General features: G+C 40.7%; 1 protein-coding gene, 1 long non-coding RNA gene, 2 other non-coding genes and 1 pseudogene across 10 annotated transcripts; 1 reads left to right on the forward strand and 4 right to left on the reverse strand.

The window, feature by feature from the left end:
- Positions 1-13,730: 13,730 nt before the first annotated feature.
- LOC123567384 (small nucleolar RNA U13) lies at positions 13,731-13,830 on the reverse strand. The gene has a single exon (XR_006690298.1). It is a non-coding gene; the product is annotated as a small nucleolar RNA U13 (small nucleolar RNA).
- An 8,379-nt stretch (positions 13,831-22,209) lies between these two features.
- On the reverse strand, positions 22,210-28,284 carry LOC123567105 (uncharacterized). The gene is made up of 2 exons (XR_006689788.3): positions 28,168-28,284; positions 22,210-26,997 (listed from the first exon to the last, which is right to left on the reverse strand). It is a non-coding gene; the product is annotated as an uncharacterized lncRNA (long non-coding RNA).
- Positions 28,285-34,599: 6,315 nt separating this feature from the next.
- On the reverse strand, positions 34,600-64,157 carry ZNF133 (zinc finger protein 133). Of its 7 annotated transcripts, none has more exons than XM_005568266.5 (6): positions 64,079-64,157; positions 62,616-62,795; positions 54,821-54,899; positions 46,479-46,605; positions 45,575-45,670; positions 34,600-36,516 (listed from the first exon to the last, which is right to left on the reverse strand). In XM_005568266.5, exons 3-6 carry the CDS (start codon positions 54,821-54,823, stop codon positions 34,772-34,774), a joined length of 1,971 nt encoding a protein of 656 aa, XP_005568323.2. In that variant the 5' UTR covers positions 54,824-54,899; positions 62,616-62,795; positions 64,079-64,157; the 3' UTR covers positions 34,600-34,771. The 7 variants fall into 7 exon arrangements, with proteins under 7 accessions (XP_005568323.2, XP_005568321.2, XP_065378799.1 ...); XM_005568264.5 differs by having other exon boundaries at positions 34,600-36,519; XM_065522727.2 differs by lacking the exon at positions 54,821-54,899.
- Positions 64,158-87,026: 22,869 nt separating this feature from the next.
- LOC123567391 (U2 spliceosomal RNA) lies at positions 87,027-87,218 on the forward strand. Its single transcript, XR_006690303.1, has one exon. It is a non-coding gene; the product is annotated as a U2 spliceosomal RNA (small nuclear RNA).
- A 38,823-nt stretch (positions 87,219-126,041) lies between these two features.
- On the reverse strand, positions 126,042-126,449 carry LOC123567289 (gamma-glutamylcyclotransferase pseudogene; annotated as a pseudogene).
- Positions 126,450-140,059: the final 13,610 nt, after the last annotated feature.

Genomic DNA, 140,059 nt, shown 5'->3' on the forward strand with positions numbered 1-140,059 from the left:
ATTCACATCCAGTGCCCAGCCCTGTGGGTTGCATCTCCTCAGTTGTTCTGAATCCTTTTTCCTCCTCTTTCTTCCTACAACAGCCAGCTTAGACCAAGGTCATCTCTTGCAGGTTTGATAAAATCGCCACCCTACAGATCTCCCCAACCCTGTCCTTGCATTCCTCAACACATCCCTTCAGAGCTGCCAAGGTGGCCTGCACAGAGGAGACCATGACAGTGACCGCTTAGAAAGTTTCTGTGGCCTCCCTCCACTTGTCAAGAAAGACAAGCCCCTCAAAAGGCCTGCCTGGGCTTCACTCAGGCTTCTTGTCTTCCCTTTGCTCCAGAATCATGTAGGGGCTCACACTCAGCAAAGCTGGAGACGTTTCTCTCCATAAATACCAAGCAGAAGCTGGAGGCCTGTGTGCAACATGTGAGTTTACCCAACTCCGATCCAACAGCTGGTCACAAGCTAGCGAGAAGAGGAAAACAAAGCGCATCTATGACAAATTCAAGCCTTCATTTCTCAGCTCTCTTAGAACTCATATTTATTTCCTGGTTTCCAGAAGCTGGGAGTCACCATGTCAATGGAGTCGTTTACTTACCTATCCAAGCCCTGGAGGAGAAGCCTGAGGTGGGGCAAGCCGGTGGCAGTGTGGCTGCTGCTCATCAGACAAGCCACCAGGTGCCATTCAAACAGAGTCAGGGTGGCTGAGGATGGAGGTCTTTATGTGTCAGATTTACTATAAATGTAGAAAAAAAAAAACCACTAAAGTATTAACTTATTAGATATTCCAAAAATATGTAGGCTAAGCATCAGATTTTTGTGTGTGTAGAATGGCTATTGGAGTTCCAAGTTTTCACAGTGGTTGGCACAAATTTCATTCTGGGAAGACAAGCTGCTAGCCCTGTTCTGCCTTTCTGTGCTTGTTCTTGGGATTTAGACATCCATTCACTTTTCAAAATAATAACACGTTTATAGAGCACACGCTGAAAGTGATGTACCATATTATTTCCAAATAGTTTTCTTGAGGATTTAGGGTGTTATGTGATTAATAATAAATGGAGAAAAGGAATTTTGACATCATGCTACAGTGACAGAAAACCAAGCTGCCTGGGTTAAGTCAGATCATCACTGGAGAGGCTTTTTCTCCGAAAACTGTTCTAATGAGATGCCAAAAATGGCATGAGGATATTAGGTAGAAAACATTGTTTAAGGACTTCTGCAAAGTAAGTTCCTTCAAGTCATCTGTAACTTAGAGCATTTTTACTTAAAATGGTGCTCACTGTGGTTGGTTTCCAGAACAGCTACAAACGCCTACCTCTCCCATGGGTCACCTGTGCTTATGTGTTCTAGAACCTCCTGTTTTAAGTCATAATATACCTAGAAGTCCCTGCATTCTGAGTTCCGTGCAACTAGGATACTAGGAGCACAAATGCTCCAGTGTGAAATTGACTTCTCCTGGGGATGGTAGGGCTTCCTCTGTGGTCCAGTAATGATGACGTCCCTAACTGGCAGCCTGGGCCCCAGCGTCAGGAGTTGGGCTCATGGTAACACAAAGGTAGGTAAGTCTCTCCCTTGCTGGAGTGCATCCTTGTCTCATCTTTCTCCAATCTACCACTGCAGGGAGTCCCAGTAACTCACTCCAGTTGCTTTTTTTCCATTGTCTATGTTTAAATGCCTCAGAACCAGGTTTCTGCTCTTCCTTGGCCAGCTACAACATGCCAGCACCTCAAAAACATTCATAACAACTTCCTGAAGATTTCTTTTACATAAAAGACATGGATGAGCCATCCTTTCTCTGCTCATCTGTCTTCATTTGGTCCTGAAGTGATAGACAAAAGCATACAGATATTTTCAGGCTTTCATTAGACAAAGAATAGACAGTTTTCTGCCTTTCCAGGGAAAAACTCAACCCCAGAAACTGATGGTTGTTTTGTCCCAGCAAAGCAGAGGTCTCTGGGGAGCGGTGCTGGGGCCACAGAGCAGCATCCCAAGGAGAGGAAGGAGGGACCATGTGCTCTCTCCTCCATCTGTGCGCCATGCTTCTTTTCTCTTCCTCCTTCCCTCCTAGGTTGAAGACTGTTTCTTGGTGAATTGGGAACAGGGAATTTGCAGGTAGTGAGAGACGGTAGCTTGGGGGTCGCACAGGACTGTCGTTACCTGTGGTTGGGCAGACTGTGTGTTTCTTCAAGGACACCCCTGAAATACCTTGAGCCTCTAAAGACAAAGGAAGCGTAGAATTGAACACATTTCTTAAAACATACACAAATTTATCAAGCTTTTTATTAGGATACACATCCAGTCCGACATGTTTTGGCTGGGGCCTAATAAACATCTCCATGGAATTCACTAAATATTTCAGACTCTGCTTTGCCTCCCTGTGCCCTGAATTTCCCTTCGCAATCTCCTAACCAACCCTCCTTCCTCTAGACTACCTTCATCCTCCTGTTCATCCTCTGGTCTCCTGTCCCCATGTCCTAACCTTCCCTCCTTCTTTCTCCCCTAGTCATCACCTCCTTTTCCTCTCTTATACCCCTCCCTCACCCTCTTTTCCTCTCCATCTTTCTTTTAAATAAAAGAGAACTGCTGTTTACCTTAATAAATGGACTAATTGCCTTAATTTGTCCATATCTCTTTTTCAGTAAAGACTTCATATCAATGTTTCATGGAAAGATCTCTGGTTTATTTAAGGAGTATGAATTTGAACACATATTTATTTCCGTTCATGCTTAGCTCATATGGATATAAACTTGCTAGATGTAACAGAAAATATATTTAAATTATCCTATTGTTATCTTTATTTCTATTTTCACACAATATAAAATCTACAGTAATGAAATATATAAAAGTGTATGGTGCACACTTTTATGCCTGGAACTCTCACTAATCTCCCCCATCCACTCCCCAAAGGTAACAACTGGAACGTTTTTAATTTTCTTAAACCACATGGACATAATTAAGCATATGCCTATCTGGCTGCCATATGTGATGTTCTCACCAATATGTCTGTTATACGACGATTTTGCTCAGTGGCTGGTGGGCCATTGTGCATAATCAGTATTATTAGCAAGTTGATGGCTAGCAAGCAGGAGATTGTTAAGTACAGGACTTACTCCTTGGGTTAGGCTGTTCTTGTGTTGCTAAAATGGAATACCTGAGGCTGGGTGATTTATAAGGAAGGAGGTTTAATTGGTTCACAGTTCTGCAAGCTGTGCAGGAAGCATGGCAACGGCATCTGCTCTGCTTTTGGTGAGGCCTCAGGAAGCTTTTACTCATGGCAGAAGGCAAATGGGGAGCTGGTGTATCCTATGGCAAGAGCAGGAGTAAGAGAGTGGGGAGGTGCCACACAGTTTAAACAACCAGATCTCTGAGAACTCACTCACCCTCATGAGGACAGCATCAAGCCATTCATGAGAGATCCACTCCCATGATCCACATACCTCCCACTAGCCCCCACCTTTAACATTGGGAATCACATTTCAACACAGGATTTGGACAGGACAAACATTCAAACTATATCACCCCATTCTCAGTGACACTGCTCTGGCTAAGGGAACTTGGGTTATTTCTCAGGCTTTGTTCTAAGAAGGATGATATGGAGCAGGTGGGCAGGTTATTATTTCCCCATGCCTTGCTATGGAGTGGGTAAAGGAATTTACCTTATTTCCACTAGGGTGAAGCCAACTTCCTTACTGTTGTCCTGTCCACATGCTTTGGGGTGGCCCAGAGTGTCTTGGTGTTCCCCTGTATGCCTCTGAAGCCCTTATATCCATATTAAACTTTTAAAAGAATTACTAATCAATCTCTTGTTATAGTTCTGTTCATATTTTCCATTTCTTCTTTTTTCCAATTTTAAAAATTGTAGTAAAATACATACAACATAAAAGTTACCATCTTAACCATTTTAAGTGTACAATTTAGTGGTATTAAATACGTTTATAAAGTTGTGCAACCATTACTACCATCCATCTCCAGAACTCTTTCATCTTGTAAAACTGAAACTACATACCCATCAAACATTAACTCCCATTCTCCCAGCCCCCAGCAACCACCATTCTACTTTCTATAATTTTGATTACTCTAAATACTTCATATAAGTGAAATCACACAGTATTTGTCTTTTGTGATTAATTGGCTTTTTAAATATAACCCTCCTCTCCCATACATATGTAATATAATATATCTATGTATATATACATACATATGTGTATATGTATATATTACTGTTTAATTCCTATTTGAAAAATAGAACTATAATGCATACATACCCCCCAAATAGAATATTTTACATAAAGAACAGAGACTTTGATAGAAAAGGGTAATTTCAATTCCTTTTTTTTTTAACTTTTATTTTAGGTTCAGGGGTACACGTACAGGTTTGTTATATAGGTAAACTCATGTCATGAGGGTTTGTTATACAGACTATTTCATCACCCAGGTACTAAGCCTAGTATTCAATAGTTATTTTTTTTCTGATTCTCTCCCTCTTTTCACCTGGCTTTTTTCACTTAGCATAATGTCCTCAAGTTTAATCCATATTGTAGCATATGTCAGAATTTACTTCCTCTTTTCAGCTGAATAATATCCCATTGTATGTATATGTTGCATTTTGCTTGTCAATTTTTTCTGGCAATGGACACTTGGGTTGCTTTCATGTTTTAGCTATTGTGAATGATACTGCTATGAACATGGGTGTACAAATATCTATGTGAGACCCTGCTTGCAATTCTTTAGGGTTTTGTAGTGTTATTCAGTTTCCTATTTCCTTGACGATCTACTAATTATTTTATCCACTATTAAAAGTGGAATATTGAAGTTTCTGATTATTATTGTTGAATTAGTTCTCCCTTCAATTCTATCAGTTTTTGCTTCATGTATTTTGAGACTCTGTTGTTAGGTGCATATATGTTTATAGTTGATATAGTTTCCTGAATAATTGACCATTTTATTATTATAAAATGTCCTTCTTTGTCTCTAATGACATTTTTTTTTTTTTTTTACTTAGTCCATTTTTTCCCTCATATTGGAACAGCCACTCTATCTTTCTTTTGGGTACTGTTACAGTAATATTACAGTTTCCATACATTCTGCCAATCTCTAAAATTTAATTGGAGAGTAATCTATTTACATTTAATATAATTATTGATAAGCTGGGATCTATGTCTGCCATTTTAATATTTGTTTTCTGATTTTCTCATGTTCCTCTATTTCTCAATTACTGCCTTTTATGTTAGACTTTTCCTAATGTATCACTTAATTCTCTTATTGTTTCTTATAGAGTCAGTCTGTTAGCAACAAACTTATTTTTTGTTTATGTGGAAATATCTTACTTTCTCCTTCATTTTAAAAGAATAATTTTGTTGGATACATAATTCTTGGTTGACATGTTTTTTCTTTCAGCACTTTGAATATGTCAACTCATTGCCTTCCTACCTCCGCTGTTTCTGATGAGAAATCCATTGTTTTTCTTATTACAGATCCCTTGTATGTGATGATTTGCTTCTCTCTCTGATTTCAAGATTCTCTCGTAGTCTTTATCTTTTTGACAGTTTATTATGTGTCTACATGTTGATCTCTTTGAGTTTATCCTACTTGGAGTATTTTGAGCTTCTTGAATATATAGATTCATGTATTTCATCAAATTTGGGGATTTTTTGGCCATTACTTTTTCTACTATTCCTTCTATTCCTCTATTACTCCTTTTCTGGGACTCCTGTTATGCATGTTGGTCCACCTGGTGGTGTTTCTTAGGCTCTGTTCACTTTTCTTCATTCTTTTTGTTGTTGTTCCTCATACTATGTAGTCTGAATCTGTATTCATGCCCGTCAGTTCTTCTGCCCGCTACTATTTAACTCCGCTAGTAAATTTTTAATTTCAGTTATTATAATTCTCAACCAAATAATTTCTTTGGGGTTCCATTTAATAGTTTTTACCTCATTAATATTTTCTATTTGGTGGGACATCATTCTCATCCTGTCTTTTGGATCCTTTTTAAACAGCAGAAAAAATATTTGTTTCTATCAAATCAAAAAGAATGAATAAATCTTCAAGCAAGATAATCAAAATGATCAATAATACAATTAATAAGATAGCATATACAGATCACACTGCAGGTTTAGATACTTTGCATTAAAGCACATATACCAAGATGAAGAGAGCCAGCAACTATTGCACTGAGGGAAAGTACTCTGCCTCATGGTACATGCATGACCTCTGGGAAACTCTAGCTGACATTTCACAGGACAGTAAACAAAGAGACAGGTCATCATTGCGTTAGAGAGCTGATCTGAGCTTGACAGGGATCACAGTGAAATGCCATTGTAACTCAACAATTTCCCCAGAGATCCATTCATCTCAAAAACAGGAATATATAAAAATCAGCAGTACAAATTCTCATAAAACTAGAAAAGCCCTCTAAGCCCTACTATCCTTGGAGTTTACATAAAGATTGAGTTTTCATTTTTCTTCCCTTGACTCTTCTCTAAATTAAATAAAAATAGTTTATTTTTATTTAGTACACTTTTAACTTTATAGCCAAAGCCTTAAAATGAAGAATGGCTTAATAAAATGAATTATACACATTCCAAACCTAAGGAAAATCTCCAAGGTAGTCTGCTCCTTTGAAAAGTTTTAAACAGGAAATATTTTATTTAAAGAATGACATTGTACTTCCTGGAATAACCTAATTATTACCAGAGGAAGGAATTCATATCTATGCCATACAAGAGTTTTCACTTTATTTATTTTTTTTGAGATGGAGTTTTGCTCTTGTTGCCTAGGCTGGAGTGCAATGGCGCGATCTCAGCTCACCACAACCTCTGCCTCCTGGGTTCAAGCGATTCTCCTGCCTCAGCCTCCCGAGTAGCTGGGATTACAGGCGTGCACCACCACGCCTGGCTGATTTTGTATTTTTAGTAGAGATGGGGTTTCTCCATGTTGGTCAGGCTGGTCTCAAACTACCGACCTCAGGTGATCCCCCCACCTCGGCCTCCCAAAGTGCTGGGATTACAGGCGTGAGCCACCGCACCCAGCCAAGAACTTTCACTTGTTGGGAAATGTTTTACTAAATCTTTTTCAAACCACACACAAACAACACACACACACACACACACACACACACACACACACACACACACACAATGATCAAATTGGGGGATTTCCTGAGGTATACAGATAATGGCAAGGGTAATGGTGTTGTGTGCTTCAGAGGCACAACATAGTGGACATCGAAAGGGAAGGCGAGGAACATGAGCTTGCCTCCTCCACAGATGAGCCTGGACCCAAGCCCAGTGGACTTTACAGACTTTTATTTCTATTATAAATGGGGACTTAGGGAGGAGGATTAAGGGCTCAGACTCTCCACTAGTGCTTCCTTTGCTTAAGCCAAGGAAAAAACAACAAACAGAGGTGAACATCACTTTGGTGAGCTCTGCTATTCTTGATGTGAGGTCACAAGTAGAACCAAGCCGACTGAGAACTCCGGGTTGTTTGGGACACGACACAACTAGTTAACATCTTCCTGGATGTTCAGTCTTCTGAGTCAGGAAAGCCTGGGCTGGAGTCCCAGCTCCACTGTTCACTGGCAGCAGAAGCCTGGCCAAGATGCTTCACATCCCCATCCTTCCTTCTTTGTTTATAAGTGTGGAATCATGCCTCTCTCATAGAATGCGAGGAAGATTAAATGAGATGTTTGTAAAGTCCTAAAACTACACATTTTACTCATTTGGCCTTCAGTAATTGGTGCCTATCATAAGTTTGTCTTAGTGTTTCAGGGTGTTAAATAGCAGCATTTCCAGGTTCTAAATAAGTGGAAACCTGTTAGGATAATGGAAGCAAACTGAATTAAGAGCTGGGTAGAATGGCAGAATGTGAGATCAGTGTGAAATCTTAGGGACTATCAAAACCACTCTGCTTAAAGGTGAAAGTACTGCACGTGGGGCTGTAGAAGGAAAACCAAGAAAAGATGTCCCTTTAATTTTACTTTTTGTCAAAATATTTTCAAGATTATTAATTTTTACAAAATTGTTTAAGGGAAAACTAGAGAGTTTGTTGAAGAAAGCCAGAACGGGGATTTTTTTAAAGCCACTGACCGTGAAATAAGCATTGTCTTTTAAAGACCATGGAAAAGGGCCAGGCATGGTGGCTCATACCTGTAATCCTAGAACTTTGGGAGGCCTAGGCGGGTGGATCACCTGAGGCCAGGAGTTCAAGACCAGCCTGGCCAACATGGCAAAACCCCATTTCTACTAAAAATACAAAAGTTAGCAGGGTGTGGTCGTGCACGCTTATAATCCCAACTACTTGGGAGGCTGAGGCAGGAGAATTGCTTGAACCCAGGAGATGGAGGCTGCAGTGAGCCGAGATTGTGCAACTGTACTCCAGCCTGGGGGACAGAGCGAGACTCTGTCAAAAAAAAAAGGACCATGGAAAAGGTGTTTGTCTCCTATTGGTCTCATCCTGCAAAGGACCCTCAGCTGCTGAGCAATCTCAGCAAAAGCAAATGCTGTTGAGACTTATTGAGTGACTTGTTGTTGGGTAGAATTGTCTATCTGGAAAGGAAGGATGGATGGGGGAGTAAAGTATGGAATCAGGGATCAGGCCATTTCTTATACCTCACCCAAACTCCAAAGGCAAAGATCACATTGGAGGAGCTGCTAAACACAAAAGGAAGAAAGAAGTTTGAAGATTTTTCTGCTTCTGAAAAAGTACACACTTTCCTCTTTTGAATTATCCACATAATAACTTCAGCTCTACTTTTCCTAGTTTGCAGAAACCACTTACATGGCAGTACTACTATAAATTGTGCAATTTTCCTCATATCAGACTTGTTTTTCTCTATATCTGGTTCCTCAGGAAACCTGAACTTTATCTACGTGTCTGATATGCACCCTGTCTCCATCAGCTGGCATTCAATTGCAGCTCTAAATTCAGAGTCAATACAATGCACTGATGTTTCATTTACCTGAGCTGGGCGCTTTTATCCCATAAACCTAAAAAGTAAACAATCTTATTTTGTTGTAATTGAGAGGATGAGGAGAAGACAGATCTACATTTCCACTAAGGTAGCCAAAGAACGCTCACATGAAAGGACAAAGGGAGAGGGACCGGCAAGAGTCTTGGCACTCTTTATAAGGAAGACGCACTCGTTATGGAACAGGATATATGTGGCAGTGAATTGACTGGGGACTCGCTGGGACATCTCCAGAAAGTAAATCATGGGTTTCAGCACAACTAACAGGATGAAATAGGCATCTTTTTTCTCACCAGTGTGAAGGATTAGAAGTCACTCCTAGGAATAGAAAAGGACATTCTCTGGGGATAGTCATGATGTATGATTTTTAAGGCAGGAATAAATTCCATTGTTCTTCCCAGAAGACAGCAAGAATTATTCAACGTGGCCACCAAATCTGGAAATAAGGCAAATCTTTTAAATGGTTTATTAATATTGCATTATAATGGATGACAAAACATTAGTATCTAATTCTAGACTTTATGGACACCTCATAGAATGAATCTTTGGAATATAAAAAATAACACTTTTGTTTTCCCTTAATCAGGAAGCTGTTACACTCAGTCGAGAAATAGCTAGTGCAACATTTGTTCAACCCCAAAGGCTCCATTCCCTTTACCAACTATTTATAATATTCTTGGGCCACTCACAGGAGAAAAACACTATCAGCATTGAGAGAGAGCAGCGTTTTCAAAATACGTTTTGTTGTCTTAAACAAAAAGCTTAACTATGCTACTAGTCCAGTAATTCTGTATGGTCTTATCACTTCTATTCATAAGATATAATCTGGCCAGGTGCAGTGACTCACGCCTGTAATCCCAGCACTTTGGGAGGCCAAGGCTGGTGGATCGCCTGAAGTCAGGAGTTGGAGACCAGCCTGGCCAACATAGTGAACCTCGTCTGTACTAAAAATACAGAAAATCAACTGGGTGTGGTGGTGGGTGCCTATAATCCCAGCTACTAGGGAGGCTGAGGTGGGAGAATCACTTAAACCCATGAGGCGGAGGTTGCAGTGAGTCAAGATGGCACCATTGCATCCAGCCTGGGCAACAAGAGCAAAACTTCATCTCAAAAAAAATAAGAAAGATATAGTCTTTAACATTTATGTAGGTGAATACGTGTTATGTTTTTGAGAAGTCCCAAAAGACTTTGAGAGTTCCCAAAAGACTTTTAGGAGTTTAATTTTTTCACAATTAAATAAAGGAGCAGTGTCAATCTATGAGAGTCAGACCAGCCGTTTAAATAAGACCCTCTTCATAGCTCAGTTACCAGTGCCTGAAGAGATTCAATACAGTCCCTTTGCTCTCATTTATTAGAAAGAAGGATTTGAGAGGGATAAGAGCATTAACTATCCACATTATTTAATAGCTTATATTTAATAGCCTATGAAGACAGAAAACAGATGTCAAAAAATACAGTCTTAAAAATAAAGGACTGGGAGCAGTGACTCACTCCTGTAAATCCAAGCACTTTGGGAGGCCGAGGCGGGTGGATCACCTGAAGTCAGGAGTTCAAGACCAGCCTGGCCAACATGGTGAAACCCCGTCTCTACTAAAAATACAAAAATTAGCTGGGTGTGGTGGCAGGCACCTGCAATCCTGGCTATTTGGCAGGCTGAGGCAGGAGAATCGCTTGAACCCGGGAGGCAGAGGTGGCAGTGAGCCGAGATCATGCCATTGCACGCCAGCCTGGGTAACAGAGTAAGACTCCATCTCAAAATAAATAAATAAATAAATAAAATTAAAATTAAAAAAAAAAAGAAGCCAAATCCTTTCATCCCAGGATGTCTGAAAAGGAGAGATTCTGTGAAGCATGGATGCAGAAAAGGAGTTATTCCTACCAGAAAAAATGAACTGTGGACACAGTCACTGAAGACCAGGGAAACAATTACCTGATTCCTCAAGTTACCTGTTCACTTTATTTGTCATTGTTATTTTTGTCAGTGTTTTCATATGTATTCAGTGACCTGGAAACCTTTTTGGTGAACTTTTGTTTATTTTTAAAGAATAAGATTATGAATTGATTAGTATAAATAAATGCTATTTGTTTTCTCTGCAACCACTTAGACAAGGCTTATCCCAACCTCAGCTCTATTGACATTTTGGGCCCACAAATTCTTCACTTTCTCCGAGAGGCCTTGTATTGTGCATTGTAGGGTATTTAGCAGCATCCTGGGTCTCTACCATGACAATAGAAACCTTTACCCTCCCCAAGTTTTGACAAAAATGTCTCCATACTTTGCCAAAAGTCCACTAAAGGCTGAAATTTCCCCTGGTTGAGAATCACTGGTGTAGACCTATTTCCCAGGAACCCTCTTCTCCAAGTAGGAGGGCTGCCTGTGAGGCCTGTGTAAGTGGGTGGGCTGTGACAACCGTCACACATCACTATTGAAAGTGATTCCATGTCATTCCTCTGGGATGCCTCAGTGTCCCTTCAGTTGTTTCCTTCCAAGTTTGACGGAGTACTTAAGAATTTTGTCCATTCACAATATTTCCCTCATAGTGCTCTCATAGGGTGGAAATGGCCTTGGAAGAAGGAGCCAAAAAATTCCTGGAATCTTCTGTCTCTCTGTGACCATTATTAACATATTTTAACTAAGATGTTTAAATGATACTGGTATATATATATATTTTTTTTCAATTTTGCTTAATTTTATTAGATGTAGAGAAAGAGGATTAGTAAATTCTGCCGTCTTATCCTAGAAATACCCTTTATCCATAGAATAAAGTTGAAATTTCTTATTGTGATATGTGATACTCTTCACAGGTTGGCACTTGTTTTCTTTCTTTAACCTCAGTGTTCAGAACTTACCCACACATATCCAAAAAATGTCCATGCTCTGTGAAGCATGCAATTTGTATTTATAAAAGACGGTTCATTCTATCCCCTAGAAGCATCCACTGCTGTTGACATCTCACTGTTTGGATCTGTTGCCAGGAAATTTACTAGGAGACACCAACATATACTGTTAGATAATAGCAATTATTATTATCTAATAGCAATCTTATAGAAAGCTCTGTAATTGTAATCTTATAGAAAGTAGATGATATCCCGGTGAGCAACTGGGTGAAGGTAGCATAAGCAAGTGTTCCTTTGGAGCTGTTGGTGTCTTAATCTCTTAACATTTTAAGAAACAGAACAAATAGCTGTCATAAACATGACACTTCCAGGACGCCCTTCGTTATCAGATTTTAATTACGTAATTAGTTCCAGAATATTTTGGTTCTCATATTTTCCTACACTTATGAGAGTAGCCATTCAAATAACCTCCCATCCTCTGGCTTTATTCCAGTAAATCCATTTTTCATAGCTCCAGAGTGACCTCTCTAAAGTGTATCTACTATTTGAAGCTTTCAGTGATTTCCCAATGCCTATTAGTTAAAAAGAAAACGAACGTGGCTGGTAAGATCTCTCACTATCTTTCCTGTCACTCGGCGCTCTAGCTGAATGTAATGTCACCATTATCTTGCACAAGTCAGCAGCATAGCACTGCATGGTTTCCATTACCCTTCAAGACAAACCTGCAGCAGGGAAGTGGCAAGAGGTCTGCTCAATTCTGATTGAGGACTGAATACAAGAATAGGAAGCCTTGTGGTTTTTCAGAGCAGTTTCATGGCTACAATTTTTATTCTAATAAGACTAATATTAATTATGTTCTCCCATTTTTACTTTTTTGCAGCTATCTTCTTTACATGATTTATTATATCTTTATTTCAACAAGTCCTACAGAACACATGGAGTTCACAAACTTATATGGAAACTGGAGTCTTAAATGTTTGGGGGAGTTCATAAAAAGAGCACAGACATTTGATGCTAGGCTGCATTTACAGAAAGAGCTCTCTAGGGCAAGTTGATTTAATTTTCTCAGAAAAGTTTTATTGAAAATGCCTATAATTGTTGTATATCATTTATACACGATGATATAAATTAAAAACTCAGGAATATTGGGTAGAAACAAATCTTCAAGGGTGCCAGCCCAGAATATTAACTATTAGTTATTAACTTGAATATTAGTTATTAACTTGAGTTAATATAGATCATTTCTAAGTGAGATTGTCTCGCAGGAATCATATTTGTGGTGGTTAGTCTCCAGAGCAGCTCACAGGTGCCTCCTTACTGCCTTACTCATAGTGTTCCAGAATGTTCTTCCATGAGGTACATGTATTCTGTGTTCCAGGCTCTTTGGATACAGGAGCACAAACACCTCAGTAAGAAGGTTTCCTCTGGAGAAGGAGGAGGTAGGAGTGTGTTCAGCTGTGATCCGGTAGCAGAGACACAGGTTCACTCGGGGTTCCTGACAGTAACTTGGGGCAAGAGTTATGTGTCCTGGCCTCTTTCCTGTAAAGTTCAGGGCTTTTCCTTCCAGGGTAAACTTCTAGACACATAGCTCATTGACCTCTCAGACTTTCCTTTAGCAGAAATCTACTTATTACCTTTAGTAGCTGCTAGGAACCTGCCTTTCCAGAATTTAAGTTAGGGAGTACTATAAAGTGGGCAACCTAACTTACCTTTTGCAAAGGATAAATATAGCTTGTAACAACACTTTAAAAGTCTTTCATTTTCACTCCCTCTTTGAAATGCAGTATTTGTCATCAACTCAAGGCCCATATGTATAGGAGTCTGTCTTAATTATTATGGCTTACAGTGCAATTCTGAAATCTTTTAAAGGAAGTCTCCTATGTCTCCTATTCTTTTTTCTTTTTATGTTCCCTTCTTTTTTTTTTTTTCAAGTTCATGTTGGATGGATAATGTGACGATATCATAACAAGGTTCAAGGGTGGCACAGGTCACACATGCGTGTGAACACCCCATCGTCACAGGAACTACAAAAGGATCTCCCATTGTTCTTTAACAAAATTTTCTTTGCTCTTCTCAGAAATTTTATCTTGTAAATGAACCTTAGTATCCAAATCCACTAAAAATCTCAAGTTAAAAAATGTTATTGCATTTATAGATCAATATGCATGTAAGAAAAAGGAGAAATTAACATCTGTAAGTATTGAATCTTTTATAGAAATCATGTTTGTATTTTTAAAATTATATGTGCTTTTAGAAATATTCTCAGTAAAATTTTATGACTTTCTTCTTGTAAATCTTAGATATTTTTTCATAGGTTAGTTTCTAGGTACTTAAAGTGTTTCTTGATGTCTAAATGATGTAGTTTTAATGATGTTTTGTCACTGGAATTTGCAGATATATAAGAATGTTTTATTTCTTTCTTATATGGTTTTCTCACCAAAACTCTCTTTATAAAAATGACTATTTTTAGAGCAATTTTTCGGTTTACAGAAAATCTGGGCAAAAAAGGAATTCCCATAACCCCTTCTTCCTTCAATATAGTTTCTCCTGTTATTAACATTTTATATTAATGTGGAACATTTGTTACAATTGATGAACCATTATTGAAACATTATTAACTAAAGTTCATAGTTTACATTAGTGTTCTTTCTTTGTGTTGTAAAGTTCTATATTTTTTTGTTTGTTTTGTTTTTGAGACAGGGTCTCACTTTGTCACCCAGGCTGGAGTTAAGTGATGCAATTACAGCTCACTGCAGCCTCAGCTTTCCGGGCTCAAGGGGTCCTCCCGCCTCAGCCTCCTGAGTAGTTGGGAGTACAGGCATGCGCCACCACACCTGGCTAATTTTCATATTTTTTTGTATAGTTGGGCTGCCCAGGCTGGTCTCAAACTCCTAGGCTCGAGCAACACCACCCCTTGGCCTCCCAAAATGCTGGAATTACAGGAGTGAGCCATCACACCCAGGAAAAATCCATCGGTTTTGACAAATGCATGTCATGTACCTGCCATTGCAGTACCATCCAGAAGAGTTTTGCTGCCTTGAAAATCCCACGTGCTCCTCCTATTCATCCTTCCCTTCCTCCTCCTGAGTCTCTGGCAACCACTGATCATTTCATTGTCTCTACAGTGTTGCCTTTCCCAGAATGCTGTATAGTTGGAATCACAATGTATGCACTCTTTTCAGATTGGCTTCTTTCCCTTAGGTTTTCAGTTTCTTTCTTTTTTTTTTTGGAGACGGAGTCTCGCTCTGTCGCCCAGGCTGGAGTGCAGTGGCCAGATCTCAGCTCACTGCAAGCTCCGCCTGCCGGGTTCACGCCATTCTCCTGCCTCAGCCTCCCAAGTAGCTGGGACTACAGACGCCCGCCACCTCGCCCGGCTAGTTTTTTTGTATTTTTTAGTAGAGACGGGGTTTCACTGTGTTAGCCAGGATGGTCTCGATCTCCTGACCTCGTGATCCGCCCATCTCGGCCTCCCAAAGTGCTGGGATTACAGGCTTGAGCCACCGCGCCTGGCCGGTTTTCAGTTTCTTTCATCACATATTTTGGAATATAACATTTGCAATTGCTGAGGGTTTTGTTTTACTTATAACTTTATATAACTTCATTATAACATAATTGTAAACCTGATTTCTTTGTTCTAATGGTCTGAGTTGGGACCATAACAGTGGAAATCTTTTGAAGAATTTTTAATTTTCTCATTTATTCTAGCATTTCACGATCCAATACGATGTTTATTCCAGGATTTTGGTTGATTTCATTAATCAGGTAAATATTTTCTCTCTTCCAGTACTTCTAAAATTTCTCTGGTCAGGTATGGCATTATTTTGTAAGGGATAATTTTACAGTATCTATTAAAATGTTATTTTCTTTTTAAAAGTCAATTCCTTTAGGAAACTACAGTGATAGGTTTTTCTAATGTTGAACTATCCTTACACTTCTTGGTAAACCCTAATTGGTTGTGTCAGTCTTTTTTTACATTGTAGGATTTGTTTCTCTGCTATTTTAGTATATTTACCGTTAGGCTAATAAGTAGGATTTAGTTGTTTAGTTGTTTTAATTGCTCTTGTTGTTTTTAACTAAACAAATGCTTTGCTAACTTTCTACCTTTTCATCTATTTCTGGACCCATTGATTAAACACTGGGATTATAGAGCAAATTAATTTTGGTAAAAATTTTAATAATACCTCAAAGGTATGGTGTCTTTGAGATAATTTTTTGTCTAACTTTTCGATTGTTGTGATTTTGGTTTCTTTTTATTTTTTAACTTGCTTCGTTTAGATTTTGATAAACTGTATTTTCCTAAACATCTATTTTATCTAGATTTCCAAATCTTGAAATATTTGTGTATTTGTGTTTGTGTATGTATATACATTTTTGTAAACATGGACTATATGTTTTTTAAATGTTTTGCAGTGTAATATTTATTTTTCCTGAAATTAATGACTTTTAACTTAATCTGAACTACATATGATTGTCTGCCTCAGAAATATTGTGGATATAGTACTAGCCATTACTGATTAGGCCTACATTTTTATTACACCAATTTGTGTAATATTTTCCTTTGTCTTTTTTTCTTAGGTTTATTTGGCTGAATTTTTCCTAGATTCTTGATTTGCACACATACTTTTTAAATTTTAGCCTTCCTTGCTCCCATTTAAGGCTAAGAATTATTTTTTGAGGACACTTTGGCTAAGAAGTATTTTCAATTTATAGTGTTACCAATATCTTTAATTCTGAAATCTAATTTCAGATGTGACTTATTATTAACCCAAAAGATCATGATAAATTATTAAATTTGTGTACAGGCAACAAAAACAAAAATAGACAAATGGAATTTAATTAAACTAAAAAGCTTCTGTATGCCAAAAAAAAAAAATAATAATCAACAGAGTAAAATGACAACTTGCAGAATGGGAGAAAATATGTGTAAACTATTCATCCAACAAGGAATGAATATCCAGAATTTATAAGGAACTCAGACTACTAACAACAGCAAAAATAATCTCATCAAAAACTGGGCTAAGGATATCAATAGACATTTTTCAAAAGATGGCAAACAGGCCAGGCACAGTGGCTCAGGCCTATAATCCCAGCACTTTGGGAGGCTGAGGCAGGCGGATCACCTGAGGTCAGGAATTGGAGACCGGCCTGGCCAACATATAGTGAAACCTCGTCTCTGCTAAATATTTGTGAAATTTTCAGTTTTCCTTCTGTTATTGCCTCCTGCTTTCATTTCATTGTGGCCAGAGAGATGCTTTGTGTTATTTCAGCCTTTTTATACTTATTGAAGATTATTTTGCAGCCTAACATACCTTGAAGAATATTTCATGTGCACTTGAGAAGCATGCATAATCTGCTGTTGTTGGGTGAAGTGTTCTACATATGTCTGTTAGGTCTAGTTGGTTTACAGTGATACTTAAGTCCTCTATTTTCTTATTAATCTTCTATCTAGTTGCTCTATAGCTCAGTAATCCATCAGTGAAAATGGGGTACTGAAGTCTTCAACTATTATTATAAAACTGCCCGTTTCTCTTTTTAACTTTGGTAATTTTTGTTTCATATATATTATGGGACTCACACTGTTACACATCTATGTTTATAATTATTCTAACTTCTTGATGGATTGACTTTTTCATAACATATAACGTAAACATATAACATCATTCTTTGTCCCTTGTAACAGTTTTTGATTTTTTTGTCAGATATTAGGCCAGTCACCCCAGCTCTGTCTTGGTTACTATTTCCATGTAATATATGTTTCCTATCTATTCATTGTCTACCTCTTGTGCCTTTGGATCTAAAGTGAGTCTCTTGTAGATAGTACACGGTTGGCTCATATTTTAAAAATTCATTCTACTGATTTCTCCCTTTTAATTAAATAATACATTTATACTTAAAATAATTACTGATAAGGAAGCATTTACTTCTGCCATTTTGGGATTTGTTTTATATATGGATTATATATTTTTCATTTTTCAATTCCTGCAATACTGCCTTCTTTTGTGTTTAATTGATATTTTTAAGTGTATCATTTTGTAAAAAAATTAGCCAAGCATGGTGGCACATGCCTATAATCCCAGCTTCTTGGGAGGCTGAAGCAGGAGGAGAATCGCTTGAACCTGGGAGGTGGAGTTTGCAGTGAGCTGATTGTGGTTACTGCACTCCAACTTGGGCAACAGAATGAGACTCTGTCTCAAAAAAAAAAAAATGTATCAATTTGATTTCTTCTCTTTTCTTTTTCTCATTATCTTTTTTGTTATTTTCTTCATTGTTACTCTGGGAATTACAATTGTCATCTTAAATTTGTAGCACTCTAGTTTAAATTTATACCAACTTACTTTCAATAGTACATAAAAATTCTGCTCCTATACAGCTTTGTCCTCTCCTTATATTGTTATTGCCACAAATTACATCTTCATATATTGTGTGACTATTAACATAGGTTTATAATGATTACACATTTGTCTTGTAAATTATATAGAAAAAAACAGGAGTTACAAGCCAAAAATACAATAATACTTTATATTTATATATGTAGCCACCATGTCTGGCTAATTTTTCTATTTTTTGTAGAGATTGGGTCTTGCCATGTTGCCTGGGCTCAAGTGATCTTCCCACATTAGTCTCCCAAAGTGTCAGGATTACAGGCATGAGCCACCACACCTAGCTAGGTTTGTTTTGTTTGTTTTTTCTCTTTCAGCACCTTAAATATTTATTCTACTGTCTTTTTGGCATCCGCAGTATCTGAAGAAAAACCAACTGCTAATCTTATTAAGAATCTTTTGTAAGTGATGAGCCTCTTCTCTCTTCTTGCTTTCAAGATTCTCTTTGTGACTTTTGACAATTTGAATACAATGCATCTCAGTGTGAATCTCTATGCATTTACCCTACTTGTGTAAGATTGGTGCAAAAGTAATTGTGGTTTTTGCTATTGAAAGTAATGGCAAAACTGTAATTACTTTTGCACCAGCCTATATAGTTCATTTAGCTTCTTGAATGTGTAGATTCATGTCTTTCATCAAATTGGGAGCGTTTTTAACCATGATTTCTTCAAATATATTTTCTGGTCCTTTCTTTCTTCTCCTTCTGGGACTCCCATTATATATATGTTGGTATGCTTGATGCTGTCCCATAGTTCTCTGAGGATTGGTTCTTTTTTTAAAAAAACAGCTTTATTGAGACATCATTTACATATAAATATTATATATATTTTAAGTGTACAATTTGATGTTTTCATATGTGTACATTGTGAAATGATCACAACCAAACTAATAAACATATCCAGTACCTCTACATAGTTACCATTGTAAATGTATGTAATTAGATTTAAAATTTATCCTCTTAACAAATTATCACTATACAATACAATGTTGTTAACTGTCATTACCATGTTGTACATTGAATCTCCAGGAATTATTTATCTTTGTTAATTCTTCTTTATTCTTTTTGCTTCATACAATAGATCTCAATTAACCTTCCTTCAAGTTTGCTTATTCTTTATTCTGCTGTTGAACTACTCTAATTTTTCATTGCAGTAACTGTACTTTTCAGCTTCAGAATTTCTATTAGGTTGTTTCTTATAATTTCTATAGCTTTATTGATATTCTCTATAAGGTGACACATCATTCTTCTGGTTTCCTTTAGTTCTTTGTCCATGGTTCCCTTTTAACTCTTTGAACATATGTTAAGAGTTGATTTAAAGTCTTCGTCTGGTAAGTCCAGTGTCTGGGCTTCTTCAGGGACTGTTTCTATACATTTCTTATTTTCCTGTGAATAGGCCATCATTTCTTGCTTCTTTGCATGTGTCATAACATTTTGTGGAGAAGTGGAGATTTTGCATAATATGACAACTTTGGAAATCAGATTCTCCTCCCTCTCCAGAGTTTGTTATTGCTGCTTGTTGTAGTTTGTTGTTGTTTAACACTTCAATGGTTTAGACACTTCTCTAAACCATTTTTGTTAAAGCTATATTCCTTGTGGTTGGCCACTGAAGTTTTGTTATTTTAGCTTAGTGGTTAGCTAGTGATTTGAAGAGATTTCCTGAAATACTGAGAGCCAAAAGTGTAAAACACTCTCCCAGTCTTTGCAGGTTGGCTTTGCATGGGGAACTCCTTCAATGCTTAGCCAGGTTGTTTAAAACTCTGCCTTAACCTTCACTCCCTCGTATGGAGCCTAAAAGTTAGATAGATGTTAGAGATTAGAGTCTTTTCAGGTGTCTCTGGGCATATGTCCAGCCTGGGAATGTATGTGACCTTCTGGATTTCTTCATATATACAGAAGCTTTTCAAAGTCATCATTTCCCCAAGTATCTCCATATGTAATCTCCTTCTTCCCAGACTTTTCTTGCTGCTTGTTGCTTGCTCCAACTGTCACCCTTTGTCTCAGGTGGCTAAGGCTAATATATTTGCTTTTACATGCTTTCAACAAACACCACTCAGAAACTGCTTATGACTTGGAGAAAGTTTGAGCCAGGTAAAAGAAAAGCAAGTCCTTGTGCCAACCCTTCAGGGAGCCCAGACGATCAAAACACACCGCCATGATTCCTTAAGAATAAGTCCGTATTTCTCCCTCTGATGCCAGCAACCTGCATCTGGAATGTGAGCTGCTGTGTGAGCTGCTACCAAGCTGATAATGGGGCATGGTAAGCAGGTAAGTTATAATGCCACAGCACTTTTACCAAAATTCAGCAGTGTCTTTCTTCAGTAAGCACTCCCCTGCTTGTTAATGTTGATTTTTAATAGATTCCCAGAGTTCCAAAAAATTTGATTCTTAACAGTTTTTGCAAGGTTGTTTATTGCTTTTGTGGAGAGACAGGATTTTAGAGTTCCCTACTCTGCTATTTTCAGTAACATTACACCTGGATGACTAAGTTTAACTTGTTTACAGCTATTAGAAGTGTATCATTTCCTTTAAAAAAATGTTGGCCAGGTGCAGTGGCTCACGCATGCAATCCCAGCACTTTGGCAGGCCGAGGTGGGTGGATCACCTGAGGTCAGGAGTTAGAGACCAGCCTGGACAACATGGTGAAAACCTGTCTCTACTAAAAATACAAAAATTAGCTAGGCATGGTGGCACCTGTAATCCCAGCTACTCGGGAGGCTGAGGCAGAAGAATTGCTTGAACCTGGAAGGTGGAGGTTGCAGTTAGCTGAGATTGCGCCTCTGTACTCCAGCCTGAGCAACAAGAGCAAAACTCCGTCTCAAAAAAGAAAAAAAATAAAAGTCATAAAAAAATAAAAAGCTCAGAATCAGAGACACTCTTGGGTAATTTTTAGTATATAAGTCCTTGCATAAACTAGGTGTTCAATACTGTCAAAGAAACTTAAGAATCAGGTCCTAGAAAATGAACGTATGAAATGAAAACAAAAAAAAAATCTGATAAAGCTCTCAATCAACTTAGAAGTTTATTTTGCCAAGGTGAAAGATGTGCCTGGGAGACAAGTCTGTGCCTTTCTCCAAAGATGACTTTCAGGATTTCAATATTTAAAGGAGAAAAGTGGGCTAGAGAGGAAAGAGGGAGAGTATAGTAATCCACATATTGTAAGAGAAAAGGAGAAGGCAAGGGAATAGTAATTATGTATTGGTCTCACACTCAGCAAGTAAATTGACACATTACATAAGATAAGATGAACATAAAGTAGCTACCTGTGGAAATATTTAACCTTTTATCTGTAGCTATCTACTTAGGAACAAAAGGAAAGGTAGTTGCTTGCATGACTCAGCTTTCAGCTTAATATTTTTCCTTTGGCATAGTAAATTTACTTTCTTTTCACAATTCTCACTGCCACTTTTTAAAAAGCCAGTCAAATTTAGCAGTGGCGGGGTCATATACCAACTTTAGTGACACTAATGTTAATAAGTTCTGATAACCCACTACCATTGGACCAACCTCCCCATTTTTTCTTTTAAACTCTTTCAGAAAATGCATTTTAGAAGAAAATGAGTCTCTGATCTCAGGTTTTGTCTGATCTCTCATGACTGGGATGGCCTATTCCTAGATAGGTAGGTCCCCATGTTGTAGGAAAACTCATTTTTAGCCAGTTATGAAGTCTCACATTCTACAAAGAAAAAATAGGTGAAGGACAGAGAAAGGAAGCAGAAGAAAGATGAAGAAATAACAAATATTTTTTAAAAAGAGAGAACAATCCTGGAAAACTGATTTGGCCATATTACTCAAGTCCATACATCAGTAGGTAGGCATAAAATTTGTTTATATATAGAGATAGGTTGCTGTGATTTTCTTCTGAAGTTTATGTTGTCTAGCTTCAGTATTTAAAATCAGGAAAAATGAGCAGAAAAAGGAAAGGAAAGAAGAAAAAAATGAAAACATTATTTTGGAAACTTGTAGCCAGGAAATATTTTAGAATTCAGTCCAAATTGTAGAATATAATAAAAGTTGAAAAACACTTGACAAGGTTAGAATCCAATAACAGGTGTACTACAGTTTATTTTGAAACATGATTTTTCTCTCTCCAATTCCCCCATTGAATTAAAGACAAAATCATAGTAGGACCAATTCATTTGTAAAGTAAGTTTTAGTCTTATTATTGGCTTGATTATTTACATAAAGTGCAGCAAAAATAATCATTTGCCATATAGGCTCTCTTTTTAAAAAATTTGGCTTTGCTGGAAGATTTTCCATAAGGAATCTGATGTAAGGCCTTTTTTTAAAGCCATAAGTCCAGTCAAGGATTTATCTGTGCCTGCAGATACCTGTATAAATGGAATGAATTACTTTTCTTTTTGAGGTCTCCAAAAAACCTTGGGGTTCCCAGGGATGTCAGAAAGTGACACTCTTTACTTACCACAGGGCAGGACCCTGTAACTAACAAGGTATAAGGCCAGTGTTTCCAAGGGGTTTTTAGTGGCTCTAAAAGTTAGCCTTATTTTCTCAGGGCAGTCTGAATATATGTCATTCCAGTCAAAGCATTGGTAAACTAACCAGTATCTCCAATTACATCCTGTTATAAAAGAAAACAGTTTCTTATTGAGCTTATATAAATAACTATATTGCCATAAATTAAGAATACTTACAAACAATTTCCAAATTTCGGGGAAATGAGGTAAAGAAATTATGTTTTAAATTTTGCTCACTAGAGTATAATTTACTCAATTGTTAAAAGCTGTACATAGCTTAAAAGAAGAGAAACTTTTCTTAAATCTGAAAAATAAAACAAAAAGAATTGGCAAATTTTTAAATAAAAAGTCATAAAGGATTATTGTAATTATTTCAATCTTCCATTAGTTCAGTCCAAGAAATTAACTCCTGTTCTTCTCAATAGTTGATCAACAACTTTCATGAATACATCAACTTTCCATGAGAGTTCTGGAAGTTTTCCTCTTTATTCCAATGGCACAATCTCTAATATTATCAGAAACTCATATTTAAGAGTACTCCTCAGAGTTCTATAGCTGATTATAAACCACTCTATAAACAGACCAAAGTAAAACCACAATTGTGGATAATGAAAATCTTAGAACAGTCATGGTTAAAGACACAATTTACAAGGAAATTTGGTTACTCCTGTGGCATACAACAATTTGACACAATATGATTACTACTGATAACATATACTAAGATATATCAGAATCACAGGAATCTCATGTAATTTTGGAACACATACTAATAACACATTTATATAAATATAATCCAAAGAAGGTTAAACACCATTTCATATTTGATGATGCTTCTTGTATGATTTTATGATACCAAATAAGCAAAACATGTCTCTTCTGGACTTCAGGGGACCTAATATCAAAAAATTAAAAGGAATTTAGAACTTGATTTTGGAAAGTTTGTCAAATATAAAAACAGTTTAAAACACTTGATATCATAAATGGGATTACAGGACATTGTAAAATAAATCATTCATTCAGCCAAAGTGATAATTCAAATGTTTTTTTAAAAGGCAAAAGCCTTATTCTTTGAGAGAGGAGACTTAATTTCCTGAACAATAAGTACTAACAAAGACAGCATGAGGCCAGTTAAATCTGCCTCAAGTCTTATAAACAAATCTATTAAATTTTAATCATCTTGACCAGAAGATATAATTTCCCTAAACCTTTTTATAAACTTTTCTAATTTTTTAAAGAGTAGGTTAATACTCCAAGAAAAATCTTGTTAATCTGATACAGGGGCCCAGATGCTGGTCTTGCATCAGTGTTTCTTTGATTATTAATGTTTAATCTATAGAGAAACTCTGATATAATTTTCTCTCTCAAAATTAGCCCTTACAATCTCACACACCCACCTTTTCTTCAATAGTCCCTGAGCATAGAGGGTTTGAATAGTTTTAATTTTTGGCTCTGTGTTTTATGAATGCAGTTTATTTTTATTTTTATCATCTCCTGAGTCTGAAGATGAGCCTTTAACTGCTGTCAGTGTTTAAGATTCAGCAGAACTTGGTCCTTTTTGCATCCAGGAGTCAAAACCCTGTAACTCAATAGCACAAGGATTTTTAAAGTAATACAGAAAGTTACATGGAGGTAATTGCCTTAATTAAAAACAAAATTAATCTCAGTTTTCCTAAGCAAATCAAAACTTAGTAATGATGTAGGAATTATTTCAATAAAGCATAAAATCTGTTTGTTAGTCCAATTACCAAATGGCAAAAACCCCAAAAATAAACCCTTTTGCAGTGTGACTGCTGTTCCCTGTGGGGAGTCCATTTAGATAACCTACAAGTCAAAACTAATGAAAAAAGGGTACTTGAATTAATTAGACATAGGAAGAGTGTGTCCTAAGTGAAGGTTTCTTTTGTCTTTTTCTTTTTTTGAGATGGAGTCTCATTCTGTCACTCAGGCTGGAGTGCAGTGGTGCAATCTTGGCTCACTGCAGCCTCCGCCTCCTAGGTTCAAGTGATTCTCCTGCCTCAGCCTCCTGAGTAGCTGGGATTACAGGTGCACACCACTATACCTGGCTAATTTTTTGTATTTCAATTAGAGATGGGGTTTTGCCATGTTGGCCAGGCTGGTCTAGAATCCCTGGCCTCAAGTGATCTGCCCACCACGGCCTCCCAAAGTGCTGGGATTACAGGCATGAGCCATGGCACCCAGCCAGGTTTTCAATTTTGTAAACCAATTTAGACATATTAAGAAAAGCTAAGAGCACAGAATGTTATATTGGAAGAAAACATTTCCTTTAAATCTTTAAGATAAAACATTTTTAGCATTAGGTCACAACAGCATTTAGAAACTGAGGATAAAAAGTTAGAGGAGCTGATAAAAAAGTTGGAGTGAGTTATTATCTCAGGCCTTCTCAAAGGGGAGAGAAAACTGAAATCAGTAAGACACAATAAAAGTTCAATTTTGGGGTTAACAAAAATCTCTTGTAATTTTATTAAGAGTAAATCAATACCTTAAGAAAATTTTGTTGTTCTAACCAATTCTTTAGTGTATTAGGGTATTTTAATATCAAAGCCTAATCTCTAGAGAGACTTTTATAAATAATTTTAACTATAGCCAACTTGATCACATAAAGTTTTTTTAATATAAATTCTCCTTTTACAAAGTTGATTATGACTTACACAGACCATTTGTGATATATGCCTATGTTCCCAGACCAAACTGAGGGTCAGGCTGCTATTTCTCGTGGCCCAACAATGAGATGCAGATGAACTGGGGAGGAAGAGAGTTTTTATTTCTGTAACCGGTTACAGGGAGAAGACCTGGAAAACACTGCTAGACCAACTCAAAATTACAAAGTTTTCCAGAGCTTATATGCCTTCGAAGCTATATGTCTATGTGTAAGTGTGCATTCATCTAAAGACATAAGTGATTAACTTCTCTTAATCTATAACTAAGATCTGAGTCCTGAAGACCTTCCTCTGGAGCCTGAGTAAATTTACTTAATCTAAATGGGTCCAGGTTCTGGGGTGATTACCCTTATCTTGTCTCCTGCTAAATCATGGAGGATTGGGAAGTTCCTTCAGACCCTAGTAAACTCTTTTGTGGAGGCCTGGGGAGTTTCTTCAGATCCCCAATAAAACTTGCTTAATCCTAAACGTATCCTGTTAAGAATTCCTTCATTATCTTGTCATGTTTCAAGGCCAGGAAAGGCCTAGGCAAAACTCTTGGTGGGCTTTTGTTACAGTCCAGCCTTTGCACAAGGTCACTGGCCCTTTCAGCTTTTATATTTAACTTAATCCCTCCGTCAGTGCTGAAACAGTTGTTATGAAGGCCTGGATTAGTAAGACCTGGCCGGCCACACTTGGACTTTCTGTTTTATCTTAAATATCCCTCTTTCTTAAATAACCAGTCATTTTTATTTCGAGACAAAAAATTACCGTACAAATTCTTACTCATATAAAATTATTTTCCTTTTAACCTCTATTATCTTTCGTCTTTTTTCATAAATAACCTTTGAATTAGAAATTATTTCCCTTTAATAAGAACACTTTTTAAAGAAAAATATTTGTCTGCTATAGTATAATTTAAAAAAAATCAGGTAACAATACAAAGGCAAGCAGTTTAAGATCGGAGAGGAACTTGTCTGTTTATATTCCTGGGGATCCATATGGAAGAACAGAGATTTCTCCCCAGAAAGGAGGGGCCTTCTCTCTTTTCTTGAAGGAATCCCAGGCTGTTAGAAATTATTTAGATCCTTCATGCAGCAGAGGGTGGCAAGAGGAAGGAGAGACAGGCCAAAGTAATTTGAGGAAACAGAATTCAGTCAACTGAGAAGAAAAAAACTTTTTCTCAAAAAACGAGATCCTAGGACAGAGAAAAAGCATAAAGGCCTTATATGCATACACACACATCTTGGATATCAGCTTTTAATTAAGCTTTTAACCACTGAGTTCTTAAAAATCCTTTTAAATCTCTTTTAACTATATTTTATCTGGGACAACCTGCTGATATTTCAAAAGTATTAATAACACAAAATTTAAACCAGAAAAGACGTGATTTAGGAACCAAACCCAGGCTGCTGTGGTGAAAACAGGCAGAACCTTAGCTACTGAACTACACTGTGGGGCAGCCACTATAGTTCTTTCAGTTTGGGCCTAGCTCGCAAAAGATGGCCTTGTTATGTAAATGAAGCCCCTCAAGTAGTCAAAATCTTTCTTTTCTTCCTTTTGCTGGCTTTTTTTTTTTTTTTCCCAGCTGCAGGAATGTAGACAATTCAGAGGATTTGTTCCCCATAATTTGGAACTTTCCTTCAGATTTGACCAAGTCGGGTAGAGATGATCAAACCTAATGGGAAAAAGACTGAAACAACAAAAACAGAAACAAATAAACAAAACCAGTTAAGCAAAACACAAAAATGATCAAACAATTCATACAATTACTGAGTGCTCTAATGGTAAGAAGAAATTAAGACCAGCTGACTGTTAATCTTAATTTTTAGTCATAAGGAGAAGTTCTCAGATAAAACCCCAATTCAACTACTTAGCTAGGAAAAGGGCACAGGCTGAAGACTGCTTGCTACCATCCAAGGAACAGGAAAAAAACTCAAACTTGCCTTCCTGGTTGGAAGTGAGCTGAAACTCCAGAAAAGAGTTTCCTGCTCTCCATCATCATGGAAGCAGGAAAACTCACTTGTTGGAAGTGAGTAAAATTCCAGAAAAGGAGTTGTACAGCACAGTAAATCTTAGATCTTAACCAAAGTTTGGGAGATCAGGGATTCTTCAGAAGGAGGAGCTCCCAGGCCTCAGCAAATTGTCCTGTTGGTTTGAGTAGTAAAGATAGCTCAAGCTGGTACTGAGTACCAATAGGAGGTTTGTCAAAGGTCAGGGCCACCTCCACTCAAAGTCCCTTCGTGGTCACCAATTTGTAAACCAAAAGGAATCTGAGACAGGTCTCAATCAATTTAGAAGTTTATTTTGCCAAGGGTAAGGACATGCCCAGGAGATAGGCCTATGCCTTTCTCCAAAGATGGCTTTAAAGGGGAATACTTAAAGGGGAAAGTGGGCTAGAGGGGTAAGAGGGAGGGTGTGGTAATCAACATGTTGCGAGAGAAAGGGAGCATGCAGGGGAATAGTCAATTATGTGTTGGTCTTGCGCTCAGTAAATCGGCACTTTACGTAAGGTGAAATAGAGTAGCTACCTGTGGAGTTTCCTCCCTCCCTTCCTCCCTCTCTTCCTCCCTCCCTCTCACTCTTCCCCCCACCCCCCTTTCTCTCTTTCTTTCTCTGTTTCTGACAGGGTCTCACTCTTTTGCCTGGGCTGGAGTGTAGTGGAGTGATCTCAGTCCACTGCAAACTCTGCCTCCTGGGTTCAAGCGATTTTCCTACCTCAGCCTCCCCAGTAGCTGGGACTACAGGCATGCGCCACCATGCCCAACTAATTTTTTTTTTTTTTGTATTTTTTGGTAGGGACAGGGTTTCACCATGTTGGCTAGGCTGGTCTCGAACTCCTGACCTCAGGTGATCCGCTCACCTTGGCCTCCCAAAGTGCTGGGATTACAGCTGTGAGCCAACATGCCTGGCCCCATGGCGATAATTAACCTTTTATCTGTAGCTATCTGTTTAGGAACAAAAGGAAAGACAGTTATTTGCATGACCCAGCTTTCAGTTTCATTTTTTTTCCTTTTGGCATAGTGAATTATTTTCCTTTCACAAAAGAAACTCTAGCCCCAAACCAAAGAACAGATTTTACAGGTATTCACTAGTGACACAGTATCCTGATCTAAACAGTAATTCACTATGCTGGGACTTGAAAACAAGTGAACGACAACAGAAACAGCAGAAATCTATGATTTGGGTGAAAAAAAAAAAAACCAACCCATATTTCCAGGCCATTTTAGAATAATCTGGCATGGATGTATTTCCAAACTAATCTACAGTCTAAGCCAATTTGAATAAAAGATGTTTCTGGGCCATTTTCGGGGAGAAAAACTGCTTTAAGGCTTATGTAAAAACAAAAACAAACAAACAAAAACCCTAAAAAACTCCACAATTTGAATGAATATGGATAAATAACTTCATATAAGTACATAGTGATGTTTCTCATTCTTTGTTATGACAGAATATTGTTCTATTTGCGCACGATTTTTATTTAATCAGTTCTACTGAACATGTTTTTCTTTTCCCAGTCTGTGTCACACTGGGAAAAAATTATGGTGAGGACTTCATGTCTACTGCCTGCCCCCACCCCAAGATTTAGCAGATTTGGATTAAATATTTTTTACACCATTTTAGAAGAAAAATATGGTATGCAATTATGTCCAAAATTACATTTCTGGCAAGTCTGAATGAAAAAAATAATCTTTCCGAGTCATTTTGGAAAAAAATTTTTGCACTGCACTTATATCCAAAAACTTTCCACTTTTTGGAAGAAAAAGCTGGCCTAGGGCTGATGTGCCAAAAAATTGGAGTAAATTTGGACTTTTTAAAAAAAATCACGTTTGGGGTCATTTTGAAAGAAAGTCTGGGACAGGACTTATGTCTAATAAACCTCACAATATTAATAAATTTTAAGAAAAAGTAATATTTCCCAGCCATTTACAAAGAACAATCTGGAATAGAGCTTACCCCAAAAATCACAATTAAGGATATTTGGATAAAATATCACATTTTTAGGTTAGTCTGGAAGAAAATTCTGGCACAGAAATTATTTCCAAAAAACTTCATTATTTGAGCCAATTTGATTGAAAAAATCACATTTCCAGGCCATTTAGAAGAAAAGTCTTACACATGATTTAGATCCAAAGATCCTAAGATTTCAGTGAACTTGGATAAGAAATGACATTTTCTGCATATTTTAGAAGGGAAATCTGGTGTAGGACTTAGTTCCAATAAGCCTCCAAATTTGAGCAGATTTGGATGAAAATATCACATTTCCACAGGGATTTGGGGAGAAATATCCAGCATATGACTTAATTCCCCAAAACCTACTATTTACATAAATTTGGATTTTTAAAACTCATGTTTCTTATTCATTTGGGGAGAAATTTGACCAAGAATTTGTGTACCCTAAAACACATGATTTGAATGAATTTGAATGAAAAATGTATATATTTCTGGGCAATTTTGTAAAATAATGTAGCATAGAATTTATGACCACATGTCCTAAAAACTTCAGCAAATTTAGATGAAAAGTTACATTTCTGGGTCATTTTAGAAAAGCCTGGCATAAGAATTATTTCTAAAAACCCATAAGACTTAGTGAATTTGGATGAAAAATAATCCTATTTTCAAGACCATTTTGAAAGAAAAATATAGTATGGTATTACATCCAGAAAACCCTACTTATGCAAATTTGAATGCAAATTGTCTTTGTGGGCCATTTTAGAAGAAAATTCTGCTGTTGGGCTTATATGCTTTTTTAAAACTCCACTGATTATTAGACTACTGGAGCTATTTAGTAAGTTTTGAAATTTGGAAGTGTAAGTTCTCCAACTTTGTTCTTGTAAAAATATGTACTTTGATTGCCTCTTTTTAACCTAAAACTTAGCACCCTGGACACAGTGTTCTCAGACTGTTTGTCCCATCCCTCCTCCCACTGATTAATCTTGGTGATTCTTTTTTTTTTTTTTTTTTTTTTTTGAGACGGAGTCTCAGGCCGGATCTCAGCTCACTGCAAGCTCCGCCTCCTGGGTTTACGCCATTCTCTTGCCTCAGCCTCCTGAGTAGCTGGGACTACAGGCGCCTGCTACCTCGCCTGGCTAGTTTTTTGTATTTTTTAGTAGAGACGGGGTTTCACCATGTTAGCCATGATGGTCTCGATCTCCTGACCTCGTGATCCGCCCATCTCGGCCTCCCAAAGTGCTGGGATTACAGGCTTGTGCCACCGCGCCCAGCCGGTGATTCTATCATATAAGTACATAGTGATGTTTCTCATTCTTTGTTATGACAGCATATTGTTCTATTTGTGCATGATTTTTATTCAATCAGTTCTACTGAACGTTTTTCTTTGCTAAAATTTGAAATTACTCATGACTGCATTGAATAACTTATCTAAATCATTTTGCACATAAACATACACAGTTATTGGATAAATTCATTAAGTGAGATTTTGGGCTCAAAGGGAATATGAATTTTAAATTTTGAGAGATATTACCAAGTTGTCCACCAGAAGACTTGTGGCAATTTGTATTCCCAAGACCGATGTGTAAGTGTGCCTGTTTCCACCGTCTACAATACTATGTTCGAATTTTGTAGTCTTTGCTAATCTGGCAGGTGCAAATATCTCTGTGTGGTTTTCATTTGTATCTTTACTGATGTCAAGGATGTCTTCAAATGAAAGAAGACTTTTCTTCCTATGCTGTTATCTGTCCTTGTGTTTTTTAGTATCTTCTATTGTGTTTTTGATTTTTAAAATTTCATTTCTAATGGTATTATGCAGAAAGGAAAGACAGCATCTCCATCAAGTTTGTCTTTTGTTTTGGCCGTAAGTGTGAATTGCCTTGCAGAATTTATTTTTCTATAGACAAATTTGACCTTTTTCATTATGACTTCGAGATTTTGAATCAGAAAGTCAGTCCTAGGTTATAAATGTGTTCCATTGCTGTATAACAGACAATCCTAAATTTTGAGGCTTAAAACAACTACTATCATCATGCCTCAGTTCTATAGGTTGACTGAGCTCAGCTGAATGGTTCTCACCTGAGGTCCCTCACTTGGTTGCAGATGTCACCTAGGGTTTCAGTCATCTGAAAGGTCTGACAGGACAGGCCTCCAAAATAGCTCTCCCATGTGACTGGAGTTGAGGCTCACTGTTGGCTAGCTCAGCTATGGCTGATTACCAGAGCACCTCCATAAGTCCTCTCCATGTGACTAGAAGTTTTCACAGCATGGCAGCAGGGTTCAAAGTGTAGAAGCTGTAAGGCTTCTTATGAACTAGTCTCAGAAGTCCCATAATATCATTTCTGCTACACCCTCTTGATGAAGCAAGTCATTAAGACCAGCCCAGATACATGGGGAAGGTAACAGGACACCCCTCTTCACCCCATCTCATAATATAGATATAAGGAGGGAAGGAATTGATTATGTCCATCTTAGAAACAATTTTCACACATCCATTCCATGTGAAGTATATACTCATCCCTCCTAAGATGCCCCCAAAGTCTTATCCCACTATGGCATTGGCTCAAAGATAGGGATCTCATTCTTTGAATCAGGTCAAGGTGTAGATGATGCTTTATCTGAAGACCTGGGAACCAAAGAAGCATATCTAACACCCAGTGTAGATTCAGGGATAACTATCCCTGAAAAAGTGCTTCTATCAAAAAATGGGGAAACAGCAGGTACTGGTTCATAGAAATGCAGCAGTTCAGCTGGCACGTGCCACCAGTTACCTTTGTAGCACAGTACTGCCCCTGAGAGTGATTCTCCATGATGTCTGCAGTCCAAGTTATTCCTCCTTTTCCATGAGAACTGGCCTGTGCTTGCAGCTTAGTAGGTTTCTCACCCTGCCTTCCTGCCCATAAAAAGAGGTAGGGGCTTTTCTGTCCTTTTCAGAGCAAGCTGGTGTTTCTGTTACAAATGTCATGGGTTTCCTATGCCTCTTATTGAAGCTCATTCCATTAGACAAAACCCATATCCACAAAGCTCTTCAAGACAAGCCCCTCATTTGAGTTGAGTGTCAAGGTGCTATGGGATGATTCCCTTAAAATTTAGCACCATTTTGTGTACAGTCTAGAAGCCACACACTTAAATATTTCTGAAGTCTTTAAAAGGGGTCTTACAGTTGTACCCTTGAGATGATCTTTACCTTGAAGGACACTTTTTTTTTTTTTTTTTTTGAGACGGAGTCTTGCTCTGTCACCCAGGCTGGAGTGCAGTGGCCGGATCTCAGCTCACTGCAAGCTCCGCCTCCCGGGTTTACGCCATTCTCCTGCCTCAGCCTCCCGAGTAGCTGGGACTACAGGCGCCCGCCACATCGCCCGGCTAGTTTTTTGTATTTTTTAGCAGAGATGGGGTTTCACCGTGTTAGCCAGGATGGTCTCGATCTCCTGACCTTGTGATCCGCCTGTCTCGGCCTCCCAAAGTGCTGGGATTACAGGCTTGAGCCACCACGCCCGGCCTAAGGACACTTATTTTGAGCAAAACCACACACTGGAGGAGGTATGGTTAATAATATTTACATAGGGTTAAACACCTTAAGCCCTGAGATAGGATAACTATTGAGACTGTGTGGCTGAAAGACCTTAGACCAATTACCTGATGACTGACATGGGAACTGGGTCCCGGGATAGAGGAGCATGATTCAAAGTTCTAAACACTGGTATTACAGGACTGATTGAGGAATGTGGCTTCAAGGGTTTAATCCCTGTTACTGAAGGGCTGAGGAAGACACATGGTTAAAGATTGTCATATACAGTCAAGTGTTGCTTAACAAGAATATGTTCTGAGAAATCATTAGGTGATTTAGTCATTTTGCAAATACTGTAGAGTGTACATACACAAATTTAGATGGCATAACCTACTATACACCTGGGCTACATGGCATAGTCTATTGCTTCTAGGCTACAAACCTGTGCAGCAGGTTACACTGAGTACTATAGGCACTGAGTAGTGTGGGCAACTGTAACACAATGGTAAGTTATTTGTGCATCTAAACATAGAAAAAGTATGGTAAAATACAGCATAAAAGACAAAAATATGGTATACCTGTACAGGACACTTACCATAAATAGTAAATTGCAGAACTGGAAGTTGCTCTGGGTGACTTTGTGCATCTAAACATAGAAAAGATAAGGTAAAATACAGCATAAATGACAGAAAAAAGGTACATCTGTATAGGACATTGACCATAAAAGGCAAGTTGCAGAACTGGAAGTTGCTGTGGGTGAGTCAGTGAGTGGTGAGTGAATATGAAGGCCTGGGACATTACTATACACTACTACAGAAGTACATACTATACCCTTAGGCTACACTCAATTTATTTTTAAACTTTTCTTACTTCAATAATAAATCAGCCTTAGCCTACTGTAACTTTCAACTTTATAAGCTTTAAAATTTTTTACTTTTTGACTCTCTTGTAACTTAGCTTAAAACAAAAACATTGTACAGCTGTACAAACATATTTTTCATTTTATCCTTATCCTATACGCTTTTTTCTATTTTAAAAATTTTAATTTTTTTGTTGTTGTTGTTAAAAACTGTAAGACACAAGCACACACATTAGCCTAGGTCTATACAGGGTCAGGATCCATAGCACTGTCTTACCCACCTCTGTATCTTGTCCCATTGGGAAGTCTACAATGCCACTAGGTGACAGGAATTTTTCAGCTCCATTATAATCTTACCAGCCCACCATTGTATATGCAGTCCATCGCAGACAAACATTATGCACTGCCTGACTGTAGTTACGGAGGTGCTGATGAGGTGGTATAGCTGGGGGTGGTTGGAGATTATCCATTTTCTTGGTGGTCTGATATGGGTGTAACTGAGATCCAAGGCTCTGCTTGGTCACAGCTGCAAGACCAGGCCCTGGGACTGGAGTGCTGAGGACAACGTATTGGTGAGAGGGCCCCCGATGGAAGGACCAGGGACTAAAAAAGTCTGAGAAATGTAACAAAGGTAGTCAGGGGCAAAGGCAACAACAGAGATGTTTGAAAGCTGGGAGGAGAGAAGCAGGAAAGGGGGCTGTCAGAGCCAAGGGATGGGGGTAGCTGCAGATGGAGCTGGACTAGAGGAAGTCACATTTTCTGGAAGATCCCCTCCCCTCCTGTGAAATCTCTTTACATAGTTCCTAGATTCTCTCCCCATACAAAGGACCAGTCTTTCCAATAAATCTACAAATGATTTGGTTCTTGTTTTCCGAGGAAATGAATTCCTGTGGAATAGCGGACTTAAGGGTTTCAGATGTCTGTATCATTCCCTATCCCTGTTATAGATGAGTGAATGAAGGACACAGGCACAGTTACAGATGTATAAAGAAGCCAAGTTTATTACAACCGAAGGCCACAAAACATGGAGAAGACTTAGTGTGGGGAAAGTAAACAGTTAAACGCCCTTTGACCACTTACAGAATGCATTTCTCTATTTCATCAAAGTGTCAACATTCTGACTGTTAGTCCTTGTCCCCATCTTTGCCTTCAGAGAGAGTATAAGGAATCGGAAGGTTGCCCCGCACAGGGCTCAGGGTCAGGATGCGGTGGCAGTCTGTGGTGCACAGACTTGGTCTTCCTGTGTCTGCTGAGGTGAGACTTGAGGCTGAAGCCCTGCCCACACGTCTTGCACACATACGGCTTCTCCCCCTTATGTGCCATTTGATGTAAGGTGAGGTGTGACTTTTGGAGAAAGCCTTGGCCACACTCTCTGCACACACAAGGCTTCTCTTCCAAGTGAGCCCGCTTGTGTGTGATGAGAGCTGACTTATTGCCAAAGCCCAGTCCACACTGCCTGCACATGTAGGGCTTCTCCCTCGAGTGCTTCCGCTTGTGCCTGATGAGACCGGCCTGGTGGCTAAAGCCTCGCCCGCACTCCCGGCACACATACGGCCTCTCCCCTGAGTGCGTCCTCTGGTGTGCAACAAGGTTTGACTTCTGGCTGAAGCCTCGCCCACACTCCCCACACACCATGGGCTTCTCCCCTGAGTGCGTCCTCTGGTGTCTGATGAGGTTGGATTGCTGGCTGAAGCCCCGGCCACAGTCCTTGCACACAATGGGCTTCTCCCCTGAGTGTATGTTCTGGTGTCTGTTGAGGTGTGACTTGAGACTAAAGCCTCGCCCGCACACCCCACATACATACGGCTTCTCCCCGGTGTGCGTCCGCCTGTGAGAGATGAGGGTTGAATTCTGGCTGAAGCTGTGCCCACACACCCCGCACACGTAGGGCTTCTCCTTTGAGTGTGTCCTCTGGTGATTGACAAGGGTGGTCCTCTGCCTGAAGCATCGCCCACACTCCTTGCAGGCGTAGGGCTTCTCCCCAGAGTGCGTCCTCTGGTGGGAGATGAGGTTTGACCTGTCGCTGAAGCCCAGACCGCAGTCACTGCACACGATGGTCTTCTCCTCCAGGTGTGTCCTCTGGTGTCTCACGACAGCCGACTTCTGGCTGAAACCTTTGCCGCACTCCCGGCACACGTAAGGCTTTTCCCCGGAGTGTGTCCTCTGGTGTATGATAAGGTTTGACTTCTGGCTGAAGCCTCGCCCACACTCACTACACATGTAAGGTTTCTCGCCGGAGTGTGTCCGCTCGTGTATGATTAGCGTTGACTTCCTGTTAAAGCCTCGTCCACACTCGCTGCACACAATCGGCTTCTCCCCCGAGTGTGCCTTCTGGTGTCTGGCGAGGCTCTTCTTTAGGCTGAAGCCCTTCTCACATACCCCGCACACGTAGGGCTTCTCCCCTGAGTGTATCCGCTGGTGACTGAGCAGGTTTGTCATCTTGCTGAAGCTCAGTCCACACTCTCCACAGTTGACTGTTCCAAATCCTAAGACTTCTATCCTCTTCAGCAATTTGTCTGTTTCCTCAGGGTTCCCCGTCGGCGCTGGGCTGGCTTCTAACTCCACCCCTCTGAGGCTGTTCCGAGAGGTGACTGGCTGCCTCTGGGGTGGCCTGGAGAACGCTCCCAGAGTCCTTTTCTTTGTTCGTCCAAACAAAGGCCTGGCGCCTTCTCCCCCGGGACCTTCTGCTTCATCACTCCAGGGTCTCCCCTCAGAGGCTTGTGGCTGCTTCTGCTCGTCCCCTGGGCCCGGATCCCCAGGCTGGACGTCACCTTCTGTACACAAGCATGTGAAGATCCAGGGGGGATGATTACACAGCACATGCTGCATGGGGAATTTCTGACTGGAGAAACCAGGTGGGCAGAAAGGATCGAGGTAGAGTTCTGGCTCTGGATCTGCTGCAGAGAGAAAAGTGTGAGTCACAACTGAGTTCTCAGTGGGCAGCCTGAGCAATCAGCTTAGTCACATCCCCTCAGTTTCAAAACACTTACGCCTTAAGTGCCATCCAACTGGGACTTCCTTTACATGGCCTCCTCTCCAGCCTACCACTACTTCTCACGTCTTCCATTACAATCTAGAAAACCCACTGGTAAGACCTGTTCTACATATCAGACTATACAAGCATCCCTGGCATTTTTGGGTGTGTAAATAGGGCCAGTATGGAACAGTTCCCCTTCACCTTCAATACAATGAATTATCTTCTAACTCACAACCACCCACAATGAGATAAATCACGTCCACAAGTACTTTTTTCTGTGATGGAAAGATGTCTAACACTAGGACCCACGTGGAAACGTCCTTCCTTATTTCCCTATGAGGACAGGGGGATGGACTGAGAAAGCAGTTACTTGGAGTGAACAGAGAAGCCTTGGTACAGGGAGGAGCATGAGAGGCTAGTGAAACAGCATGTGACACACCCGAACTGCTGTCTCCCCACTCAAAAAAGATTTGTTAGATTACTCTATGCCAGAATTTCTAGGAGGCAGTACGCTTTCAGCAATGGACAACACAGAGCCTGGGCCCCCAGTGACTTAAAGGATGCTCCCTCCTAGCACCCCCAACCCATTTCCATAATTAGTGTAAATAAAATGTTCCCCAAAAATCAGTGTAAAAGAAGAAATTTCTACTTATAGTACCTCTTGTGTAGGAGATGTCAACATTGATTATATTGTTTTATCACAACAGGGTCTAGTCAGCTGAAGGCAATCAATGACCAGGCAATATGAGTAACCAGGTAGAGATCTCAATGGATGTACCCGAATGCTTTTTTCTTGACCAATGAACAATCAAGCTTATTAAAAGTGTGTACACATCCACATTCCAGAATTATGCCATGCTACACGAAATGCTACTTTTCAATCCTAATTACAATGAGCAGAACCTCCTTTTCCTAATACTTAAAAATTCCTGACTCTTCCTACTCAGCAAACTGCCTAAGTGAATGTCTTCCCTTCTGTGTTTCATTGCCTGGCCAGTAAATACGCTCACCTTTTCTCCTTTCAGTAGCTCTGGTGGCCTTTACCTCAGGCTTTGATGACAGAAGGGGGAACCAACAATCTAACCTGATGCCACCCTCTCCCCACGCCAGTGCTGAGCAGCTCCTGCAGAGAAAGCCTGCTCTTCCAGCCCTTATACTCAGGACAGGTGCCCGGTGGTCCCTCAAGTCCCTTTCTCAGCAGTAAATCCTAGCTGCTTTCACTGAGTTCTCACTACGTGTTTTGGTTTAATCTAGGTTGTCTGAGGTTCCACAACTCATAACTGATTTTGTGTTTCTATTTCTGGCCAGCAACTTCCTTGAGATTATGGAAACGAGTTGGGTTGTTGTCAGATTTGATTTATTGGCTGTTTTGTTTCTCTTGAATACGACAGGAGAAGGAAGCAACCGCTTATATCTCCTTGGCTTACCTTCATACATATTAGGGCATAGTCATGGGTAAGTAGGTCTTTCAGCAGTAAAAGGAACTTCTGTGTCTGTCCTGAGTTAAGGACAGTGACTATGATTTTGACACAGGTAATACCTCTCACCCACCCTTATAAAAACCAAGGCTTCTGGTATGTCGGCTTACTACAGCCCTAACTGCTGTGCCTATTTGTAAAGTGGCAGGCTTTTATTTACACAAAATGTATTTCAGAATTACTGAAGCGCCTTCAGATAAATCTCAATTCAACATGGTTTTAATATTTATATGGAGTGACAGAAGAAAAACAAAACTTTAAGTCTCCAGTAGTCAATTTTTTCAGTTGGTCACCAAATCTGCCATTCTGTGTATACACTAGGAATAGTCTGAGAAGAAATTTTAACACAAAATATTACCAGGTTAATTAATTTGTTTATAAAGTATTTTAAATCTAAGGTACTCCTGTACTGATAGGTTTGTAGAGACTAATGGGTACTGACACAAATTTAAAATTTAAAAACTCGAGAATAACAAAATTAAAAAAAAATCAGGCCAGGCGTGGTGGCTCACGCCTGTAATCCCAGCACTTTGGGAGGTTGAGTCGAGTGGATCACTTGAGGTCAGGAGTTTGAGACCAGCCTGGCCAACATGGTGAAACGCTGTCTCTACTAAAAATATAAAAACTAGCTGGGTGTGGTGGTACACACCTGTAATCCCAGCTACCCAGGAGGCTGAGGCAGGTGCTTGAACCTGCGTGGCGGAGGTTGCAGTGAGCTGAGATTGTGCCACTGCATTCCCGCCTGGGCAACAGAGCAAGAGTCTGTCTCAAAAATAAATAAGCAAATAAATAAATAATAAATAAATAAAAAGTAAAATTGAAAATTGAACTCCTAATGATTTAAATATGCCAGTTTCTGCAGGAAATCTTTCTTGCTGCAGCTGAAGTTCTGGCTCTGAAGAAAAAAGTTTAGCTGTGAATTAAGCCAGGCACCTTGGTTATTAGGTCACACTACAAGAAAGAAATGTGAGGCACTCAGGGCTTATAGACTACAGTATGTAAATGACCTTACTAGCTGGTATGTAACTGTAAAGGGTGGAATCAATATTTCAAAATAAGATAAAGCCTGTAAATTAGACAGATGCAATGTCTTTTCCCTTATTTTATCAGTGTAAATATAGCATTAGCATAATATTCTAGTGATATAAAACTTAGTTCTGATATGTAGGCTTTCTCAAAGGAAGTTTAACTAATCTAAACTTCCAAGACTAATATATAGGTTCAGCATCCCTAATCTGCAAAATTCAAACATTTGAAAATCTTTAAGCACCAACATGCAGCCACAAGTAGAAAATTCCACAGCTGATCACATATGACAGGCTGCAGTCAAAACACAGGCACGTAAAACTCAGTTTATTCAGCATCCTTAAAGGAAAAATATAATTACCTTCAGGCCATGTGTATGAGGTGTACACAAAACATAAATGAAATTCCTGTTTAGACTAGGGTCCTACACCCAAGGTATCTCATTATGTATTTGGTAATATTCCAAAATGCAAACCAACCCACCAAACAAAAAAAAAAAAAAACCCAAATCTGAAACACTTATGGTCCTAAGCATTTTGGATAAGGGATACTCAACCTACACTGATTTTAAAAATCAGTATATTGCATTCATAAATATTCAAGATTAGGCAAATGTAGATATATGTGTCCAACTAGTATCTTATAATTTACAGACAGTGCCAGAAATTATGTGAATCTACAATTACTTTACTCAAAGTAAATACCAGAAATGGCATATTTTTCAGGCAATTTTTAACTTAAGACTGATTATGTTGTTTTTCAGTTTCTAAGATCTCTGTTAGGAAATCATTATAAGAATAAATATTCTTGTTAAAAAATTCAAAAACAAAACTACACAAAGTGTTCCCATGCAGTAATTTTACTTGTATTTTTGCCTAAACTAATGAGATCAGCCTTATGTTAATTATTTGAGACTGAAACTTAAAACTTTAAATACCATCTATCAACACTATATATGCTTAAAAACATGTACAATTATTTAGCTTGCCAATAAACAGAAAAAAAAGCTTAAACTTGACAATAATACTGGTAACTAAAAAAGAATTATAACTTGGTGTATTTCTGTCCTCCATATGAAAAATAACTATTTTTTGTCTTCTGTATACTCAACTTAGAAATACAAGCTCTATTTTTACTTCACCAGATTTTCAATTTCTCATTCTTTATTTTTAAAATTTTTTACAGATAGGATCTCTCTCTGTGGCCCAGGCTGAAATGCAGTAGTACAATCATAGATCACGCAGCCCAAACTCCTGGGCTCAAGCAATCCTCCCTCCTCAGCTTCCTGAGTAGCTGGGACTACAAGCACATACCATCTCATCCTGGCTAATAATAATAAATTTTTTAGAGACAGAGTCTTGCTACATTGCCCAGGCTGATCTTGAACTCCTGGCCTCAAGTGATCCTCCTGCCTTGGTCTCCCTCAGCCTCCTGAGTAGCTAGGAATACAGATGCAAGCCACAGCTCCTGGCTTTAATTCTCATTCTTATGCTTCTGTGTTACCTTTTACCAGGCTTCTTAGTCAATTTAAATAACAAGGATTATTCACTTCAGGAGGGTATATAATTCTTCATAATTATAGTAACTCCTGTTACTTTTAAAAAACTAATTAATTTTTAAATTGACAAAAAATGTGTATATTCATTGTGTACATTTTGAAATATATATACATTGTGACATGGCTAAATTGAGCTAATTAACATATGTATCACCTCACATACCTATCATTTTTTGTGGTGAAAACACCTAAAATCTACTCTTAGTGATTTTCAAGAACACAATATATTGTTATTAACTGTGGTCATCACGTTATACAATAGATCTCTTGAACTTATTCCTTCTATGTGAAAATCCTTTGACCAACATCTTCCCCAACCACTCCCATCCCCTCGTAACCACCATTCCATTCTCTGCTTCTATGAGTCCAACCTTTTTAGACTGCACATATAAGTAAGATTGTGTGGTATTTGTCTTCTGTGGCTTATTTCACTTAACATAACATCCTCCAGGTTCATCCATGTTGTTGCAAATGATTCTGTTACATTTATTGAATTAGCATTCTGATCAATGAAACAGCCAAGAAAATTCAATGCTTTTCTTGTAACTAGCCTATTTTGAGGATTCTGATATTGCCTGTCTTAAATCCAAGTCCCAAATATAGAATAATGAAACTGTTAAGATGTATTTTACACCTAGAACAGTCTTCTTCCCATTACACATATATTTTGGGTTTCCAAGACAGCTTCCTGGGCAACCACAATGACTTGCTCCTTGGATTGTACAGCATTTTTTTAATGTACTCAACATCGTTGCGAGAGCTGCTGTTTTTCTTTAAATTAAAACAAGGATTAAAAACAAGAGAAAAAAAGATAGGTTTCACTTTAAGACAATGATAGGTAAGCTGCTTGTTATTAATATAAATGTTTCGGTAATTCTATACTTTTCAGGTTGAGAAAAACACATATTTGTGTAAAAGTACAAAGGTTAGGGTGTACAGCATTTTCCCAGCCTCCACCTGCCAATTCTAGAATGAACACACAGGTCAGATAATGCCCCTACATCCTCTCCTTCTCTGTCCAACATTCCCTCCATGTCCTTGGCTAGACCTATCTCTGTTGTCCCTTGAGAGGAAGATTTCTATAAGATTCCCTCAAGTAGATAGACAGCTTCTTCCTCTTATATCTCAGCACTACAGAGTGGGATGAATGTCCTTGTTTTGTAATGTGGCTTCCACACCAGTACCTACCATACTTCTTTTAGGATCACCCACAGGCCTCCTGGTTTCACACATTGCCTTGAATATTTGATCACCCACCAGCCTCACATCCTCTCCACACCAGTACCTGTGAGCACTCTCAGGGTGCTCCATAGGGCTGAGCCTCTGGCTAAGGCTCCAACTTCTTAGCAACACTGACCTCACCTGCACTGTGAACGCTGTTCACAGACACTGCACAATCTTCACATTCTCTCCTGTGTACATTCCCTTCTCTGACACAGCCTTTTCTTCTATCTTCTGACTCACTTTGCTCAAGCATCATGGGCACATTGGTTCCTGACCTTATTTGGGGCTCCAATCCATGACCTTTCAGCTTAAACACCATCATACTTTACTCCTTCATACAACTGAGATCCAATGGACTTATATATCCAACTGACCTTTTATGGAACAACAGATTCAGTGGAGAGTCTATGAAACCACTATGGTGCTCTCACAAGGATGCTGTTATGGGCTGAGTTGTGTTCCCCCCAAATTCTTATGTTGAAGCTGTAACCGCTAATGTGACTGTATTTGGAGACAGGGCCTTTAAAGAGGTAATTGAGGTTAAATGAGGTCATAAGGGTGGGCCCTAATCCAATGGGGCTGGTGGCCTTTTAAGAAGAGGAAGAGACAACCAAGATGTGTGAGCATAGAGAAAGGGCTATGTGAGGACACAGGGGGAAGGCAGCCATCTGTAAGTTCAGGAGTGAGGCCTCAGAGCAACCAAACCTGCTGACAACTTGATCTTGAACTGCTGGCTTCCAGAACTATAACTAAATGAATTTCTGTTGTTTAAGCCACCTGGTCCCTGTTACTTCGTGATGGTGGCCCAAGGCGATTAATACAGATGTTTTACTTCCTTTGCCCTGACCTTCCTTCTTTCCTAGCGCTGTAGTAAAACACCTACTCATCGGCCTCAGTCAAGCCCTGGGCAAGTCTCATGAAATTTATCAGTTATTAAGTAAACATGAAAGGCCAAAGTCCCTATTAAAAGTTAACACCACTTGGTTTGACAGCAAATGCAACACCAGCTATATGCTGCTGCTTAAAAGCAAAACACCCAAATGACATTGTTTTCATTTTAAAATAAAAGGATGAACAATAAAATAGAAAAGTATGCACAAGAAAGTATGGTGCTAAGACTAAAAAGAAATAAAGAGGAAGTTAAAGGAAAGAATAGCTCATGGAACTAAGAGAATTTCAGTATTAAAAACTTCATTAATGAGCAAGATAAAAATATCCTAAACCTTTACATACCTAATAGAACAATAAAGTAAAATATAACACAAAAACTTAGAAATAAATGGAGAAGTTGATATAAATTACAAGGACTGTGGAGAGTTTTAGAATTCCTTCTAACAGATGAACAGTAAGGATACAAGCTAGTTGAAAAACAGCAACAATTTATATTATGTATGCTACAGTCCCTCAACTCGAAGACAGAATTAATCAATTTAATAAAAACAAGAGGAGAAAATTTCTTACCCAGAAAAAGAAAATATATACTTCTGTGCAAACATTTATAAAATTGCCAAAAGAATTTTAAAAATTAAAACACATATATAATTTCTTAAAGTTATCTATGCCTCTGTCATTTAAGAATAATGCAAAGTAGGATGAAAAATTCTCAGCAGCTCCTTGTCCAACCCTCCCCAATTCTATCCCCACAGAGGTAACCACCAGTAATAGTGTAACCACTAGTAATGGTAAGTAACAACAGAGTTCTATGTTCACATAAACATATGGATATATACTCTTTCATATACTTCTCTTTAACAACAAACTCAACTGCGTAATATACAAAGTCCTATACTTTTTCACTTAATAAGGTATCCACTTAGTATCTGATTTAAAGAAGATACAGCAAAATTTGATTATATTTAGTGAACAGATAGGAAATCTCACCACAAAGAAAAGTGTAGTAAAAGTGAATGGAAATTGCAGAACTGACAAATAAGTGAAATGAAGGATTCACTGGCCAGAGCTTAGCATATTGGAAATGACAAATGAGACAGTAAACTGGAAGACAGACCAACAGAAATCATCCAGTCTAAAGAACAGAGAGAAAAAAAGATTTAAAAATACGGAAAGGATCTATAACCTGTGAGATTATATAAAAAGGACTAATATATATGTGCCTATAGTTCCAAAAGGGGACAGAGAGAATCAGGAAGATAAAAACATGTAAAGGAAGAATGGACTTAAGGCAGTCACATCACTGTGAAACTGCCGAATACCAAAAGTCCGGCGAAAAGTAGCCAAGGAAATAAAGGTAAATTATGTTCATGGTGACTTCTCCATCAGAAACAGGGACAGGCAGAACAATGGAACGTTATCTTTAAAGTGCTGAAAAAATAACCAAAGTAGAATTCTACATCTAGTGAAGATACACTTCAAGAATGAAGGCAAAATATAAAGACACTTTCAGAAGCAATAGAGAATACATTGCCATCTGTACCATAAGAAATGCCAAATGAAGTCCTTAAGGTTCAAGAAAAATAATACAAAAGGTAAACTCAGATTTTCAAAAAAAAAAAAAAAAAAAGAAAATGATAAATTATCTGGATGAGTTAAAGACTATTTTTTCTCTTAATTAAAAAAATACATGGTAGAAAACAAATCCATGTGAGTATTTAAAACCAACATTTTAACATTGTAATACGGAGTGTATAATACAAATGACAACTATAGCACAAAGGATGTTGGGAGGAGGGGGTGATTGGAATTGTGCAATTGCAATGCTCTTACATTTTATATTTTACCCAGATTAAGTATTAAGAGAATATAAAAAGTTAAGGCTATGTCTTATACTCCCTTAGAGCACGGGCCAGCAAACTTCTTCTTAAAGATAGTAAATAGTTCAGGCTTTGATGGTTAAGACGCAAAATTAAGGATATTATATAGATATTTATGTAACATTATAAAATGTAAAAGCCGGCCGGGCGCGGTGGCTCAAGCCTGTAATCCCAGCACTTTGGGAGGCCGAGACGGGCGGATCACGAGGTCAGGAGATCGAGACCATCCTGGCTAATATGGTGAAACCCCGTCTCTACTAAAAAATACAAAAAAAAAAACTAGCCGGGCGAGGTGGTGGGCGCCTGTAGTCCCAGCTACTCGGGAGGCTGAGGCAGGAGAATGGCGTAAACCCGGGAGGCGAAGCTTGCAGTGAGCTGAGATCCGGCCACTGCACTCCAGCCTGGGCGACAAAGCGAGACTCCGTCTCAAAAAAAAAAAAAAAAAAAAAATAATAATAATAATAAAATGTAAAAGCCATTCTCGAATAGCTCACAGTCTTTTTAGAATTCCATTTCAATTTGTCTATTGGCTTTTTACATTTCTTCCTTCCACTGGGTTTGCCTTCTTTCTTTAGGTCACAGTTGTTTCCATATTCTTGATGATCTTTTGTAAAAACAGTAACAAGAGAAAGAAGCCCATGACTATAAAAGAGAACTGAGTGAGCCAGAGAGGAGAAACCCAGTGGGAGGAAAAACAGCTTCCTAGCGGAGGAAGGAGACAAGAGACACCAGGAAAGCCCCATCCATACTCGGATGAAGATGGAGATCTGGAAGGGAGGCCGTGTCAGGCAATCTAAACAGCAGCCCGGGAGGTCAGGGGAACAGCTTTCCTCCCCAGCACCTGAGCAACGCCCCCTCTCCCCCAGTCCTCCGAGCTGCTGAGCTCATGTCTCATCCACCCAGTGTTTTCCCACTCACCTGGACAGGTAGCCGGTGAACAGTTTTTCTCCTCTCTCCAGGTCTCTTTCCCTTGCTCCAGCTGGGTGATGAGTTCTGGTTTAGAAAATGAAATTCCTGCTCACAGGAAAAGAAAATAAGGTAACTAGGTTATGGGCTCAAGAGCCCATTCAAGAATTCAGAGCCAAACAGCCTAGGAAACTTCAGAGGTAGTACAAAGCCCTGAGTTGGAAGGGGTGGGTGGGGCTCTCAGAAATGGAAGGGATGAGTGGGCAGCGAACTCAGATAGTACACTGGGCTGGACGCGGTGGCTCAAGCCTGTAATCCCAGCACTTTGGGAGGCCGAGACGGGTGGATCACGAGGTCAGGAGATCCAGACCATCCTGGCTAACACGGTGAAACCCCATCTCTACTAAAAAAATACAAAAAACTAGCCGGGCGAGGTGGCGGGCGCCTGTAGTCCCAGCTACTCGGGAGGCTGACGCAGGAGAATGGCGTGAACTCGGGAGGCGGAGTTTGCAGTGAGCTGAGATCCGGCCACTGCACTCCAGCCTGGGCGACAGAGCGAGACTCTGTCTCAAAAAAAAAAAAAAAAAAAAAAAAGAGAGTACACTGATTCTATTTCATGCCGGGTAGATGAACACCCCTCTCATTTAAAACAAGTTAACATAGGATGAGAACCCCAGTCTGAGAAAAAAGGGCTAGAAATGCAGAGTAGCACACACAATACACATATGTACACATACAACAAAATCTACTCATTTTCGACTCTGCAAAATCAGACCCTCCCCGGGAAAACAGGAATAAAATGTCGTTGCTTTTTAGTCCAACCCAAAGGTCAAGTAATAAAGCAAGATGGCTGCTTCAAGCATAGCCTAAAATTCCCAGCAATAAGAATGGGAATCCTCACAGATATCAGGCTTACCCAGTGAGACCAGGTTGCTGTAGTTCTCCAGCATCACCTCTCTGTACAGAGTCCTTTGAGCAGGGCTCAGCAGCCTCCACTCATCCTGGGTGAAATCCACAGCCACATCCCTGAATGCCATGTGTGCCTGTAACACAAAACCGAGCCCTGCTCACTCAGAAGCCAGCCTTGCCCGTGGCTGGGTGAGGGGCAGGCAGAAGGCTGCCCTGGGGGAGGCAGGTGAGATATAAAGATCCCTGCCTTTGACAGTGACCCTGGTGCCCTGTGTTCCAAGACTTTGAAATCCCTGTCTCTATCCAGCCAGTGGCATTTGTGAACCCATACAGTCAAGGTCCTGGGGGGCCACACAGGGTATATGTGCATGAAGTGGAGTCCCTACATTTTGGGAACTTTAAATCTAGGCAGTCAGAAGAGCAAGCAACATATAAAATGTAAGCAACAATAAAGGACAGCAGATTTTCTGAGTTTAAAGAATTTAAAAGATCAAATAATCCACTGTAACTCAGTAATTCCTCAAAATCCTATGGCTTGGCTTTCTCGAGCCTGATGGTCACAAGCAGAGAGTAGTGAAGTACTGGAATCATGGTGCCTGGGTTTCAGACCCACCTCCGCCACCAACTAGTATCCCAGTTTTCTTACCTGTGAAATGTAGAGAACAGTTCATTAAACTTCCAGACACAGACTGTGAGTGCTCACCATGGAGCTTCTTGGCCACAGTCCAAAATTTCACCTTTGCACCCTATTCTCATGCCCCTGCCCAGTTTTATTCTTTTAATTTTCTTAGCACTATTTCCAAATGGAGGACAAACTGGAATAGAGATTAGAAAGGGTTTTCTAAGACAGGGTCTGGCAACTTGGTCTTGGAGAATGGGTTGGAATCAAGGGAAGAAGAAAGTGCTAGGAACTACAGATGAGGCATGTGGGGAGCAGGGACAAGGACATTATGAGCAAAGGAAGACAAAGCCAAAATGTAGGCAGGGAAGGCTCCCTAGGAGGAATAAAAGCCACCTACTGGTAGAATCCAGAACTTTTTCATCACCTCACACTCAAACACCAACTATTAAACAATAACTTCCCATTCTTTCCTCCCCCTAGATCCTGGCAGTGACCATTTTGCTTTCTGTCTCCATTATATATGTGGTTATTCTATGTGGCTACAATAAGTGGAATCATATACATCCTTTTGTGTCTGACTTATTTCACTTAGCATGTCTTCAAGATTTAGCCATGTAGAAGCATGCACTCAGAATTTACTTCCTTGTTAAGGCTAAATAATACTCCATTGTGTGTATATACTACATTTTGTGTATGCATCTGTTAATAGACATTTGGTTTGTTTCTAGCTTCTGGCTATTCTTCCATGCACATGGTTGTATAAATATTTGTTGGAGTCCCTTCAGTTCTTTTGGGCATACACTCAAAAGTGGAATTACTGGATCAAACAGCAATTCTATAGGAACCACCATACTGTTTTCCACAGCAGCTGCACCATTTTGCATTCCCACCAGCAACGCACAAGGGTTCTATTTTCTCCACATCCTTGGCAACACTTACTGCCTTCTAGTTTTGGGTTTTTTTTTTTTTTAAAGTAATAGCCATACAAATGGGTATAAGGTGGTATCTCATTGTGGTCTTCATTTGTATTTTCTTAATGTGAGTGATAGTGAACATCTTTTCAGGTGCTTATTAGCCACATGTATATCTTTGCAGAAATGACTATTCAAATCCTTTGTCCATTTTTAAGCTGGAGTGATCTTTTATTGTTGTTAAGCTGTAGGAGTTTATATATTCTAAATATTAATCCCTTATCAGATATGTGACTTGCAAATATATTCCCTTCCTTTGATGAATGAAAGTTTTAAATTTTGATGAAGTCCAAGTTTGCTATTCTTTTCTTTTATTGCCTATGTTTTGGTGTCATTTCCAAGAAATAATCACCAAATCCAATGTTATAAAGATGTTCACCTATGTTTTTATCTACAAATTTTATAGTTTTCACATTTATGTTTAGGTCTTCGATCCATTGTCAGTGCATTTGCATATACGGTGTTAGGTAAGGGTTCAACTTCATTCTTTAGCATATAAATATACAATTTGCCCAACAGTGTTTGTAGAGTATAGTCTTTCTCATATTGAATGGTCTTGGCACTCTTGTCAAAAATCATTTGACTATATATGCAAGGGTTTATTTCTGGGCTCTCTATTCTGTTCTATTTGTCTATAAGTCTGTTTTTATGGCAGTACCACAGTTTGGGTTACTGTTGCTTTGTAGTAAATTCTGAAATCAGGAACTGTAAATCCTCCAACTTGGTTCTTTTTCATGATTGTTTTAGGTATTCAGTGTCCGGTGAGATTCCATATCAAGTTTAAGATGAATTTTTCTATTTCTTAAAAAAAAATTGTTATTTTTATAGGGATTACATTGACTATGTAGATTGGTTTGACTGGTATTATTATTTTAACATTTTAACGGCCGGGCACAGTGGCTCACACCTGTAACCCCAGCACTTTGGGAGGCCGAGGCAGGTGGATCACCTGAGGTCAGGAGTTCAAGACCAGCCTGGCCAATGTGGTGAAACCCCGTTTCTACTAAAAATACAAAAATTAGCCAGGTGTGGTGGCAGCGCCTATAATCCGAGCTACTCGGGAGGCTGAGGCAGGATAATCACTTGAACCTGGGGGATGGAGGTTGCAGTGAGCCAAGATCGTGCCACTGCACTCCAGCCTGGGCAAAAGACCAAACTCCATCTCAAAAAAAAAAAAAAAAAAAAAAGTTTTCCATTCTACAAACATGTGATGTCTTTCCATTTATTTACATCTTCTTTCTTACAGCAGTATTTTGTAGTTTTCAGTGTATGTCTTTCATCTCCTTGGTTAATTCCTAAGCATTTTATTCTTTTTTTTTTTTTTGAGACGGAGTCTCGCTCTGTCGCCCAGACTGGAGTACAGTGGCCAGATCTCAGCTCACTGCAAGCTCCGCCTCCCGGGTTTATGCCATTCTCCTGCCTCAGCCTCCCGAGTAGCTGGGACTACAGGCGCCCGCCACCTCGCCGGCTAAGTTTTTTGTATTTTTTTTTAGTAGAGACAGGATTTCGCCGTGTTAGCCAGGATGGTCTCGATCTCCTGACCTTGTGATCCACCGGTCTCGGCCTCCCAAAGTGCTGGGATTACAGGCTTGAGCCACCGCGCATTTTATTCTTTTTGATGCTATTTTAAATGAAACTGTTTTCCTCATTTTCTGTTAGGATTGTTCACTGTTAGTGCATAGATATGCAACTGATTTCTGTGTGTTGACTTCATATATTAGTTCTAATAGGTTTGTGTGTGTTTAGTCTTTAGGGTCTTCCACATTTAAGATCATACCACCTGAAACTGAGATAACTTCACTTTTTCCCATTCAGATGGCATTTGTTTCTTTTTCTTGCTTATATTCTCTGGCTAACACTTCCAATACTCTGTTGGCTATAAGTGGCAAAAGTGGGCATTGCTGCCTTATTGCTGATGTTGGAGCCTTCAGTCTTTCACCATGGAGTATGTTAGCTGTGAGATTTTCACATATGGCCTTATTATATAGTGACTTCCTTCTATTTCTAGTTATTTTCTATAAAAGGGTGCTAAATTCTGTCAAATACTTTTCTGCATTGAGATGACCATGGTTTTTTGTTGTTGTTATTTGTTTCATCTGTTAATGTGATATTTTATATGCATTGATTTTTTTTGGGGGGGGAGGGCCGAGTTTTTGCTCTTGTTGCCCAGGCTGGAGTGCAGTGGCACAATGTCAGTTCACTGCAACCTCTGCTTCCTGGGTTCAAGCAATTCTCCTGCCTCAGCCTCCTGAGTAGCTGGGATTACAAGCATGTGCCACCATTCCTGGCTAATTTTTTTGTATTTTTAGTAGGGATGTGGTTTCACCATGTTGGCCAGGCTGGTCTCGAACTCCTGACCTCAGGTGATCCACCCACCTCGGTCCCCCAAAGTGCTGGGATTACAGGCGTGAGCCACTGTGCCCAGCCATATACCCATTGATTTCTGTATGTTGAACAATCCTGCATTTCAGGAAAAAATTCCACTTGGTCATGGTGTATAATTCTTTTCAAATGCTGCTGAATTCAGTTTGCTAGTATTTTGTTGAATTTTTTTGCAACAATGTTCATAAACGATGTAATTTTCTTGTAGTGTCTTTGTCTAGTTTTGGTATCAGAGTAATGCTGGCCTCACAGAATGAGTCAGGCAGTGTTCCCTCCTCTTCAGTATTTTTGGAGAAGTTTGAGAAGAACTAGTGTTAGTTCTCTAAACGTTTGGCAGAATTCACCAGCAAAATCATCAGGTCCAGGAGGCCCTGATTCTTTGTCAGGATGGTTTTGATTACTGATTCAATCTCCTCAGTAATTATACACTTATTCAAAATTTCAATTTCCTCATGGTTCAGTCTTGATAGGTATTGCATTCTAATAATTTGTCCACTTCATCTAGGTCATCGATTTGTTGGCACACAATTCATAGTACTCTTGTACAATCCTTTTTACTTCTGTAGAAACAATAGTAATGTCCTCACTTTCATTTCTGATTTTAGTAATTTGAGTTTTCTTATTTTCTTAGTCAATAAAGCTAAAGGTTTGTCAATTTATTTAATCTTTTCGAAGAACCAACTTTAAGTTTTGTTGCTTTCTGCTGTTGTCCTTCTATTCGCTATTTTATTTGACTCTGCTCTAGTGTTTATTATTTCCTTCCTTCTGCTAGCTTTAGGTTTAGTTTGTTCTTCTTTTTCTAGTTCCCTAAGTTGTAAAATTAGGTTATTCTTTGGAGACTTTGCTTTCTAATGTATTTCAGCTAAAAATTTCCCTCCTAGCACTTTACTTCATCTCATAAGTTTTCCTATGTTGTGTTTTTGTTTTCACTTGACTCTAAGTAAGGTCTAATTTCCCTTATAGTTTCTTCCTCTACCTACTGGTTTAAGAGTATGTTCTTTAATTTTCACGTTTGTGAATTTTAAAATTTTCTTTCAGTTATTCGTTTCAAGCTCGACACTTTTTATGATATCAGTCTTAATTTGTGGCCTAACATGTAGTCTACCCTGCAAAATGCCCCATGTGTACTTGAGAAGAATGTGTATTCTATTTTTGTTGGGTACAATGTTTGGAATATGTCTATTATATCTATTTGATTTACGCCTTGTTCAAATCTTCTATTTCTTTACTTTTTGTCTTTCTTATTGTTCTATCCATTATTTAGAGTGGGGTACTGAAATCTCCAATTATTATTATAAAACTTACTTCTCCCTATAATGCTGTCCATTTTTCTTTATATATTTTATGGCTCTGTTATGAGGTGTATGTGTATAATTTTTATATCTTCTTGCTGTATTAAATCTTTTGTATTAATGTCTTCCTTATCTCTTGTAACCTTTTTCAATTTAAAGTCTATTTTTTCTGGTATTAATGTAGCCACTTCTACTGTCTTTGGTTACTATTTGCATGAAACATCTTTTTCCATTCTTTTACTTTGAAACTATTTGTGCCTGTGGATGTAAAGTGAGTCTCTTGTAGACAGCATACAGTTAGATCTTTTTTTTTTAAATCCACTATGCCAAATTGTTTTAGAGTTTAAAGCATTTACACATAAAATAATTACTGATAAGGAAGTACTGATTTCTGCTATTTTGCTTTTTGTTTTCTACATGTCCTACAGTCTTTTATTCTTCATTTCCTGTATTACTGTCCTTTTTTTTCTTTGTTGATTTTTTTAATGCAACTTTAAAATTCCCATCTCATTTGCATTTCTCTACATCCTACAGCTATTTTCTTTGTGGTAACCAAGGGGATTACATTTAACGTCCTAAACTTTAAAAACTCAAATTTGAACTCATCAGCTTAACTTCAATAGCATATAAAAACTGTGTTCCTATACAGCTCCATCTCCAACTCATTATTGATGTCACAAAATTACATCTTTATGCACTGTGTGGTCAAAAACATAGATTTTTTTTTTAAATGCAGTAGTCTCCTAAGTCTCATATAGAGAACAAAAAGTGAAGTTACAAAGCACAGTCACAGTAATACAAGTTTATATTACTACCTGTGTATTAATTTTTAATGGAGAACTTAATTTTTTCATATGGCTTCATGTAACTGTCTAATGTCCTTTTATTTCAACCTGAAAGACTCTCGTTAATATTTCTTGTAGGGTAGGTCTAGTGGTTGTAATCTCCACCAACTTATCTGAGAATGTCTTAATTTCTGCCTCAGTAATGAAGGGCAGTTTTGCCAGATATAGAATTCTTGGTTGGCAGGCTTTTTTGTTTGTTTGTTTTCTTTTAGCACTTTGAATATATCAACCCACTGCCTTCTGGCCCGAGAGGTTTTTCATAAGAAATTTGCTAATAATCTTATTGAGGATCCCTTGTACGTAGCATTGCTTTTCTCTTGCTGCTTTCAAAAATCCCTCTGTCACCTGTGGCTTTTGGTGCTTTGATTACATTGTTTCTCAGTATGAGTCTTTTTGAGGTTTTCCCACTTGTAGTTCATTGAGCTGCCTGGATGTTTATATTCAAGTCTTTCATCAGACTTGGGAAGTTCTCAGCCATTATTTCTTCAAGCAATCTCTCTGTCCCCTTTTCCTCTTCTCCTTCTGGGAATCCCATAAAGGGGTAGTTGATCCACTTGATAGTATCCCATAGTTCCCTCAAGCTCTGTTCACTTTTCTTTAACCTTTTTGTCTGTGTCCCTTAGACTTGATAATTGTCCTCTCTCTTGGTTTGCTGATTCTTCTGTCTGCTCAAATCCATTTCTGAATCCCTCTAATGAACTTTTATTTTTAGTTGTACTTTTTAGCTCCAAAATTTATTTTTGGTTTATTTTTATGTTTTCTATCTGTTTATTGATATTTCCAGTTTGTTCTTACGTTGTTTTCTTGACTTTCTCCACATCTTCCTTTAACTCTTTAAGATGGCTGTTGTAAAGTCTTTGTTTAGTAAGTCCACTATCTGGCCTTTGTCAGGGATGTTTTCAGTTTATTCATTTTTTTCCCCTTTGAATGGGTCATATTTTTCTCATTCTTTGTATGCCTTATGATTTTTGTCAAAAACTAGACATTTAAATCTTATAAAACAGCAACTCTGTAAGTCAGAGTCTCCCTTCTGTTTGTATTTTCGTTTTTTTTAAATATTGATGTAGGGTGTCCCTATGCTAGGAATTAGTCCGAGGTGTAAGCTTAAAGTCTTCTCAGGTCTTTTCTGAGCCCATGCCTTTCCATGGGTATACCTTCTACATTCCTCCATATGCAGCTGTTTTTCAATACACTAGTCCTCAAATATTTGGCTCTCAAAGGGGAAAAAGAGAACTTCAGTGGAGGAAAATAGACTCTGGCTACTTAAATCCCCTAAAAGCCACTTTAGCCAGTGGGGGTTGCAATTGGCTGAAGTAGCTTTCAGGGGATTTAAATGGACCACCTCTGTGATCAGAAACAGCAATTAACAATTAGAACACACATCCTAAATATTTGGAGTAAAGGGTCCTTATTGTCCACCATGTGTCCCACAAGCCATGTAGAAGCTGATCCAGGAATACAGGATGGCTACCTGCCATAGGGCTGGCAGGGTGGATGATAGGTAGCTGCTACTATACTAGGAGCTAAAATTAGCTGTGACTTACCCTCTATACTTTCTTCCATCTGGGAACTGGAGGCCTTCAACTAGACTCCGGAGTTCCAAAATAGGTACACCTGACAGATTCTGCCAGTATAATCATATGTACTTTCCATTCCATTACTGTGATGTTACTCTCAGGCAGTAGAACTTTTGAAGCTGAACAAAGAAATGCAGACTCTAGCCGGGCGCGGTGGCTCAAGCCTGTAATCCCAGCACTTTGGGAGGCCGAGACGGGCGGATCACGAGGTCAGGAGATCCATACCATCCTGGCTAACACGGTGAAACCCCGTCTCTACTAAAAAATACAAAAAACTAGCCGGGCGAGGTGGCGGGGGCCTGTAGTCCCAGCTACTCCGGAGGCTGAGGCAGGAGAATGGCGTAAACCCGGGAGGCGGAGCTTGCAGTGAGCCGAGATCGCACCACTGCACTCCAGCCCGGGCGACACAGCGAGACTCGGTCTCAAACAAAACAAAACAAAAAATGCAGACTCTATCTCAAACTGTAGAATTGTGTGTTGTTCAGTTAACTACTGGGTGAATAACTGTGTCATGGGTTGTGCAGAAAGCGATGCTGAGGCAGGGAAGCTAGTGAGAGGAATTGGAGCTGAACTCTACTAGGCACCAATAAGGCAGTCAGGGTAAGAGAAGGGGATGTGTCCGTCCTGTTACAGCCAGTAATGGAGACAGGAAACACTCACCATTCCCCCTGGCTCTCCGGGACCCTGTGGCCTTTTTTCCTTGTCTCCCTAAAGAAGGATGATATCTCAGAAGGTAGATCTGGGTAAGGAAAACAGAAATGAGATGGTGTCAGGTGGAAATGCTGTCCTCATGAGTGAAGCAGGGCCTGCTCTTTAACCCCACAACTGGGGGAGCAGTGGCATAATGGGGAATGTATAAAGCAAGGAAACGATACTGCTTGGAAACAGCAAAGGAAAAGAAAAACAAGCAAGAGAGGGTAATCCAGGGTCTTGCAAAACAAAAGAGAAAAACAAAACAACAACAACAAAATCCCAAAGGACGCACCACCTCTCCATCCCCTGCAATCCAGTAAAGAAACTGTACCTTGCTACACTGGCAGAAGCATTTTCCTGAACTACGGAAATCTCAAGAACACTAGAATCTGACAGTTCTGTTTACAGAAATGCAGACATGCAAACAGTTGTAGTCTATTAAAAAATGAAAATAAGAATCTAAACAATTCAGCTAAAGAAAATTCCACCAAAAAAAAAAAAATGAGACAGAAAAAAAATAACAAAACCGTAACATTAAACTAAATTAAATATCTTCAAACAAACATTTTGGGATATGAGATATCATCATGAATTAAAAATTCAAAAACTAAGAATAGAAATGGACAAAAAAAGTAAAGAAACAAAAAGATTTCAACAAACTTTTGAAAGAAACCAAAGAAAAAGACAATATTATATGAGAAATGAAGACGAACTTATAAGACACTCAAGGAGAATAGATTGAAATGAAAACATAATGAGCACTTAGTAATAGCCAGAAAACAAGAGAATGAAGTGAAATAAGAAGTAAAAAGGATCAGAAAGAAGCTGGATAGGAAACCAGACAAAGAAGTAATATTCATATAATTTGTTCCTAGATACCGAAACAATGGAAATATTTAAAAGTATAATGTAAGAAAACATTTTAAAAATAGATTACCTGAATCTAAATATGAAAGGGCCTATGGGATATGAGGGAAAGGTTGACTCATAACCACCAACTCAAAGACACTAGAAAAACTATTAGACTTTAAAGAACAACAGGAATCCAAAGTGACTCTAAGCAAAAAATATGAGTTCTACCAGAGTTTTTGAAATTATCATTCAACCACTGCTCACTGCTGGTGGGAATGTAAAATATGGTATACCCACAAACCAGTATGGTGGTTTCTCAAAACATTTAAAATACAATTATTATGTGATTCATCCAATTCCACTTCTGGCTATATACGCAAAATAACTGAAGGCAAGGACTGGAACAGATACTTGTATGCTCATGTTTATACCAGCATTGTTCACAATAGCCAAATGGTGTAAGCAACTCAAGTGTCCACCAATGGATGAATGAATAACAAAGTGATATGTACATACAATGGAATATTATTCAGACTTAAAATGCAAGGAAATTGACACATGCTACAACATGAACCTAGAAGACATTATGCTAAGTGAAATAAACCAGAAGTAAAAGGACAGTAAGATTCCATTTATATGAGGTAACCAGAACAGTCAAATTGTGGTTCAGGAGAGGTGGTTGGGGAAAGGGAGAATGGGGAGTTATTGTTTAATGGGTATGGAGTTTCAGTTTGGGAAGATGAAAATATTTCTGGAGATAGATAGTGGTGATGGTTGTACAGCAATATGAATGTACTTCATGACATAGACTTGAACATGTTAAAATGGTAAATTTTATGTTATGTGTATTTACCACCAAAAAAAAGGTTTGGCCAAAAATCATCATTCAAAGCAAGACATGACGGGAAACTTAGCAAAAAGACTGATGATGAGCATTTAATATACATAATTGTAAACTTAGCATGAAAAGGGGAGAAGAGAGAGGAAGAAAACATATGCTAATGGTATAGGGCAGTGTCCTGATAAGGTAGAAATGCCACTCAAATAGAAGACACAGGGGAAGAAGAAAGCAGAAAAAGGTTGCTGATCATATCATAGGCAATAGGTGGGAATTAAAAGGAATACACAAAATGAAATTATAGAATTGCTTAAAAATAATGTAATAAAAAACACTACATATATACAGGATTTATTTAAAACAGTGAGGTAAGGGAAACTATAGCCTTAAATACTTTTACAAATAGAAAGGAAAGAAAATAATCTAGCCTGGGCAACATGGTGAGACCTCATCTCTACAAAAAATTCAAAAAAATAGCCAGACATGGTGCATACACACACCCCTATGGTCCCAGCTACTCAGGAGATCTAGGAGGGAGGATCACTTGAACCTGGGAGGTTGAGGCTGCAGCAAGCCTGAGTGCAGCAAGCATCACTGCACTCCAGTCTAGGTGACAAAGTGGGACCCTACCTCAAAAAAAAAAAAAAAAAAAAAAAAGAATAAATTAAATTCCAGGCTCAAAAAGCGAATAAAATAAAGTAACCCAAAAGAAAGCACAAATAACAAAGATGAAAGCATACATTAATGAACAGAAAGCAGTAGATCTAATGAGCCAAGTCCTACTTTGTCAAAAAGAGTAGACAAACACTAGCTAACTGAAAGGGAGAAAGCATAAATATTCAAAATAAGAAGTAACATGGCTGTGAGGGCGATCTGGCTGCGACATCTGTCACCACATTGATCACCAGGGTCGATCCAGCTGATCTGGCTGGCTAGGTGTATGTCCCCTTCCTCCCTCACTGCTCCATGTGCATCCCTCCGGAAGCTGCACACTTGGTCAAGGACGACGCCCATCCCTCATAGAGGAGGACCAGTCTTTGGTCAAGGGTATACGAATAGCTGTGCTCCCCTGTTAGAACCTCCCAACAAGATCTCAAAATAAGAAACAACTAAGGGAAAGTCACCAAAAAACATCTTCTTAAAAGTCATGTAAGACTACTTTATAGACCTCTATATAAATAAATGTGTAGATCTAGATGAAGTGAATAACTCCCAAAATTAACTCCAGATGGTCACAAGGAAAGTCTATCAAACCTTCAAACCAGGTAGTCCTTATGCTCCAAATACTGTCCCAAAGCACTGAAAACTAAAGGGAAAAGTCCTCATTCATTTTATAAAGCAAGGATACCATGAGGACCTTAACTTGATGACAGTTCAAAAACAGAAAAATTACAGACTAATTATCACTTACAAATATTGAAGCAAAATTCTAATTAAAATATTAGCAATTCGCAATAACAAAATATTTCACCATGGCAAAGAAAAATTTACCCAGGATTGCAAGACTGGTTTAATTTTAGGGGATCTATTGTTATAATACATCATAATAACAGATGTAAGGAGAAGTCACGATTGTCTCTCTACATGGTAAGATACTCTTTACCAAAACTCAACACCTCTTCTTCAAAAAACAAACCAAAAACTCAAGAATATAGAGTTGATGGATTTTTAAAACTTTTTATTTTGTATTAATTTTAGACTTACAAGGAAGTTGCACAAATATCAATTCCCATGCCCTCCACCCAGTTTTCTCTAATGTTAACATCTTAGAAAACCATAGTACAATCATCAAAAGCAGGAAATTAACATTGATGCAATACTATAAACTACAGACCTTAATAATATTTTGCCAGTTTTTCCATGAATGTACTTTTTCTGGTCCAGGATCTAACTGAGGTTTTCACTTTGCGTTTAGTTGTCATGGATCTTTAACCTCCTCCAATCTGTGACAGATTCTCTGTCTTTTCTCGTCTTTCACGAACTTGGCGCTTTTGAAGAGTATCCCTCAGTTTTGGTTTGTCCGATGTTTTTTCATGATTAGAACGAGGTTTTCATTTCTGGTTAGAATACCTCAGATGTGACGCTGTGTCCTTCAGCATATCAATGAGTTCATGATATTGTTATGTCCTTTTACTGGCGATGTTAACCTTGATCACTTGGTTAAGGAGGTGTCTTCTGAGCTTCTCCATTGTAAAGTCACTACGTTTCCCTTTATAATTAATAAATATCTTGAGAGAGATACTTTGAGATTGTACAAATATCCTATTTCTCTTCAAACTTTCAGCCACTAATTTTAGCATATATCTGTGGAACCTATCTGCAATAGTTATTACTGTGCTGTTTACCAAATGACAATGTTCTTTTTCCCCCTTTCATTCTAAATCCATTAATTAGAATTCTTCTGTCAGAGCTATTCTGTCTCCCCATTTGTTTGTATTCATTTATTTATTTATATCAATATGGATTTATATCTTATCCTATGGGTTATAATACAATATTATCACTGCTAATATTGCTGTTATAATTATTCCAGCTTTAAACACTGGGAGCTCTTTCACGTTGGTCTTGTTCCTGCTTTAACCAATACATTTGACACAAGTGACACTGTGCCAGTTACAGGCTTAAGTCCTAAGAAGGCCAGACAGCTTTCACTCTTGGGAGCTCTAACATACCATGTAACAAGTTCAGCCCTGCTGGAAGCTCTTACACTACCTGGAGAGAGGGAGGCCTGCTGTCCCAGCTGACCCCAGCCTTCCAGCTGACCCCAGCCTTCCAGCCAACCCATGAAAATATGTGATGAAACCTATGAAAATATGTCAAATATGTGATGGAACCATCTTGCATGTTCCAACCCAAATGAGTCCCCAAATGACGGCAGCCATAGCAAGATGCATCACTTACATCTCAGCTGATCACATCCGCTTTGGGTAAACCCAAAGAACTGTGAGAGATTAAAACATAGTTGCTCTCCTAAGCCACTCAGTTTTAGAGTGGTTTGTTGTATAGCAGTCAATAACCAGAACCCTTCTCTCTTTCAGCTTACCTAATAACAGAAGCACCTTCCTGTCATCCATGGCGCTTACTCAGTCCCATGACTACTTCCTACCTTCCATATCAAACCAATTATCAAGGCTAATTGATTCCACCTTTGCCAACTCTCTCAATTCCTCCCCACCCCTTCACCAGCTGGAGCACTAGGACAATGGCAAAAGCCTCCTAACAGTCTCTGTAGACCATTTCCCAACATCCTAGTCTGCCTCATCCAATACTCCCAGAATTAGCTTTATATATACAGGTTGGATTATTCTTTCATTTGGCAAGTATTTATTAAGCTCCTACTGTGTGATAGGCACTTTTTAAATCCTGGGGATATAGAAGTGAACAAGGCAAAAACACCCTCACTGACATGCAAGTCTAGAGGAGGAAGATGGACCAATTACACGAATAAATAAAATACACGATGTATCAGAAAGTGATGAATGGCATGAAGAGAAATAAAGCAGGGAAGGGGAAAGGATAGTCACAGAAGTGGGGTGAAATTTTAGAATTTTATATAGGGTGATTTGGGAAGGCATCTCTGAGGTGACTGGGTAAAAATCTCAAGGATGTGAAGAGCCAAGGGAATAACTTTGAAAAGAACATCTAGGGCAAGAGAACAGCCAGTGCAAAGACCCTGATGCAAGGAAGAGTCAGGCTGGCATGGTGAAGGGATGGACAGTTCACCGTGGCTGGTGTGGCATGACTGAAATAGTGTGGTGCAGATGAAGTCTAAGAGTAAATGTGCGGAGATCAGACCTAGCTTTGTAAGATACTGGTTTTGACTTTGGTTAGGATGAGAAGCCATTGGAAGGTTTTGAGCAAACACATGACACGATTCGATTTACATTTAAAATATCCTTCTAGTTGCTCTACTGATTAATGTACCTTAGCAGGACACAGGCAGAAACAAAGAGACCACTCAAAGGCTATGATCATCCAGATGAGACGGTGGCCTGGACCATGATGGAAGCAGCAGGGCATGGAAATGGTCAGAGTCCAGATTTCCGTAGTGTGGATGAGGGTGTAAGAGCAAGAAAGGATCAAGGATGACTCCTTGATGACTCCAAGCAATCTGAAGGAAGGAGCTGAAATGCCCCTGCTCCAAGATAAACTCTTGAAAGAATGGTCTATATACCACTGGGGTGGAACATGTTCAGGGAAGGTGATCAGAGTTTCTTGTTGCACACATTAGGTTTGGGATGCCCGTAAGATATCCAGGTGGGGTGGCGCACACCTGTAGTCCCAGATACTCAGGAGGCTGAGGCATGAGAACTACTTGAAGCCGGGCAGCGGAGGTTGCAGTGAGCCGAGACTGCACCACTGCACTCCAGCCTGGGCGATAGAGTGAGACTCCTGTCTCACCAAAAAAAAAAAAAAAAATCCAAGTGGAAATGTGAAGGAGACGGTAGGGGACCAGGATATGGAGTTGCAGGCAGAGCTCTAGGCTGAGCCTCAAACAGATAGCATTTAAAGCTTTGAGAATGAATGGGAGAACCAAGGAGAGAGTATAGCTGAAGAAGACAGGAGGTCTAAGAACTGAAGCAGGGCCTTTTCCATGGTGGAAATTTGGGAGAGAAGGAAGAGCCAGCAAAGGAGACAGAGGAGGAGCAGCCTATGAGTTAGGAGGAAAACCAGGAAGACCTAGTGCCAAGAGCAACTGTGTGAAAGGTTATATTAAGAAGGAGGATGTAAACAACTACATCAAATGTTGCTGAGAACTGATGGTGGCCTGATTGTGACAGGGAGAACACTGGTAACCCTGACAACAATATTTGTTGATGTCACTTGAAAAAGCCTTACTAGAATATTCAAAAGATAACAGAAGGATAGCAATGGAGACAATAAACATAGATAATTCTTTCAAGGAGTTCAGCTCTAAATGGGAGGAAAGACAAGGCAAGAAGGTGAAGAAGAGACAGGAAGCTAGGGCAGTGCAGAAATGGAGACAAAGGGAAAGAAAAGGAATCGAGAAGAATGCACAGGTGGAATGGGAGGATACAACTTTTTAAATTTTGTTTTGAGATGGAGTCTCGCTCTGTTGCCCAGGCGACAGATTCTCCTGCCTCAGCCTCCTGAATAGCTGGGATTACTGGTGTGCGCCACCGCGCCTGGCTAATTTTTGTATTTTGCGTAGAGACGGAGTTTCACCATGTTGGCCAGGCTGGTCTCGAACTCCTGACCTCAGATGAACTGCCTGCCCTGGCCTCCCAAAGTGCTGGGATTACAGGTGTGAGCCACTGTGCCCGGCCAGGAGGACACAACTTCTAATGGGAAGTAAGTTTGGAGACGAGGATGCAAGGAAAACTCAGAGGTATAGCTTAGCTTGTATCAAGTTATAAAGCTGTCAGTACAGATCAGCAAGATCAGAAGAAGTAGGAGAAATGAGGCAGAGATAGGGAAAACTGGGATGCTGTTTCCAGATACTTTTCCCTGTCCTGCCTCTGACCAGGGCTGTTCTGACTGGTGGAAAAAAAGATTTTTTTTTTTAACAATGGGGGAAAACTTAATATGAGCTAGATATTAAATGATATTAATAAGTTATTAATTTTGTTGGGTATAACAAAATAAACTGTAACAATGTAACTGTATAACAATGAAATTGTGGTTATGTTAAAAAAAAAAAAAAAAGAAGTCCTTATGTGTTAGAGATGCCTCCTGAAGTATTCTCAGGTGAAATGATATAACTGGGATTTGCTGCCAACACTCTAGCAGGGAAAAGAGTAAGTGAGAGTATTGGAAGACAGAAGAACGGAATGTTGACAACTTCACAGCATCTGACAAGCCCTGGGAATGAGCAGTCTGAACAAATACTGAAAGAAGGAATGTAGGGGAAGAATATAGGTGTAATGAATGAGAGCATCAGCTCTGAAAAATATTCCCTGTGAAAATGATCACTGTTAAAACAAGCCTAGTTTCCTGAAGGAACCAGCTGGGGCCCTGATCCCTGGATGGGACACTCTAGAACACAGATGTCAAAGCTAGGCAAAGGAAACCCACTCATAGTTCAAAATGCAAAAGGTAAGTGGCACCCACCTGAAGCTGGGCTCTCAAGAGCTCAGGAGTACCCCCTTTCCCCAGCAGGCAGTCCTCTCTGGGCAGACAGGAGCCGCAGGGAGGCAGAACAAGAACAAAAAGCGATCAAGAAAATCAAGGGAAATCCTCAAACTCCAGTAGGGCAGCGCCTCCTCTTCCTTAGCGGCATCAGGAATGAACCTGCCACAGAAGAAAAGGAGAAAAGAATTGTGGGCAGCTTCCTGGGAACACAGCTGGGATACAGGCTGAAAGCACAACCTGCCCTAACATGCTGTTGATGCTGAGCATGAGGTGACCTCTGTGCCTGTTATTAAAGAAAGGTAATATTCACTGAGTACTTAGTATAAGCCAGAGACTGTTACAGCCACTGTAGGAGTTTCACCTCATTCTATCAACAACCCAATGAGATAGATGCTATTATCCTCTTTAGGTTAAATCGAGAAAATTAAGATACAGTGAAGTCAGCCTCTTGCCCAAGGTGACACAGCTATAAAGTGACAGAGCCCAGAGGAAATGTGGCTGTGGAGACCCTGCTCTTACACAGTAAGGGCGGTGACGGTGAACTCTGTGGGTTGCAAGGATTCTCTGTGTCCGTTCTGAGATGAATCAAGATTGGTCATAAGGTGTTAAGTGTTGAATCTGCGTGATGGAGATCTGGTCTATAGAGTTCTATCTACTTCTGGCTGTTCGAAATTTCTCCGCAATAAAAACTTAAATGGAATGTAAAATCCCAAAGCCTGACCACACCAGGGGCCTGGGAATCCGTAATTCTTGCGATCAGTGACGGTCCCTGGGACCTTTGGAAAAACCCTGTCCTGTGGGTCCCGGCCAGACTTCCTCCTCCAAGGCCTGAATCCGGGGGCGACCAACCCAAGTGAAACCCTAAGATCGCGGCAAAATGGTCACCCCAGATCCAGTCTAACCCTGGCTTGTTTGGTCAAACCAGACCGCTCCTCATTCCACTCCAGCAAAGCCGAAGAACAGTGGGGCCCCAAGAGACTAGCCCTCAACCGACCAAAGCCTGGGGGACACATGGCCCCAGGGATGGTCCCCGCTCCGCCACCTGGGAAATACCAGCTCCCTTAAAAGCTTATTTATTCAACTCCCCCAAAACCGGGGACTTATGGCATGAGCGAGAGACCCCCCTTTCCCGATTTCAGCCAAAGCCGAAACAGTCCCCACCCACGAGAACCTAGGAGAGATAGCCCGATCCCCACCCATCACCATCCAGTTTCTCGGATGGGCTTCACCCAACTCCCCCGGAGATGCACGCCCACACCCCCAAAATAAGACATCTGGGAGAGGACGGCCTGCGCCACGCCAGCGCGTTCCCACCACAATCACCACCCCCGCGCCACCCGCACGGTCCCCAAATTCAGCCCATAGTCCAGCCTTTCGGGACATTCCTTTCCGCACAGAAAAGGGTACGGCTGCGGCAAGGGTCCCGCGGGAGCCTCACTCACCAGCGCCACCAAAGAACAAGGGGTCGCTCCAGCCACCAGCTGGGGAGCTCCTCCAGCGGGGCGCCAGGACTACACTACCCCGAATCCTCGGCACCGCGCCCGGACCACACCTCCCAGGATGCTCGGCGCCACCAGGCGCGCCCTGACGGCCGGCAGCTCCCATTGGCCTCTGACGGATCCGTTTCTGAGTAATACGCTCCGGTCACTGGAGAATGGCCGCTGTGGCACCTGAATTCTCCCTCTTTTTTCTTAACCACGTGCATAAAACACGTAGAAACTCCCGAGAAAAGTGCCTGGCCCTACTGTGACCCTCCCTCTGAGCGCCTCTGCTGGAAAACTACACTTCCCAGTGACCCCTGGAGCGACTTCCGCACCCGGTGCCGGCCCCGCCCCTTGGCGCGCGGAAATGAGGTTTCGGGGCGCATCTGTTCGGCTTCTGGGGTTGGTCGTCGTGTACAGCTGGGTGACCGAACTTCTTCAGGTGCTGGTTCGTGTTGCAGCGTTCTCTGGTCTCCCTGGCTCCAGCCGCCCGCTTGGAAAGTCACGCCCCATATTCTTAAGTACCGGGCGAACGTCATCTCGTGTACACTTCAGCTCCATTTAAAGCCTTGGAAAGGCGGAGCAGTCTTCCCGAAGTCTCACATCCCGATCGAGGTAGACCCGATTCTGAGCCCACGCCCTCAACCCAAATACACCTTTTCGGGTGCCCTGAGAACTTTTTCTTCTTTTTGAAATCTACGAAGTTATGGGCAAACTCTCATCTCCTGGGAAACAGAAGCCTCATTCTTAGGCCAGAGCTTGGCCTGCCGTCCGCTTAAATCTCTAGGCCTTTGTCCGGGATCCTGGTTGAGAACAGGACTGCGCTGGTGCCATCTGGGACGTCCCATCTGGAGAGCTCGAGGGGAAGGCCCACTTCACTCTTGAGAGGGCTTTCCACGCGTGCACCCTCTCACTGCTCTTCACCTTCCTCAGATAGGCTTTCTGAAACTTAGTCATTCTCTGGGAAGACCAAGGAAATGACCAAGGTCTGAAGGGCCAAGGAGATGAGAATTTCCTAAAATTCTTTTTTAGCTCTCAGAGGGTGAATCCATTGGCTTCTCGTACCCCGAGGCTACATGATTTATTGTGAATGCAGTTCAGTCCTGGCTCCGGAGACATGTCCAGTGTTAATTGGATTCATCCCTCAACATCATTCTCTGCCTCACTCATGAGTCAGTCATCACCAAGAAATTAGTTGTTAATACACATAAAGGTTCAGAACAACAATGCAGGGACGCCCATGGTCAAGTGTTCACTTGTGCTGGCTGTACAATAAAGACACAAATGGCTGACATCTCTTAAGCTTGGAAATGAAGACTTACAGGATATGCTGCCTGAGGAATTAGGCAAGATGACAAGTTGGAAGAACACAGACGAGTAAGGAAGAGTGTAGGAAGTGTGGACAGAATCTCAGGGTCTGAGCCACTGGGCAGACTGTCATGACCACAGTGAGATTTTCAGTAGCGCATGGTCTTGCGTCCAGCTCATTTGCGTATAGACAAGGATGCCGTCTGGATGTCCACCTCTGTCATACAGCCTGCCTCCTGTTTCATCCTTGAAAGACCTCAGCATTTAATAATTAGGAGTTTCTGTCTAGAAATCTGGATTGCCTGCTTTCTAAAACACTCCTTGCTGCCATGTCCTCTTTTTCTCCTGGCACTTCCCACCCACTCCATGCCATACCTCATCTGGAATACCCTTAGCTCCTCTGAATCCATCCTGTCCTTCAAGACCAAATACCCAACTCTGTTTCATGAAACCTTCCTATAGTGACTTCTTGAGACTTGAGACTCTGCTAACTCTGGCTGTACTTGGGAGCTTTTTAAAATACAATGCCTGAACACCACCCCAATAAATGAGTTTGCAGTGGAGCCTGGGCATCCATTATTCATAACAGAGCTGCTTTCTTCTTAAGAAGGGAAGATATTGTGTAATAATGTAGAAGAGAGATCTTGTTTTGGAAAATCAGAAGTTTAGTTATTGTTTAGTTGTCACTATTTCTGAACCATATACCTCAGTAGATCATTTAACCCAGTGCTCTCAAAAACATGCATACTTGTCACTTGGGATCTTGTAAGCAGCAAATTCTGAATCAGCATGCCTGATGGACCCCAAGCATCAACATTTCTAATAAGCTTCCAGATGATGCTGGTACTGCTTGTCCTCAGACCAGACTGGGTAACAGGGCTTTAACCCAATCAGAGGCTCAGATCCTTAAATTGAATATAAGCAGCTAGATTAAAGAATCTCCAAATTCCTAAATCTCAGAAAGATAATGATTCTATAGTTATGTTTTGGTTTAATATGTTGTCTGTTAAATTTAAAGCACCTCAAGGTTAGGAATTGTGTTTTCATTTGTAAACCCCATAATAGCCAGACTAACATCTCAACAAATGATGCTGATTGAATAGTGAACAGGGTTAATGGTCCTGGAATCCAAGCTCCAGAGTTACAGTCAAAAGCAGGATCTAGATATTTTACTTATCTTCCCCAAGTAGCCCTCTTGCTCCCTTGTTTTCAACATGGGCACATGTGTCAACAGAGTGAGCAGAGCTGTGTTTGGCATAATGAGTTTTCATGGTATTCAAGGTTTTGGCTGTGGATTTCATCTAAGAGGTATGAAGGTTGTGGAGTCCTACTCAAGGACCTGTACTGGGAGATGGTGCTGGAAAACTATAGCAATCTGGTCTCACTAGGTGATAATGGCTTCTCTTACAGTTTAAAATCTGACCCACTGAGCAGCTTAAATCCCTCATGCAGAAAAGGCAGTGCATGGAGCAGCTGCCAGATATAGCTGACTTTAGCCTTTTGAACTTGAAAACAAAGACAGGTTATTCATGTTTCCCCAGGGAAGGTCACGTTTGTTTGTTTTGATATAGTTGAGAATGGGTAGATAGGGGTGTGTGTGTGTCGCTCTTGAGAATTTGCTTTGTCTTTGGTTCTCAGCAGTTTGACATTGATGTGTCTAAATCATTTATTGTTGTTAGGTATTAATCCAGTTTGAGGTTTACTGAGATTCTCTAATCTGTTAACCAATGTTTTTCATTAAATTTAGGAACTTTAGCTGTCATATCTTTAAATAATTCTCAGTTTCTTCTCATTTTGGATAATTCTCAATTTTAAAATTTAATTCTTTCTCAATTTCTTCTTTTGAGTCTCCACTTATACATATGTTAGACCATTTGATATTGTTCCTGAAACTCTATCCAATCTTCAGTATGTTTTTCTGTTTGACAGATTAGTTTCTATTGACCTGTCTTCAGGTTCACTGAACCTTCCTTTTGCCATCTTCAATCTTTTAAGCCCATCTAGCAAATTTTAAATTTTTATTTATTACGTTTTTAGTTCTAGAATTCCCACTTGTTTCTTTTTAAAATAATTTCCACTGAGATTTCCACCCCCATTTGTTTCTTTGTGATGCATGTATTTTTCTTTAGTATGTTTATACTAGCTTCTGTAAAGTCTATGTGCTGAATGAAACCTCTGGACCATCTCAGGATCTATTTCTGTGACTGCATTTTTTTCTTAACAGTGGTCACACTTCCTGTTTTTCTGCATGTCTAGTAATTTTAAAGTTTTTTATGCTGGACGTTTTTTGTGGCATGATTCTAAATTCTTTTATGTTCGTCTGAAAGTGCTTTTTATACCTGTAGGCAGTTTAATTACTGGATGAATGTTTTGAACTTGTACAGGCTTCATTTTATTCTTTGTTAGGCTAGATCTTTGAAAGGTCAAAGTGTTTACCAGGCCCCTCTAACTCACAGGACTCAAACTCCAAGTTCTTTGACCCATGCAGATATTTTTAATGTCCTTATTTTAGTTCCAATTACAATGTATCTAGAGAAGATCTTACTATAAGATGTGGTCCTTATTTTATGGCATGGCCTCTCTAGTTTCACAGCTGAATGATTGAGGTGTTAATGAGGTTTGTTTATTCTGATTGGGCCGGAATGCCTACACTCACTAGCCCTGCTAAACTTCTAGTATTTCCATTCTTCTCTCAAGCAGCTGTTTTCTGGTAATCATTGCATATTTGCGCTGCATAAGCAAAGCTCAACTTCAGCTGAGGTGGGCTTTCCCCACTTTGCACAGCTGCCTCCTTTCTGAGACCTACCCTACCAATGTCATCTACTTCACCATCCCCAAAGTCTTTTTTGCCTCCTCATCTCGGTAAGACTAGTATGCCTTGCCCCCACCATCCTGTATCATGGTCAGGAAATTGTCCCCAAGCAGTTAGCCAGGGCAAATGTAGAACTCATTTTCTGAATTTCCCATCTCTCAGGGATCACAATTTTGTGCAACCTATAGTCCAGGGCCTGAAAATAGTTGCTTTGTACTTTCTCCAGTGTTATGGTTATTTATAATGGGAATGATCATCTGATATGAGTTATTCCATCATGGCCAGCAGAACAAGTTAATTTGATAGCTACTGTAAGTCACAACATTTATATTTATTTTTCTGACTATCCTAGATCTAGGACAAATCCTAATGAAGGCAGCTAATTTGTTATAATCAATAAGACCACAGTTACATAAGGAAATTTAACTGATTGTTGGGTTTGTAGCCCTTTCTCTGAAATACTAGTGAGGTACCTTTTATTAGAATATCTGACAAAAATATCAGCTGCAAGTTTAATAAGGTTCATCAATTTATGTTTCTGCTTAACTCACAGAAATATACCACAAAGGTTAATGATATTCAGTAACCAGTTTTGAAGTAAAATAAAATTAGTTTAAAGGGTTAAAAAATTTTAAGGTATGTGATTGGTATTACTATTCTTGGAAATACAACATGAATATTTCAACTACAAGGTCTTTTACCTTTTCTGTAAAGACATGTTGTTCTGATGATTGTGGGACATAATTAATTATACTCTTTATATTCAGTTAGTTAATTGGTGTCCTTGTGCTCGTTGAATAATTACACTTTTAAATTGTAACCGCAGGCATATTTTGTGATGTCAGCTCCCTGCCATCTGAGAAATACACTTAAAGAATGTACCAAATTTACTCTGGTTGTACCCTTCCTTGCTGGAGGTATTCATGTCAAGGTATGATTACCACACAATGTCAGTCTTGGAAAGAAGGAGTCTGCCCCTGAGAAATGGTTTTATCCCTAGTGAGATCTCAAATGACTTAATTCTTTCTCATCAATGTGCCTGTTGAAATGCAGACTTCTCAGGAGTAGCTGGAGATATTGATTTTTATTGTTTTGTGTGCGAGTTTCTCCCTTGGTTCTGAGTGCCTGAATTTAGTAGGATGCACTTGTAACACTGATGTACAATGTACAATGTAACACTGATGCAGTACTTTTAATAACCTACCATTGGTATTCTAACTTGACACTTGAAGCCTGTCCATTACAATGGCAATTACTGCATACGTAATCTGCGTCTGCTATACAAACTCAGCAGAACAGCTTTACATTATTTGCTGCAAAGATGTTATACAAAGGCATTGCCTTGGGATATTTTATGGTTTAAGGAATCTCTGCAAATGTTAGTTATACTATTTTTGTCTTTGTTCCTAATCGTTGCTGCTGTCAAGTATGTTGTTAACAGGGTATTAATACTTCAGCGAAGCTACCAGCTCATCAGTTCTAACCACAGATGATTCTATATCAAAAAGAAATTGAAGTGACTCTGATAGAAACAAATCTTGTGAGAATGATACAAAAAAACAACATGGAGGTATAGAACTGGAAACCTGATAACGTGGCTAATATTTGTGTGATCATCCAAGTGGCTAATATTTGTGTCTTCATCCAATCATTTTAGGGAAAGAAAAGAGCAAAAGAAGAGACAGTAAAGGAAAAGATGCCATTTACAGCAGCACCTGCTTAGAAAATAATAAAACAATGCCATCTCCCTTCACCTATATCTGTTAAGAACTCTAAACTTTGAATGACCCTAGTAGGGCAAAACGACTTGGCTCTAACTCAATATTTTTTCCTGACCTCTGAAAAATAGAACCTTTTAAACCAATTATGTAACAGTACTGTGGATTCACTCTGACCTATCCGGAGTGCTAGCTTTTAATCCATAATGAACACAGCCACGATGAAACTCCACCTCCCAACATTTAAAAACACTGAAATTTCTCCCTCAGTGAACAACTTGTGAAACTTTTTCAGTGATGCCTGTAGTAACTCAACCTTTTCACTTCTTTTCTTAAGTAGTCTTCTTGGTAGTTTTTGTTTTACATTAGAAACAAAACAAGAATACTATATATGAAAACCAAAATTCTGATCATAGCAAATCCATTGTATTTAATGACTTTATCATTGAAAGAAAACATTTGAAAGATAAAGACACAACGTCTTCAACCCAAGCTTGAAAAAATATAGCAAAAAGAAACACAAAGGCCTAAATAAATACACTGGAAAACAGTGAAACTGATAATACTTGTGAAGCGAGTTGGGGCTCAGTACCTGTGAGCCAGGATTCATGATTGCTGCTTCCTTATTCTCCTCCAATGCACATTCCATCTCACCTTGTCCCTGGCAGCTTCTCACGAGCTCTATTGCATTTTTTTTTTTTTAAAGACAGAGTTTTGCTGTTATTGCCCAGGCTGGAGTGCAATGGTGCGATCTTGGCTCACTGCAACCTCTGCCACCCAGGTTCAAGCGATTCTCCTGCCTCCGCCTCCCGAGTAACTGGGATTACAGGCACCTACCACCACAGCCTGGCTAATTTTTTTGTATTTTTAGTAGAGACAGGGTTTCACCATGTTGGCCAGGCTGGTCTCAAACTCCTGACCTCAGGTGATCGACCCACCTCAGCTTCCCAAAGTGCTGGGATCACAGGTGTGAGCCACTACACCCAGCTGCTCTATTGTACTTTTTTAAACTGATAGCGTGATTTACCTGTTTAAAGAAACATGCCTTTGTGTAGGTTATTTTTATATTAAGGTATATTTTTATTTTTATATATTGAAATGGTTATTTTTTAATTTAGAAGGAAATACTTTTTTTGTAAATGCCTGATCTTTTATTTGAAAATAATTTCAAACAGAAAGTTGTAGGTGCAGTAAATGTAACACTGATGCAGTACTTTTAATAACTTACCATCGGTATTCTAATTTGACAATTGACTTGATAATGTGTTTTATAACTTTTTTTTTTTTTTTTTTTTTTTTTTTGCCTTCTAGTATGGGATCCAGTCTAGGATTAGGTTTAGTTGTCATGATTCTAGTATCCTTTAACCTGGAATATTTTTCTTAGGGTTTTTTTTTCCTTTTCTGTCTTTTAAGAACAGGATCCTCCTTTTTGGTAGCTGAATGTTTTATTCGGGGGTTGTGTGAGGGGTATCACATTTGGTAGTGCCTGATTTCTGCCTTGTACTGTTACCAGTTTTTCATTGTCTCTGACAATTTAAGACCGTGCATCCGTTAATGATTCTTGTCTAGACTGGTTTTTACCCTAATAGTTACAAAGCTGTAATTTCCAATGCCAACACTCCCTCCACATTTTCCAGTCAGCACTAGGCATTCAGGTAGGATGCTATTTTATGAAAGGAAATACACTATTCAGGTAGCAGTGAGAGAAGGACAGGCAAATCACTGATCCCATTGTCACCAGAGCTATTCAGAGGTGCAGAGAGCTGTGAGAGCTTGGAGAAGGGAATATGGGGTACAGAGTGGCAGGAGGCAAGGTCAGGGCTACATAAGCTTCCTCGCCTGCCTGGCCAAGGTGTCTTGACTCGATCCTTCATGTGGCTGAGCTTATAAAATCATAACAACATAAAACCTGCCAGCTGAGAAAAGAAACCTTATCAGTTTTTAAAATTTTAAATATGATAATTTCCGTCCCCCTCCCTTCCGCCATCCATGGGGGATATATCCAAGACTGATTGCCTGAAACCTCGGATAGTACCAAATCCCATATACTGTACATACGTTTTTTGCTATACAAAAAAAAACTGAAGATACAATTAATTTATAAATTAGGCACAGTAAGAGATTCATAACTAATAATAAAATAGAACAACTATAACAATATACTGTAACAAAACTTATGTGGATGTGGTCTCTCAAAATATCTTATTGTACTATGCTCACATGTTTTCAGACTGTGGTTGTCCCTGGGTAACTGAAACCTCAGGAAGTGGAACTGTGAATAAGGAGGACTACAGTACTGCATCCACCTGTCCATATATTTAGTATTTTTAGAATGGATTGTCCCTTAATAAGTTAATTTTTTTACCATATTCATAATTGAGCAAGTCTGAGCATCTCGTTAATATTTTTTAATGACAATAAAACCAGCAGCAGTGAGGGCAGATCCTAAAGAATGAAGAGATTAAGGGCAATAAGGAAGATGAAGAGAGTCAGGGACGACTGTAGCTCTGGTCAAGACGAAAGAAATTTATTATCAGTGGCAATAGGGAACCATTAGAAAACCATCTAATGTAGACCAGAGCTTCTCGAAGTTCAATATTCTGGGGATCTTGTTATGATGCAGATTCTGATTCAGGGGCCCTGAGCTTTCCAGTAAGGAGGATGCTCCTGCCCCAGGACCATGTTTGGAGATGTTGGTCCCCAGGATGTACATTGCAAGTGACGGGTCAGGTGTGGATAAAGCAAACCAAGGCAGCAGCTGAAGGAGGTTTGTGCTAGAAATGCACATCAAGATACTGCAGTCTTGATGAAATGAAATAGCCATCATCTAGTGATTCCTTTGGGAATTTGTCCCCTAATAGTTCTGTGAGGGCCCAAGGATCCCGGTCTGCCTCAGTCTCAGGCACAGGCTACTATTTTTGAAGTTCTTTTCAGGAGCCTGATACTGTGCTTTACTCACATCATCTCACTGAGCCCTCCAGACAGCCAAATGGAGATGAATTCCTCTTCACGGACAGGACATGGAAGCTCTGTTTTAGTGAGTACTTTGCCTGACATCCTGCAGCCGGTAAGTTGTAGAACTCAAATCTGAACCCTTCTGACTCAGAAACTCTGTTCTTACCACCTCTTAATTAGGTGCCCACCACAAACACATGGCTCATGAAATGAATGCCCCGTGCTCCCTGCCCTCCAGTAGCACTGAGTCTAAAGGGAAGGATGTGTCGCAGGTGATTACCATCCAGCCATGTTGGTGGAGAAGAGTACCACCAAGGTATTAGCTTTCCACTTTGCAGGCTCTTTGGTTAGAACTGTTAAAAATGCCCTTTTGCAAAGCAGAACCTTGAACATTGAATAAGTTGGTGTAACATATTTAAAGGTAATAAATGATTACATCTGCCTTATTTCTTTTCATTCCAACATATTATGACAATTTTCTAATATAAAAGTTGAGAGAATCATGCAGTGAATATCCAGATGCCCACCATAGTTATATTTAACTATATATCTTTTGTTATACTTTTGTCATCCCTCTATCCATCCATCAGTTCATCCACTTTTTTGATGCATTTCAAAGCTGCAGACTTCAGTTCACCGCTAAATCGTTCAGCATACATATCAGTAGAGTTCAATATTTGTTTGTGGTGTTTTAAATTCAAAACATGCAACAAAATGCACAGATCTTAGGTGTACTATTCAATGAATCTTGACAAATGCAGACACCCGTGAAATCCAAACCCTTCTCAAGATGAGAATATCCTCGCCATTCTGGAAGGTTTCCTCATGCCTCTTCCCAGTCAAACTCAATTATGTTGCCTCAAAGGCAGTCACCAAATTAGTGATTCCTGTTCTAGAACATCACATAGATGGAATTCGCTTTTTTTTTTTTTTCCTTTTAGAAGCCTGTGGTCTTAGCAAAGAGTTGCAAACGTTCGACACATCCTTACTAGGCTCCAGCTATCTATCTGTAAGAATTTGTTGATAGGGTATGTTTGTTTCAGTGGAGTAGCAAGAAGGCTTGAAGGACTGCCAAGGGCATACCCTTCATATCAAGGCACCCACATCAACGCACTAGATGAAAGAGCATCACAATCCCATGCAAGGGCAGAGTGAGCCCCCCAACCCAGGCTGGGAGATTAGTGGGTTACAGCAGATGGACCCAGCCTAGGGATCTTTGGCTTCCAGGTATCCCCAGAATTACCTTTGAACTCCACTATTATTTTTAGTATTTCAAAATATCAAATTGAAATGAGACATTAATCTCCCATGGGGCTGCACAGACTAACAAAAGTCCTTTTTTTCTTTCTACTTTTGATTGTTATTGTAGAATTATAGTAGCGAACATTTCTGGCGTATTTATAATGTATCAGTCACTGTTTCAAACATTTCACATTTTAAATTTTAAATTTCATTTGATAATATCAGTAACGTAACATCTCATACATGGTCATTGTTTCTGTACTTTTTAAAATGAGAAAATGCATTTTTATTCTAAAAGTGTGATTTGCTTGGCAGACTAAAAACCTTCAAATATGAGGCCTGTGGAGAAAAATAATGAAAGGAATGGCTGGACTAAATAGAGGTAAGTCTGTCTTTGATTCTTAAGGAAATCTATGCTTGGGGAACCTTTGTTAACATGTATTGAAAATGTGACTAGTGACATTACAGGAAGTTGAAGGTATAAATCATAAGAAATTGGCACTATAGATTTGTGATTAATTGTTCTTGATTTTTACAAAGGCACAAGAGACTGGAGTTATGAGTTCATTTTCCTCTCGTTACTGAGGGGTCTGGGCCTGGGAGTCCGGTTTCTTCCTCTTTCGAGATTTAACCAATTGTGTGACTGTGGATGAGGCATTTGACCTCTTTGGGCCTCAGTTGCCCACGTGTAATGTGTGGTTTGAACTAGTTGTCTCTAAAGCCCTTTCCAGGAATGAAAAGTCTGTGGTTCTCTGACGTTTGCTCCAAAATGCTCATCCGCTGAAAGCCTTGCCCTGGCTCCTTGGGCTTCAGCCCTTTGAACAGAAGAGGGCGCCCTAAACATGGTGATTCCTTCCTTTCCCTGCGGGCCCTTTTGGCAATTTAGGTAGAGGACCGGTGCAAGTGTTCTCAACAGTCAGGATTCGGTTGTCCAGAGGCCAGCATTTTCCCTGGACAATGGGTAGCTAAGGCCTCAGAGGAAGCCACTGATTTGCATCTTTCCAAATCTTGTGAGGTTGAAACTTTTAATTATATTTTAACTATGGATATAATTGAAGAAGATGGAAAAAAGACACTACTATAATTCCATAGTCAGTTACTGCTCTAAAATAAAATGCAGATAAGTAATATAGCCATTCTCATTCTTTTTGACTGGAGGGGGTGGGGTATGGACGTGTCACATCTTGTCTTAGGGCTCTCAAGGTATGGCTTCATTTATTCATTCCATATTTTCCGAGGGTCTACTTGGTGCCAACTACTGTTTGTTTATAGCATCAACCAAACAAAGCCCTTGTCCCCATTGAAGCTAATATTGTATGAGCATTTTCAAAATGGTGGGCTGAAATGGATCCTCAGGCCTCGAAATGCATGCATGCAGCCACAGTTGAGCTAACCAAGGGTGTGAAGCTTGCAAACACCAAGTAGTTTCCAAAGGAAACTGCCCAGAGACAGAACATCTTCTTATAAGGAGTTTTGCCACTAGCAAAATGGAGTAATTGGGAAAATGGCTGTTGAACAAGTTAAATGTACAGATACAACATTCTTTCCTTCTTTGTTTTTTTTTCCGTGAGACAGAGAGTCTCGCTCTGTCGCCCAGGCTGGAGTACAGTGGCACAATCTCCGCTCACTGCAACCTCTGCCTCCCAGGTTCAAGCGGTTCTTCTGCCTCCACCTTCCAAGTAGCTGGGACTACAGGTGCATGCCACCACGCCCGGCTAGTTTTTGTATTTTTAGTAGAGACGGGGTTCGCCGTGTTGGCCAGGCTGTTCTCAAACTCCTGACCTCAGGTGATCCACCCACCTCTACCTCCCAAAGTGTTGGAATTACAGGCGTGAGTCACTGTGCCTGGCCTAACATTCTTGAAAGACGGACAAGAAAGCTACCTGCGTTTGTCCACACTGCTCAGTCTCAAGGTAATAAAGGGAATGGAAGGCTTGTTAGCATTCAGGCAAATGCAGCAGCTAAAGCGCCTGTTACGGGCAACAGCACAGGCTGCAGAGTGAGGCTGCCCAAGTTTCAATGCAAGCTCTGCCACTCACTTTCTGGCTGAACTGGGGGAAATTTCTCAACCTGCATGAGGTTCTGTGAGTCATGTGGGGATTCAATGGGTCCACATATTTAAGCCATCAGAACGGTGGCCTGGCACACAGTAACTGCTCAGTAAATGTTCACCATACTTATCAATGTGATCATCAGTACAACCTTAAATTGGTTCAGTTCCTGATTTCTTTTCATCCTGACTAAATTCTTTTAAATCTTAGGTTAAAAGGCTAAATAAATTTGCCTAGTCAGAACAAGAGAAAGGTTTGTTGAGCATCTGCTATTCTGCTCTTCTAGGAACAAGGATTTGACGATAAACGAGATAGAGCTTGTCTTCTCAGGAGCTTACAACAGACAATAAACACATTAAAAAGTAAACAAACAAGTTGAGATGTAGTGGATTTGACTAGTATTTCTCTCTTTGGAATGAATTATAACCACATTAAAATCTTACTTGTGATGTTCTTGATGTTACATGTTCATGTAAGAGAACATCTTCCGCTTAAGGAATTGATGTATGAATCCTAGCAAAAAACTGAGTAAGTCAGGATATCTTCTGACTTTCTTTTCCAGTTCCACAAGATGTAAGCAGAAACTGGAGATGCTACACATTCTCTTTTGGTAGAAGACCATTGCACTTGACTACAACAAGATTTTAAGCCTGATTTTTATATCTCGAATTGTTTTTGTTCACAATTCAAACTGGCTAAAGACTGAATTCCAGGCTAATATTCATAGTGTGGTTCCAGCAACTGGAAAATGGATTGTGTTTCCTTTCAGCCTTCTAATTCCTGGATGAAATGAGTATACAGTCACGTACCACATAATGACATTTCCTGACTGCATATATGACGGTGGTCCCGTAAGATTACAAATACCGTACGTTCACTCTACCTTTTCTGTGTTTAGGTATGTTTAGAAACACGAATGCTGTGTTTGGATACGTTTAGACACACAACCACTTAGCATTATGTTACAGTTGCCTACAGTTTTCAGTATAGTAACAGGCTGTCCAGGTTTGCAGCCCAAGAGCAATAGGCTCTACCATACAGCCTAGGTGTGTAGTAGGCTCTGCCATCTAGGTTCGTGTAAGTCACTCTATGATGTTCGCACAATAAAGTTGCTTAACGATACATTTCTCAGAATGTTTCCCAGTCATTAAGCAACACGTGACTGTATGTTACTGCTGTGATGTTTCGTAGCAGCCGACCATCTTCTGCAGGAAGGAAGTAGCCCAGACAGTATCTTTGTGCAAATTAGAAAAAGATGCCCCCTTCCTTAAGGCATTTTTCTGCCATCTACCTGAAATATTTTATGACACCTATTCATTTCTACAAATATTCAGTGCACACCCTGCTCAACTGTATCAAACGAGAAGCAGAAGAACAATTTATATTACAACTTTATTTTTAATTGCCTTCTCTTTACCCTTTCGCCTTGTGACCAGCGTGACAAAACACATTCTTGTCACCTCCAGGCAGACAAAAAGATGCATACCAGGGATTAGTAAGTCTATACCAGATCCTAGGAATGGAGTACATCCTTGGGAGGGGGAGGAGACAGTCAGTTAATATCTAGATGACCACAACAAACCAGCAAGGAAGTACAATTGCAACTCCCTCCAAAACCCAAAGAACCCCCGAAAACAAAATCAAAAAATGTCTCAGTCTGACCTGGCACAGGGCCATCTTTGTCAGCTGCCAGATTAGCTTTCCTGCTTTTATCCATCAATAGAATGAGTCTCGCTCCATTGTTTTGCAATTACAATGGCCCTGTGATCTCTTGAATCAAAATTGAACTTTGTCTTCTTGTGTGAGAGAATACAAGATCCACCCCATATCAGTTTTCTGGAGCTCCAGATCCATTCTCCAATGCTAGGCAGACGTCTCTGCTAGACGACCATTAGGCACCTTAAGCTCGGCATGCCTCACACTCACCCCATCCTTACCCTTCCCAAACCTCTTTCTCCTCCTGTAGTCCCCACATCTCCATGGACTTCATGACTCTTCTCTCAGTTTCACAAATGATTAAGTACCTTCTTAGAGTTCCTTTCTCTTCACCTGACATCACATCAGTTTCCACCACCTGCTGCGTGCTCTGCATGTGGACATCTGCCGGGATCTCTCTGTTGCCATTGCTTCAGCATTGGATGAAGCCTTGGGCCCTTGTCATTTCTCCCTGGGACTAATGCAGTGGCTTCTCAGCTAGTGTTTTAGCCATTCCCAAGTCTCCTCACCTCTTTTCAATTTTCTGCTCCCCTGTTACCTGAACAGAACTGGGACCATTTACCCGCACTACTTATAAACCTCTAGTGGCTGCCTACTGCCTTCAGGATCAAATCTCCACTCTGTTCCAGTCTACCCCAAGCTGCCACTAGTTTTAACCACTATTCACTGCTCTCTTGTCTGCTTCTTCTCCCTATCCCATGGTATTCCCTGCCACTTTTCACTACTTAGAATTTGAGAATTCCCTCAAAATACTGTGCATCAAGCCTCCTGTACTTCATGGATTGAATACCACCACCTTCTTCCTCCGGCAAAGTTTTTTGTTTGTTTGTTTTTGTTTTGTTTTTTCACAGGGCTCTCTCTGTTGGCCAGGATGGAGTACAGTAGCTCAATCTTGGCTCACTGCAGCCTCAGCCTCCTGGACTCAAGCATTCCTCCCACCTCAGCCTCCCAGAGCGCTGAGATTACAGATGTGAGCCACCGTGCCAGGCCCCTCTGGCAGCTCTTATTCATCCTTCAGGTTCAGCACAAGTGTCACTTCTTCTTTGAAGTTTCCCCGCCCCCCCACCCTCTTCCTTTGATTTTCCTAGCACAGTCTATAAACTTCTGTCTTGATACTTTTGTCATGATGTGCTGCAACATGTTTCCCCTCCCAGGGGAGGTGCCTGGTCTCATTCTTTCCCTAAGGCACTCAGATCTGACTCGGTAAGGACTGTACTCAAGGGTTGGTTGAAACCTTGAAATGGAAAGATAAGGACAATGAGGCAGGCAGGTGGTTCTGTGGGCTGTTGAGCAACTCTTGATGAGCTTCGGGGACACAAGTGAGGGGACTGCGGGTGCCCTGGTGGCCACTAGTTGTTTAGACAGCTGGAAAACTCAGATTGTTAAAAATCACAGTTTTCATCAGAATGTTTTCGTCTTTGTACACATGACCTTTTGCACTTCTAATGAAACTGGGCCTTTACAAAATGAAATAAAAGGATCTGTGCTATTATTGACTATAAAGTGATCATCTTTAAAAAGACAGACACTAAGAAAAAAATTACTAATTCAGTTAATTGAAAGTTCAGAGTTCTAGAATTGATTTATGGGTTCCAGCAAGGATCAGATACTAAATGATTAGGTCTTTTATCGTCTTCCAACTTATTGTTTAAAATTGTTACAAAGGTGAATTCAGGCTGGGCATGGTGGCTCACACCTGTAATTCCAGCACTTTGGGAGGCCTAGAAGGGTGGATCACTTGAGGTCAGGAGTTTGAGACCAGCCTGGCCAACATGGTGAAACCCTATCTCTACTAAAAATAATAATTAAAAAAATTAGCTGGGTATGGTGGCACATGCCTGTAATCCTAGCTACTCAGGAGGCTGAGGCAGGAGAATTGCTTGAACCTGGGAGGTGGAGGTTGCGGTGAGCCGAGATCGTGCCACTGCACTCCAGCCTGGGTGACAGAGCAAGACTCTGTCTCAAAAAAAAAAAAAAAAAGTGAATTCAATCTTGCTTATATATTTTGAGTTCCTTGGAGCTCAACAGTCTACTGAAAATATAAGATAAATGAGTTTCATTATCTTGCCTGCTTAAATTTATTGATGCAGGGGTAGAAGCAGGAGAAGAAAAATAAGAAGAAAAACAATTAATTGATGCGCAATTTTGTGGGGTTTTTTGCCAGGGAACAGATTTTTCCAGAACTGTGTCTTTTTTTTTTTTTTTTTAAAGAAACAGGAAGGTTATCTTGGATTATGACTAATTAGATTAATTTTAAAAACAAAATATATATTCATTATAAATATGTTCATTTATATAAGAAATATATTTATATATTTATAAGTTCATTCTGTTATATTAGTGTGACAACATGCCATAATGTACATAGACAGCTAGCAGCCATTTATCAGGGGCTTACAGTGTCCTGCTCAGCTGAGCCCCTGGGATTCAAAGTAGGGGGACCCTGCTCCTGGACCCAAGTTGCTCATAGTCTCATTGGGGAAATGACAAGGTAGAAAAAAATAATCACAAGGCAATGTAGTACGTGTGAAAAGGCCTTTAACATTCTGTTGGCCCACAAAGTTCAGTCAGATATTCTCTGCTGATGCAGAGGCACATGTCACAAAGGGGGACACAAGCTGGCTCCAGGTGTGGCCAAAAAAGTGTGCAGTAATGTCCTCTAGTATATATTTTTTCCCTTTTTCTCTGTTCTAGCTTCTCAATATGATGTCTAGTCTAATCAAGCAAATTCACAATTAAGCAGGTGGAAGTTTAAGAAAGGGACCTCAGAAGTCTTCTGGTTTGGGCCGGGCGCGGTGGCTCACGCCTGTAATGCCAGCACTTTGGGAGGCCGAGACGGGTGGATCACGAGGTCAGGAGATCGAAACCATCCTGGCTAACATGGTGAAACCCTGTCTCTACTGAAAATACAAAAAAATTAGCCGGGCGTAGTGGTGGACACCTGTAGTCCCAGCTACTCGGGAGGCCGAGGTAGGAGAATGGCATGAACCCAGGAGGCGGAGCTTGCAGTGAGCCGAGATAGTGCCACTGCACACCAGCCTGGGTGGCTGAGCGTGACTCCATCTCAAAAAAAAAAAAAAAAAGAAGTCTTCTGGTTTGGCCCATTCTTTTATGATGAAGGTTCTAGCTATAGGGACTGGGGTTTGTGTGAGGTAACCCAGGTGATTGCACAGTGCCAGCCCTCAAAGCCAGGTCTAGGGCTCCATCCCACTTTCCCAAGATGCCCCGAAGTGTTCAGGTGTCTACTAGAAAAGCTTTGCATTACTGGGACAGGTGGAAACCAAACTCTAAAATCACTGACTAGAGAGATGCTTTCAATTTTATTTTAAAACTATGTTTTGATTATATTTGTAATGAACCTTTCAGACTTAGGAAAGAAGCTTCATATTACAACAGGCTGACGTGTTTTCAGCTCAAGAGTAGAGACTTCTGTCAATCATGTGGGATCATGAGTGCCTCAAGTGTTGGAGGTCCATGCATTGACCAAGAAGAACTCCAGCTGCTTCAGACTGCTTGACTGTCACTGAAAAGTACACCCAATATGAAGAAGATTGCAGTTAACTGAATATTAAAATTAGATGTCTTGATGAGGCAAATCATTTCAACATATTTCTTCCCTTTCTCTGATTTCCTCTCATGTGTATTATAACAACTGTAGTAGCAGAGGGCTCCAGAAGGAACTGCTCTCACCCTTACCTGCACTGTTTTGTTGAAAAGGAATGTTTCTGATTTTATCTCCTCATTTTTACTACTTCTTGTTATCTTTTTTTTAAGTTTTATTTTCCTGGTACAACACGTGAAGGACCTCAGGGCTTTTGGCATGTGTGTTAGCCAGAGATGTTCTACAGTTTCTTTAGTGATATGAGACAATCTTCTTTTCTTCTTCTTCTTTTGGAGAGAGCGTTTCAAGCCCTGAGGGCTTAATATTGCCATTTTCACGTTTGGATGGAATTTTTCCAAATGTCTTGTGAGCCTTGCCAGTGGTGGCAAGCTGTAATTGGTCAAAAATGAAAGTGAAAACTTAATGAAAACTAAGTTTCCAGTCTCATCTTTATGGCCAATTTCCCAGGTAACCTTGAGACAGTCCTAATTGCATGAGGCATAGTGGGAATGATAATATCTTACCAATGGATAGGCTTGTTGTATAACTAAATGAAGTCACATCTGCAAATCATCTCAGCTTCTTAGAAAAGGATGGTATTATGGAGCCGTGATGATTACAGCAACCAAGGCTCTAACTATTTGTAGTGATATCTGCTGTGGTCTTGTCTGTTTCATTATAACCAGCAGCTTTTTAAGGGAAGTCACAATGGGGTGCAATGATGCACTGTCCTTACAACTATTCTTTAACATCCTGGTCCTGGCATGTCCTGGTAGGTTCATTCCTGTATTCCACAACGAAACCCTCCACTTCAGAGGGTGCCTCATGACATAGCCTAGGACACTGGTCTAGGCTGATGCATATTTTTAATGTCTTAGAAATGGAAGACAGGATAAGTAAACGTGGGCCACGGAAGCCACATTGTTTGTCCATTTCCATTCTAGGAGATTTTGACTTCAACAACCTGAGCAATCCCGAGGCTTCTGGACAGTTAGTTGGTTTCAGAATCCCCACTATGCTTCCAGACGATTCTAGGTCAAAGGGGCTCAGGCTTCTTCTGCTGCTGCTGCTTCTGCTGCTTCTGCTTCTTCTTCTCCTTCTTCCTTCTTCTTCCTTCGTCGTTCTTCCTTCTTCTTCTTCTTCTTGACAGAATCTCTCTCGTTGCCCAGGCTGGAGTGCAATGGCACAATTTCAGTTCACTCCCAGGGTTTCAAGCGATTCTCCTGCCTCAGCCTCCCAAGTAGCTGGGATTACAGGTGCCTGCCACCATGCCTGGGTAATTATTTTATTTTATTTTTATATTTTTAGTAGAGATGGAGTTTCACCATGTTGGCCAGGCTAATCTCGAACTGCTGACCTCAGGTGATCCACCTGCCTCGGCCTCCTAAAGTGCTGGGATTACAGGCATGAGCCACTGTGCCGGGCTGGGCTCAGGCTTCTTTAAAGGGACCACGTGACAGCTGCATGAGGAAGGGACTTTCGTTGACTGTGCCCTCGACTCCTAGGATTTCCCAGTATTTTTCTGCCAAGACTTCTCCCTGGAGCTTCACCGCCTGGCCTGTGCCTCCAGCGCTCGGCCGTAGGTCCACAGTGGCAGCACTGCCTGGAGGTCATTCTCCATAGAGGCCCCTCTCTGGTGGCAGAGTCACACACCGCATGTATGGCCTGGACTTTCGGGAACACCGCTGCAGGGAGAACACAGTGACACCATCAGAGATGTGTGCAAGCATCTTTTGTTTTTATTTTTTATTTTATTTTATTTATTTTTTTTTGAGACGGAGTCTCGCTCTGTCGCCCAGGCTGGAGTACAGTGGCTGGATCTCAGCTCACTGCAAGCTCCGCCTCCTGGGTTCACGCCATTCTCCTGCCTCAGCCTCCCGAGTAGCTGGGACTACAGGCGCCCGCCACCTCGCCCGGCTAGTTTTTTTGTATTTTTTAGTAGAGACGGGGTTTCACCGTGTTAGCCAGGATGGTCTCGATCTCCTGACCTCGTGATCCGCCCGCCTCGGCCTCCCAAAGTGCTGGGATTACAGGCGTGAGCCACCGCGCCCGGCCTGTGCAAGCATCTTTAACCTCCCCTAGTAATCTGTGTGTCCCTAAGAGAATGACATGACCATGAACTTGAACTCATCACTAAGCAGACTAGTGACCACGAACTAATCCCCACCGAGTGCAAAACAAGAGGACTCTTATGAGAGAGAAGAAAAACCAAAGTGTTTTTTCCTCCACGCGTATGCACACGTCACTCAACACAACACTTCTGACACCTGGTGTTGGGGGTGGGTTTCCACACACACGAACCAATTCTCTGTGGACTCCAGCTGGGCGTCCTTAATTCAATTTAATTCTGACAGTATTCACCCGGAGAATCAGATCCCACAGGTGGAGGGCTTGGTCCCACCAGATTGCCCCTACTTCAGGTGCCAGTTGCATGTAGTAAGTTGTCACCACTACCTCCACTGGCCAGCTCAGATTTGGATTTGGGGCTCCCACGACGTCCTCCTTGGGTTTGATTGATTTGCTAGAGCAGCTCACAGAACTCAGGGAAACGCTTTCCTTGCGTTCACCCATTTATTATAAGGCTATGGCAAGGATACAGTTGAGTGGCCAGATGAAGAGATGTGTGGGGTGAGGTGTGTGGGAAGGCGCACAAAACTTCCCTGCCCTCCCCGGGTGCACCACCCTCCAGATACCCCAAGTGTATAGCTATCTAGAAGCTCCCCAAATCCAGTCCTTTGGATTTATGGAAGCATCATTACGAAGCTATGACTGATTAAGTCATTGACCGCGGGTGATCAACTCAGCCTTCAGCCTGTCCCCGCTTCCTGGAGGTGAGGGGTGAGGCTGAAAGTTTCAACCTTCTAATCACAAGGTTGGTTCCCCTGGCAACCAGCCCCCATCCAGGAGCCCACCAAGCCTCGGGTCATGAGAACAAAAGATGCTCCTGTCACCCAGGAAATTCCAAGGGATTTCGGAACTCTGTGTCAGACGTTATCACTGAGGAAATTACGAAGGTCTTAAGGAGCTCTGCGTTAGGAACCAGGGGTCAAAGACTAAATATTACAACAATAGATTCTCATTGTGTAGATCAATGGATTCTACATATGTTTGTGTGTATTATACATATATATATATATATCTTAATGTATCACTACATCATAATCTTCTCTAACAAAAACTGGCATATTTTCCAGAGAAAGCCAAGGTTCCTCCCATATTGGGTCCTCTTCTTCCATCTATCCCCAGGGAACAGATCTTAATAGACAATAGCATAGGAAATCCACACCAGCCTCAACATCCTTTACATACTTTGGTTAAGGAAGGGCCTGAGGGTGCTGGGCAGTTGGAACTGAGCTTCATTCAAATGCCATTCTCTGTGTAAAAGTCTTGTAGCTGCATCTTTTTGCTTCCCCAACTAAAATTTTAAGATGAGAGTGAAATCTTTAATTGGAAGCTTGAAATCTAATTATTTGGATATATCATTTGATTTCATTTTAATTTATCCCTAGTTTTTTTAAGGTATGATAGACAAATAAAAATTGTATATATTTATGGTATACAATGTGATGTTTAGATATGTGTATATATACACTGTGAAATGATTAAATCAAGCTAATTAACATATTTGTCATCTCACGTAGTTACCATTTTTTGCTGTGAGAACATTTAGATCTACTCTCTTAGCAATTTCCAAGTATACACTATCATTAGTTATAGTCACCATGCTATACAATAAATGCTTTATACACTTCAACCAATATCTCTCCATCCCTGTCTCCAGCCCCTGGCAACCACCATTCTATTCTCTGCTTCTTTAAGTTCAACTTTTAAAAATCCCATATGTAAGTGAGATTATGCAGTACTTGTCTTTCTGTGCCTGACTTATTTTACTTAGCATCATATCCTTCATTTGGTATTTTATATCTTGCATTGTTATCTGTCTTTTATCTTTTATCATGCCCTGAGGAAGATATTCTGCCCTAATAGTCATTACATAGAAAAAGAAACTAAGGGATAAGCAATATAATTACTTTAATGTTTTTAATTAGCCCTTTTAATAGGCGCTCAAAAATACTAACATAGCACAATGAGATCATTTACTCTAATTACACTGAAGGATAAGGGCCAAACTTGCATGAGGATTTAGGCTTTTTGGTACCTACATACTAATCATTTCTCTTCTCTATTCTACTTTTACATAGTAGAAACAAGAAGTATATAAATATCTGTTAAATGAGTAATCTTATCTGAAATTAAATACCTGTGTTTGCAATTTATTACGTGAATAAAAAGGAAGGAAGATATAGATACATAGGGAAAAACTGGGAAATAACTCTGTAACATGAAAGAGTATGGAAAAGAGTACAAGGAATGTTACAAAATACCTGCACTACCAGTGAACCAGTACAGTATCATCTGAAAGTAAACTGACATAGTTGTAAATGCAAACTCAAGGGCGGTCACAGACTTCTTTTTTTTTTTTTAACAAAATCAGTATAATTGGTATGGGAAGAGAAAAAATAAAATGGAACCATATAAGGGGCGCGGTGGCTCATGCCAGTAATCCCAGCACTTTGAGAGGCTGAGGTGGGCAATTACTTGAGGTCAGGAGTTCCAGGCCAGTCTGGCCAACATGGTGAAACCTCGTCTCTACTAAAAATTCAAAAATTAGCCAGGCCAGGCACGGTGGCTCACACCTGTAATCCCAGCACTTTGAGAGGCCAAGTCGGGCAGATCACCTGAGGTCAGGAGTTCGAGACCAGCCTGGCCAACATGGTGAAATCCCCCTCTCTACTAAAAATACAAAAATTAGCTGTGCGTGGTGGCAGGTGTCTATAATCCCAAATACTCGGGAGGCTGAGGCAGGAGAATGATTTTGCTGCCCCAGCAATCATTACATGTGATGGGTCACTTGATGGATCACATTACATGTGATAGGTCAAAATGCAGGTGTAGGAAAATGATTACTTATTGAGAGCATAGACGTTCACAGTCATGAATGATGGTGATGCCAGGGAACAACAGATTGTCCACATGGGTGGCTGAGAAAGTGGCATCTTTGCTTCTGATGGTTCAATGCACACAAACTTAATTTTATGCAAAAGTTATTAAAATATCGTATAAAATTACCTTCAGGCTCTATGTATAAAATGTGTCTGAAACATAAGTGAATTTTATGTTTAGGCTTGGATTTGATCTCCAAGGTATCTCATGGTGTATATGCAATATTCCAAAACTCAAAAAAATCTGAATCCAAAGCACTTCCGGTCCCAAGCATTTCTGTTAAGGGATATTCAACCTGCATCAGTTTTCCTGTTTGTTTCCTTTGACTTCTCTTCCACGCTGCTGGTTTCATGATACGTCTGGTGAGTCCTCCCTGTCTGTTATGGAAAGAATTCTGTGATCGGTGTGGATTTCCTATGCTTCTGTGTAGGAAGGTCTGTTTCCTGGGGATAGGTGGAAGAAGGCGGTTTGTCCAGGGCTTACTGATAAGATTTCTCTCTAGATCGCTTCTTGGTCTTTTGGCTAAGATCATGTGTAGAATCTGTTCTTACCAGTTTAATATGCTGATATATCCTCTATCTGAGGACAATACAGTAAATGGATTTTTTGAGCAGGGAGATGGAATAGGAGCTTGCTCCATCGACTGCACACATCCACCTGGTATTGCAGTGCCTCCAGGAATGGTGTAACCCTCGGGGGATATTTAAAAAAAAAAAAAGATTTCAATCTAGAGGCTATAGGCTGCAGATGCTGCGGGTGCTCAAACGAGGAGAGCTCTGCTGCAGGGCGCCGCATGCCAGAAGCCTTGGCTTTCTCCAGCCACTCAACTTTTTGCTAGAGAAGAATTCCCTGGTTTGTCTGCGCTTTTTCCCTCTCCCTGGGAATAAATGAGACTGTGCACTGTTTCTTCACAAGGGGGTAGAAAGAGGACTGAACTGTCAGGGGGCTTCCATACGTAGGACTTTAATTCGATTTCCCCTGTTTTCAGTATAATTTCTCACTCTTGCTTTCCACTTTACATGCCAGTGTCAGACACAGACTTTTTTTATTTTTTATTTTTATTTTATTATTATTATTTTTTTCAGATGGGGTCTCACTCTGTCGAGTAGGCTGGAGTGCAGTGGCACAATCTTGGGTCGCTGCAACCTCTGCCTCCCAGGTTCAAGCGATTCTCCTGCCTCAGCCTCCTGGGTGGCTGGGATGACAGGCATGCGCCACCAAGCCCAACTAATTTTTGTATTTTTAGTAGAGACAGAGTTTCACCATGTTGGCCAGGCTGGTGTCAAACTCCAGGCCTCAAGTGATCCGCCTGCCTCGGTCTCCCGAAGTGCTGGGATTATAGGCATTAGCCACCATGCCCGACCTAAATTACATATTTGATAAGGAATTAATATCAAAAATACATGGAGAACTCCTGAAACTCAACAATATCGTAAGAAACAACCAAATTCAAAAATAAGCAAAGGACATTTCTTCGAAGAGGATATACGAATGGCAAATAAGCATTTGGAAAGATACTCAACATCATTAATCATCAGGGAAATGCAAATCAAAACCACAATGAGACTCTATTCCCACTAGTATGGCCATATTTTAAAAAATAAAAAGGAAAATAACAAATATTGGTGAGGAAGTGGAGAAATTGGAACTCTCATATAGTGCTGGTGGGAATGTAAAATGATGAAGCTGGTGTGGGAAACAGTTTGGCAATTTGGCCGGAAGTAAAACATGGGATTACCACATTACCTGACAATTTCACTCATAGCTATATACCCAATAGAATTAAACACAGTTACATAAATATGTATACACAAGTGTTCATAGCAGCACTATTCACAATAGCCAAAAGATAGAACCAACCCAAATGTACATCAACTGATGAATGGATAAACAAAACGTGGCATATACACACAATGGAATACTATCCGGCCGTGAAAAGGAATGAAGTACTGATACCTGCTACCATGTGGATGAGCCTCAAAAACAGTGTGCCTACTTACAAAGGTCAGACATAGAAGGTCACATATTATATAATTCTATTTATATAAAATATCTTCATGAATGGGTAAATTCATGAAGACAGATTGATGGTTGCCAGGGACTAGAGGGAGGGGAGAATGCGGAGTGACTGTTTAATGGGCATGGGTTTGTTTTTGAGAGGAGAGTCATGAAAATGTTTTGGAACTTGAAAGAAGTGGTGGTTGCATAACATTGTAACGTGCTAAATGCCACTAAATTATGTACTTTAAAAAAATGGTTGACTTACGTTATATGCATTTCACCTCCGTAAAATAATAAAGGAGCTTAAAAGAAAAAAAAGATGTCAACCAAGGCTGCAGTAGTCTGATGCATCGCTTGGGCCTGGAGGATGCAATTTCAGTGTGGCTCACTCACATGGCTCTTGGCAGGAGGCTTCAGTTCCTTGCTGGGTGTTGGCAGGATGCTCAGTACATTGCCATGTCTGCCTCTCGATAGGGTGCAGGGCTGTGTGAGTGGACTAATTACATATTATTTGCGTTTCCCGGAGATAATAAGGGAAAAAGAGAAGGAGCAAAGAGAAAGCCACAATGCGTTTTGTGACCTACCCTTGGGATCCTAACACTGCCAGTTCCACTGCATTCTTTTCATTAGACATAAGCCACTAAGTTCAGCCCACAATCAAGAGGACAGTTAGGATTCATAGTTTAAAGGGAGCAGTATCAAAGTATTCGTGGTTATTTGTGAAATCACCACAATTTCTTTTTATATGTTCTTGGGTTTCATTTGCTAATATTTTGTTAAGGATTTTGCATCTGTGTTCATGAGAGCTATTTGTTCAGTCTTCTTTTCTTTTTTTTTGAGACAGAGTCTTGCTCTGTCATCCAGGCTGGAGTGCAGAGCCATGCTCTCAGCTCACTGCAACCTCCACTTCCCGGGTTCAACATGATTCTCATGCCTCAGCCTCCCAAGTAGCTGAGATTATAGGCATGTGCCACCACGCCCAGCTAATTTTTTAAATTTTATTATTTTTGTATTTTTAGTAGAGATGAGACATGGTTTTGCCATGTTGGCCAGATTGGTTTCAAATTTCTGGCCTCAAGTGATCCAACCACCTTGACCTCCCAAAGTCCTGTAATTGCAGGCACGAGCCACTGCACCTGGCCCATAGTCTTCTTTTCTTATGATGTCTTTAGCTTTGGTATCAGGGTAATACTGGCTTAATAAAAAGAGTTGGAAATTGTTCTTTACCTTTCTGTAACACTTATTTATAGAATTTGTGTTGGATTGTACTAGTCTGTTCATTTTCATTAAATGTTTGATAGAATTTACCAGGGAATTCATCAAAGGAATTCCAGGGAAAAAATCTGGGCCTGGGATTTCCTTGTGAGAAGATTTTAAATTAGTAATCTGAATGGATAAAAATTACTAACAATAGCTGATGTTAACACATTCAGATTTTATGCTATTTTGAGTCAGTTTTAGTAGTTTCCTGGCTAGGAATTTGGTTCATCTAACTTGTTTAATTTATTGACATAAAGTTGTAATAGTCCTTTTTAATTCTTATGATTTCTGTTGGGCATGTAGTGATGTATCCTCCTTCATCTTGATTATTTTGGAAGTTTATATCTTCATTCTCTTTTTCTTGTCAATCTAGCTAAACATTTAACAATTTTGTTGACTTTTCAAATAACCAAATTTTTATGTTTCATTGATTTTTCTATTGTTTTTATTTTCTGTTTTATTGATTTTGGCTCTGGTGCAATCTCAGCTCACCGCAACCTCCGCCTCCAGGGCTCAAGTGATTCTCCTACCTCAGCCACGTGAGGAGCTGGGACTACAGGCGTGCACCACCACACCCAGCTAATTTTTGTATTTTTAGTAGAGATGGGGTTTTACCATGTTGGCCAGGATGGTCTCGATTGCTTGACCTCATGATCCGCCTGCCTCGGCCTCCGAAACTGCTGGAATTACAGGTGTGAGCCACTGTGCCCAGCTGCTCTGATCTTTACTAGTTTGTCTTTCCATTTAGTGTGGGTTCGATTTGTTCTTCTTTTCCTGGGTTCCTGAAGTGGAAGCATAGGTAATTGATTTGAGACCTTTTTTCTTTTAAAATATAGGTGTTTAGTGCTATAAGCACTCCTCTAAGCATTATTTTAGTGCCATTCCATTTGTTTTGACATGTTGTGTTTTAATTTTCTTTCAGTTTCAATATTTTTCTAATTTCCCTTGTGATTTCTTCTTTAATCTATGGGTTATTTAGAAGTGTGTTATTTAATTTCCAAACCTTTGGATATTTCCAAGATTTCTCTATGTTATTGATTTCTACCATATTGTGATGGAAGAAGTAAGTTTACTGTAACAATCCAATTTAAAATAATGTAAATAAATTGAACTGGTGTTTCCTGAAGTTTTTTTTTTTTAACTTTTATTTTAGGTTTGGGGGTACATGTGAAGGTTACATAGGTAAGCACGTGTCATGGTTGTTTGTTGTACACATTATTTCATTACCCAGGTATTAAGCCCAGTACCCAATAGTTATCTTTTCTGCTCCTCTCCCTCCTCCCACCCTCCCCCATCAAATAGACTCCTGCCTGTTGTTTCCTCCTTTGTGTTCATAAGTTCTTATCATTTAGCTCCCATCCTAAAGTTTAATGTGCACATAAACACCTAGGCATCTTGTTAAAATGCAGGTGTTGACTCAGCAAGTCTGGGATGAGGCCCGAGAATCTGCATTTCTTTCTTTCTTTCTTTCTTTTTTTCAGACGGAGTTTCACTCTTTTTGCCCAGGCTGGAGTGCAATGGCGCAATCTCGGCTCATCTAACAAGCTCTCAACTGCTGCTGGTCCTGGGAGCATACTGAGTAGCAAGATTTAAAGATGATGATAATTTTCAAAATACATAGTATTTAATTTCTTAACTCCATTTGTCTTGTGATCATTTCCAATTTATTCTTTTTAGTAATTATTACTACACATAAGAGTGTCTATTATTGGCCGGGCGTGGTAGCTCACGCCTGTAATCCCAGCACTTTGGGAGGCCGAGGCGGGCAGACCACCTGAGGTCGGGAGTTCGAGATCAGCCTGACTAACATGAAGAAACCCCGTCTCTAGTAAAAATGCAAAAAAATTAGCCGGACATGGTGGTGCATTCCTGTAATTCTAGCTACTTGGGAGGCTGAGGCAGGAGAATTGCTTGAACCCAGGAGGCGGAGGTTGCGGTGAGTTAAGATCATGCCATTGCACTCCAGCCTGGGCAACAAGAGCAAAACTCTGTCTTTTTGTTAAAAACAAAACAAAAAAAAGAGTGTTTATTATTATAGTGCATTATAGTTTTGAGAGATATTTTTTACGCTTTATCCCACTCATTTTTCACAACCGTTAAGTCAAGCAGGGAAGGCACGCATTGGCCAGTTACAGTGGTTCGCACCTGTAATCCCAGCACTTTGGAAGGCCGAGGCGGGGGAATCACATGATCAGGAGCTTGAGACCAGCCTGGCCAACATGGTGAAACCCTGTCTCTACTACAAATACAAAAACCCTGCCAGGCGTGGTAGTGGGCACATGTAATCCTAGCTACTCCAGAGACTGAGGCAGGAGAATTGCTTGAACCCGGGAGGCGGAGGTTGCAGTGAGTGGAGATCACCTACTGTACTCCAGCCTGGGCAACAGAGCAAGACTCTGTCTCTGAAGAAAAAAAAAAAAGGCATGCATTTATTTTATTACCTTTCCAGGGCGAGGAAACTGAGCCTTGGAGGGGTTGAGAATGGCTTGACGTATTTCACATTTCATCATTAGACCATGCTCCTTCCTTTTAATGATATTATATATTTGTGAAGCTGACTTTCCGGTGTTTGCTGTGCCAAAAAAATAAAAAAGTACCATTGAAGGCCCGTGGTGGTGTAGGCAGTGAAGGCGTCAGTTCCAACCAGACTCCGTTTTTGAGAAGTTGTGGAGTGCCCAGTAAGCACATTCATATTTAACTGATTTAAGGATGTTTATTTTAGGAAGAAGTAAGTTTTTTAGGAATTATGTGTATTTTTTCAATGGCTACTAAATACTTGTGTTGTATGAACCTAATAATGGAAGTTTGGGGTATTCTTGTTGGCCTAGGGGTGCTGTGAAAAATTACTGAGATGTTCAGGGCACAGTGAGCTGAGAAAGTTTGGGGAATTCTACTATAAATAAATAATCCCACTATATGTATGGATCCATATATATGTCACATGTACATATCTTTAGTTTTGTATTTAAATATAATATATTTATTGTGTGTCTAGCCAGGTTTCACTTTGGAATGCATAATTTTCTCTGTTTGCTCACATGCATTATGAATTAATGAGTTGTTTTGGAATTGAAGTATGTTAGGGGAGGAATACATGTCTTTTCTAGGTTTTGCAAGTACTTGCTGTAGAGTCTCATATTTTTGCGGGTGTTGTCCTCAGGGATGTGGTACCTTTTACTAATTACACTGATGCGAAAACAGAAGAAATTGCTAAAAGCCACAGGGGAGCGGGCAGCTGAACCAAGGAGCATATGAAAAGCAGGCTTCTCTAGACTCTGCCACACCCTTTGGGAAACTTATTAGGGGGGAAAAATTCTCTAAGTCCTTTTTTTTCTTTTTCTTTTTTTTTTTTGAGTCAGAGTCTTGCTCTGTTGCCCAGGCTGCTGGAATGCAGTAGCGTGATTTTGGCTCATTGCAACCTCCGCCTTCCGGGTTCAAGCAATTCCCCTGCCTCAGTCCCCCAAGTAGCTGAGATTACAGGTGTGCACCACCATGCCTGGCTAATTTTTTTGGTATTTTTAGTAGAGACAGGGTTTCACCGTGTTGGCCAGGCTGGTCTTGAACTCCTGACCTTATGATTCGCCTGCCTTGGCCTTCCAAAGTGCTGGGATTACAGGCGTGAGCCACCGTGCCCAGCCAAAAATCCTCTAGGCCCTTGTAAAGTTTGCTTTATGGCTTACTTTGGGGCAGGGAGAAGATGAAACAAAATTTGTCACGAGAATTTAAGATGTCAACCTAACTAATTTATCAGGGCTTTCAGCTGCGACAGAAAAGATAACAACCAGCCCTTCAAATGCTTGATAATGTACCTAAGTTCGAATCAAGATGGAATCTTCTTGGATATCAATTTTTTCAACTCGAAGCTTCCCTATACTTATAAATCTTGATTGTTTTGTCTGAACATGAACAAGACTTTTGAGCATTGATTTAGTATGATGTGTGAATAAAATGAGGTAACGAAAGTTAGTGATTTTTTTTAGTTTTATTTTATCTATAATTGACACATAATTGTACATATTTATGGGGTACAGTGTGATGTTTTAATACATGGGTACATTGTATAATAATCATATTAGCATAATTAGCATTTATGCTTTATACATTTATACTTTAAGCATTTGTTATTTCTTTGTGGTGATAACATTCTAAATCCTCTCTCCTAGCTATCTTGAAATATATAATACATGATTATTATTCATAGTTATAGTCACTCTATTGTGTAGTAGAACACCAGAACTTATTCTTCTTGTCTAACTGTAACTTTGTGCTGGTTGACCACCCCTCCCCTCCCCAGGCTTTGGTAACCACTATTCTCTCTACTTCCATGAGATCAACTTTCTTAGATTCCACATGTTGCTGGGTGCAGTGGCACATGCCTGTGGTCCCAGTTTCTTGGGAGGCTGAGGCAGGAGGATCGCTTGAGGCTGGGAGTTCTGGGCTGTAGTGTGCAATGCTGACTGGGTGTCCGCACTAAGTTTGGCATCATTATGGTGACCTCCTGGGAACAGGAGACCACGAGGTTGCCTAAGGATGGGTGAACCAGTCCAGGTGGGAAACGGAGCAAGTCAAAACTCCCTTGCTGTTTGGAGTGGGATTGGGCCTGTGACTAGCCACCATACTCAAGCCTGGGCAACATAGCAAGACCCCATCTCTAAAAAAGGAAATTTTAAATTTTTTGTATAAACTAATATTTTTTATAAAATAAATTTTTAAAAAAGAAAAAATTTAATAAAAAAACTAAAAAATAGATTCTACATGTGAATGAGATTACTCAGTATTTGCCTGAAAGCTAATGATTTTAAAAGTCCAGAAAAATGGTGCCTGCTGTTCTCATGATGGCATTTTCTGCCAGGGTGTGAGCTAACATCTGGCAGACGGTGCCCTCTAGAGCTGTTGAGCTGTTCCAAGGATGATAACATCAATACACATCCCCGAGCTCTGCCCCTCTCAAATCGAATCAAAAGCGCTGGGCATGCAGCCCAGGTTTAAGTATTTTAAAAGGGCCCCCAGATGTTTTAATGCACATCCAGGATTGAGAACCACTGACATAAAGCCTTTTGGTGTTTAATACATTGAGTTTCTCATATTTCTAAATTTTTTCTTGAAATCCTACTACAGAGGACCTTGGTAACAGGCCTTGACTTTTTAAAGTTTTTAATTTGGATTATTGGTGAATCCACACTTGAGTCAACAGGTTGAAGGTTAATCCTACCCCCAAGGAAAGAAATAAAACTTTTTTGGTTCAAGAAGCCCAGCTCTTATCTTACAGGAGAACATGGAGAGAAATGGCATCAGCCTATTCAGAACTCTTCTGCCCACCTGGCCGGAATCAGCAATTTAGCATGCAATCGTAGCTGTAGTTCACATCTATTAATCGGTCAGCACCTGGGGGGCTGTATCTTTGTCTTAGGTCTCCATGTTGCCCTCTGCAAGCCTGTGTATTACACTTGGTCAACAGAGTGGACCCTACAGCCCTCGCCCCCATTGCTGGCGCCTTTGGGAAGCGCCCACTCTGCCCAACCTTACCTTGCAGTTCTCCTAGGCCCAATAAGAGCTCAATTAATATTCATGCATGCACTAATGTATTCAACACATATTTGCTGTCTTTTGAATAAATGGGGCCCCCGATTACATTTTCTGCATTATAAACACCTTCCAAGGCTCGCCTTCTCTCTCTACCCCTGCATTTCTGGTCCTAGCTGAGGTCCTGTCATCTCTTAACCTGGGCACCTGCAGTCACTCCCTAATCAGACTTGCTCCTTCTAGTCTCATCCCCTTCAAACCCAGCCCACACACTGGCCAGAACCATCTATTTAAAACTCCAGGGGCTGGTCTCTGACCTCTTCCTTAGCAGCCATCTTGTTGCTCCCAACCTCAGTGGATCCTTGAGCAATGCCAACTGATGGCTTTGCACACAGATCCCTTACAGGGATTGTTTCAATCACCTCCTATTCATCCTGCGGGTGAGAAAGGGATTCCTGTCCCAGGGTTATGGGAATGGCCAAACACAGGACACCTCACACTGGACGGAGGAGATGGCAGCAGTTTATAACTCACATTCTGGGTCAGAACACAGCAAAGCATGTAGGGCCACAGGGGCTGCGCTTGGGAACAGAGTGAACAGCCAGGGTCTGGAGTCAGGCTTTGTGCTATCAAAAGGGTAGGGTGATTCCTGGTTCCTGCGGGAGAATGTGATGGGCTTGTCTGAGTAATTTCTCGGGCTGACAGGGAATGGACTGACATCCACTGGTCAGAGATAAGCAGGAACTGCACCATGTTTGGCTAGGGGATCTTATCCAGGAGAGCAGAAGGGAGGGGAATTTGTGGTTAGAGCATTCCAGGCTCTCTCAGTTTGACCAGATGTCAAAGCAGCACTTAATATTGAGCCAAATTCTAGGCCTTACATCACAGGCACACAGGTGAGCTCCACCTCTGTGGGCTCCTCCATCTCCCCACTCCCAGTTACTCTCTGGCTAACTCTTATTTTTCTGGTCACCCTTATTTTTTAACTCTGGTCTCCTCTCTGGTAGGCCACTTCCCTGGCCTCTCCTATCTAGCTGGGTTGCTTACCTATCCTAGGTACTCTTGGTGTATTTTTTTTCTCCTTCTTTTTTTGAGACGGAGTCTCACTCTGTCTCCCAGGCTAGAGTGCAGTGGCACTATCTCGGCTGCAAACTCCGTCTCGGGTTCAAGTGATTCTCCTGCCTCAGGCTTCTGAGTAGCTGGGATTGCAGGCATGTGCCACCACACCCAGCTAATTTTTGTATTTTTAGTAGAGACAGGGTTTCACCATGTTGGCCAGGCAGATCTTGAACTCCTGACCTCAGGTGATCCACCTACCTCAGCCTCCCAAAGGGCTGGGATTACAGGCATGAGCCACTGCACCCGGCGTGGTACTCTTGTTGCACCCTCTTGCCCATGTCAAAGTCTATATACAAATGTAGAGATGAGTCTCTAAATTTAACGTTTTTTTTTGGGATACGAGAATTGCAATTTGGGGCATACACATAGACTAGGTACTCTTTGGTGTGTCTGAAGAACAAAGAGAGAGTTGGGGGTTTTATTTTTAAAAAGAAATGTTACCTGTGGTCTTGAAAGAAAGTTCATGGGTATTAGTAAAGTTTTTGGGAGCTGGCAAGTTCCAATTGGTGAGTCACAGGCCTGCGTAAAATTAGTCTTTGAGTTGTAGCAGCTACTGGGTAAAGCCGGTTCAAGGCTGGTCTTGTTTCAGCAGCTATTGGGTAAAGCTGGTCTTGGGTTACCACAGGTAGCTTTAGCTGCTGGACTGGTAGAGAATTAAATTTTTGGAGCAATACTATATGCCCCAAGTGCTTTTCCCTTCTGGCTTCTCAACTCTGTTTTTGTTGGGTATGACAAAAATGACCCAATTCGTATAATCAACTTTCACACTCAGAAATTAGCAAACTACACTTAACCACACTCTGTCTTCTCCTCTACAATGTGGGCTCCTTGCGGACAGGGGCCTGGCACAGTTTATTTGTTTTCATATCTCTAGTACCTGCCCAAGGAAAAGTGCTACATTTTAAGAATATAACTCAAAAATCCTAATTTACTTTTGCTATGTTTTATACTGCAAGAAAAAGCAAGTCCATTGGAATCCCTCAGACAAAACAGACGACAATAAAAATTTCAAACTCTACAGGGAAATCGTGGGGGAAATTACATTACTTAAAAAATGGTTGGGTGTGTTTGCCCACACCTTAAATCCCAGCACTTTGGGAGGCCAAGGCAGGAGGATTACTTCAAGCCGGGAGTTCAAGACCAGCCTGAGCAACACAGTGAGACCCTATCTGTATAATCTGTATATATTTTCAAATTAGCCAAGCATGGTAGCACATGCCGATAGTCTTAGCTACTCGGGAGGCTGAGGTGGGAGGATTGCTGGAGCCCAGGAGTTCGAGGCTGCAGTGAGCCATGATTGCACCATCACACTCCAGCCTGGTGACAGAGTAAGACCTGTCTCTTAAAAAAATTGTTTTGTGAATATATCCTCTCCCTACTCCTTTTCTTCACAATGTTTGGCTGGGTGCACGTGAACACTTGCTCTCAGCATACGTTGGCGATTTTGCTGCCCTCCTCTTAAAATGTTAAGCACGAGGTCAAAGAGAGTTTGTAGTTCTGAAGTACCACTTCAAATCAGTGTGCTGGGAGCTCGTTCTCACAGCCAGGAGCCGAGCTCCGCTTTAGTTTCACACAGAGTTTATTCACATTGGCAATGGATGCTCTGTCCAGGTTTGTGAATCCAGTGGATTTGGATTTGTTTCCTTCAGAGCCTTCTGGTAGGAAACAAATATACTCAGAGACAAAGCTTTTATCATCCCCGACCCATTGCTAGAGAAGAATTCAGCATCTCATGACTACTAAGGAGCAGAGCCAGGATTCAAACCAAGGTGTGTCCAGCTCCCAAGACTACGCAGAGTGGAGTTAGGCCAGAATGTGGAGGGCACTGGCCCTCGCAGAAGACCAGTATGGCAGAGGGGACAAGCTAGCAGCCTCGGACCCCACAGGACCCAAAGACAAATTGTGTTTAAATTGTGCTATACTTACAATTTTGTTCCCATTTTTTTTTATTGTGGTAAAATACACGTAACATAGAATTTGCCATTTTATCCATTTTAAGTGTATAGTTGAGTGGCATTAAATACATTCATAGTGTACAACCATCACCACCATCCATCTCCAGAACTCTTTTTATCTTGCAAAACAGAAACTGTATCTGTTAAATGCTAATTCTCCATTCTCTTCTCTCCCAGCTCTCAGCAACCACCATTCTATTTTCCGTCTCTGTGACTTTGACAATTCTAGATGCCTCATAGAAGTGGAATCACGCAGCATTTGTCTTCTTGTGACCGGCTTATATCACTTAGGGTGATGTCTTCCAGACTCATCCACATTGTAACACATGTCAGAATTTCCTTCCTTTTTAAGGCTAAATAATGTCTCATTGTATACACTCAAATATATCACATTTTGCTAATCCATTCACTTATTGATGGACACTTGGTTTCCCGGTACAGTTTGGCTATTATGAATAATGCTGCTACAAAGAGAGGTGTGTAAATATCTGTTAGTATCCCTGCTTTCAGTTCTTTGGGAAGTATACCCAGAAGTGGAATTGCTGGATCATATGGTAGTTCTATTTTTAATTTTTTGTGGAACTGCCATACTGTTTTTCACAGTAGCTATGTGGTTTTACATTCCTACTGACAAGGCACAAGTGTTTCAGCTTCTCCACATTCTCGCCAACATTTGTTATTTTCTTTTTTAAAAAAAGAATAGCCATCCTAATGGGTGTGAGGTGGTACTTCATTGTAGTTTTGGTATGTTTTTCCCTAATGATTACTGATATTGAGCATCTTTCCATGTGTGTATATAATTTTTTAAAAAAATTAGTTGTCAACATGAAATACCTGTACATTTCACAATAACTCCAAATTCCTGGCTTCTCTTGACAAAACAAGAGATCTGGTTCAGCTGGGCACTTATTTCCACAAGGTGGCAGTCAGCTACTCAGGAGGGTGGCTGCTCTCTAGAAAGGCCACACATTCTCTGGTTTACCACAGTCCCCACCACTCCCTGTTGCCTGACCCCAGGTGGCACGAAGTTCAGGACTCCCTAGGGGATGTTAGCAGTACCTCGACTTGTCCATGTCTTCAGATCTTCAGGCCAACGACTCACCCCGGCCTCATGCACCCCTACCCTGTCCCTGGGCCTTGTGAAAACTGCCAGAACAGCTCCGGAGACCACATCTGACTTTTCCGCGTGCTTCCTGCAATCACCTCTGAACAGGAGCCAAGAAGTATTTGCCAAGCAAATAAGAGAATGGAGCCTTTCTCCATAAATCTTAACAAAGCAGTTAAGAATCTAGGTGTGACCAGGGAATGACATCTTGAGCCCAAATGATTTCGGGAGAGGCTGCCAGAGGCTTTTTTGAATGAAGAGCAGCCCAAGCATGGCTGAGCTGGGCACGCAGCCACATTTCTGGCATTGTGCTTTCACGGCGAAGGTTTGATGAGGCTTTCTTGGGGTGACAGAGTGAGGAGACCAAAGTTGCTGGGCATAACTCTTCTATTGTTGCATTAACTGGACAAATACATGGAGGGCTTTTCTAGGTGACTAAGGCCCTAGCAATGCCCTATGGGGTGGAGCTGGTGGGTGTTCCCCTCTCCCATGGGTGGCAGCCAGTACCCAGGAACTTTGGCTGGGGACGCCAAGACTCAGAAAACAAAACCTGGGACTTCGCGTGTCTGAGAAGATAGGCAGGATCCTCCACGCCTCCACCCAGACTGAACCTGGTGAATCACCCAGTGTATCACACTGTCAGGAAGGCAGGCGCTGAAGTGTCCGGGGCAAACGCAGAGAGAAGAGAAATTTTCCAAGCTGCCTTTGTGGGACCTCCCAGTCTTACCCTTTATGCAAGGACTTAACAACATCAACACAGTGGAAAGCGGCCACTCCTTTCTACCACCTTGAGGATGAGTAGCCATCTCACAGGACAGGAGGATGGAGGTTTGTGTCCCAGTGACACGTGACCCTGGACATGAACTATAAAATCACTGAACTACTAAAGGTCTAGTTGGTCATCTTGAAATTCCAAGTTTCTGGCTAGGTTAGTTAGGTGAATCAATGATGGTTTTAGCAGAAAGATGCTGCAGCTCTCTGGGGCAGCAACTCATCATTTTGCAGACATAGGCCTGGCTCCAGAAATACTTAAGGGGTCCATGGGACATCCGAGTAAACAACCAGCTGCTTCATTATTGTAGTAGTAATCACAAAGTTGATTGTGCACCTGCCTTAAGTGCTTCCTACAAGCCAATCACTCTTCCACACCTTGGCCACACATTGATCCTTTTGATTATCACCACAGGGCTTTGAGGTCTCACTGATTTCCAGGATGAAGGTGTCGCTGGGGCACCGACAGACAGTGCCTATGGCAGAGAGTGCCCATGGCAGACGGCTCCCAAGGGGCAGTGCTGGGAGCCAACCTAAAAGCTTGTTCTTTCAACTCCTACAGGATTAGGGTTGTGATTAGGGTAGTCAGATGTGGTAGCTCCCATAAAAACAGCTACCTGCTTTCCCTGCCCTCAGAACACTATTCCACAAGCAAATCCCTGCCCCATGCCCCTCTTTTTTCCCAAATGAATCAAGAGCACCTGTGTCCATTATGATCTTTACTCCTCACAATACAATAAAATGGGTGTTGCTCTAATGCCATCATGAGCTCCACTGTTCAGAGCAGAAAACAGACCCAGAGAGATTTGGTGGTGTGGTCACTGGCATAGGCTGGGAGGCCGAGGAAGGCACCGCCTAGATCTCCCCGCCCGGCCCGGGGTTTCTGATGCTCTGCCCCCAGTGGGTTACCGGCAAATTCATGGTGCATAAATTAGCTTATTGATAACTTCTAGATGGGCAACTTCAGATAATTGACAATCTCACTCCCTACTCGTATCATGTAGCAAAATCTTCTTAAATGATATTTTGGATTGACATTATTATAAAATATATTACTATATTTCCTGCATTTTTTCTTACTTTTTTCTTCCTCAATTGCCATATTTTATTTTGGCAATTTTGATGGAAATTTTTCTAAAATAGATGACACGATTTTTTATGTCTTTTCTTAAGAGTAACTTTTAAAAATAACTTTATCATGGAAAGTTTTGAAGATACACAGAGATGGTTCAGAGTTGAGTGAATCCACAGTGCCCATCGCCCAGCCCCAGTTGCCATCAGTGGTGACTGGTCCTGCCCCCCACAGCCCACTCAGTGACATCCCCCTCCACCCATATAATTCTGAAGCAAATCCCAGACATTGTATCATTTCATTTCTAGATATTTACACATGTATCTCCAAAAGATACAATTATTTTTCACCACAATCACCCTACTCTTTTTCCTTTTTTTCTTGAGTCTCACTCTGTCGCCAGTCCAGAGTGCAGTGGTGTGATCTCAACTCACTGCAACCTCTGCCTCCCGGGTTCAAGTGATTCTCCTGCCTTAGCCTCCCGAGTAGCTGGGACTACAGGTGCGTGCCACCAAGCCCAGCTAATTTTTGTATTTTTATTAGAGATGAGGTTTCACCATGTTGGCCAGGATGGTCTCGATTTCTTGACCTTGTGATCTGCTCGCCTCAGCCTCCCAAAGTGCTGGGATTACAGGCGTGAGCCACCGTGCCTGACCACCCTGCTCTTTTCACATATGAAAATTTAATAAAAAATTCTTTCTTTCTTTCTTTTTTTTTTCTTTTAAAGAGACAAGGTCTCACCATGTTGCATGGGTTGGTCTCGAACTCCTAATCTCAAGTGATCCGCCAACCTTGGCCTCCCAAAGTGCTGGGATTACAGGTGTGAGCCACCGTGCCTGGTCAAAATTTCTTAATATTTAATATATTCAGTTGTATTCAAATATTCAATTGTATCATACATTTGCACATTTTTAGTAGAATTTTTTTTTTTCTTTTTAAAAAACCTTTTATTTCAGGTTCGAAAGTACACGTGAAGGTTTGTTACATAGGTAAACCCATGTCATGGGGTTTCTTGGACAGATGATTTCATCACACAGGTATTAAACCCAGTACCCAATAGTTATCTTTTCTGCTCCTCTCCCTTCTCCCGCCCTCCACCCTCAAATAGACCCCAGTGCACCGTGGATGTTGGCTCCAGAATCCAATGTACGACCCCAGCATGCTGTTAAAATTAGGTAACAGTTTAATACAGGGAAGAGAGATTCAAGGATGCTGACTTCCATTATTCTCTGTGTCTTTGTGTGAATCGTTTCCCTTTTACTATTAGCAAGGGGAACAAATTATACTCCTTAAATAGCATTTTACAATTCTCTGTTGAAAATGAAGATGGTTCAGGTTGTTACAAGCCATACCAGGCCTCCTTTGAATTATTCAAATCCCAGAGTTATTTCAATATGAAAGAAATGTTTCTAGTTTTTAAATATGACTAACTCCAGGCAGAAGTGGAAACTGGTACAACTACCTTGGAAACCCGATTGGCACAGTTTCCTAAAGCTAAACACATCCATATCTTTGGATCCAGCAGTTTCACACTTCTGCGTGTATACTGAAGCAAAATGAGTGCATGTAGGACCACCAAAAACACCTGCAGGCATGTTTTCAGGATTTCTTTTTGTAGCATCCTCAAACTGGAAACAACTCAAATGCCCATCAACAGAGGACATACGTCATTAGAGAAATGCAGATTAAAACAGTGGCGGGATACCACTACACACCTATTAAATGACCAAAATCCACAAAATCCGGAACCCTGACAACACCAAATGCTGATGAAGTTGTGGAGTGACAGGAACTCTCATTCATTACAACACAAATGAATTTTTGTGGGAATGCAAAATGATACAGCCACTTTGGAAGACAGTTTGGTAGTTTCTTACAAAATTAAAAATATTCTTACCTTTTTATCCGGCAATCATGCTCCTTGGTATTTACTCAAAGGAGCTGGAAACTTATGTCCACACAAAAACCTGCACACAGATTTTATAGTGGCTTTGTTCATAACTGCCCAAACTTGGAACCAACCAAGACGTCCTTCAGTAGGTGAATGGATAGTTCATCCAGACAACTGTAGTTCATCCAGACAATGAAATATTATTCAGTGCTAAAAAGAAATGAGCTAGCAAGCCGTGAACAGACATGGGGGAAACTTAAATGCATATTACTAAGTGAAAGAAATGAATCCGAAAAAGCTATACGCTATACGATTCCAACTATGTGACATTCTGGAAAAGGCAGCAGTAAAAGGTCAGTAGTTTCCAGGGGTTGGGAGGAGAGGAATAAATAGGAGGAGCACAGAGGATTTTTAGGGTACTTTGTGATCCTGTAATGGTGGGCACGTGTCATTATACATTTGTCCAAACCTGCAGAATGTACAACGACAAGAGAGAACTTTAATGTAAACTATGGCCCATGGGTGATAATGATGGCCAGTGTAGGTTCATTGGTTATAATGAACAAATGTGCCACTCTGGTGGGGGATGTTAATAATGAGGGAGGCTTTGCATGTGCAAGGGCGGTGTGTATAAGGGAAATCTTTGTATCTTTTTCTCAATTTTGCTGTGAGCATAAAACTGCTCTAAAAAAATTAAGGGCCAGGTATGGTAGCTCAAGTCTGTAATCCCAACACTGTAGTAGGCAGAAACAGGAGGATTGCTGAAGCCCAGGAGTTCAAGACCAGCCTTGCCAACACAGCAAGACCCCATCTCTACAAATAACAAGAAAATTAGCTGAGTGTGGTGGCACATACCTGTGATCCCAGCTACTCAGGAGGCTGAGGCTAGAGGATTGCTTGAGCCCAGGCACTTGAGGCTGCAGTGAGCCATGATCACATCACTGCACTCCGGCATGGGCAACAGAGCAAGACCCTGTCCCTGTCTTGAAAATAAATTAACAAATAAAAATTTGAAAAATTAATGACAAAGAGAAAGCTGACATGTCTGGTTTTGGGGGAAGAACGTAAAGAAATTAGAATTAGCACCCAATCACTTCACCATAGCATACTAGACTATCAAGCAGAAGCAAGCCCTGGGACTAACTGGCCACAGCAAGGAGGTGAGGGCAGGTAGAGCCCAAGAACCATCTCTTCCCTGATCCCTTTCCAATTTCCAAATAAAATTGACCTCCTTTCTTAATGCTCATAGTATGCCCCATTCGGAAATCTCTAGTTGTATTTTCTTACTTAGCAACATTTAAATAGCGATTACATGTGTATTAATATTTAATTACAATAATTAATAATAATTTAAAATAATGGAAATGTAATCCTCATAACAACCCTCGGGCAGTTATCATTCACATTCCCATTCTACAGCTGCAGAGACTGAGGCACAGACAAGTTAAATTGGTCAGTTGACCAAGGTCTCCCAGCTAGTAAGTGACAGAGTGGTCAGCCTGGGTACAATCAATGAGGGGGACCAATCTAGCCAGTAAGTGACAGAGTGGTCAGGTTGGGTACAATCAATGGGGGGGACCAATCTGGCAGAGGGACCAGCACCCAGGGCATGTTCAAGGGGAAATGGCCAGGGGTGGTGAAGTTCAACTCAATTTCCAGCCCTAGGCTGGAAATGATCCTAGGCTGGCTGGGATCCATGAGCATGGGATGTGTTTCCATTTGTTTGTGTTGTTTATGATTTTTTTCAGTAGTGTTTTGTAGTTTTCCTTGTAGAGGTCTTTCACCTCTTTGGTTAGGTATATCCCAAGTATTTTATTTTATTTTTTTTTGCAGCCATTATAAAAGGGGTTGAGTTCTTGATTTGATTCTCAGCTTGGTTGCTGTTGGTGTGTAACAGAGCTACTGATTTGTGTATACTAATTTTGTACCCGGAAACTTTGCTGAATTCATTTATCAGTTCTGGGAGCTTTTTGGAGAAGTCTTTAGGGTTTTCTAGGTATATGATCGTATCATCAGCAAATACTGACAGTTTGACCTCTTTTTTTACCAATTTGGGTGCACTTTATTTCTTTCTCTTGTCTGATTGCTCTGACTAGGACTTCCAGTACTATATTGAATACAAATGGTGAGAGGGGGCATTCCCTGTCTTGTTCCAGTTCTCAGGGAGAATGCTTTCAATTTTCCCCTGTTCAGTATTATGTTGGCTGTGGATTTGTCATAGAAGGCTTTTATGGCCTTAAGATATGTCTCTTCTATGCCAATTTTGCTGAGGGTTTTAATGATAAACGGATGCTGGATTTTGTCAAATAATTTTTCTGTGTCTATTGAGATGACCATATGATTTTTGTTTTTAATTCTGTTTACGTATATCTCATTTATTGACTTGTGTATGTTGAACCAACCCTGCATCCCTGGTATGAAACCCACTTGATCATGGTGGATTATCTTTTTGATATGATGTTGGATTTTGTTGGTTAGTATTTTGTTGAGGATTTTTGCATCTATGTTCATCAGGGATATTGGTCTGTAGTTTTCTTTTTCTTTGTTATGTCCTTTCCTGGTTTTGATATTAGGGTGACACTGGTTTCACAGAACGATTTAGGGAGGATTCCCTCTTTCTCTGTCTTGTGGAATGGTGTCAATAGGACTGGTACCAATTCTTTTCTGAATGTCTGATAGAATTCAGCTGTAAATCTGTCTGGTCCTGAACTTTTTTTTGTTGACAATTTTTAAATTACCATTTCAATATCACTGCTGGTTATTGGTCTGTTCAGAGTTTCTATTTCTTCCTGGTTTAATCTAGGAGAATCATATATTTCCAGGAATTTATCCATCTCATCTAGGTTTTCTAGTTTACGTGCATAAAGGTATTCATAGTAGCCTTGAATGATCTTTTGTATTTCTATGGTATTGGTTGTAATATCTCCTGTTTCATTTCTAATTGAGCTTATTTGGATCTTCTCCTTTTCTTGGTTAATCTTGGTAATGGTCTATCAATTTTATTTATATTTTCAAAGAACAAGCATTTTTTTCATTTATCTTTTGTGTTTTTTGTTTCAGTTTTATTTAGTTTTGCTCGATCTTTGTTACTTCTTTTCTTCTGTTGGGTTTGAGGTTGGTTTGTTCTTGTTTCTCCAGTTATGTGTGGTGTGACCTCAGATTGTCTGTGTGTTCTCTTTCAGACTTTTTGATATAGGCATTCCAGGCGATGAACTTTCCTCTTAGCACCACCTTTGCTGTATCCCAGAGGCTTTGGTAGGTTATGTCACTATTATGGTTCAGTTCAAATAATTTTTTAACGTCCATCTTGATTTCATTGTTGACCCAATGATCATTCAGGAGCAGGTTATTTAATTTCCATGTCTTGGCATAGTTTTGAAAGTTCCTTTTGGGCTTGATTTCCATTTTTTTTTCACTGTGGTCTGACAGAGTACTTGATATAATTTTGATTTTCTTGGCTGGGCATGGTGGCTCATGCCTGTAATCCCAGCACTTTGGGAGGCTGAGTCAGGCAGATCACTGGAGGTCAGGAGTTCGAGATCAGCCTGGCCAACATGGAGAAACCCCATCTCTACTAAAAATACAAAAATTAGCCAGATGTGGTGGCAGGTGCCTGTAATCCCAGCTACTGGGGAAGCTGAGGCACGAAAATCACTTGAACTCAGGAGGCAGAGGTTGCAGTGAGCCAAGATTGCGCTACTGTACTCCAGCCTAGGCATCAGCCTAGGCATCAGAGTCAGACTCTGTCTCAAAAAAAAAAAAGATTTTCTTAAATTTCTTGAGACTTGTTTTGTGGCCTATCATGTGGTCTATCTTAGAGAATGTTCCATGTGCTGATGAATAAAATGTATATTCTGCAGTTGCTGGTAGAATGTTCTGTAAATATCTGTTAAGTCCATTTGTTCTAAGGTATAGTTTTAATCCATTGTTTCTTTGTTGACTTTCTGTCTTGATGACCTGTCTAGCGCTGTCAGTGGAGTATTGAAGTCCCCCACTATTATTGTGTTGCTATCTCATTTCTTAAGTCTAGTAGCAATTGTTTTATAAATGTAAGAGCTCCAGTGTTATTTGCATATATATTTAGGATTGTGATATTTTCTTGTTGGACAAGTCCTTTTATCATTATATAATGATCTTCTTTGTCTTTTTTTAATTGATGTTGCTTTAAAGTTTGTTTTTTCTGATATAAGAATAGCTTATATCTTAAGTGAACTCGTGTTTGCTTTTGGTGTCCATTTGCATGAAATATGTTTTTCCACCACTTTACCTTAAGTTTATGTGAGTTCCTATGTGTTAGGTAAGTCTCTTGAAGACAGCAGATACTTGGTTGGTGAATTCTTATCCATTCTGCCATTCTGTATCTTTTGTTTGTTTTGTTTGTTTGTTTGTTTGTTTCTGTGTCTTTTAACTGGAGCATTTAGGCCATTTACATTCAATGTTAGTATTCAGATGTGAGGTACTATTATATTCATCAAGCAATTTTGTTACCTGAATACATTGGGGTTTTTCTATTGTGTTTTTGTTCTATAGGTCCTGTGAGATTTATGCTTTAAGGAGGCTCTATTTTTGTGTATTTTAAGGATTTGTTTCAAGATTTAGAGCTCCTTTTAGCAGATCTTATAGTGCTGGCTTGGTAGTGGTGAAATCTCTCAGCATTTGTTTGTCTGAAAAAAAAGTGTATCTTTTTTTTTTTTTTTTTTTTTCATTTATGAAGCTTAGTTTCACTGGATACAAAATTCTTGGCTAATAATTGTTTTGTTTAAGGAGGCTAAAGATAGGGCCCCAATTCCTTCTAGCTTGTAGGGTTTCTGCTGAGAAATTTGCTATTAATCTGATAGGTTTTCCTTTATAGGTTACCTGATGCTTTTGCCTCACAGCTCTTAAGATTTTTTCCTTCATCTTGACTTTAGATAACCTGATGACTATGTGCCTAAGTGATGATCTTTCTGCCATAAATCTCCCAGGTGTTCTTTGAGCTTCTTGTATTTAGATGTATAGATCTCTAGCAAGGCTAGGGAAGTTTTCCTCAATTATTTCGTCACACATGCTTTCCAGACTTTTAGATTTCTCTTCTTCCTCAGGACCACCAAACTTTTAGGAGGCTTTGTTCATTTTTAAAATTCCGTTTTCTTAGTCTTTGTTAGATTGGGTTAATAAGAAAGCCTTGTCTTCAAGCTCTGAAGTTCTTTCTTCTACTTGTTTGATTCTATTGCTGAGACTTTCCAGTGCATTTTGCATTTCTCTGAGTATCTCCTTCATTTTTAGAAGTTGTGACTGTTTTTTATTTATGCTATCTATTTCACTGAAGATTTTTCCCTTCATATCTTGTGTCATGTTTTTTATTTCATTAAGTTAGACTTCACCTTTTTCTGGTGTCTCCTTGATTAGCTTAATAATCAACCTTCTGAATTCTTTTTCTGGCAATTCAGAGATTTCTTCTTGGTTTGAATCCATTGCTTGTGAGCTAGTGTGATCTTTTGAGGGCGTTGAAGAACCTTGTTTTGTCATATTACGAGAACTGTTTTTCTGTTTCATTCTCATTTGGGTAGGACTATGTCAGAGGGAAGATTTGGAGTTCAAGGGTTGCTATTCACATTCTTTTGTCCCATGGGGTGCTCCCTTGACATGGTGCTCTCCCCCTTCCCCCAGGGATGTGGCTTCCTGAGAGCCAAACTGCAGTGATTGTTATTTCTCTTCTGGATCTAGACACCCAGTGGAGCTATTGGGCTCCGGACTGGTACTGGAGTGACTGCACAGAGTCCTGTGATGTGATATGTCTTCAGGTCTGTCAGCTGTGGATACCAGCACCTGCTCCAGTGGAGGTAGCACGGTAGTGAAGTGGACTCTGTGAGGGTCTTGGTTGTGTTTTTGTGTATTGTGCTGGTTTTGTGCTGGTTGGCCTCAAGCCAGGAGGTGGCACTTTCAAGAGAGCATCAGCTGCAGTAATATAGGCAGGATCAGGAGGTGAGCAGGGCCCTAGAGCTCCCAAGAGATTATGTCCTTTGTCTTCTGAGTTTTTCGGTTGTCTCCAGGGACCTGCAGCAGCAATCAGCTTCCTTCAGAGGGTCTGTGGATTCTCTTGGCTTTTGGGTATGTTCCCGCAGTGGTTCTTAGAGCAAAAGGCCATAATGTGAGTCTCCACATGTTGCTCTGTCCATCTGAATGGGAGCTGTAAGTTAGTCCTGTCTCCTATCCATCATTTTCCTCCAAAAATCAAAATACAATCATTTTTGATGGGCAAAAATCCTGTTAGAAAACACAAAAAAGAAAAATCTTACTCATAATACCCAGAAAAGAAAAAATATCTAGGAATAAACTCAGTTAAAATTAATTTATATAAACCAAAACTTTAAAGCTCTAGCTAGCAAAGAAAAACGCCGAATAAATAGCAATATACACCCTGGTTTTTAATAGGAAGAACTAATAATACATTTTCTTTTCAAATTTATCTAAAAATTTAATGCAATTTCAATTAAATACCAACTTTTTAATTAGACAAGCTGATTCTAAAGTTCATAGAAAAAATGGCCAAGAAAACTCTACAGAAGAAGGCTAACAAAGACTACTTTTTCTAAATGATAAAAGGCATTATAAAACTATACTTAATTAAGGAAGCGTGAAATAGTACATGAATGAATGTATAGCTAGATAAATGGAAGAAATTAGAGTGCTAAAAAGTAAATCCAAATACATATGGAAAGATGGCATTTCAAAGCAGTGAAAAAAAAGATGGATTATTCACGAAATGGCTTTGAGACAGCTGACTACCAGCCAGAGCCATCCCTTACTCCATACACCAAAGTCAATGCCAGATGGAATAAAGTACTTTAAAAACATATGAGAACCAAAAGAAAACATGAAGTTTTTAAAAATCATCTTCAAATAGGGAAGAGATTTTCATGTAAGACATAACACTCAGAAGCCATAAAGGAAAAGATTACTATATTCATGTGCATATAACACATTTAGGGTAAATACTGACTTAAACAACGTTTTAAATGACAAATTTGGGAAAAAACATTTGATACTCATATGACAAAGGCTCAATTTGCCTTAATATGTAAAGAATTGTTATTAGAAACAAAAACAGCTAGTGACTATCAATAATCCAACTGTCGTCAGTGGGCCGGTTCAGGTTCTTGACTTCATCACACAAAAGAAATTGACAATAAATCCAAAGTAAGAGTAAGCAAAAAAGTGTATTGCGAAGCACAGAGTACATTCTGAGAGGCAGAGCAGGCTGCTTAAAAGGAGAGACGGCAACTAGTGCCTTAAGGGAAATTCCCTTTAGGGGAGCAGATCATACCTATTCATAAAATACTGGTGAGGTCAAGTATGCAAAGGAGGACCATCGGTTAGCACATGCACTTGCTGTCTACGTGCTCTAACACTTGTCACATGTATAAAAGCATAAAAGTCTCCACCTAGGGGTGTCTTTTTTACTATTAAATTGAGGAAAAGGTCACTGTAAGCTAAACCTGGAGTCTAGCTGTGCATGTGGGACCCCAGAGAAGTCCCTATCTCCTCAAAGCAGGAATTTGTAGCTAATAGCTTCTTGGGCTTTTGGTGATGATTGGCTGGAGACTGGGGAAGCTACATCATGAGAAAGGGGCTTTTCCCAGCCATATCGGGTATCAGAAATTTGTAATCATCTGGCAGTCAGCTGGTGCCTTGCAAAAGGCTATCACTCTTTTGCTACTTTGCAAAGAGTTAGGTGCTAACACGCGAGGGTGCAAAGGAAAGGAGTCCACTGCAAAAGAAGCCCACAGGGCTTCATGCAAGGAAGCAAGTCAAAGTGGCCTCCTAACCTTACTTATCCTGCCCCACAACCATGTGAAAGAAAAAAGGAGCAAAAAACAGGAACATGTAGATACACCTTTTTATTAAAAGGTGCTCAGTCTAACATACAATTAAATAAATGGGAATTCCAACAATGAGACAGTAAAAGAGTAAAGATCAGTAATTCACACTGTAAGCACATAGGAAAAGCGCTGCTGATGGGAGGAGAATGGCTGTGATTTCTTTCAGGGGCCTTGTGGCATTAACTCTCCAAAATAAAAATGAACGCACCTTTGGATCCAGCAATTATTCCTCTACTAGGGATTTACTCTACAGATATCCTTGAGGGCAAAATTTGATGAACATTACTAAAATATTGTTTAGAATAGCATGAGATTAGGGCCAGGTGCAGTGGTTCACACCTGTAATCCCAGGACTTTGGGAGGCCAAGGTGGGAGGATCACTTGAGGCCAGGAGTTCGAGACCAGCCTGGTCAATATAGCAAGACCCATCTCTTAAAAAAAAAAAAAAAAAGCCTGAAATTAGAAACAATTCAAATAAACATTCAACAGGAGACTGGCCAAGTATGTTCCAGAATAGGGATTAATATACTTTTGCTTGATGGGCCAATAATAAGTATTTTAGGTTTTGTGGCCAAGAAACAAGATAAAGGTTATGTAGGTACTGCTTAAATGCAACAATTTAAAAATTATAAAACCATTTTCAGCTTAGGTACAAAAACAGGCAATGGGCCAGCTTTGTTCTGTGGGCTGTAGAATGAAGACCAATCTAGAACATCCACATAATAGAATGCTATCCAGGGCACAATGAAGTATGTCAAAATATTGATTGTATGGGAAAATCCCAATACATACATTTTTAAAAGCAAAGGATAAAGTAGGATACGAACTCAACATGCAAAAATCAGTTGTGTTTCTATACATTAACAATGAGCAAGTGTCAGAACACAGTGGCTCACACCTGTAATTCCAGCACTTTTGGAGGCCGAGGGGGGTGGATTAAGATCAGGACTTCAAGACCAGCCTGGTCAACATGGTGAAACCTCTTTATTAAAGATACAAAAAAATTAGCCAGGCGTGGTAGTGCATGCCTATAGCCTCAGCTCGGGACTACTCGAGAGCTGAGTAGTAGCTTCAGGGGACTGAGGCATGAGAATCGCTTGAACCTAAGAGGCAGAGGTTGCAGTCAGCCCAGATCGTGCCACTGCACTCCAGCCTGTGCAACAGAATGAGAATTTGTCTCAAAGGAAAACCAAAACAAAACAAAAACCCAAAAAACCAACAATCTGAAAAGGAAATTTAGAAAACAATTTCATTTATAGCAGTATAAAAAAATAATAAAATGCTTAGGAACTAACCTAATACAGGAGGTGAAAGACTGGTACAATGAAGACTACAAAATATTGTTGGAAGAAATTAAAGAAGACATAAATCAACAGAAAGACAACCCAGGTTCAGAGACTGGAAAATTTAATATTGTGAAGACATCAGTACTTCCAAAAGCAGTCTACAGATTCAATGCAATCCCTGTCGAAATCCCAATGACAGTTTTTGCAGAAATAGAAAAAAATCCATCTTTAATTCATATGGAATTTCAAGGGATGTCTAATAGCCAAAATAATCTTCAAAAAGAAGGACCAAAGCTTACTATAAAGTAAAACTTTATATAGTCGTATATACAAAATACACTTTTTTTGGTATAAAACTTACTACAAAGCTATAGTCGTGTGAACAGTAAGGTACCAGCATAAAGACAGATATACAAACCTATAAACCAATGGAACAAAGAGAGCCCAGATTTAAACCCTCACATATATGGTCAATTTTTGACATGGATGCCAAGGCCATTCAATGGAAAAATGCCAGGGAAACCAGATATCCACTTGCAAAAGAATGAAATTAGATCTTTTTCTTACACCATATACAGGCATACCTCATTTTACTGCATTTCACTTTACTGCACTTCACATATATGGCATTCTTTGCAAATTGGAGATTTGTGGCAACTCTATGTTGAGCAAATCTATCAGGGATGTGTCTCAGCAGCATGTGTTCACTTCATGTTTCTGTGTCACATTTTGGCAATTCTTGCAATATTTCAAACTTTTTCATTATTGTTATATCTGTTATGGTGATTTATGATCAATGATGTTTGATGTTACCATTGTTAATTGTTTTGAGGCACCTGATTACTCAACCAACAGGCCATTTCCCATCTCTCTGTACTCACCTCAGGCTTTCTTATTCCCTCAGACACAACAATACTAAAATCAGGCCATTCTGCATGCCATTTAGAACATCTCTGATTCTGGCTGGGCACAGTGGCTCATGCTTGTAATCCCAGCATTTTGGGAGGCCAAGGCGGGCAGATCACTCAAGGTCAGGAGTTCGAGACAAGCTTGGCCAACATGGTGAAACACTGTCTCTTCTAAAAATACAAAAATTAGCCAGGCGTGGTGGTGGGTGCCTGTAATCCCAGCTACTAGGGAGACTGAGGCATGAGAATCCCTTGAACCCAGGAGGCAGAGGCTGCAGTCAGCCAAGATCGCGCCACTGCACTCCAGCCTAGGTGAGACTGAGACTCAAAAAAAAAAAAAAAAAAAAAAAAAAAATCTGTGATTCATGGGAGGAGGTTAAAATATCAACATTCACAGGAGTTTGGAAGAAGTTGATTCCAAGCCTCGTGAATGATTTTGAGGGGTTCAAGACTTCAGTGGGGGAAGTAACTATGCATTTGGTGGAAACAGCAAGAGAACTAGAATTAGAAGAGGAGCCTGAAAATGTGACTGGGTTGCTCTAATTTCATGATAAAATTTGAATAAATGAAAAGTTGCTTCTTATGGATGAGCAAAGAAAGTGTTTTTTCTTGAGATAGGATCTACTCTTGGTGAAGATGCCGTGAACATTGTTGAAATAACAACAAAGGATTTGGAGTCTTACATAAGCTTACTTGGCAAAATAGCAACAGGGTTTGAGAAGACTGATTCCAAAGTTGAAAGAAATTTTACTGTGGGTAAAATGCTGCCGAATGCATTGCATGCTACAGAGAAATCTTTTGTGAAAGGAAGAACCAATTAGTGTGGCAAACTTCACTGTTGTCTTATTTTAAGAGATTGCACAGACACCCCAGCCTTCAGCAACCACCACCCTAATCAGTCAGCAGTCATGAACATTGAGGCAAGACCACCAGCAAAAATAGTACAACTCACTGAAGGCTAAGACAATCATTAGCATTTTTTAGCAATAAGGTATTTTTTCATTAAGGTATTACATTTTCATTATAATGCTATTGCACACTTAATAGACTACAAGGTAGTGTAAACATAAGTTTTATATACACTGGGAAGCCAAAAACTTTTTGTCCTTGGCTTTATTGTAATATTCGCTTTATTAGAGTGGTCTGGAACCTAATCCGCTATATCTCTGAGGTGTACTTGTACAAAAATTAAATCAAATTGATCAAAGGCCTGAATTTAAGAGCTAAAACTCTTAGAATAAAACATAGGGGGAAAGCTTCATGACATTAGATTTGGTAATGATTTAGTTGTTTGTGCTTCTGGACACGACACAGGGCTTCAGCCTCAGAGACAGAAGTTGCAGTGAGCTGAGATCACACCAGTGCACTCTAGCCTGGACAACAAAGTGAGACCCTGTCAAGAAAGAAAGGAAAGAAAGAAAGAAAGAAAGAAAGAAAGAAAGAAAGAAAGAAAGAAAGAAAGAAAGAAAGAAAGAAAGAAAGAAAGAAAGAAAGAAAGAAAGAAAGAAAGAAAGAAAGAAAGAAGGAAAGAAGGAAAGAAGGAAAGAAGGAAAGAAAGAAAGAAAGAAAGAAAAGAAAGAGAGAGAGAGAGAGAAAGAAAGAAAGAAAGAAAGAAAGAAAGAAAGAAAGAAAGAAAGAAAGAAAGAAAGAGAAGGAAGGAAGGAAGAGAAAGAAAGAAAGAGAAAGGACGCAAGAAAGAGAAAGGAAGCAAGAAAGAGAAAGAAAGGAAGGAAAGAAGGAAGGAAGGAATGAATGAAAAAAGGAAAAGAAAAAGTAGACAAATTGGGCTTCATCAAAATTAAAAACTTCTTTTTTTTAATTTTTTTAAATTCTTTTTTATTTCTTTTTATAGAGATGGTCATCTTGCTATGTTGACCAAGCTGATCTTGAACTCTTGGCCTCCCATCTTGGCCTCCCAAAGTGCTGGGATTACAGGCATACGCCACTACACCCGGCCCAAAATTTAAAACTTCTGTGCATGAAAGTATACTATCAACAGAGTAAAAAGACAACTGACAGAATGGGAGAAAATATTTGTAAACCATATATCTGATAAGGGATTAATATCCAGAATATATAATAAACTCCTAAAACTCAAAAGTCAACCCAAACAAAAAATAGATAAAAGATTTTAGTAAACATGTCTCTGAAAAAGTTATACAAATAGCCACAATTAATACCTGAAATGATGCTTGACTTGCTAATCATTAGAGAAATTCAAATAAAAACCACAAAGAAACATTACTTCACACCGATTAGGATGACTACTAACAAAAAACAAGCGCTGGTGAAGATGTGAGCAAATTAGATTTGTTCATTGTTGGTTGGTGGAAATGTAAAATGTAAATGTAAAATGCTGTGGAGAACAGTATGGTGGCTCCTGAAAAATTAAAGCTGGAATTACCATATGATTTCTGGATACGTACCCCAAAATTTGAAGCCAGGAACTTGAACAGACATTCATACACCCCTGTTCACAGCACCATTATTCACAATAGTCACAAGGTATAAGCAGCTCAAGTGTTGATTGACAGGTGAATGGATAAATAAAATGTATTATATACATGCAATAGAATATTATTCAACCTGAAAAAAAATGAAATTCGGATACATCCCACAACATGAATGAACCTCAAAGACATTATGCTAAGTGAAATAAGGCAGATACAACAGGACGAGTGTTGTGTGATTCTACTTATATGAGGTATGTAGTGGCAGAAAGTAAATTCTACCACTATTTCATAGAGACAGAAAGAAAAACAGTGGTGGATAGGGGTGGGGGGATTAGGAGTTATTGTTTAAGGGTACAGAGTTCAGTTTGGAATGAAAGAGTTCTGGAGATAGACAGTGACGAGAGTTTCACAAATGATGTAAATAAATGTCCTTAACGCTATTGAATTGTACACTTCAAAAAACGTTAAAATGATACATTTTATGTTATGTATATCTTACCACAATAATAAAAAACTTGAAGTTTTTTAAAAAACAAGGGATAAAATAGCAAACTTCCATTTGCATAAATGAACATGTGTGTAGCTGTGGCTGTATGTGTATACACAAATATATATTTGTGTGTATTCAGGAAATTTCTGAAGAATATGTGAGTAGTGACAGTAGGTTTCTGGGATGGCAGAGAGTATGAATTTTTCAATGAAAACACTAGATTTAGAAAGGAATATTTTTCATAATATGGTAAAGAATTGCAAATAGATCACCACAATGCCTTTTGCTGCACTAAACTTGTATGTCTCTCTCTCAATATGCTGATCCAGTCTATCACACATACACTACACCTATGAGTAGCGCTAACACCCAGTCAGCACCTTTGTGTAATTAGAAAAAGACATGCATTCCTCTGGGTTGTTACAGCGCCACAGGCATGCGGTGTGGGGAGCAGAGAGGAAGACAGATGTCAGCCCCTACTTGTCCCTCAGCTGGGTGCATTTTGCAGTGCACAGTACGCACAAGTATCGATGGTGACCCTGGTTGGAGCCACGTTTTCCCTACACAATAAGGGTTATTATTCATAGATCAAGAAAGAACACAAAGCACATGTTGTTAAAAATACAGCATTTTTTTTTTCTTTTTGAGGCAGAGTGTCACTCCATCACCCAGGCTGGAGTGCAGTAGCACGATCTTAGTTCACTGCAACCTCTGTCTCCTGAGTTCAAGTGATTCTCGTGCCTCTGCCTTCCAAGTAGCTGGGATTCCAAGCATACACCACCATGCCCAGCTAATTTTTGTATTTTTAGTAGAGACAAGGTTTCGCCATGTTGGCCAGGTTAGTCTTGAACTCCTGGCTTCAAGTAATCCACCTGCCTTGGCCTCCCAAAGTGCTAGGGTTACAAACATGAGCCACTGTGCCTGTGCCTGGCCAAGAAATATGGCAATATATACATACATATATATATACATACATATAAATATATATACACATATATATATATTTTTTTTTTTGAGACAGAGTCTCGCTCTGTCACCCAGGCTGGAGTGCAATGGTGGTGCGATCTCGGCTCACTGCAACCTCCGCCTCCCAGGTTCAAGTGATTCTCCTGCCTCAGCTTCCCTAACAGCTGGGACTACATGCACATGCCACCACGCCTGGCTACTTTTTGTATTTTTAGTAGAGACGTGGTTTCACCATGTTGGCTAGGATGGTCTTAATCTCTTGACCTTGTAATCTGCCCCCCTTGGCTTCCCAAAGTGCTGGGATTACAGGTGTGAACCACTACGCCCGGTCAGAAATACAGCATTCTTAAAAATAAAGGTTTATTTGAACTGTGGTATATATATGTGATGGAATACTACTCAGCCATAAAAAGGAATGAATTAATGGCATTCCCAGCAACTTTGATGGGATTGGAGACTATTATTCTAAGTGAAGTAACTCAGGAATGGAAAACCAAACATTGTATGTTCTCACTCATAAGTGGGAGCTAAGCTATGAGGATGCAAATGCATAATAATGATACAATAGACAGTGGGGACTCTGGGGGGAAAGGGTGGGAAGGGGGTGAAGGATAAAAGACTACAAATTGGGTTCAGTGTATACTGCTCAGGTGATGGGTGCACCAAAATCTCACAAATCACCACTAAAGAACTTACTCATGTAACCAAACACCACCTGTTCCCCCCAAAAAACCTAGGGAAATACAAAATTTTTTTTAAAAAAAGACTAAAAGGCCAGGCACGGTGGCTCACACCTGTAATCCCAGCACTTCAGGAGGCTGAGGTGGGTGGATCACAAGGTCAGGAGACCGAGACCATCCTGGCTAACACAGTGAAACCCTGTCTCTACTAAAAATACAAAAAATTAGCCGGGCATGGTGGCTTGTGCCTGTAGTCCCAGCTACTCGAGAGGCTGAAGCAGGGAGAATCGCTTGAACCCGAGAGGGGGAGGTTACAGTGAGCCGAGATTGTGTCACTACACTCCAGCCTGGGTGACAGAGCAAGACTCAGTCTCCAAAAAAAAAAAAACCAAACTGAAGAAAAAGTTTCTTTGAGAAGTACACAGACAGTAGAAGTAGGCAATATTTAACTCTTTTCAGTAGTTACATGGATAGAATAGAAATGGTGTCATCTACATTTCTGCTTAACTATTGGTTGCTGTGATTTTCATAATCACAGTGACCTTTCTGGTTACCTGAGATTTGATCCTTTCTCTCAGAAGGTCCTAAGAGTTTATTTATAGAAAGAAATCCCTTGTTTCTATTTTGCCCCACCAATTTGGTGCCAGGAATGAAAGCCTGGTATTATGTAAAGTGGCCTCTCCGGACCTGGTCTGACCACATCAATGCGTCAATGTTAGGCCGGAAGAAGTTACGTGATCAACATGACATCTGATTTCACGTAAACAAAATTCACAGCAACTGAGTAGTTTTTGTATTACTTTGTTTTTCAGAACAAAATACTGTATAAGCCACATTACCCCATACAAAGAATTGTAATTATCTGTAATACTTATGAACTAGGTATTCATTTGTACAAATCTGGAAAGCCAAGATGACCTGGCAATGCTGAGTCAGAAAGGGGCAAAGCAAGAACAAAGGCTCACTTACCTTGACAGCTGGTTTAGCCTTCCACAGACACACGGGTTTACTCTCTTAAATACACCAAGTCCATGATAAACACATGCTTTATAAAGCCAGACCATTCTGAATTTTTATTTTTTATTTTTTATTTTTTTTCCCGAGATGGAGTCTCTCTGTCGCCCAGGCTGGAGTGCGATGGCGTGATCTCGGCTCACTGTAACCTCCTCCTCCCGGGTTCAAGTGATTCTCCTGCCTCAGCCTCCCAAGTAGCTGAGACTACAAGCGCATGCCACCATGCCTGGCTAATTTTTGTATTTTTAGTAGAGACAGGGTTTCACCATGTTGTCCAGGCTGGTCTCGAACTCCTGACCTCAGATGATCCATCACCTCGGCCTCCCAAAGTGTTGGGATTACAGGCGTTAGCCACCGTGCCCAGCCCATTCTGAATCTTTAAAGGTAAATCTTTTTCTATGGAATCTAAAATAGACCTGATTTCAAATGTATTCTTTCTTTTTTTGTTGTTTTTGAGATGGAGTCTCACTCTGCTCCCCAGGTTGGAGTGCAGTGGCATGATCTCGGCTCACTGCAACCTCCATCTCCTGAGTTCAAGGGATTCTCCTGCCTCAGTCTCCAGAGTAGCTAGGACTACAGGTGCCTGCCACCATGTCCAGCTGGTTTTTATATTTTTAGTAGAGACAGGGTTTCATCATGTTGGCTAGGCTGGTCTTAGACTCCTGACCTCAGGTGATCTGCCTCCCTCAGCCTCCCAAACTGCTGGGATTACAGGTGTGAGACACCGCACCCAACGTCAAATGTATTCTTGCTTTTAAAAAGAACAGTTTTAGGCTCACAGAAAAGTTGTAAAAATAATAGCGTTCTCCTTTACCCCCAATATCAACATTTGGCATAACCACATTAAAATTAAGAAATGTATATTCTTGTTTGGTTATTTACTATTGGACTATAAAAATTTTTTTCTAGGCTGGGTGCGGTGGCTCACGCCTGTAATCCCAGCAGTTTGGGAGGCCGAGGCGGGCGGATCACAAGGTCAGGAGACTGAGACCATCCTGGCTAACACAGTGAAACCCCGTCTCTACTAAAAATACAAAAACATTAGCCGGGCCTGGTGGCGGATGCCTGTAGTCCCAGTTACTCAGGAGGCTGAGGCAGGAGAAGAGCGTGAAGCTGGGAGGTGGAGCTTGCAGTGAGCCGAGATCATGCCACTGCACTCCAGCCTGGGTGACAGAGCGAGACTCAAGTCTCAAAAAAAAAATTTTTTTTCTAAATGGACATAGGTACTCTACTATTAACATAGCTGCAGACTTTATTTGGGCTTCAACAGTTTTCCCACTATTACATATAGATGTCATGTCTCCTTAATCTCCTACAACCTGTAACAGTCCCTCAGTCTTTCTTTGTCGTTCGTGACTTTGCCACTGTTGAAAAGTACTGGTCACTGATTTCGTAGAATATCCCTCAATGTGGGTTTGTCTTGGGGTTAGATGGAGGCTATTCATTTTGGGCAGGAAACCGCAGGTGGCATTGTTCCTTCTCCCTGCATCCTGCTGAGGGAGCATCATGTTGATGTATCTTCTTACTGGTGATGGTATCTTCGATCACCTAGTTAAGGTGGTATCTCTTGGATTTGCCTGCTCTGAAATTACTATATTTCTCTTTGTAATTAATAAACATTTTGGGGAACATCCTTGAGTCTGCAAATATCCTGTTTTTCCTCAAAATTTTGCTGAATACTTTTAGAATTCAGTGGTGAGTCCAACAGTTATTACTGTGCTTTTCTCAGTGATTTTCCATTTTCCTTCTACACATATTAATTATAATGCTTCCATAAGCAAGAGCTGCCCTTTCTTCCTTGTTTATTTACTGATTTTTAAAAACTTACTGGTATCACTATGGACTCATGGATGTTTATTTTATTCTATGGGTTATAATCCAACAATACTTTTTTTTAAGTCTTAAATTGCTTCAGCTTTGGCCGTTAGGAGATCTTTCAGGTTGATTCCTAGGCCCTTTGACTGTCCTCACCCTTTTTTCCTGGCACTTCCCTCCTTACTGGCACCATAAGATGCTTCAGCTCTGGAATAGAAGAATCAATGACATTGCTGTCTAATTAATCATGAACAAAACAAATGATCACTATTGATCTCTATGTGACAGAGCTAAAATAATGTCCCAGTCCTCTATGTCACCAACTTTTAGAAACTCTGTAATTAGTTTAGATACTATGGTTTTATTTTACTCTTTTGTCCAGTTAAGTAACATCTAGAACAGTACATCACATGTGCTCAATACATATTTGTGAAATGAATGACTACTTTGTGCCAAACACTGAGCCCAGTACAGGAAAAACCCAGCACAGAGCTTGGCAAAGGAAAAGCACCCTTCTGAGAATGCATAGTTCTTTCTGAAAATGCATAATCCATGCTAGCATTTTTCTTTCTTGGCCTGAGAAGAATTATCCATGTAGCTGGCTTGCGGTTTCTCTTCTTTGAGGATACTGGAGAAAACAGTTGGGGCACACACCTGCGAACCTCAGGTCCTATGTTTACAGCAGCTCTCGATTCCAGACCTTAGTGCAGACTCCAGAATGAGAAAGGTGAGCAAAAGAATGGCAGGACACGGGGATTATGCTGAGAGTCAAACGTCACCACCACCAAAGGGCTGCTGCGCCTGCTGGCCTAGCCAGAGCACCTTGCCTGCTGATTTTCCAGATGGTGGTTCTTGCTGTTCGTCTCTAGATCCGCTCAATCTCAGCCTTGGCACTGTTTAAATCTTGATGAAAAAGACAGCAAAGAAAAATTTAGATCTTTTTTCTTTTCATTTTTCCTTCACCAGTGTTCCCTGGATAGTTTGGCCCTGGCATTCAGCCAAGAAAAGCATCTGTGATTCAAGAATCATCACACAGCCAGGACCTGCCACCCTGCAGCTCAGGGGCTTTCTTTTCTTGCAGACAAGGGTGAAGAAGTTAGAGGTCAGTATACTCTCAGTCCTCAGGGTCCCCAGCCTGCAGCTCTGTACTGTCAGCTCATCAGAGGCGTGGGACAGGGCATGGACAGGCACAGTCTCTGTGGGAGCCGACAGGAAAGCCAGGCTATGCTCAACAAGAGAAACAAAGAAAGCATGAGGGCTGAACTGAGGGACGCTGCCATGAGTCAGCCTGGGGCTCTGAAGGGGTATAAGGCCAGGCTGATACGCAGACACCGCCTACCCGCTGAGTCCCTGAAATGGATTTTTTTGGTCCTGTCAGCCAATAGGAAGTTGCACACCAAGAACGAAATTTCCTAGGATCACCCACCAAATCGAGTTAAACCTGGGGCTTTTGGTATACTGTCTCCCCAGTCACTGAGAGAGATTTCTGTAAAGAAAGCACTGTTTTGTTGTTTTGTTTATTTATTTAGAGATATGATCTTTTGTGGACAGCTGCCATGGGTTGAATTGTATTCCTGAAAAAAGATACGTTGAAATCCTATCTCCAGTATCTCAGATTGTGAGCTTACTTGGAAATAGGATCTTTGCAGATTTAACTGAGTTAAGATGGGGTCACTGGTGCTCTTATAAAAAAGGCACATTTGAACATACATGCAGAGGGCAATGGTGTGGAGACACACAGGGAGAATGCTGTGTGATTACAGAGGATCGCATGAAGCAGCCACATCCCTGGAAAGACTAAAGCTTCCAGAAGCCGGGAGAGAGGCCTGGAACCGTTCCTTCCCCAGCACCCTCAGAGGGAGCACGGCTGTGCCAACACCTTGGGTTTTGGACTACTGGCCTCCAGAACTGCGAGACAACAAATTTCCATTGTTTCAGGCCACCCAGTTTGTTGTTTGATATTTTGTTATGGCAGCTCTAGGAAATGAACACAGCAGCAACGGACATAGGTTCCACTGTAGTTTGTTGTAAAATTATATTGAGAAGACAATGTTCAGGGTCTCTGAGGATTTCACAAAGGTTGTCTAGTTCCCAAGCAAGTCCTCAGGAAACAGCCAGGGAGACAGACACACATTTATTATCTACTTGACTTTGGGCAAGATCCTGTCTCTGCAGAACTTTCTTCATCCTTCAAAGACGGCTATGAAACTTTCTTCCTAAGGCAGTCTAAAGAGTGAATGAGGTCGTGTTTTTAAAATTGTTTATGATGTGGCCTCACACATGGTGGCCTGTCAACAAATGTTAGGATTCCTTCCCAACAAACATGAAAGAAGACCCTCCCCTGTAGCAGGCAAGCTGGGCGTTTACTGGGAGTCTTCAACCTAATGTCTATTCAGCATAATAAATATTAATAACTACCGTAGACACTGCCAGGGCTCTGGCCAGACCCTTTCAGATCCCTTTAACTGTTTTGTCTGTACTCCCTCGAGTGTGCACCCCATGACTCACACCAGAGACTCTTCTTGGAGGTCTTTTCTTGGGCTACTGGAGCCATTTTTCCCACACTCAGGTTGCTAGAAGTGCTTGTGAGTTTATATCCTCCATCTGGGGCAATCCATGGCCAAGGTCTGAAGGAGGCAGGAGTGTGACAGCCCTGTTCCTTTGCCTGGAGTCAGGGAAACTCTGAAGCATAACTCACACTCCTGAGTTCCCCCGTACGATCAGGCTGGAGCCACAGGACTTCGCCTGAAAGCGTACATTTGTTTTGCCCATCCCTACTTCCACATCAGCCTTCCTGTGAGCATGTCCGTAATGAGTTGCTTACATTCAGCTCAATTAAGAGTCTGCTTCTGGGGCACCTGACCCAAGGCAATAAGCCACTGAACATCTCCTGCTGAGATGCCACATGATATTGAAGTTCTGATGGTTATAGCTAAAAAAACAACCTGACCAGATTGTACATTCCAATCATTCACTATTTTAACAGCCATAATAATTATACTAGTAACCTCTCGTTCATGTGTCCAATACGTGCATTATGTTCGATTCTAATCCTCATAACCAATGTATACATGGGTAGTTTTATCCTTGAAACAGTATTTTTCAAGGCCACAAATTTTTTGATTCTCCTGCCACCAAGAGGTAAAGTGTAGGTCCCCTCCCTTGAATCCCTTTACTTTTACAGAAATCTGCTCAATTTTGATAATGCGTCCCTCAGTGCCCAAGATGTGGCCATTCTAGGATATTCTTTCCCAAGTAAGGACATTCAGTCATATGGGTTGGTTAACCTTAAATTGTGTCTCTAATAGACAGTATACAGTTGGCTCTTATTTTTATATCGTTTGATAATCTCTGCCTTTTGACTGAAGTATTTAGTCCATTTATATTTGATATGATTAATATAGTTTGAGTTGCTGCTATTTTGCTATTTGCTTGTTTCATTTGATTTTTGCTCCTCAGTATCCCCTTTTTCTTGCATTCTTATGGTTTCATAAAATATTTGATTAAATTTAGAATTTAGAATCTCATGTTTTCTAGGCAATTGCTGAGGTCAGTGAGCTTCAAACCCGGGACTGTGAAAACACTTTAATTTCTGTAATAGCATGTTTTCTCTACTATCCATGACGATGTTTATGAAGTCAACATCAGGTTGAATTATAGTCAATTGTCAGGTAAGTAAATTCTTTAGAAGTGACTAATTTGGAGTTTACTGAAACAGGAATTTATGATTCCTCACTGTATATAGAGATGTTTCCATATAATCTATGTAAAGGAGAAGTTACACAGCATAAAATAAAAAATTGATTAAACTTTAGAGAAGTCAGCCTGCAGGCAAGAAGAAATTCAGTGAGGACGGGAATTATCACTCACCCCATTGGTACTATATTTTTGGGGCTCATAAGTGCTCCATACAATCAGATGGCACGTCTGTGAAACGTTTGATTTGGGGAAAAACCGACAAAAATGTTTGCTGATATTTCTTTAACCTATTTGTTTTATATAAAATAAACCAAACTTTGTAACCACGTCTCCCTGATCTGCTCTATTATATGGTGGCTGGAGCATTGCAAACCTGTAAGTGTCTAACAAGTATTAATTGATTTATATTTACAGCTTTTGTTTCACTGCACAAAATGTCACAGGCGACAGTTTAATTAATGTAGCTTGGCAATTGAAGACATAGGAAAGAAGACAAGAAAAATAAGAGTAATTAATATTTGTTGGTTCCTGGCTATGTTCCCAGCAAGGTCCAATGGATATCTATGAGATGGGGATAGACACATGGGCCCGCACAGGGAGGTTGAGAATATCAAATGGGAAAGTGCATATGAAAGCTTTTTGAAAACTCTTGAGTGGTGTAAATTCTCTGTCTTCAGTGGGGCCACCCAGAGCAGAGCCTGTCAAATCAATCAGATGTACAGGATAGACTGAGGGGATGAACTAAATGCACTCAGGAGAATCAGAGGGAGGGATGTTGTGTGTCTTCATTTCCTAACTTGCATTTTGAGGGAAAATATCAAAAGCTATTATGCATTCAACAATCTTTGTTTTGTTTTGTTTTGGCTTTGGGGTTTTTTTTTTTTTTTTTTTTTAGAACGGGGTCTCCCTCTGTCGTTCAGGCTGGAGTGTGGTGGTGCATTCATAGCTCACTGCAGCTTTGAATTCCTGAGCTCAAGCCATCCTCCCACCTTAGCCCCCTGAGTACCAGCCCCAAAAGAGCAATTTACCAGTACCATCATCAAGCAAGCTGCAAATCTGTCCTTTGCCAGAACAAGGAAATACTTAAGATCAACTCAAGAGAGTAATAGCTTCAAGTGTTTACCGAAGGGGTACTCACATCCATTTGTCGCACATTCCAGGACCTCATCGCCCTCTTTGTTATTGTTGTTTGTTTGTTTTTGAGATGGAGTCTCACGTCACACAGGCTGGTGTGCAGTGGTACCATCTCAGCTCACTGCAACCTCTGCCTCAAGTGACTTTTCTGCCTCAGCCTCCTGAGTAGCTGGAATTACAGGCATGTGCCACCCTACCCGGCTAATTTTTGTATTTTTCATAGAGATGGAGTTTCACCATGTTGGCCAGGCTGGTCTTGAACTCCTCACCGCAACTGATCTGCCCACCTTAGCCTCCCAAAGTGCTGGGTAATCACCCTCTTTTATAACATTGCCTAACTTTTAACCCAGTTTATTTTTATAGTCTGAAAACAAGAATCACCCACATGAGATATTTCTTCAGAGCACTGTTGAGGATGCATCAAACTTGGAGATCCTCCAGATCCCTGTTTTCAAGTGGTAAAAATATTTTATATTAGTATACAGACTATCCTTAGATATATTCTGTTGTGTTCTAATGAGTTGGTGATTCCTTTTTGATGATATCTTCAGTTTCTTCTGAGACCTTTCCTGTATAGTCATTTGGTCCTACAGCTTTTAACTTCTTTTTGTACTACAGGGTAAAACCATTTTCTTTTGCACCTATGCAAATAATCTTTTTATATTGTGGGGATGGGGAGCACTCTCGTAATTTGTCATCAGATAATGCTGACAGGTTATTTCTCTTCCTTCTTGAGTTGAAACATTAACTGCCATGACAACATAAATTCCACCACTCCTTGCCTGCAGGTGGGCCACGCAGAAGAATGCCACCGAGGGGTTTTGGAGGTAGATCTCTCAGTTGGCAGGTTGCTGTCGTAGGGGAAGTACAGAAAACTCTCCTCATCTGGGCCCGAACGTCCTTGCAGCCTGAGTTTGCCATGTCCCGCTAGACGCCTGCACGGGAGTCTGGACCAGGGCTGTGAGGAGCCACCATAGAGCACAGTGCTGCGCCTGTGATCCTGGCCAGTGACTGCCATGCCGCTGCCTTGGGGTTAGGGCAGTTTTAAATTTTTTTGTAGAGATGGGGTTCCACTATGTTGCCCACGCTGGTCTCGAACTCCTGGCCTCAATTGATCCTCCCACCTTGACCTCTCAAAGTGAGGAGATTACAGGCCTGAGCCAATGTGCTCAGCTTCAACAACAATCTTTTTTTTTTGAGACAGGTCTTGCTCTGTGGCCCAGGCTGGAGTGCCATGGGTCGATCTGGGTTCACTGGAACCTCTGCCTCCCAGGTTCAAGCAATTATCATGTCTCAGCCTCTGGAGTAGCTGGGACTACAGGTGTATGCCATTGCGCTTGGCTAATTGTTGTATTTTTAGTAGAGATGGGGTTTCACCATGTTGGCCAGATTGGTCTTGAACTCCTGACCTGAGGTGCTCTACCCTCCTTGGCCTCCCAAAGTGCTGGGATTACAGATGTGAGCCACCTGCCCAGCCTCAATAATCATTTTTGAACACACTACATGTCAAACATGGTGCTAGGTGCTGGGGATAAAACCAACATAGGCCTCCCAGCCCTTGTGGAGCTGACATTCTAGTGGATTCTATTACTTCAGGGTCCCCTTCCACACCTCTGGGGGTTTGCTGGTTAAAGTACCTTGTTCTAAGGCACTCACCCCTAGAGTGAGGAGAAGAGAGGGACATGGCTTGGACCCAACATCTGAGAGGCCCAGAGTCCCTGCCTGACCTATGTCATTCTCATGGCTTCCCAGGGAGCCACGGAGGGGCAGGCATTATTCCACTTTACAAACAGAAATGCTGGTCCTATGTCCACCCCACAGTCATCCTCAGCATCCGGGAGCAGAAACATACTAAAAGTAACGTTTCCTTTCTACACAACTTTCTTCAGTCTTCCAGCAACCAGCATTTGAAATAAAGATGAATTTAGATTTAACATAAAGATTGGGTCATCAAAATTCTTCCATGACACTTCAGATCCCCGATGACAAACAGGTGAAGCCACCAATTCCATCTTGTCTTGTGTCTCCTTGTGGGCCCCGTCCAGGGCTGGGGTCAAGCTGGCCCCTTAGAGAGTCAGAGGAGCGCACAGAGAGGGTAATGGAGAGTGACAGTCTGACACGTGGCTACAGCACTCTGTGTGCCCCCTAAACTTTTTGTTTGGTCTAGAAATCAGCTGACTGATGTATTTTTTTTTTTTTTTTTTTTGAGATAGAGTCTTGCTCTGTTGCCCAAGCCGGAGTACAGTGGTGCGATCACAGCTCACTGTAGCCTTGATCTCCTGGGCTCAAGAGATCCTCCTGCCTCAGCCTCCTGAGTAGCTGGGACTACAGGTGCATGCCATCACATCTGGCTATAATTATTTTTTACTTTTAGTAGAGATGATGTCTCGCTATGTTGCGCAGGCTGGTCTCCAATGCCTGAGTTCAAGCAATCGCCCACTCCAGCCCCGCAAAGTGTTGGGATTATGGTGTGAGCCACCTCACCAGGCCATGATGTATCAATTTTTTAAAGCACCTTTAGGAATTGCAACTGTGCTACTGAAACAAAACATGTAGTGTATACATTGCATGATAATTCTCTGAAACCCAGTATTTCTTATGATCAAAAAGTACAGTTTATGGCATCATTTGGCTGATACTGTTTCTGTGATTCTGATGGCTTGATAGCTAAATCCCTGGACAAATTACCACTTGTGAAGTTTCAAAAAGATAGTGGTAGTTGGCTCCTCAGGTATAGGAAGAACTTGGATGAGCTTTTCCTTCTGAACAAAAAGTTGAGTTTAGATGTTCACTTCCTCTTCAGCATAACCAAGCTAACATGTGGACTCATACGTTGATATTGAATGCATTACATGGATTATAAGAAGTGGGCAAAATAAGTTGTAGAACCGAGTGCTTTGCCTATAAATATTCATAACACTACTGTGGGGTTTGAGCTTTCAGGTATTTCTGGATTTTTCTAAGGTTTCTCATTACATCCCTGTCATTAATAATGTAAAACAACATCAGTATGGTGACCTTCCCCAGGTCAGGGCTTTGGAGACCAGCGAGATTTACATTCGATGTAAATGTTTGTGCTGCAAACTGTTGGAGACCATACACATGTACACATACACACTCCCATGCACACATGTGCACACACACTCACATTCACCTGCCCCCGTGGCTCAACATTTACCCAGGGGACGCATTTTCTTTATATGAATATTTTAAGGCGGGGGGAATGACCACGTTCTGTAGCCCTGCAGCCTGAAAAGAGACTCCTGCTGAGGGAAGTTGGACCACCAGGGGCAGGGAGAATCTCTGTGACTGAGCAGCTGCTGGATGAAGTAAGTGTAACCAAAAGAGCAAGTCTCTCTGAGGAGCTCAGCCTGGTGCTTTGCCTCTGTCTCTTTCCGGTGAAAGCTTTGTTCAATGCTGTGAAAACTACACTGCCTTTGAATGAAAAACTGTTTGGGAATGGAGTGAATGGCTAGTCAAAGGCTCCCTATTACCTGAGTGGGTCGGGGTGGTCATGAGGAGTGACTGCGAATCTGCTAGTGGGTTCATGGAGGGAAGAAGATGTTCTGAAATTGAATGACAGTGATGGTTGCATGACTCCATAAATACACTTGAAACCACTGACTTCTACACTTAAAATGGGTAAACTTTATGGCTCGTAAATTGTATCTCAGTAAAGCTATTGGAAAAAAAGCTTTATGTTGATTGCCACAAGTTGCTAGTTTTCATAGCAAGAACACTAGGCAGAGAAGTGCACATGAGCCAAGTAACACGACTTAACCATTTGGGCCCATTTCAGTTTTAATAAGAGGCTTCTGATTTCTGAATCTGGATTAAAAAACAAACAAAACCAAAAAAATATGGTTACTGTGCCTAATTTAGAGTTTTTATAAATGATGAAATTTTGTTAACTCCGGGCTTTACACTGTCGTGGGACTCCCAAATCCACAGGCCTTGGGATGATAAGAAATGTTTTAATCATGATCTGAGTGGTTAAGATCAATACTAAGGAAGAGGAGCCCCAGTATAATCCTTGTGGAAATATAACCATGAAATATACTGTCCCAGTCTTGGCCCCCTCCTGCCCCATGAACTTCTCTCCCAGCCTTATGATTCCACTCTTTTCTTGCATTTTACTCTGAAAATCTAGGGTGGAAAGTTCTGGAGTATGAGTTGTTCATGTTAACTGCTGTATTAGTCCTTTCTCACACTGCTGATAAAGACATACTTGAGCCTGGGTAATTTATAAAGGAAAGAAATTTAACTGACTCACAGTTCCACATGGGTGGGGAGACCTCACAATCATGGCAGAAGATGAAGGAGAAGCAAAGTTATGTCTTACATGGAGGCAGGCAAAGAGAGAGCTTGTGTAAGGGAACTCCTCTTTATAAAACCATCAGATCTCGTGAGACTTATTCACTATCACAAGAACAGCATGGGAAAGACCTGCCCCCGTAATTCAATGACCTCCCACCAGGTCCCTTCCATGACACATGGGAATTGTGGGAGCTACAATTCAAGATGAGATTTGGGTGGGGATACAGCCAAAGCATATCAACTGCTTATATCCTACTGACCACATTGTTGAAATTGAAGTTTCTAGTGATCTCTATCACAGGTATCTAACTCCACTGCTTCATGAATTCTTACCAAAACAGACACCTTCGAGGTCTCCACTACAAGATGGACACAGAGAGGTAATGTTTGCTTGTGGGAAAGAGCTGCCCTTCCTTACTTCACTGGCAGTTTCAAGTGTCAGATGAGGAAAACGCAACCCTCAGTCTACTCCTTGGAGGCTCAGCTGTGGATCTGGGTTTTTTTTTTTTTTTTTTTTTTTTGAGATGGAGTCTCACTCTGTCACCAGACTGGAGTACACTGGTGTGATCTCGGCTACTGCAACCTGTGCCTCCCGAGTTCAAGCAATTTTCCTGCCTCAGCCTCCCCAGTAGCTGGGACTACAGGCACGTGCCACCACATCTGCTAATTTTTGTATTTTTAGTAGAGATGAGGTTTCACCGTGTTGGTCAGGGTGGTCTTGATCTTCCGACCTTGTGATCCACCCACCTTGGCCTCCCAAATTGCTGGGATTATAGGTGTGAGCCACTGTGCCTGGCTGTTGTGGATAATTTTATTAGGTAACTCAAGGTGTACTAGGAGAGAATGTACCTTCATCTACCATGATGCTTACCTCTGAACAGGCAGTGTGCGCCGTTTCTACATCTACCAGGAATTCTTCCAAATTCAAGAATCATGCAAGACCAGGGTGTGGCCACTGTACAAAGCCTGCTTTGGAAAGCCCAGTGACAAGGCTGCTCAAATAAACAACTTCAGGTGTGAAAATTCTGGTCTGGAGGCACAAGCGTTCTTTTGGGAAACTCTTTCACCTCGTGCCACATCATAGTTGGGTGAGGTCATTTAAGGAGCCCAGTATGCCCTTGGATGTTTAGGGAAACCTGATGTCACAAAAAAAAGTCCTTGCAGAAATCACGTCATTGAGGAAATCAGTTGAGACTGTTAAGTTTGAAGAGTGGAGGCCCTGCTTGACCAGTAGGGAGGGAAGGGGAAGGGACAGTCTTTGGCCTCGGGCTATTTCTCATCAGGAGAAGGGGCAGTCTCTGGTCTCAGGCTGTCTCTCCACAAGGAGAAGGGACAGTGTGTTAATTCCTCAGGACAATTCGCTCTGGGAGAGATGAACAGAAGTGATCGAAAGTTATCACGAGAAAGGTGACTTCTGAAGATGATCATTTGAGTTTTTGTCAAAAGAAGAGGGAAGAGACTCTTATGTGGCAACAGAGAACAATTTGGAGGCAGGAGAAAGAAAAATTTGGCAGAAATAATCATGCCTTTATTTTCGTATTGATTAAAGGGTGTGGGGTATTCTTTTAATGCACCTAGGCAAGGAAGATGGGCTGGATCAGTGTTTCTCAGAGTTTAATGCAAAGGAATCACTGCATCCTGTCAAAGTACAGATTCCGATTCAGAAGGACTGGAGCAGGGCTGATACCCTGCATATCTAAAAAGCCCTCAGGCGATGACCACAGTTTCAATAGTGAGGATCTGGAGATTGGCCTTAATACATGTTGAGCTTTAAAAGAAAACCCAACATGGCCCTTGGTAAGGAACAGCTTCCTAACGCTATTGGACAAGGAGGATTTTTCCCAGTACTTGGCAAGTCAGTTATTAAAATAACAGTAAGGGCTTATGCCTGTAATCCCAGCACTTTGGGAGGCTGAGGCAGGTGGATCACAAGGTCAGAAGTTTGAGAGCAGCCTGGCCAACATGGTGAAACCCTGTCTCTACTAAAAATACAAAAATTACCTGGGTGTGGTGGCACGTGCCTGCAGTCCCAGATACTCAGGAGACTGAGGCAGGAGAATCGCTTGAATCCAGGAGGCAGAGGTTGCAGTGAGCCAAGACTGTGCCTCTGAACTCCAGCCTGGGCAACAGAGTGAAACTCTGTTTTAGATAGATAGATAGATAGATAGATAGATAGATAGATAGATAGATAGATAGATAGATAGATAGATAGATAGAGACAGATATAGATATATATGCTTCCTACTGCTACTGTGATAAATTACCACAAACCTAAAGCCTTGACACAACACAAATTCATTATCTTACAGTTCTGGAGGCCTGAAGTCTGAAATGGGGCTTAGTGAGTTCAAATCAAGGTGTGGTCGGGAAGGCTGCGCTCCTTCTGGAGACTGCAGGAAGGACCTTCCCTTTCCAGCCTCTGGAGACTGCCCGCATTCCTCAGCTTCTGGCTGTCATCCTCTATCTTCAAAGCCAGCAGTGGCGGGTGGAATCTTTCTGGGGCTGCCTCCCTCTTTCACTCTCCAATGTGCCTTCTGATAACCCCAGCTGACCTTTGCATCTCACATCGGCTAACAACCTTAATACCTACTTGCCATCCATATAACATAACAGCCACAGGTGCTGGGGATCAGTATGTGAACATCTTTAGGGGGCATTATTATGCATACATAATGTAATATAATATAATATAATATAATACATCTGCCCTCTTTTAACATAAATGGTAGCAAACCACACACTGTTCTGAATCTTGTTCTTTTGGCTTAATACATAGTATAGGTGGTTCTAGTTAAATACATAAATACTGAGGTTTTTTCCCTTTACATTGAACTCATCAATACTTTTTTTTTGAGACGAGTCTCACTCTGTCACCCAGGCTGGAGTGCAGTAGCGCAATCTCAGCTCACTGCAAGCTCGGCCTCCAGGGTTCACATCATTCTCCTGCCTCAGTCTCCTAAGTAGCTGGGACTACAGTCGCCCACCACCATGCCCAGCTAATTTTTGTATTTTTAGTAGAGACAGGGTTTCACTGTGTTAGCCAGGATGGTCTCAATCTCCTCACCTCGTGATCCACCCGCCTCGGCCTCCCAAAGGTGCTGGGATTACAGGTTTGAGCCACCGCGCCTGGCCAAACTCATCAGTACTTCTATTGTTACGGTCTATTTCCCAGTAACCCTCGGCCTGCTAAGACCAGCTCTAGAATCAAATAATTGGATCTCATCATCGCGTCTCTGGCTCTTTCCTGAGTAATCTTCAACAGCAAGCTTGGTGAAAAGTGTTGGATGAAATGGCAGGCTTACCAGGGCTTGGCCCTGAGGCCAATACTTAATAACCCACTTCAAACAGGACTGCTTTGTGACTGTGCCTGGCTGCATGGCAGGGAGGGATCAGGCAGCTTCTCTCTGTGTGGGCCTTGAATTCCCAGAGGGCCTGTCTGCTCTCATCTCACCTGTCCCTACTCTTAGAGATCAGAAGCTCAAACCCATGCTGCCTCCTCTAAGCAAAGGACTACAAAGACTGGGCCTACAGGGAACACCATGAAGGCCAAGGAAATCTGTGGGAGTCAAGGGGGTTTTCACACAGAGAGGAGGCTAGTCCAGGCATTTAAACACATGACAACCACAGAAACCATTTTTCCCCAGGTAGGGCCGTTTGCATGAAAGGTACAGCACAGCCACGTGGATAGAGGCTTTAGGGAACTCAGGGCAGGGCAGGGGGCAGCACATGTATTCTAGAAAGGCCCAGACAGGAATATTTTAGGCTTTGTGGGCCATGTGGTCACTATTGCTACTACTCAACTCTGCCACTGTAGCATGAAAGGAATCAGATGATACATACACCAGTGGGTATGACTGTGTCCCAATAAAACTTTATTAACAAAAGTAGGAGGCAGCAAAGTAAATTACAAAAATGGCCACAAACTTTTTCTCTTCTTTTCTTTTTTGAGACAGAGTTTTGCCCTGTCACCCAGGCTGGAGTGCACTGGCACCATCTTGGCTCACTGCAACCTCCACCTCCCAGGTTCAAGAGCTTCTCGTACCTCAGCCTCCCAAGTAGTTGGGATTACAGGCACCCACCACCATGCCTGGCTAAATTTTGTGTTTTTAGTAGAGATGGGGTTTTACCATCTTGGCCAGGCTGGTCCCGAACTTGAGACCTCAGGCGATCTGCCCTCCTCAGCCTCCCAAAGTGCTGGGATTGCAAGCATGGGCCAGAGCACCTGGCCACTTTTCTTTGTATTCATGCCCTTTGCAGTGTGACTTTTCAGCTCCTCTCAAGATGTGGGGTCTTTATTCCTACTCCTTAAATCTGGGCTGACCTTCTGGTTTGTTCTGGCCAAAAGAATGTGGCAAAGTAATGTGCAATTTTGAGGCAGACCTCCACAAAGCCTTGGCCTTTCTATTGCCTTTCTCTCTGCTCCACCTGTCTCCTACTCTCAACACCACCTCCACCCCACTACATGTAAATAAGCCCAGGCCAGCCTGTTGGAGGCTGAGAGACCACATAGATCAAAAATTCCCATCTCTCCAGCCAACAGCCAGCCAACTCCCAAAAGCCACGGTGCCTCGCTGACCTGTAGCTGGCCACAGACACAAGAGGAAGAAGCCCAGCAGAAATCAGGACTCCCCAGTTGAGCCCAGCCTCAGTTACTCACAGAATCATAAGCAAATAATAGGTGGTAATTTTGAACCACTAAGTTTTGGGGTGTTTTTATACAGAATTATTGTGGTAATAGAAAAGTGATGCAATGGGGTAATACAACTCTTACGCTTCACAGAGTTGCGGAGGAAATTAACTGGGATGGTCTTTTTAAAGTGCTTAATTGGGTTCCTGAATGAGGCAGCTTTCCATAAATGTTCATTATTATTCTTGGCCTGAGGCAATGTGTCCCATGTGAAAATCAAAACCATGATCTCACCCAAATTAATTATGCAAGAAATGGACTCCGCTTGAGCATCCAATCAGCCACTTGTGGACCATATGTGGCCCCCACCTACAGAAGCCTGGGCCCTGCCTAAAATTTCTAACAAAACCTTTTTTTTTTTTTTTGAGACAGAGTCTCGCTCTGTTGCCCAGGCTGGAGTGCAGTGGCATGATCTGGGCTCACTGTAACCTCTGCCTCCTGGGTTCAAGTAATTCTCCTGTCTCAGCCTCCCAAGTAGCTGGGACTACAGGCGCCCACCACCACACCCAGCTAATTTTTGTATTTTTAGTAGAGACAGGGTTTCACCATGTTGGCCAGGCTGGTTTCAAACTCCTGACCTCAGGTAATCTGCCCGCCTTGGTCTCCCAAAATGCTGGGATTACAGGCATGAGCCACCACGCCTGGTCCTAACAAAACCTTTTTAAAGTTATATAATTACCACACACTCATGAGTGAGATGGGAAGGGCTCTGTGAAGTTTGGTGAACATATAGTAATACTGGACTCACCTGCCAAATATGAGGGGCCTACCAAAAGACAGCAGACAGGTTTCAACAGTCTCTTCACGTTCAAGCAGAAACTCAGTGTGCCCGGCTTCTGAGATCTGCTGGCCTTCCCCCAGAAAAATGCCAGGCTTGCATGTACTGGACATAAGGTGTGAACAGCTGGCCTCTGGAGACCAGCCTTAACAGCCACGGTGGAGGAGTGTTGAGCAGAATGGATTTTGGAGGATCTGTGGTGCTACTTGACTCTGATTAAAATTCTAATTTCAGAAGTAGTTCACAGATTTGGCACCAATACAACAAGTTATATGTGCAAGCATACTGTTTGCTGCTTTGTTTGTAGGCAAAAAATTGGAAACTGCCAGAATATCAACCAATAAAGGATGGTTGAAGAAACTGTGATACTTACACACCTATGGAATACTATACAGCTCTATTTAAAAGTAAATTAAATCTATGTCTTTTGGCCTGAAGGAATGTCTATGATGTATTGTGAAGAGAAAAATCGGCCAGGTGTGGTGGCTCATGCCTGTAATCCCAGCACTTTGGGAGGCCAAGGTGGGCAGATTGCTTGAGGTCAGGAGTTCGAGACAGCCTGGCCAAAATGGTGAAACCCTGTCTCTACTAAAAATACAAAAATCAGTTGGTCGTGGTGGTGCACCCCTGTGATCCCAGCTACTCAGGAGGCTGAGGCAGGAGAATCGCTTGAACCTAGGAGGTGGAGGTTGCAGTGAGCTGAGATCATGCCACTGCACTCCAGCCTGGATGACAGAGCAAGATAGAAAAAAAAAAAAAAAAAAAAAGGGGAGAAAAATTAAGCTGCACAATAATGCATAGAGAATGACTCCATTTTAATAAAACAACAAAATCCCATTTTAAGTGTATAAGAATTTGTCTAGATTTGTGTGAATGTGGAGAAGGTGTGAAGGAATTTGTCTAGGTTTGTGTGGGTGTGGAGAAGGTGTGGAAGGAATTTGTCTAGGTTTGTGTGGGTGTGCAGAAGGTGTGGAAGGAATTTGTCTAGGTTTGTGTGGGTGTGAAGAAGGTGTGGAAGGAATTCATTTAGGTTTGTATGGGTGTGGAGACGGTGTGGAAGGAATTCGTACAGGTTTGTGTGGGTGTGGAGATGGTGTGGAAGGAATTCATTTAGGTTTGTGTGGGTGTGGAAACGGTGTGGAAGGATACACGCCTGGAGGACTGGCGTAGGGGGAGATGATTAGCTTTTCCTTTCTGTTTATTTTTTATTTGGAAATAACTGCAAACACAGAAATGTTGCAAAAATAAAACAGTACAAAGAATACCTATATACCCTTTACTCAGATTGACCTACATTCCCTCCCTACCTACTCCCTTCCTCCTTCCCCTATCCCTTCCTCCATCCCTGTTTCTTTCACTCATAAATTCTGCCCATGTGTGCACATACACACACACAAACACACACACACGTACGTGTGGGACAATGTCCCAGTTCCTGACCAAGGCTTTGTGTTTTTCCACTGTCTTGTGCCTCTACTATTGCTGTGGTAAAGCATTCTCCTGGTGCCTGCTGTAGTGCTGCCATGAGACCAGAAGGAACATGTGTGAGGCAAACCTGAGCCCATCAGCACAATATCTAAACCCAGCAGCACACAGATTATGAGTCTTTTTTTGTTTTCTTTTTTCTTAAGACAGGTTCTCACTTTGCCACCCAGGCTGGAGTGCAGTGGCGTGATCATGGCTCACTGCAGCCTTGACCTCCTGGGCTCATGTAATCCTCCCACCTTAGCCTCTCAAGTAGCTGGGACTACAGGCACAAACCACCATGCCAGGCTTTTTTTTTTTTTTTTTGTAGAGATGGGGTTTCACCATGTTACCCAGGATGGTCTCGAACTCCTGGGCTCAAGCAATCCACCCACCTCAGCCTCCCAAAATGCTGGGATTACAGGCATGAGCCACCATACCCAGCCACACATAGATTGAATTAGAGAGGCCCAACCAAGCCCTGCCAACCTGTAGACACATAAGAAAGAAATACCAATTGCTGTAGACTGAGATGTTTGCATTTGCTTGTTATGGAACAATGACTGACCAATACAGTTGCTAACACATAAAACACTTGCTTTATGCTCAGAGTGCTGTAAAAATTTTGCTTATATTAACTAATTTGATAAGCAACAATCCTTCTCACAGATGAGGAAATTGAGGCTCAGTCACTTGCACAAAGCCACATAGCTAATAAGTTAACAAGCTATGTGACTATGGGACACACTGCCTCTGGACATATGCTAGGTGAGACAACAATTGATGGTGGTTTAAGCCAGTTTGAGCTGTCATTTCCATTACTTGCAACCTAAAGCATGCCACCTAATTCAGCTGTACAGCCTTCTTCCTGCCTCACTCCTGCCTTCCTTATCTCTAGCCCCGGGGATTTTGATTACCCTGGGGAGAAGCCTTGCTTTGCCCAAACATTGATTTACACCTGGGCTCCTCCATGTAAACTCCAATGGTTTAGATTTTTAGTGCACAAAATCCAGTGAGTCTGGTCTTCTGTCTATAGTAATTCAGGGAGGAAAAGGATAAGCACCAATATAATACCAAAGAAAAAGTGATTGTGAGAAAAAATGTAACCAACACGGGGTCAGCTTCTACCTACAAGAGATAAAGTGAGTCCTGCTTCATTCTGAGTAGGTCGATTACCAAACGTTCAGACAGGCCTTCTGGCTTGGAGAAAGAAATGCACTTCAGAAAGTGAAATGAGGGCCTGTCCAGCATTGGAGGCACAGTGTGCCTGGGGGCTCTTCAAGACTAGGGTTAAGCAAAGGCATAGGATCTACAGGGTGAGGCGGGTTAGATAAAGTGCACAGATAGACTTCTATCCTTGATTAGTCCCTCACACCTGTCGTTCTCAGTCTTGGCCGTCTGTCAGGATCATCTGGACTGGGAAGCTTTTACAAACCTCTATGCCAGGGCTGCACCCCAGACCAACTACATGAGATTCTCTGAGGAAGGAACCCAGGAACCTGGTGCTTTGTGCAGTGAAGGTTAGGAATTACATGGTTCTAGCCCCACATTGTTTGGGGTACTCTCTAACTCCTGAGGATAACCACCATTGTTGTGTACTCACCAGTTATGAGGCACCATGTAGGACTTCACATACCCCTCACAACAAAAGATATATTTTTAACAAGTAGGGAAGCTGAAACACAGGTAGCAAATAGTAGGTACAGGATTCAAACCCAAACAATCCAAAGGCCAAGTTTTTTACAGCGGCTGTAATGCAAATAACCTGAGAATCAGAAGAGAAAATAGAAATTTCTATGAGATTCAAAAGGGAGCAGGGTTAAGTGGGAAGAAAGAGCAATCTGGGGTTGCTGACTGGAGGGAGCCAGAGAAGGAATCCGGGTTCCTGGGATGGTGACACCAGGCCTTCATTGACTAATGGGAGCAGATAGAAGAGCGAATCAGGCTGTGCAACTGGAACAAAGGGCCTCCAGAGAAAGAGAACAGATGACCAGTTTTTCCTTACAGTCCCTCCTCCTAGCATTCAGAGATGAGCACTGGCGGTTGGTTGAGGCCCAGCTGAAAGACTAGAAGATGCAACAATACCTGCCTTTGGGTTGTTTTGCCTTTGTCTTGGTCTCTTTCTTCTCTTGCCCTCCCTCGCTCAACCTCCTCCTCACTCTAATAATTCATGAAATAAGCTTCTGAGGCTTCCCCGTAAATTCTCCAGATGCAATCAGTCCCCTCAGACTCGTGAGGATTACCACCAAAACTGTAGCAAGAACTTATTTAAATAAATGAGAAACACCGAGATTCCCCTAAAATGTTCTGAAAGGTATGTAGTTGTATCTCATTGTTTCAATTTGCAATTCTTTAATGTGATGTTGAGCATCTTTTCATATGCTTATTTGCCATATATATCTTCTTTGTTAAGTTTTAAGGTTATTTGTATATCTTAAATAAGTCTATTACAATTATGTCTTTTAGTCTGTGGCTTGCCTTCTCATTTGTAATGAGAAGGCAACATTTTTAACCTTAGGAAAGTCTAGTTATTTCTTTCATTAATCATACTTTTGGTATTATATCTAAAAAGTCATCATCATACCCAAGGTCATGTAGATTTTCTCCTATGTAATCCTCTAGGACTTTCATAGCTTTGCATTTTACATTTAGATCTCTGATCCATTTTGAGTTAATTTTTATGAAAGGTGTAGGACCTCAAGTTCTTCTAGCATCCTTTGTTGGAAAGACTATCTCTGCTCCATTGTATTGCCTTTGCTGCTTTGTCAAAGATCAGCTGACTATATTCATGTGGGTCTATTTCTGGGCTCACTATTCTGTTTCGTTAATCTATTTCTTTACTCTTTCATCAATACCATTACTTTGTCATGAACGTGGAATAGCTCCCCATTTATTTAGTAACTTGATTTCTTTCATTAGACTTTTACAGTTTTCCTCACATACATCTTATGCATGTTTTATTAGATTTGTACCTAAGTATTTCTTTTTTGGTACTAGTGTTAATGGTACTGTGTTTTTAATTTCAAATTCCACTTGTTCATTGCTGGTATATAAGAAAGTGACTGGCTTTTTTTGTATTAACCTTGTATCCTACAACCTTGTTATAATCACTTATTAGTTTCTGGAGTTTTTTTTTTTCTTTATTATTCATATTTTCAACACAATCATATCATCCGCAAACAAAGATAGCATTATATCTTCCTTCACAGTCTGTATACCTTTAATTTTGTTAGACTTGTACCTAAGTATTTCATTTTAGAGGTTGCTAATATAAATAACATTGTG

Source organism: Macaca fascicularis, chromosome 10, assembly GCF_037993035.2.
Source record: "Macaca fascicularis isolate 582-1 chromosome 10, T2T-MFA8v1.1".
Classification (NCBI taxonomy): Eukaryota; Metazoa; Chordata; class Mammalia; order Primates; family Cercopithecidae; genus Macaca; species Macaca fascicularis.

What these genes read in the sequence shown, in the direction of transcription:
- ZNF133 (XM_005568264.5), bottom strand. An exon ending in CAGCAACCTGGTCTCACTGG is followed by an intron (nt 45,671 to 46,478) that starts GTAAGCCTGATA and finishes TCCTGTGAGCAG; the next exon opens with GAATTTCATTTTCTAAACCA. An exon ending in TTCACCGGCTACCTGTCCAG is followed by an intron (nt 36,520 to 45,574) that starts GTGAGTGGGAAA and finishes TTCTCTCTGCAG; the next exon opens with CAGATCCAGAGCCAGAACTC.